This window comes from Lathamus discolor, chromosome 2, assembly GCF_037157495.1.
Source record: "Lathamus discolor isolate bLatDis1 chromosome 2, bLatDis1.hap1, whole genome shotgun sequence".
NCBI classification, from domain to species: Eukaryota; Metazoa; Chordata; class Aves; order Psittaciformes; family Psittacidae; genus Lathamus; species Lathamus discolor.
Window position 1 is genome coordinate 92,334,637 of NC_088885.1, and position 105,158 is coordinate 92,439,794.

The 105,158-nt window shown below is 39.0% G+C and overlaps 2 protein-coding genes across 3 annotated transcripts; both read right to left on the reverse strand.

Annotated features, from left to right (window-relative positions):
* Positions 1–2,944: 2,944 nt before the first annotated feature.
* Positions 2,945–83,089, reverse strand: TMEM245 (transmembrane protein 245). Of its 2 annotated transcripts, XM_065667747.1 has the most exons (17): positions 82,397–83,089; positions 72,753–72,870; positions 71,407–71,508; positions 70,409–70,516; positions 66,327–66,539; positions 61,490–61,659; positions 49,753–49,857; positions 48,346–48,428; positions 47,155–47,245; positions 46,275–46,373; positions 42,822–42,953; positions 35,571–35,693; positions 30,168–30,313; positions 15,419–15,519; positions 13,869–14,043; positions 11,145–11,339; positions 2,945–9,820 (listed from the first exon to the last, which is right to left on the reverse strand). In XM_065667747.1, exons 1-17 carry the CDS (start codon positions 82,994–82,996, stop codon positions 9,775–9,777), a joined length of 2,607 nt encoding a protein of 868 aa, XP_065523819.1. In that variant the 5' UTR covers positions 82,997–83,089; the 3' UTR covers positions 2,945–9,774. The 2 variants fall into 2 exon arrangements, with proteins under 2 accessions (XP_065523819.1, XP_065523820.1); XM_065667748.1 differs by lacking the exon at positions 49,753–49,857.
* A 12,187-nt stretch (positions 83,090–95,276) lies between these two features.
* Positions 95,277–101,448, reverse strand: FRRS1L (ferric chelate reductase 1 like). Its single transcript, XM_065669320.1, has 5 exons — positions 101,241–101,448; positions 99,306–99,390; positions 98,649–98,787; positions 95,990–96,236; positions 95,277–95,532 (listed from the first exon to the last, which is right to left on the reverse strand). The coding sequence occupies exons 1-5, from the start codon at positions 101,446–101,448 to the stop codon at positions 95,360–95,362; spliced, it is 852 nt and encodes a 283-aa protein (XP_065525392.1). The 3' UTR covers positions 95,277–95,359.
* Between the last annotated feature and the right edge of the window lie 3,710 nt (positions 101,449–105,158).

A 105,158-nucleotide genomic window follows, 5' to 3' on the forward strand; every position in this document is an offset into this window, starting at 1 on the left:
ATGAGGCTGTGCAGTCCACTGCTGCCTGTAAATCAGTAACCCTTGTGGCTGGGTGTAAGTTTCAGAAATACACCCCTCTTGTGTTGAGCAGAGCCATTCTGTTTCCTACCACTGGGCACCTGTTAAATGCATTTCTTGTGTCTTCCTTAAGTCACGTTGCACTCACCAACCTGACCAAAATACTTCCCAGTGAGCATGCTCAGATCATCAGGAGAGTGGAACGAGTTCCTCAAAGAAGCTGTTAGGCTCTATCACAGCACAAACGGCAGCATTAATACAGTAATTTCAAAGATTACCTCATATAAAGTTAAAAAAATAAAGGAACTACATGCTATGATGGGAAATGTGAACTTCTTTGGGAAAAGTGATTCGCTTGGAGCAGCCCTGATACAGGATGGTAGAAGAAAGCTATTAATTATTTCACACAAAGCCATGTCAAAGGATTTCAATATCCTACAGTCAAAGGAAAGAATAAACTTAATGTTTCATTTGGAAGCTGAATTCATTTTACATTTGATATGTTAGGATTACATTATGTATTTCAGTCGCAGCATGAAATTCTATACTGCAGCATGAGATACCATCTCAGTGTTCTTCTGAACTGCTTTCATTTTTCATACTATTTTCTTTGATATCATTCACTGTGTGTTTGGATTTCTGTCAACTAGATACACTTGAATGTCTAGGGTATTTTTTTTCCTCAAAAAGCCAATTGCTATTTTTGAGAGTGGCAAAAGCCAAAAGACTGCAACTGCCCTGTGAACAAGGGACTTTACTGATCATGAGATTAAAAAAATTAAATGATCTTACCAAATGTTACTTTTCAGAGCTATTTAATTAAAAAGCAAAACTGAATTTTATCACTACAGCCTTCTGAAGCAGTAAGAATAAAAACAATTGAAAGGAATCTTTGGGAAATGTACCAGTTTCAGTGAAAATTTCTGGTTTTTTACAGACGGAAGGCATTGGCTGTATGTAGTCACTGTATAGTAAGATACTCCAACCTTACAAAGCAGATATCTCCACAGCTAACTGTCCAGGCCTGGAGCTTCATAAAACTGTCTCTTACCATCATCAGTCTACTCAAAATAAATGCACCTGAACTATATGCTTTTTTGACTGTACATACACATAAACATCCATAAGCATAAAAGAGAGTGCATTTTGATATACCAGACATGGCATTGATTACAGCAGTGGTTGGTTTTGGCCTCACTCAACAGGGAGAGGGAAGTCATGCATTACTGCTCATCTGGAGAATTTTAAAAAGATTAGAAACCAAACTAAAATAAAACTTTGTTCCAATTTATAACACATACAACAATAATTATTTCAGAATAGGTGAAGAAATGTAATCTATGGTGAAGACTACTCTTCCAGTTTTAGTTTCTACCACTTCCAGAAACCTGACAGATCTATCTTGCAACTAGACACCACCTACTTGCCACAGATTTCTCTTCACATTTTAAACGTTAACAGCTGAAACCATCTGATGGAGGGGCTTTCACCACCCTTTCCCCACCAGGATTTTTTAACACGCTAAACAAATTGCAACAAGCAGAACTGAGGAGAGAATGGAGGTGTAAGGCCTTCATAGTCTTACACATATTCAGTGACAAAGTGACTCCTCAAAAATGACAAAGGAGTTGAACAAACAGCAGCCCCGAGTAATTAAAGCTGACTCTGCTCTGAGGCTAAAGGAGAGTTGTAAGGTTTATTTCTTTTTAAAAGAAGGCCATCGGGAAGATAAAGAAATTAAGCTCCAAAAAAATCTACTACAGAATAAATATCTGTACCAGAAAAACCTTCGCTTAGATTAACAAGTCAAATGAATTCCCCGAAGAATAAATTTGTAGTCTGGAAGGATGGTATCTTACAACGAAACAATTATCTTGTAAATTAGATCACTCGTCATGCTCAAAAATACACAGCTAGTGTAATTCTTTCAGTACATTTTTTGCCGATGTATCTCCCAGTAACTCTTTTGTACTCTCTACCCTTCCACCCCCTAAATATTAATGATCTACACTGTACATGCAACCTCCTGAACGGCTCTGAAAGAATAGTTGAGACTGAGCAAATAGGCTTCACTGGTGCTACATCCTTATAAAGCTTTATCTGCTGTGGGTGCTGAACAACTACTCATTTTCTATTAATAAAAACACTGTATCTGCACATTAAAACCACTAAACCACCCAAATGAGAGCAAAGGAGTTCTCGCAGAAGCACACGTGCTTTGAGCTGTCTCATTACAAATGCATTCACTTTGGTTCCAACTTTAGAGGAATTCTGAGCCTCTTAGAAGACCAAGACTGCCCCAATTTAAAAATAAAAAAATTATTATGCTACTGGCATTAATTGCTGAACCTCCCCCAGCACAGATGCACTAAGCAAGGTTTGATCCCTTTGGAGAATGAAAGGGATGTTAGCTAAAACTGACTGTGCTGTATGAATCACTTCAAGGTGATGAGCCTGGTCACAGAACAGTGAGAGGGATGAAAAGTTGAACATCAGCCATTTCTCTCTCAAAAGGTGTGAGCGCTCATGCAGGGAGGATTTGATCACTTTTGCTTTATAGTCAATAGAGTGATCTAAAATTATGCCCACACACTAAACAAGCATTTCCATTTCAGAGAGTAAGCCATAATGGAAGTAACTTGAATTACCTACAGCTGCCTCATGTAAGCTTTTGTGGGGTCTGGACGCATGGCTGTGGTACTGCAGGCAGTGTAGCCAGTAGCCAGATGTCAGCTGAACCATAATTACTGTTGAGGCCCATGCCCTTCCTTACCCAGTGGGAGATAGCTTCTCTCAGTGAAGTAAGTTATACACAGGGTCTACAGATCCACTGCCATGTTTGTCTGCAGCAAACCTGTTACTTCACCGGATCAGCTGCAGCCTTTGTGGTTCATTCCAAAGATCCCACCATTCAAATTAAAGACAGTTTTCTTTACATTAACAGCATTTTATTTCAAAATATATTAACCATTCTGTGCCTACAAAGGACTGCCGTGTGAATACAATATTAAGTTAAAAGCTTCTCAAACCTGCTACAAAAAAAAAAAAAAAAAACCATTTTTATTAGGAAGAGGACTGTGCATACAATCAAAATTATTTAGTTTAAATACCTCTGCAGTCCACACAAGCACTTCTCAATTTTAACTCACATGTTTTGTCCTGCCACAGATGGACACAGGGGTTATACTTTCAATACCATACATGCAAAACCAGGTACCATACCAAAACCAATTGTGATAACACCAATTCTGAACATAGTTCCACTCTGAAGATATATCACATGTACAATTAAAAACAAAATTTGTGTCAACAAACAGTGGAAGTTATTGCTCCAGATTTCCACAGGTCCTGGGTTGGAATGCATGCTTTAGAACCCACGTTCCATAATGCAAAAGATCTGCTGGTGGGTTTGAGTAGGGTGTAGCCAGTCTTAGGACATGGTGTCAAAGCTTTCTTTGGATTTGGTTTGGTGAGATTTACCAAAGGGAAAAAAAACCTTCCCTAGTATTATGAACAAAACATCAAACACCAGTTAACATACATATATATATATATAGATATATGTATCTGTATAGGTAAACACCTAACTATTAGTATAAAAAGTTGGTTTCCAACAATCAGTGAAGCATAGAAAATTCATTTTAAAGGTAACAAATCTGAACAAATTGTATGCTTGCAGAACATAGCAGTGATGACAGATGCTAGAAACTGAAAACATTGATCTACACAGACAGGAAGTTATAAACATCACAAAAATATTTTTTACTGATACTTGTTGAAAAAGCTTCAGTTTACGGCAGAGACTGGCAGAAAGGGGCCAAAAATGTGGATTTTGATTCTCCCCAACCCCTGCCCTTATGGCCTGGATGTCAGTTTTTAAGCTTTGTGAACTTTTGTTCTGCGGCTACTTTTTGGCTTTGTGATTCCTCTTGCATTTAATCTGCCCCAATATAATAAAAAGTTACTTTGACTTTAGGTCCTCATTGGATCATTGTATGTAACAGTCAAGTGAAAAAAAGTGAGTCTAGGAAAAGAAATTAACATTTTTGCTTCACACCATCATGATGAAAATTCTTCAGATACATGTGGATTTTAGAGCACTCACTCTACGAGCTTACAAATGCTTCCTGCTGCAAGCAGATATACCTTTATTGCTTCTAACCCAACTCTACCTTGGTATCATCAGTGCTATATTCAAAGAATAATCTTTAATTCAATGCAACATGAATTATGTTTATCCAAGTCCATCCATATGCAGAGTATATGAAGGATGCATTTACTTGCCAATTAGCAATTCCTTCCTGAATTGGACATACCATTTCAGTACGGACATTCAAAGCATGCTTTTCAGGTCCTGGAATCCATCCCAACAGAGGATGAAGCAATACTCTCATGTACTTGTATTAAAACAGATTTGAAACAGAATACTAGACGAGGTGTGGAAGAGCTTAAAAGAATAATGAAGACATTATTTCATGACCCATAAATTTTGGCAGCTCTTTAGTAGATGTGTGCAAATACTTCCAGGAAGAGTAATCACTTAGCAATGTATTACTACATGTAACAACAGCTTTTCCCAACTTTATATTAACTACAACTAAACAGTTCAAGTCACCCTACCAATATTTGCTTGGCTTTCCCCCAACCTTTATCAAGTATCAATTTAAGAAAAATGTTGCTTGTTTTCACTATAGACAGGCACTATTTTGTTCTCAGATATCTTAAAAAAGACAAAACTTCAGTTGTCCGAATAGGCTAGACATTGCTCGTATTTATGTAATGCTGTATATCAATATATACATTTACAAACCCAATGTAGAATCCCTGAATATGCTCATCATTTCTGACTGTTTGTTAACAGTCAATTCTAGTTTTGTATAAATAGAAATGAGAACTGCCAAAGTACACTTTATAAAAAGTGTAAGAAATAATGGCAAGGGGAAACCCTTTGAAATACAAGCCAAGACAGTTTATAAAAATGATGCATCCATGAATTTACGAGATGTCAGCTGTCACTCAATAAACATTATTCAACTGGGAAACCAATTTTCTCTTGTAAAATTGAAAACTTCAAGGCAAACAACTGCATCTCTAGAAGAAGAATGCTACCTCCACTACTGGACATAATGAATACTAACTGCAATACTAACACCTTTCAGCACCTTCTAAAGGAAGTTGTGGCTGTTTTCAGAAGTAGTGTCCACAAAGGTGGTGCCCTCTGCAGAGACAAACTTAAGCCACGATAACATGAACACAATGTGTGAATAAAGGCAGTTGTGAGATCATCTTCTACCACAGATACAAAGCTACAAAGTCAGTAGAATAATGGTATTTTCCAATCTTTAATCTATCAGGTCCATAAGGGAAGGCAGCACTCTGCAATATTCTGTCACCAGTATAGGGATTAGCAGCACAACAATGCTGCTGCTGCTTTCACTGGGGAACAATTTTACCCACTTTTGTATTTTTTGGCTTTCTGAAAACAAACATTTAACGCTGCAGCCATACACCTATTTCAGAAGTTACACTGATACCCACAAAGTACAATACTGGAGACAGCATCCAATTTTCCTACACAATGCTTTTTTATTAATTAAATGGATTAAAGACTTCCTAATCTAGTAATCACTGACAAATTATACATATCTTCTTCCTCAAAGTCTTCAAGAGAAGCCACATAGTCCATGAAATCATCAAGCCTACATGTACCCCAGATGAGCTGCAACTACATACCACTGTACATTAAAGTATCTGACTGCTGTCTCTGTTATTAGATATGTGGGTATCAATTTATGAAAAATGGGTATTATATGCATAACGTTAAACTTTATTTTTTTTTTAAAAAAGCAGTCTTCAAAATAAGCCATTACTGCTCCCAACTGGTTGCGGAGCATCTGTGCTGAAAGTTACCATACTGCAGTTAGGCTGGCAAAAACAATGTGTGCCAGATTCTCAACCATTATAGTTTGCTGCTTCATGTATTCAATTAAGCCAGTATTTATAGCGACCCAAAGTTAACATGCTGGGCTGTAAACTGGTACACATGCATTTCTGCTAGTTCTGCTATAGCACAGGAACATTCAGCTAAGGTACAGAAGATGGGGAAAGGTGAAGTTTGACTCAGCACAAGAAGCAGTTACCACTAGCCCTTTGGCACTCCACTACTAGCAAGAAGCCTGATTAGCTAAAAGAGAATGATGAAAACCATCACAGTTGTATTTCACAGTACCGTAAGACCACATTGTCTTGGTTTACTACAAGCATTCCCTTCTGAATTCTAATTGGTTTTGTTCAAATCAGTTTTGTTCAAATTAGTTTTGTTCAAATGGAATACTGAATATACTAAATACAAGTAAATACCTGCTCCTGGAATGATTCTTTACAGTAAAGCTGAAGGCCACCAACTTCTTGCCTTTAAGCATTATGACAAGATGGTCTCTCCTACGAAAACTGTACTTTAATGCCACTACAGAAAAGGGGGTATGAGGAGTTTCCCATCCTTTTTTTTTTTTGTAAAACCCACAAGCCATCTAAAAGCTTATGCCACAGAGCTGCTGGCTGCTTTTGCAGATGAAGCAATATAACCAGGAACTGGCATGTTACAAAGACCGCAAGTCAAAACGACCAGTTTGATTATTTTCACATTAATCTGAGATTGATCTAAACTAAACTGTTCTTAAAGAAGCTAAGTCTTTTCTGAAAAGAATACAGATTGTTAAATATGCAAGGACAAATTCTTCCATTTCTGCTGGTAATTACACACTTAAACCCTTAAATAATCAAGGTCTGCTTTTTCATAAGATAGGATTTTGTGGGTTTTTTTTTTTTGTTGTTGTTGAGGTTTTTTTTTTAAAGCATGGCAAAATCCAATGAATATTTCATATTCTAAGAAGGTATTATTGGTGGTTTTGTTCCTTCTTTAAGACAGTATACTGTTTCTGTACCACCACTGAAGCATACAATCGGTTCCTCCACCAGGCATGGCACATGGCATGAGTTCCTTAGGCTACATTTACTGAGAAAGACTGTACTATGGATAGCTCTTCATGGAAAGTCTTAGAAGAATTTGAAACAGGAAGTGTCAATATGAAGCCTCATGGCAAAGGAGGGAAAACCAACAAGACTACTTCAGATACGAATTCTCTATACAAAATGGTTTCTCTTTATGTTGGGAAAGGCACATTTTATAACAAGAACATATCTTCTCAGCTGATTTTACTGATTTGCCATTACTGAAGCTGTGTCAGAAATGCCATTTTAAGTTTTCGCAGCAGAGACCTTTCTTTGATTTAAGGAGGTCAGGTGAAGCGGGAGGGACAAAAGAAAACTTAAAAACAAACAAAAGAATGCTTTAAGATGACATTCTTAAGTTACTATATTGAGCACTATAGCAATCTGAAAGATTGTCTCAGAAATAACTAGGATAGCAAACGTGGACAATACAAATGTCTTGACCAGTGAGCAAAGCAGAGCAATGGAAAACTGGAAATACATTAAAGATGCATATTTCTTGCTAGTATTCTTCTTTAAATGCTGTCTGCAAGAAGCTATAGTGAGAACACAACATTTCAGTGCAAAACTGTGAACTACAAAGTAATATAACAAAGACATTTCCCAAGTATCACAGTATTCAAGCTGGTTAGAATGTTGCAGAAACACTTAGGGACACCCTCGGATTCTTTGTCATCCTCCATCCTAGCCAGCAGCAATCCTAAGAATGCATTTCATTGAAGATTCTACATAAGCCGCAAAACCAAGTAAATAAATAAGCACAGGACAGTAACTTAGTTCAAGCAATATATCCTTCCTATTCAGTTAGTTGGAATTGATGTGTAGGTCTTTCAGAATTTAAAATATTAAATGGTATGTTTCCGTATTTCAATGACTTGAGTCAAACCACTAAATTAAGCCTGAGTCTGTCACCCAAACACATACCTACAAATTTGCAGGTGTAAAATCATCATATTCAAACCCCCTCATTTAAGCATAAAATTTCAGTGAAACTGCAGCAGTTGATTTTGAGAACTATAGGAGTTGGCTATTTGTGTCTTAATAGGCAGCCTGTATATTGCAAACCTACAGCAGCCCTTCCTTGCTTAGGAGTACTGTCCAATTCCTTTCTATGGCAATGTATTTCCAAAAACAATGAAAAATACATGCGGTATCATTTAAAAAAGAGCCTTCCAGATCTACCAGCACTTCTGCAACTCAGTTAATACAAACACCCACATTACCAAGAGCTGTTTGTACACAAATCTTAGATATCCTTATCCCTAGATAAGAACAGATTTTTGCTCCAACAGTTGCATTACCAGCAATAATAAATGCAAGACTTGCCTGGATCTTGTATAACTCTTTATCAATCAAACTCTGACACAAATTGAAGAGACATTACTAAAACTGGAAGGTGGTTCTTTGGTTAAGCATGTGTGTCTGCTACTTTGTACCCATGGCCCTCACTGTATCTGTGGAAAAGCTGTTCAAACATGAAATTTCTACCAAACCCCCTACTTCCTATTTGCAGGAAGGATACATTTATAAAGATCCATTGTGTCAAAGTATTTTTCAACAATCAATACAACAAGCCTTAAATGTCACTAAAACTGCACTTTAAGCAAAACTACATATGAAAGAAAAGCACTAGAGGAGTCTGATGCTGTGACCTAGGTAACTTCATGAATTTAAGAACTCCATTTATTATTGGGATTTGTCTTAATATATAAGATATATCTTATTATGATATTTGGCCAGGGGCCTACAGGGGAAAAAAACCCAACTCAAACTGAATTAAACCAAAATTCATGCTCTTTCCCCTTCCTCTTTGGAAATAAATTTGTTTGAAAAGTTTGAACTCTGCCACAGCACTTAAAAAACAACATTCAACAATCCCCATTCAATTTCTTCCTATTACTGGAAGCAGATGTGACTTCCAGATGAACAGATGAGGTACATTACCCCTGCCTGAAACATTTAAGGTCTTTGATTAAGTTTAGTTGACCAGATGACTCCACTGGGATGGTGGGTAAACAGCAAAATACTAACAGATTTCACTGAAAATAAGGAAAAGATTCAAACTATTTAAATAAGTCTTCCTATTGCACTACGAGGAAAACTCACATTTAACAATTTGCATGTCTACTAATTTCAGGAAAACATTAGAAATATTAGCCTCTAACAACATTAAATTTCAGTGCGTATAGTGTTATTATGAGTTACAGATGATGGTCAAAGCCTCTAAAGAGAGGAGCAGCAAATAATTGTACTCTACTTTCATTTATCAATAAGTGGTTTACACCTTTTTTTGCCACCAGATTAACTGAAAATAAATTATTTTGGAATTAGCTTTCTTTAAAGCTACTACAATTTAATAACACAAATAGCCCAATAAATAAAGTCAAGTTAGTCATTTTTGCAGACATGGTTACTACTCCAGTGGATATACCTGTCCTCTTAACTATTCTTTTTATGAAGACAAAAGTCTTCAAGGCTTTCAACAAGGCAGCTGAACTGTGTGTTGGTATGCAAAGCCATGGGAAGTAGACATTCTCTCCTGAGGAGGCAAAGTGCACAATAACGTAAGGCCAGCTCAAGAAGTTTAAGAAGTACTTTCTGTTAAAACCCAAGCTATGCTGCTGTGCTTCTGTGTGAGCTGCCCCTAGGCACAGCTGGAACGGGACAGAAGGCCATGACTGTTGGGAACTCCAGACAGAAGACAGTGATTTTCTTATGCTGAAGAGATGCAGCACAGCACCTTCATCACTCTGCAGCCATTTTAATCTCTTCAGGACTCTCTCTAGATGACCTGGGGGGAGGCAGGATAAAGAAAAAAGTAAAACAAATCTGTTCAGTGATCTGACCTAGTTTCCTACAAATTAAACAGGAATCAAATACACACGCAATTTTTTCTGTGTACTTTGGGAAGCTCTATCTATGCAATCTTGGAACATAAACTCTACAAGTCAGAGACTACAGATAGGTCCAGTTAGTATTTTTCCTCTTAAGTTACCCATATGAAAGATGACAACATTATTCATGTGAATAAAGCAAAGGATCATTTCTGACAAGCACAGAAACCTCTTTAAGATGTATGTATAATGAGCTAACCTATGTAATTGAACAAGACAGCAGAGACACTAAAATGGCTACTGTCATTAATAACTTCACAATATGAATTCCAACTATAATTATTCAACTAGGAGTTTATTCAGCCCGTTCCTTAACCGTAGTTTAAAGATATACTTCCATAGAATCATAGAATCATAGAATAGTTAGGGTTGGAAAGGACCTCAAGATCATCTAGTTCCAACCCCCCTGCCACAGGCAGGGACACCTCACACTAAACCATGCCACACAAGGCTTCATCCAATCTGGCCTTGAACACCGCCAGGGATGGAGCACTCACAACCTCCCTGGGCAACCCATTCCAGTGCCTCACCACCCTAACAGGAAAGAATTTCCTCCTTATATCCAATCTAAACTTCCCCTGTTTAAGTTTGAACCCCTTGTCCTGTCACTACAGTCCCTGATGAAGAGTCCCTCCCCAGCATCCCTACAGGCCCCCTTCAGGTACTGGAAGGCTGCTATGAGGTCTCCACGCAGCCTTCTCTTCTCCAGGCTGAACAGCCCCAACATTTGGTAACTTCAATCAAGAGATTACTCAAGACCATACTTTTAATAGAATAATGCAATATAATATTATCTCATTTGTAAAGTTCAAGTATGCGTATTTAGATTTTACAGTACAGTAACACAAAAATGCTGTTATTTATAGGCAGGCCTTTTAATAATAACGAGTACTGACTACTAGATAGCCATTCAGAATAGTTTTACACAGAAAAAAGGATGTTCCATTATCTCCTGAACTTTTTGAAAGAGCCTTTCATAAGAAGCTAAGTGACATTAAACAAACATTTCAGGTTTACAAGTTCAGGTGAGTATTTTACTTTACCATCATTTTTATTTCTAGAATATGGGATAGCTGAATCCTCTCCAAATACTTCAACAGGCATGTACACGTATATGCATGCTCATATATAAAACTCAGGCACAGACTCTCTTTACCTATGTGTACATATGCTGATCCACGTAAAAACGTAACACATACATGTAACATATTTATAACTTACCGGTAAATCTGTAATGGCCATGCTGATTGTGATGGAGTGGGCACTGAATTTGTTGGACTCACCAACATGGCACTATATATGTTGGAAGCAACCACAAGTATACAAAGTAGAATTGGTCCTATGATGGCTCCTTCCAGCCCCAGGTAGTATGCTCCACCAGCTACTGCAAGACCTGTCAGGTAAGGATGGCCACCTCTGGAATGATGGTGCAAAAAGAACAGAATTAAAGTAAGAACAACAAACAATACTCTCAATTATGAAATGTGAATTAATCACAAAGTTTTATTAAGCTTAGAAAACTACACAGCTAGCTATAGATACCGTAGTTTCACTTATCTGCTGTTTGACCAACAGCACAAATATTCCAAGCTGTATTCTGCGTCCTATTTGCACAACAGATCAGTGCATTGTAGCACATAATGCTGGTAAATATCCACAATGGAGCAGCTGCTTTATAGACATCTGCTGAAGAATGTCTGAAGGAGTTAATGGCAAAAACATTTCCATTTTGAAAATGGAAAGATGATGATTACAAAGACTGTTCATGCCTTATGGTCAAGAATTGTTAAATTTTAAGACAACTAGAAACATGTACTACGAATGCCCCCGAGCAAACACATTAATCTACACTATGATAGCAACTTGCATTGCACCTTTCAAAGAACAGTTAGCATACATAGTCATGTCTTCTCATTTTGTTATAAAACACCCTCTCAGACCGAGTGTTTGTTATGATTAGGCTTTTCATGTTTTCAGATGAAAAATAAACCCAGATTTTTATGAACATATTTACTGGAAAGCTGGGGCCAATGGAGCTTTTGGTATGAGCTATTATGGCAGCAAGTAAGCCATGCACTGTTCTTTTCCATGTTATCAGTTCGGGTGCACCACATGAATCCTATCAAGAACAGTTACACAAAACCTGCTCATCATGCTTAATCTTTGTAGTTAAAATAATTATGCTAATATGGAATTATATAAGAAAAGGTACAGTTGAAACTTAGCACCCAATTTTCAGGAACTTACTCTAAATTCTCAGTCTAATGGAGTGAAAATACCAGCTAGTACAGAGCTCCAGCAGTCTCAGCCAGATTTCTACTATGGTCCTGACTTCTATTCAACTCCCCCACTGGCAGTCTTTGCCTTCATCGCAATTGTGTGTGGAATGAGACCTGTAACATCATATACCTCAATCATATCTTACCTAGATCCAATTTAACCTACTGGTAATGCCAGACTGCTTTTCTGAGGGGATTGATTTCTCCAGCAGTAGACATATGATTCATTTCTAAACTTTATCCAGCCTTTGCATCAGTTTAAACATTCTTCTGGCTAGTTTGCTAAATTAAACAACAGATCACCCGATGAAATAGGACTACAATATAAGTTTAATGCATTTGGAAAACCCTGCATAACCTAATTATAGCTATTTAAAATATATTTAATCTAATCCACAAGACAGCATGATGCTTACTGTTCTGTTTAATGAGAAAAATACAATCTTGCTCCACTGTCAGAAAATCTATTCCTGCCACATGTATTTTCTGGACAGTACACAGAGCCTGCATCCCCTACAGTCAAAAAATGTATTCCAATAATAAGAAGAATTATTGTCTGGTTAAATAGCTACAAGCCTTAAATGTATCTACAGTTTATTGTTGGAAAAAAAGTCCCAATTTGATTATACTTCACCCGTTAGCTTTAATTCATGCAAAAGAACTAGTGTCACAGTCAATGAAAATTAGTATTAATATTGTACGTATTATCATTAGGTCTCTCTGTTCAGTGTAATCATATCTGGTGAACAAAAATATTAGTTTCTAACAACACAGAACTGAAGCACTTAATGTCCTTATTCTACATTAACTCTACTGTAATAAAAATCAGCACTAATGAAGGACTAGTACTGGCATATAACTAAGTCTGGACCACAAAATCCTCAATTCAGTTTACCAGAATTATTTCTGATGATCAAGACTGAAGCAGTAACTAGAGGAGTAAAGCTTTCTATCTGTTCTGTACATGGCTGTGAACACATCTTGCTCTCCATAGTTTGGAGTTCGTTTTTCTGTGTACAATCTCAAAGCTGAAACCAGGAGACATTTCATGCCAACAGAGGCAAACACCTAGCAAGATTTTTCAAGCAATCCATGCCTACATCCCACAGCAGGAAAACAGCACTGGCTTCTGTCTCTGCAGAAGCCTATCTCCAGTTCTGCAATTTTATCTGTCTCAACACTTTTAAAGATCAATCCATAATCAATAGCCTTTTACACCGGGGTGTGGTGACACAACACAAAGGCTGGTTTCAAACAAATCCTCACATTTCTCACAATCCAGTCTGAAAAACTGAAGTGTTTTTTCTCAAGTCCCTAAGTAGCTTTTGGATTTCTTGTTTGTTCTGCAGCATCATCTGGCAATAGGTGAGGTAAAGGAAATACTGCACATCTCTAGTCAATGACTAGATAAATTTCAAAGGCATTTTTGGAATTTGCCAACCAAAGCAGTTGATTTTGCTGACTTCGAGAACAAGTTCACAACTTCAAGTGACAAAGTCCACAGAAAAGAGGTCTCACAAAGTAAAGGCACTTAGGAAGAAAGTCTTCTTACTATAAGGTGATTCCTATGCTTGGAGACACTGTCTGCATGCTTCAGAAATTAAAGTGTCAATAATCATTAATCATTTTTACAATACTAACTTTAAAAAGCCTCCAATGTACTTACCCTGATATATCTGAATAAATTGCTGTATCTACAAAGTAGGTTGGCAAGAGGTGAAAAACCAAGAGCAGAACGGCTTTGCATCCCTGTCCTTGCACAAGCCACAAATCTAGGACTGCAGGGACGGCTGCCCAGTATGTCCCCAAAAATGGCACTGCTCCAAGGATTGCTGCTAATGCTAGAGCACACAGAAGCAAAGGTGAGAAAAAAAACAGATCAACGTATTTCACAAATACATTTACAGTTAAATTCTGATGCTTCTGCCACACCAGTAGTCCCACTTCTATCAACTGTTGTAAATAAGATACTGAAGAAGTGCTGCATAAAGCTCTCGGTATTTTATAGCTGTTGTTTAAAGAAAAAAAGAAAATTATGCTATTCCTCGTACCAAAGAGCTTCACCAACTGCCAGTCATAAGGAGTTACTTCCAAAGGAGGCACCAATTCAGAAAAAATGACAGTTATAAGCAGTCATACACATTTCAAACTTTTATATAGCTACAAATTATCAACTGTATGCAAGAAATCATACAAGCAGAAGTCTCCTTGTACTTACCACATCTCCTGCATTCAACCATAATAATGCAGGTAGGACTGCGAAAAAACACACAAATATAAAATCCATGACACGTGTTTCTGTATACACATGTGTACACACAGGCGTATGCCTTTCTAAACATACAAATCATACAAATACCTGTTGAAATCTGAAGTGATGCAGTACTGCTGCCATTCTAATTTAATGCAACAGGATGAACATAACATGAATAATTAAGAGGTTTTTTCTCTTTTTTGGTCTCATTAACCAAAAAGCAAAAACTTCTAAGATTTCACATGCAGCTGAAAGAAAAAGAACAGTTGCCTTCTAACTAGGTATAACGACAACCAATGCCTTTTAGTAGTTGCACTTTCTAACAGAGCCATTTCTTATTATCCTGGGTTTTATTGCTTTATGACTTTCCTTCTTTTTCCCTTGTACATGAAGTTACAGCATTTCACATTTACTATTATTAGATTATTTTTAGTGGAAGAGAAGCAAAAAAGGAACAGAGGAGAAGATTTTCCAGTGAAAACTGTTCAGTCATTTCTAAACCTAAGATTAAAGAACAAAAGAAAACCAGAGGCTGGTAATACAGTCAGGCAACAGTACTGAGAATAAGCAGCACGCCTCCATCATGCATTTTCATGATACCACGTCTTCCTGAATTTAGGCATCTTGAAAAATCGGCACCTGTCAACTACAGAAGAAACAAAAAACAAGGCATGCAGAATGATGTTAAAACCTGGAAAGACTTGGACTGAACAGAAGGGAGAATTACATCCTGCAAAAGGAACAGACAGGAGAAGTAAAATAGCTGGTAGGGGACGTGCTGTGAAAACAGAAAAAGGCAAGGCACAGGGGTAGGATAGCAATCAGGGACTTCCCTCTGCACATGGCCACTCCTAAAAATAACTTCAAGACTAATCTTATCAGCAATATTTAACACACTTATCTTGTACAATATGTATGTAATCATATTATCTAAAAATAATTATAATTGTTCAAATTCTTACCAGATGGTATGAAGACTATGTTAATCCCAAATATAGTGTGAGTCAGCCAAGTGTAGAGTCCATAGAACCCAGCCATTTTGAGGGAAGCATCAAACACACCTCTAAAACAATCAAAGAAACTCTGTTAAATTTTATCGGCAATAAGATTCTAGGAACTATAAAGATACACACAAGCTGGTTTTGAAAATTGCAAAGCCATTAATGCCACAAATAACACAGCTGAAAACAACTTCTGCTGCACTAAAGACACATTTGTTCCCACTAAACCGTTATGCTTTTGTCAAGCCAACTTCCACCGCCTTGTTGGTCTCTTAAATCTTAGACCTGTCCCATAGAAATCCCTTTGCACTATAAAGAAGGTATCTCAATTTCTGAAACTCTTCATTGTTGACACCAAGTTTTCAACATTTTAATGCAACTTGTCAGGTCCTTTAAAAAAAAAAAAACAGAGAAAAAAAAAACAAGCATATCCAGAACAATTTGTTAGAAAGAAGCATTAAATCTATATTTTTTGAGTAAGTCTTTTTCCTATCAAAAAACCAGGAACTGTGGCACAAATACATCTCAGTTGTCAAAAATGTAATAATATCCTTATATGTTATATCCTTAAAATATATAAACCTGTCCTTAAGTATCTCCTTACATTTCCCATAAAGGTGTTTTCTCTACTGTAGTAAAATTAACAGGGTCTTAACAACTTCTATGAGAATGCCCCCAAAACTACACATCAGCATACAGGAGGTGAAACAGGCCTCTAGCTTGAAGCAGGTAAATGAAGAATCAGCTTCACCTGAAATTAAAATATGTATCTACAACTACAGGAAAGACTTACTTTTAGTCAGTTATTTAAGGTTTTCCCTCAGAGACTATAAAAGAAGGGAAGACAGTCTCATTATGTTAACCAAAAGAAAGACAACAACCCAAAAAAAAGACACCAAGAGTCAGAGAAAATTGCTGTGAATTTAACTATGTTAGGGTATAACTGCAAAACTGTTTCTCATTCATAAGGAAACATCCAAAATTGCCTAATTTACAGTTTTCACATTTCATTTCTGACAAGCATCATTTTTTTTTTATCCTTAGCTGAATTTTAGTCAAATTTAAATTCAAGTTCTGCCATGTCTTTTGCTGCTGTAGTCATGCAGCTTGTAAGAAAATTTTACACTGTTAAGACCATTACTCATTACAGATGCACTAAGTGAGCAACAAAAAAATTCATCATGAACCACCAGGGATGGCCTGGTTTGATGTCATTCTGGAAGTTGATACATAAAATATTTTAATAGCAAAAAAGCATGTACCTCTGAAAGGCGTAGAACAGTACAGCATCTCTCTAGCTCCTTGCATCTAGCACAAACAACTAGTAAGCTGAAAGGAGAAGGCATTACACAGCACTGAGCAGCTGTGAGGTGCCAGTGGTCAAGCAGAAGCGAGGAGGCTATACCTAATTTCATTTTCCTCCCCTCTTCATCTTTCTCTGTCTGTTTCAACTAGCCAGAAAAAAAAAGCACAGGGGATCCTAATTTGTAGCAAGTGTGGCCCAAGAGAAGTCCCTTAAGTCTCTGAAGACTCATGTTTGTTACTTCTGTAGGAAAGAAATTAAGAATCATCCCTTAAAGTCTCTAGACCGAAAACACTAACCAGAACTTTCATCAACAGCATGCTTCCGCTACTCTGCATCTTCAAGATGATGCAGCATGCTAGTGCAAATGCTAAATGAATTTATTACCCTCTGTAAAATGCAGACCTTCCTGAGGCAATTAGGACAGTAAATCCATTCCATCTCTTAACACATTATTGGCATACATGCAGCTTCCTTTTATATACAAGAGTAATTGTATGTTCCAGAAATCAGAAAATCCAATTGCTGCTCACGTCTCACTTTGGCACTGTATCTGGATGAACCACTTTACCTGCAGGAACTGTCATCTGCAAATGTGTAATTTATGAGCACTTTGGTGTAAGGCATACTTACACATACATATTCCATTTTACTAAGCTTTGAAAAGCATGTAAAATAATAAACCACAAAAGAGGACAAGGGTCATACCTCACACTATTCAGATTAAAAATGAAGAAATTTCTGTAAAATTGCCAAATGTTTCTGCATAGCTGGCCTAAGTATTTTTTGTTGTTAATTTTCTTTCTACTTCGCTGAGGAGCTAGGTAGTTTTCTTGTGGATTTCAAAAGGGAAAGCACCACCTCTTCATTTTATGGGTTTTGTGAGTTTTACTGGATTTTTTTTCCCCTCTTTTACTGATCTCCCATAAAAAGTCTACAGCTTCCCCTCTGCTTTAACTGAAGTTTACATTCATCTATGTCCACCTGAATTCAGGTTCACTTCACAGAGCCTGCAGGCAAGGTCTGTTCACCATCAGCAACACAGTGAAATTTCAAAAATTCCAACCTAAGGCTGCAAGAAGCCCAGGTGAAAGGAGCTCTTCAACCCACAGTATTCATTTTCTGACCTCAGAGTTAATCTGATTTTCTGCATCTCTCTGTTCTCCAGAGCAATGGAGAAAAGCAAAGCATATGGGCTTAAATTATGAGAATTGGAGTTTCCAGAAAGATTAGAGAAAGCATATAATAAGTTCAGAAGAGAGTTACTGGTTACTATGCAGAATTTATAATGAAGGCATATTGACCCTGGCTGCTGAACAGGCATTAGGGTAAAAGCTAGTCAAAAGTTGTATTTGTCTTTGGAAATGTTTGCAAGAATTAACATTTCCTTAAATACCCTAACAAAACACTTCATAAGCCACACAGCAGTTTACAGTCCAATTAAAAGACAAGTCTGGTAACAGCAACACTCTAGGCCAAAAATACTATTAGAAAAAGACAATTTCACTCCTTTGTCACCTTCTTCACACAAGTCATGTTTGTTATTCTCCCATGTTCTCTAAGTAGACATTACAAGGATTGTACCGTATCTTTGTTGCAAAGTCTTCCTGTATACAGAGCTAACTAATTCGAATTGATGCTGTAAGCAGCTCCATTCAACTTCTTCTGAAAATCATAGAATCACAGAATCATACAGTAGGGAATCATCACAGTTAGGGTTGGAAAGGACCTTAAGATCATCTAAAATAAAACCCTTACATCTTAAAAGTAGAGGGTTCAAGGGTATAAGGGCAAATGCAATGCATTCCAAACTTCACAGCACAGTTTCACAATTTATTTCAAACCAGGTTAATTCAAAACTGTCACAAGAAAAGAGCCCTCCCATTCCCCTGCTCTTGAGCATTCACATTTCTGCCTCAGATCACCCTTGCTTTGTGACCTGACAGGATGATCTCTTTTACGTGCCATGATGTTATTTACAATGAATTCACCTAATAATTGTTTTTTGCTGGGTTAGTTTTAACTAACCAGCTCAGCTCTCTACTACCCATCCAACTCCTAGAGCTATGGCATAAATAGCTGTGCTCCCACCAGGAAAGATGCCAGCACACTTGCAGCTGGAGGGCAGGGACTCATCCTTGGACAATAGCGCTGCCTTATTCTAACAGAATCTAACAGCCTCTGCCACCATAACTTCAAAACCAAGTAACTCATTTTCTTCCTTCAGACACCACCAAAATCCACTGCAAAGATGAGCTGCCACTGACAATCAAAGGACAGCTATTATCTCAAAAAGGACTGAAGTATTCCGCTACAATGATCCCCCAAATTTCAAGCAATCACTGGGAGAATGCTGACAAATTAAATGACTCAAAGGAGTCCTTTTGCAAAAAAACCCTTAAGCTGTTGACTCTTTAAGGGTTCTGTTCTTTCAGAAATAAAAAAGACCCTCATTATTTTTCAGTTTCAAACTATACAGGAAAATAAACAAAGGGCACTAGGACATATTGCAGCTATGAATAAAGCAGAAGTAACAGTAAGTGTTTCTTGACAGAGCAAGATCATCTCAGGAGCAATATAAATATGCAAATAATTCTCAGAGATGACTCCATGACAAGATTTCAACAGTTTTGCTGTTGAAATTAATTTCTCCTTAGGAATGATACAACTGAACAAAGAGAGGTAACAGCTCCAACATACAGAGGCCAGCAATGACACTAATCAGATCAAGTGATACAGTCTTGAACAGAGCACAGGTCCTTGAGATGCTGTAAATGATGCAAATATTGCACCTCTCAAGGAAAGACAGGGCTCCAGTGAATGTACAAAAACTTCAGACCTTTGTCCTTTGGCTAGTCCAAAGGACACAGCAGCAAAACAAGGCTTGCTTCTCTAACACAGAAACATTTACATTTTCTGAAAAAGAACAATTAACATTTAGTCCAAATTGTAAGAAACTCTACATTTGATTATTTTTTTGCAATTCAATTGCATTTGATTTTTTTTATTTATAATATCCGTAATTATTTTTAATGACTATTTTGGCATGTTGCAGTCACACAGACCACATAAACTTACAATTATTCTCCTGAGGAGCATGTTTGAAAGCATTAGTTACTTCTGAATCAACTGTTTCTAACATTTCCGGGGTTGTTACCAGGAGCAGGCCATAATGCTTACCAAGTGCAACACCTAACTTTTCTTAAAATGGTTCTTGGAACATAACGTATGAAAAACCAAACTAGTCCAGACCAATGGTCTGTCTAGCCAGCATTCCATCTCTAGTAGAGATCAGAAGCAGACATTAAGACAACAGAAGAAATAGGACAAACATATTGAACAATCCCCCTGAACATTTTTCCAGACTCTTATTTCCACCTCAGGGGATATCATAAACCCTATGCAGGCTGTCTGAATCACAGAATCATAGAATAGTTAGGGCTGGAAAGAACCTTGAGATCATCTAGTTCCAACCCCCCTGCCATAGGGGGGGATACCTCACACTAAACCACATCACCCAAGACGCTGTCCAACCCGGCCTTGAACACCGCTAGGGATGGAGCATTATTCTTAGCCCTGTCCAATTCTGCAAGTTGCTGCAGCTTCAACATTCTTTGGCAGGACCTTCCCCATGTCAACTGCCTGTTGCATGAACCAACACATTTTTCTGATTTTTTAAACCTTCCTTTTAATGATCCCAAGATTTTAAGCCGGAAGAGACCATGAGGAGTCATCCTTTTCATCCTTTCATCCTCAGTCATCCTTTTCACACTGGTTCTGACCTTGCAAGCCTCATTTATGTAACATCCTTTTTCCAGGCTGAAGAGTCCTAATCAGCTCAGTCATTCGTCATACTGAAACTGACGCTTAACTTCATTTTTCTAATCATTTATGTTACACTCTTAGCTCTCTGAGATGCAAGAATCAGAATGGCATACAGTAATTCAGGGGAGAGGCAAACCACAGATTCACACAATGAAAGTAATACTGTATATTTCTGTTGTCTGAATCTGTTGTAACAAATCTTAATGATTAATATACCTGCAGAGGTCTTTTAAGTATAACCAAGCATTGAGCCAGCATGCCTACCTGAAAATACAGCTCCCAGGTGGTAACGAGACAGCACAGAGGCCATCCGTTTATGTGTGAAGTTAGGCTTGGTTTTCATCCTCATGCATCAATTTCATCTACATGGTATTTCGTAAGTCGTTTTATCCCCCAGCAGAAGACACTGCTGTCTTCTAACTGAATTTATCTATAATCCTGCTGCAATTCCACAATCAGCCCTTACCTTTACTAGATCAAACTAGTTTACCAGCATCAGTGAGGCATCCCTCGCTACTTCTTTCCCAAGGCAATTATGAATAGATGCAATAGCAGAGGTCCTTACCTCAACACCATCATTTACTCCTGCCCTCTGTTTCTTATATTTTAAATGATTATTTATCCATGAAGAAACCTCTGTTATCTCATCACTACTTTATTTCCTTGAAAGTCTTTGGAAAGAGATGCTGTAAAATGCCTTTATGAAACTTCAGTAGAACATAGTAGACAGGTCAACTTATTAGTGGCCTTGCTTGCTGACCTCTTAAAAAAAGCATGAAGAGTGTCGTGGTTTAAACAAAAATCATCCATAAATCATGCAGTCGCCCTCTCACTCCCCCCCTTCTTGCCCTCCCCCTACTCCCAGAGGGACAGAGAGGAGAATCAAAAAGAGTGCAGCTCCCACAGGTTGAGGTAAGAACAATTCAGTAACCAAGGTATAACACAAATCACTACTGCTACCACCATTAATGATAATGATAAAGGAAATAACAAGGGAAGAGAATACAACACCTCACCACCAGCCGACTGATAAGTTGCCCAACCCCACCTGACTGAGCACCGACCGATACCTCGTCCAACCCTGCAGTCCCCTAGCCCTTCCGGGTACCTCGCTGTTACATCCTGGGCATGACATGCTGTGGTATGGAATACCTCTTTGGGTCAGTTTGGGTCAAGTGTCCTGTCTCTACTTCTTCCCAGCTTTCCCCCATCCCTGGCAGAGCATGAGGCTCAGAAAGTCCTTGGTCAGACTAAAACATTTGTTTTATCAGCTCTGTTCACAGGCCGAAAGCCAAAACACAGCTCTGCACCAGCTACTAAGAAGGAGAAAAATGACTGCTACTGCTGAACCCAGGACAAAGAGTAAGGCAGACTTCTCTCTGTGGAAACTCCAACTAAATCATATTCACCAGGTGCTGGTATGTTCTTAACTTCAGTGCTTACTAGTTGCACTGTACTGATGCTCAGCTGACATGTCTGTACTTCCCGGGCAGAAAAAGAACATTCCTTTTTTTAATTTTGGCCCTGAGTTCAGTTGGGTGAGTCAGTCTCATCCACTCTTAGTAATTTCCTATTGCCCATTTTCTGTCTGTTTCTTCTACAACCTCTTATACAGCCACTGTAATTTCTGATTCTGCTGCAGCTGGCCGTAAGAAGGCTTTTACAATGTGACTCCCTCCACTCACCTTCACAGCAACAAACAACACAGCATCCATTTACCTCCCCCCCCTGCAACAGCCCTATGGTTGCTGAGTATTCTTGTCATCCCTCAAGCCTTCCTGACTGCTTCTGGCTCCTGCTGCATATGGAAAAAGATGTTTTGGTTTAACAGCATTTTGTGGAGCTTTCAGCAACTGAATCACCTCCCCTCTGCCCTCAGCCTATTTTTATTTGCTGAAGTCGATGATCCTTTTGTTTTCTTCATTTAGCTAAAATGGCAGCTTTTTAAAGGATAGTTTCTCATTTCCTTGGCCTTTGTTACTCTGCTGTTCAGCTATACAGTCAGTCTTCCCTCTTGCCTTGCTCAAGCCTTTCTTAGCTTTCAGCATGCACTGGGCACAGTACATTGAACATTTATTATTCTCCACACCACTTGTAAGGACACAATTCTTTTAGAGCCCCATTTTAGCCTGAAAAGTGCATGAATGAGAGAAACAGCTACCTGGACTCAATAAAGCTTGAGATCCATTTCAGTCTTAAGAAACTCCCAGTCTGTTCAGATTTTTGCTATTATAAGATTATGAATCACAGGCACAGAGAAGAGGGCATTCTGATTGCTTACGCTGGTGGAGTGAATAAATAATGGATTAACCTTATAATTTGTCATAATATGACAAAAAAAGTAAAAAGCTAAAGCTGTGATGTTAAATCTTTAAAATGCCAGGAAATCCTGCAGTTTTATATTGGCCCCCATGCTGCTTTTTTACATTACAATAAATATGTATTTTAAATAGCAGAAATCTATCCAAGGTTATAATAATATACACTCCAATCTTACCTACACACAAAAAGAGTTATTTGATATGTGAGCATACAATCCTGCAATATGTTATACTAAAAATAAGTATCCCTTTATTATTAGAAAGGCCTGGTAAAAGACCTCTTCCCTATACAGCCAACATTTCTTTCAACAACCTTTGTCTTTCCATCCCTCCCAGTTACCTTCTAGGCCTGCCTTAGAAGCAAAGAGAGAAACTAACTGGCTGAACCAAATCTGAGATGCAAATTAAGTGTCTCTGGTTTTACTGATACAGTCTATGTCACACCAACTAAACTTTAATTTAAATACAGATTATAAGTTCTGACATACAAATAACTGTTTTAAAAAGTTGGTGGTGTAGAAGCAGCAGCTTATATATGTAATTCGTAAGTGCAATATGCAATTAAAGGACTAGTATCTAAGACACTATGTAGTTACAGTATTCGTAAAGAGTGTGGGCAAATGTGCACATACACAGCCAACCCACATCCTCTATGTGTTTACAGACACCTTCAGTCTTAAACTGGACAGTCACAGAATTACAAACTACAAAAATGCACTGACAGAAACTGCTGTTAGAATATACAGAATGCGCCATCTGGAATATGAAAGCAGCAAACAGCAGAATACTGGCACTGCCTCACATAAAACAAGGAAGCCCTCAATATCCTGTCAATGTGTTTGAAAATACACTTGCTATATACAATGTGCATGGCACAGAGAACAGACTGTTACAGCATCTGATTATGCACTTACATAATCTCATGAACTAACAGTAATAAACTGTAAAATTCCTACAGACTTTGTGACATCCTTGACCCAAATTATGTGTGTACAATAATGAACATTTTTTCACAGTTTCAGCTAAATTCGGAAAAAAAGAGTGAGGATTAAGCATGAGCAAATCCATTATTTTCTGAAGTATTCTTTGAATTAGTCTTTAACTTTTTAAAATCATTTGTATGTAAAGCAATACACATACAGATGTGTTTAGGAAGAACTATTCAGTATAAAAGAAAAAGGAAATACCGGTAAAGGCAAGTCCTTTTTTTTTTTGCATAGGACAATATTTAAGACTAATACAGTGCTACAAGCGAGTCATATGGTTATTGGGTTATTGCTACTAAAACATTCAGCCGATAAATACGACTATCTGTCCCACTAGGATAATCAGGTTACAGTTACTCTGTTTGGTTCTGCAAACGTACTGAAACATTGCAGCATTTCTTCTAGATTTATAGACTAGACTATACCTTTTTTTTTCCTCTCCAATAGCTCAGTTGAAGCTTTCCTTTCCGCCACATAATTAAAAAGCATATGTTATTCCCAGTTTTATACTAGAAAATTATTTCATTAAAGCAGAATAATTTTCATTTCTGTTCCCATCTCCTAACATATGCAGTAAGTAGAGCTTATAAAATTTCAGGAAGGTCCTGTTAAATGCATTCCTGTGACAAAGGAGATTTCTGCAAGAGATACTCTTGCTGCTAAAGAACATACACTGCATGCAAAAGTTCAGTCAAAAACCCAGTCAGTTAACAGTTGTCTTGGAAAAATTAAGCTGAAAGACATTATTACTCTTGCAGTAAAACAAACAAAATCACACATTTTGCTTTTTTCTAAGCATCAGCTTAACATGCTGGAAGATTATTGTTTTCTGTGGGAATTGTATCACCATCTCATTTTCTCCACCACTACTGCTGGGGTGCCAGAGCAAACCAGCTAGATGCTTCAACAGCTTTTTGTTTATTTGCTTGTTTGCATAGTAGTTCATTTTAGATCTCTTTAAATGTTAATAAATACAAGTTGGAAATGCATTAAGAACCTATTTCAGCCATCAAGGCACCATAGGTTTTCTTCATACTGAATCTCTCTTTGACTTTCTGGAAAATTTCGGTTAAGAATATGATTACTGTGTCCTCTTTAGAAACACCCAGTATTTGAAATTACTTTTATATAACCAATGAAGAATCTAATCCAATTTGAGGCGCACGTGGCAAATGAAGAAAATGAAGCAAATAATGATAACCCTTCTCAAATTGAAAACAAACGGTACTCATCTTCCTGGCATTACAGAACAATCTTCCACTAACACGTGTTTCAAGACATTTCTCAAAATACTGATCTCGGTTTAAGACCATTTCACAACGTCAACTAGGCCCCACCAAAATTGAAAGCTGCAGTAACTTTAAGCCACAGCCATACCCGTGTGCATGCACTCATGTGAAAGTATCGCACACACTAAATTGCACTGAAGCCGTGAAAACATGCAACTTAGTAATGTGCAATATCTCCACCAGAGCAAGCAGAATGGGAGCTTCAGGGAAGAAGGGTATGGTGCATTCAGGAAGAGAACGACATGCTGCTCGGGGAAAGGAAAATGGTTCAGGCAAAGGTGTGCATGCCACTACTTTGGAGACCTGTGAATTGGAGGTTTATAGTGGTTCATACATTCAGGGAGAGAGGCAGGAATCCAGACAAAGGCACCACCTCCCTATTCCAGGGGTAAAGGACAACAATTTTCCTTCTTATGAAGTGAAATAGGTGATTTATGAACTAACTTGATTTTACAGAACCTTTCTGAACAAAGCAAATCTCACACTGATATGTCCAGGTAACAGCCCTCCCCTACCCTCAAAATACTCATTATTCATGCAATAATGAGTATTTTATACCCTCAAATACATACTCAAAATACATCATTACTCATGCAATTATAATTACCATGAAATTTTCACTAACTAGTACTGAGAACTAAAATCATCTAAACAAAGTACACCGGTCCAAGTGCTTCTCACATTTCTAAAGGAAGTCATCTTCCTCACCCTGACAGAGTGCTGCTGAAAGAATTCCTGCAACCTACTCCAGGATAATCTTTCTGTGACAGTCACCAGTCCCCTTCCTAACAAAGGGATTTCTTTCCAAATTATCAGTCTTCCTTCAGTGCCAGGTAAAATTAGGGAGGTCATTCTGGGAGTTATTAAAAAATGCCTGAGAGACAATGCAGTCATTCATTGCTGGCAGCACAAGTTCACAAGGGGAAAGTCCTGTTTAATTCAAAACAAACTCTATGGACTTTGCACAGTGCTGGGTGTTCCCTAAAGTCACCTTGTCCTTCAAGGGCCTCCAAGTGATCTGTCTGTCATTCAATGCTCTGCCCTTGTACCATTAGGCTACCCAAGCAAGCCCTCAGGTCAGGCATGGCATGACTTGCCCTTGCCAAACACATGCTGGTTTTTACTACCTGACATGTATTGCTGGCATTTTGCCTTCCTCTGTCCTGGATGAACAGATTTCCTATCAAAGATATTTATATGAGGGCATTTCATCCCATGGCTTGGAGCAGGTTATTCTACTATTTCCATAGTTCTTTAAAACTTCTGCAGTATCACCACGCAGTATCACCTTTTTTTCTGCTTCTACTCAAGCACAAATTAACATCTGAAGTACTGTGACAAAAAGAGTCAGATTCAACAACTGGCCCAAAATAGGCTGGAAAGCTGTTCTTACCCCAGTGCAACTTATAAATCAATCCACGGGCACAGGTAACTGTCACTGTCTATGAAAACTCATAATCAAGGGAATTAGAAAAATATTTATAAAATCTATAGCTACTTACAGTCCAACACAACAAAAATCACAACACAGCTCAAATGACAGAAACTCCAATGGGAAAAGGCCATGGCTTCCACTAGGTACTTGCTGGATAAGAGCTTCAAGTTAAGGAATTTCTTGAGTTAAAGAAACTGTTTGCTGATCGCCCTTCTCTTCTTCCCCCTCTCCATTCTCTTCACAAGTAGAATCATAGAATAGTTAGGGTTGGAAATGACCTCAAGATCATCTAGTTCCAACCCTCCTGCCATGGGCAGGGACACCTCACACTAAACCATCCCACCCAAGGCTCTGTCCAGCCTAGCCCTGAACACCGCCAGGGATGGAGCATTCACAACTTCCCTGGGCAACCCATTCCAGTGCCTCACCACCCTCACAGGAAAGAATTTCCTCCTTATATCCAATCTAAACTTCCCCTGTTTAGGTTTTAATACATTACCAACTGTCCTATCACTACAGTCCCTAATGAAGAGTCCCTCCCCAGCATCCTTATAGGCCCCCTTCAGATACTGGAAGGCTGCTATGAGGTCCCCACGCAGCATTCGCTTCTCCAGGCTGAACACAGCCCCAGCTTTCTCAGCCTGTCTTCATACGGGAGGTGCTCCAGTCCCCTGATCATCCTCGTGGCCCTCCTCTGGACTTGTTCCAACAGTTCCAAGTCCTTTTTATGTTGAGGACACCAGAACTGCACACAATACTCCAAGTGAGGTCTCACAAGAGCAGAGTAGAGGGGCAGGATCACCTCCTTTGACCGGCTGGTCACGCTCCTTTTGATGCAGCCCAGGATACGGTTGGCTTTCTGGGCTGCAAGCGCACACTGAAGCCGGCTCGTGTTCATTTTCTCATAGACCAACACCCCCAAGTCCTTCTCTGCAGGGCTGCTCTGAATCTCTTCTCTGCCCAACCTGTAGCTGTGCCTGGCATTGCTCTGACCCAGGTGTAGGACCTTGCACTTGGCATGGTTAAACTTCATAAGGTTGGCATCAGCCCACCTCACAAGCATGTCAAGGTCCCTCTGGATGGCATTCCTTCCCTGCAGCGTATAAACCGAACCATACAGCTTGGTGTCATCAGCAAACTTCCTGAGGGCGCACTCAATCCCACTGTCCATGTCACAAAGTAAGTAGCAAAAGACACAAAGAACAGACTTCCTTGACTGTATCCAAGTTTCCCAGCGCTTTTGATGAACCCATTTTAAGTAAAAGAGCAACAGAAGTAATTACAACATGGAAGAAGAGTGTTTTCATGTCATGTGGTCCATAAGAAATAGAGATGTAACAGCATCTCTTGCCAGAAGGATCCCTGCCCTCTGGAGAAGACTAGTTGTCCTAGAAGTAGGACTAATAGCCTTGTGCACATGCTACATCCTGCTGAAGAGTGATGGGAGATGGAATACAGCTGGTGACTTTCAATATTTATAACCTGGTCTTTCTATACTTTTGGTCAATTTAAATGCATCAGTGTTTTGAGGCGGATTCAGGTTGTGTAATTATGCAACAGTCTAATGATGAAACTGACTACAGAAGGTTCATTATTTGAAGAAACAGATGGAGCCTCTTCCTCCCATCACACCACCAAGCATTAACATCCATTTTGCATACTTTTTATAGATGAGGTGAACAAGACACTATTAGGTTCCTGCCCCTCTAGCAATAACTTATCTTCAAAAACAAAGGATAACTGCTGCTTTGTGACAAAAACAATGGCTTGCAGTGGCAATTGTTTTCCATATGGCACCAAATTCCAACTAGGCACCAAATACAGGCTAATACCAAACAAATAAGGATGAGTGATTCAGGCTACCTTAGCTAACACAGACTGAGTTCTCTTGTATATAGCAAGTAGCTTCACATTCCACATTCTCCAGACACTTGCTTTTTCTTATAGTTCCTGCAGTTATTGATGCCTGCTGGCTCTTTCCTACTCATTTTCCTGTGGCTTCTCTAACATCTTTTTTTTTTTTCTTTCCATCATTCAGAAGTCTAACAAATATCTTGCATCACCTGTGTCCCAGACCTATAAACTTAAAATTGCATTTAATACAATCTTCTTTGCAGAGTACCTGCACCCACAGAAGCCATGTCCTATTTTTGCCACTATTCCCCTCTATCAAGGCTAAAAAGAACAATTTTTCAGACAGTTTTCAGTTTCTAGATTGCTTGCGTTCTTCAGAAGAGATAGAACTGAGATATTAACCATGTGATCAATAAAAACCTCAATAGCAGTCACTCAAGTGAAGGGCTATTAATGTTTTGGCAGATTTCCAAATCTGTTGCTTTCTACTTGGATTGCCCCTTCAATTCAGCTGACTACAGCAGTTACAACTATTATTCAAGATCTTTCACAGCATGATATAACCTTCTCATTGTCAAAACATATCCAGAAACAGCTTAATTCCAGTAACAGATAACACTTACTTGTAAAGTGTACCCAAGAACAATGGCAAACATTTGGCAATGAGTTTGGGAAGCAAGACTGTCGTTTTAAAGTCTATTCTTGTTGTGTATGTATGTGCAAGAAGACACAGAAAGCAGCACTGTGAGACAATGGCTGCATAGAATTTAGCATGGAGACTGCTGTCTCTGCCCAGTCCATCAACTTTTTTCAAAAAATTGACTGATGACTTAAACACCATATTTAAAATCCATTAATCACGTTACCAACATGTTAGTCTCAAGCTGCTAACAGGTGAAAGCTGACAGGTTCACTCATCTGTGATGAATGAAATACATTACTATACCACCCCAAAAATTGCCTTACTGTGAAACCTCAGTGAACCATACTTAAACACACACACACAAAAGGCTTCCTTCAGTTACTGTAGTAGTTTAGAGGTGAAACACAAGAATGGCAACTAAGCATGAAACACTGCAGATGCACTCTGGAGGTGTAGTACAGCACTGCTGTAAGGGGGATAAGGAGAGCACTCCCCTATTGTTCCCTTTGGTGTAATTTGATTCATGGAGATCATGAACTAGATTTCTTTCAGATGAAACAAAACTGGAAAATGCACTCCAGGACCATATTTAATACATTTCAGCTGCAAATGGGTACTTAGTCCCCAAGATTAGACTAAAATTAGTTCAATCTAAGTAACTCTGAAATGCGTACAGCACAGATGTCAGGTCTCCATTTCAACTGTTTTGCTATATGAATTTGCTCCTACTGAACTGCGTTAGTTGTTAATGCCACACAGCTGCAAACACACTGTGCTTAGGGATGTCATGAAATACTAGCATTCACGAGTACTAGTTTTATGAAATACTAGTATTCACTACAGCACTGACCTCTGAAAATTTTTTAAGCAAGTCCAATCACATTGCTCTTTTAACAACCAAGGGGTAAAATAACCAGCACTAGGTTCTTGAAAATCTGTCAAGATTGGCAACTCATCTTTGAAACACAAGTTGTTGCAATTGCTAAGTATTTATAGGTAAACTTCAAATTTAAAAAAGTAATTTTCTGGAAAGGGCAAGAAATCAACAACATACCTTATTGCTTCCTCCACAGATTGACCCACTATATTTGAGGAGGGACCTGGCTGAGACAAAGGTGTCAGGCTAATCACCCACTTTACTGGCTTGTAGTATTCATCACTGGAGCTCAACAGGTAGAACAGTGTGGTCAGAAAAATCACCTGCAAAACAAATTGGAGTTTTAAGTTAAAAGGCAATAAACACTTTCCAGAACTACAGTATACAGCTATGCTTCAGATACTGGACATCATTTGAAAGCCACAAAATACTATACCACAAAGTTGGATGTAGAAAAACACACAAGAGCTAGAAGAGTAATTTTCTCCCCTGCTCCACAAAGGACTTACCAGTTATAACTAAACATTATAAAACTTTCAGCCCTGTTCAGGCCCTTCCCAAAGTCACATGGAGATCAAACAAGTAGAATGCTGCATTTTTTATTTTTTTTACCCAGCATGTTTAGCAGAGTGAAGAATTGCTGAATAGCAACGACAACAAAAAAATAACAACCTCAAAACCCAAACCAACACAATTAACACCACCACTATCACTACAAAGCCAAATAAATCAGAGTTGTCTCAAGAATCATTATGCAGCTGGGTATCAGATATGAATTAAACACAAACTCGCAAACAGAAAATCTGTAATATTTATTAGGCTAGCAATCCTGAATATACTCTTGTGAGTCTGAAGATGAATCTCAGCAGAAGTGATGGCAGTTCCACTGTTTCAGTTTAAACACCAAAAAAAATACAATCAGATTTTATTAGCTTCCTGTATGTTGCAGTCCACTAGGTTTTCCTTATTTTTCTCTTAGTGGGTTCAGCAATTTCTGGGGCTAAGCCTACATCAATGTGTCCATCTCGAAACAGAATACCTCAAACAAGGAAAATCCATCCCATATGCTCTAGTAGTAAACGATGGCTTATATGTGGTTCATCTGCAAGCTTTAGATTTTCCTTCTTCCTAAGATTTAAAAGAATTCTTTCACTTGCCTTACTTCCAAACTACTCATATGCTAGGATAAACCACATCTTAATCTTTTGATAAGCCAAACAACCTGGCCTCCATAAATCTTACCTGCAAGCTTTTTATCCAGTCTGCAGACACTTCATACCCTTTTTCTCTCTGAACACACTTGGAAAAAAAAAACCCATGCAAACACCACAACATGCAGTATTTCATCACCAATCTCAAGAATGTCATCCATTTGTGTCTATTCCCATCTCTTTTCTATTCAGTAAAATCTTATTACTGCTTCCCACCATGCTTCCAGCCTTTAACTTGGAAGTCTAACACTGCTGTTCACCTACTGTGACCTCTTTCCAAAATGTCGAATACAGGATGAGGCTGTATTCCATCTTCCCAGGTGTGTAACTGCCTTGGGTGATACACCAATCTACGCACTAAAACAAGTCACATGCTACAGATATTACTTCCTACTGAATGTCTGGATGGAAGATGTATTTTTCAAAATGGAGACTCTGAACAATGTGTCCATTATTTCTATGCTTTAAAGCACATACTTTTAAACCGTTTATCAACTCAAAATTCACCATTTTAATTTTTATTCAAGATGACTAGAACTGGACTGAAATGCAATCAGCTGAAAAGCTAACACATCAAAAATTACCTTGTTGGCAAATTTAAATTAGTTTGTGATGCTTTTAGCCAGCAAAAACCTCTTCTGAAGCAACTTAAAAATCCTACAAAACAAAAAATCTAAGAGCACAATTGAAGTTGGAGCAGTGCTTTCTTTTAAAGACAGCTCTACCTAGACAGAATTTAAACAAGTTCCTTTTGTTTCACATTTAGAAAACAAAAAAAATCCTTCCCGAAGTAGCCCATTATCTTTTGTAAGAAGAAGATGTGACATTTTCAAGAGAGTCAGCTTTTTCAGCTAACACTGCTGGCTAGACCACAGCAACACACAAAATGGGCTCAAACGCTGCCTACCTAGCATTAGGGTTCAGTCTATTCAAAATGTAAAAATTCCATTCCAAACCTCCATTAAAAGACAGGGAGACGGGTAAGGATATTAGGCCAGGCAGCAGTCAAAGATGCAGCAATTAAACTAGATCAAAAACTCTGAAACTATTTGCTGTCACATTCCAAATGAACTCTATACAAAAGCTCTTTCTCCTTACCGGAGAATAGTGAGAGTTCTCCCAGGAAACTGTAAACTTCTTAAATTAAGACTTTCCAAAAAGAGAACTTAAATTAAAAATGGATTGTTAAAGATACCCATCTTTGGAAATCAAATTATTGAAAAAACATCTCACTACAGCAAAAGACCTAAGTATGCTTTGAGACCCCAGAAGAACAAGAACTGTTAAGGTCACTTCTGGCCTTCTCCTCCTGACTTGAAAGATGTTTTTCTTTAACTCTGAAGGAAGGAACATGAATAGCAGGTAAATCTAACAATGACATAATACCAAATGGGGTTCGGTAACAACACACATCACAATTTAAGAAAGCTGCAGTGATTTATCCTAGGGTCACATCTGGATTTTCTTGGCTTATTACATTAAGCTGCTGCAGCAGATTAAGAGGAAAAAAAGCCCAAGGAAAAATTAAGAAGCAGTTATGTTATTTCTACATGGACTCCATGACAGTTCAGTTAAGCTAACCTAAAAAGTACTGTTAAGATTCAACCATCCAAATTCTCACAGCAATTACCATTTTCATTTACTTATTGCCTCAAATAACAGACTGCATCTTAACTTATGCAGGCTATTCACTGAATATTCAAAATTTATGTCCTTTCTCTTTCAGTCATAAGCTGTTAACAAATGCATGCTAAACACTACTGAAACAAGTTCCATCAATTTACCTTTTCATGTTTTAAGAAAATCTGTTTAGATTTTGTAGCAAGATATCTTCTTCCTCAAAGTAAGAAACCATGCCTCTGAATGGACACAACAGCCCGTGAAACACATAGTGCAAACAAGACTAAGTTACAGTACTCTCCCATAGCATTTAACAGTATTAATAACTACTACTTCAATGCAAATTTTAAATGTCTTCAAAAGAGGTACCTCATACAGTTACAAGAACACCAATACTTAGAGATGACATTTTCTATGCACAGAAATGGGAGGCAAGCATAACCCATTACCTTGATGTATTTGAAGTATAGTACAATACAGGACAAACACTTCCAGTATTTCCAATTTATTAGTTCTGCTGTTTACATTTAAAAGGCTACCATTACAAAGAATCTACAGAAAGAACCTGAAAATGTATTAAAACAAATATTCCCTATATATATAAAATTACTTTCATACTCTGCCCAAAAGGAGTGAAAAATGTAAGTCATGGTTAAATCCAAGAGACCAAGAGTGCAGGACTGGCATGTTTTGGTGGAGAAAGCTTTACATGATCATTTTAAATAACATGTTCAACCTACAGTAGAAGCAGAAGGAAACAGATTAGCCTTTAGGGCATCTAATCTTTACAAGGATTCCAACACAGCGATATCCCAACTAGCTCTGCTAAACCAGCTGCCTGCACAGTGCCCCAGCAAGTGGCAGAACCCTGCTGACAGACAAAAAGGCAGGATCATGCATCACAAACGGCATGTAATGAACTTGGTGGAAATCATTAGACATCTAGGGTTAAATTTTGCATCTGAACAATTAAATGCATTCAAGTCATCTACATTTATTATCCAAACTTGTCATTTTTAAGTATACTGACTTCTCAGACACTGTCTTCAGTATGTCATGGGTGAAGCTGTGGACTAAGGAAGAAATTAAATATTCCCATGCAATCTTTATTAACTGAAAGATAACTAGAGAACTACAAAATTAAGTGGCAGTGGTTTTCTTCAGCTCAAAACAGCTGTTCCATTAAGTCTTATTGTGAACTGCTAGTTCCTAAGTATTGAAAACGATCCACACAGCTGCCTTGAAATGTTGTTAAGCATGATTTCAATTTTGCAGTTTGGTCTAAAAAGACCTCCATCCTGAGCAGGCATCAATGAAGGCAATGAAGTTAAACTGGCAAAACACTTTGTTCTCTAACAAATGTTTTTGGATCCTGAATTAAAAACCAGGATGTAGATTTCAGTCAAGCTTCCAAGATTAGTATTTGTTTAGTTAAAACAGGAAGAAGTCACAGGCCAATGTTTTAGATTTTAAGTAGTAGCTGCCACAGTGATTAAGATGAAAGAAGTTACCTCTACCATTATAAATTATTCCAGACAGCTGTGGCATTTAGAAACAAAAGAAACTATAAACTATCTAGCTCCCATAATACTCTAAAAAGTAGACTCATAGTTGGAAAAGACCTTAAGATCATCTAGTTCCAACCACCCTGTCATGGGCAGGGATGCCTCACACTAGACCATGATGCCCAAGGCCCTGTCCAACCTCATCTGGAACACTGCCAGGGATGGAGCATTTAGCACTTCTTTGGGCAACCTGTTCCAGTGCTTCACTACTCTCACAGTAAAAAATTTCTTCCTTGTATCCAACCGAAATCTCCCGTTTAAATTGGAACCCATTACCCATTGTCCTATTGCTACGCTCCCTGATGAAGAGTCCTTCAGCATCCTTGTGGGCTCCCTTCAGCTATTGGAAGGCTGCTATGAGGTCTCCATGCAGCTTCTCTTTCTCCAGGCTGAACAGCCCCAACTTTCTCAGCCTGTCTTCATACAGGAGGTGCTCCAGTCCCCTGATCATCCTTGTGGCCCTCTGGACTTGCTCCAACAGCTCCATGTCCTTCTTATGTTGAGGACACCAGAAAAATGTCTGAACCCCAAGTGTGGTCTCAGTAATAACACCCTTTAAAGAAAACACCTTTAACAAAAAGGTGTCAGAGCTACTCTGTGGGCAATAACATTAATAAGAACTTTGTGTATGAAAGCTTTATGCTATTAAGAACTCACAGCAGTTAAATGAAAACAACCCAACAACCCTTTTATACAGATTTGCTGAAGACATTTCAGTAAAAATGGGAATATAAAGAAACCCCTGTAAAATAAATACTTTTGCTGACATTCCCCAGTAACAATTTTTTCTATCTTCTGAGTGTATTGGCTTGTTTATGAAGACATGCCGTAGGATTTCAGCAGCAGTGTAGGCTATTGTTGTGGTTTAAACTCCCAGCAACTAAGTACCACACAGCTACTAAGTTACAGCTCAGTATCTTCAAGGCCAGAAAGAAGAGTTTTCCATGAACAGAATGACAGGAAAACTGCAGCTCCTTAACATGGAAGTTAAGGACACGAATCTTGTCCTTTGCTTAGAATGCCCTCAAAGCACAGATTTGAAAGTTGCAAAATATTAAAAGAATTTTGGTGTTAGGTAAGATTAGAAGATCTTTTCAATGCTTTAGGTTTGATTTGTTACAACATGCACAAAAATAGGTTCCTTCAGTAAAATGGACCATGTAAACCGATGACATACTACTTACCACTGAAAGCACAAAATTGAGAAGAGCTGTCCCACTATAGAAAAGGATTGTCACCAATGTTGTAACTGTAGTAAACAAGAGGCTCACGTTCCGACTCATCACTATCCACAAAGACTCCAGGATCTGGAAAAGGAAGTGAAGGGAAGACAAAGTCAGATACCAATGGTCTTATGAGGAATGGCTGAGGGAGCTGGGGTTGCTGTCTGGGGAAGAGAAGGCTCAGGGGGGACCTTATCACTCTCTACAGCTACCTGAAAGGAGGCTGCAGTGAGGAGGGGGTCAATCTTTATTCCCAAGTAACAAGTGTCAGGACAAGACGAAATGGCCTTAAATTGCACTAGGGGAGGCTTTAGGATATTATTTAGGGTATTAGGAAAATTTTCTTCACCGAGAGGGTGCTCAGGCATTGGAACAGGCTGCCCAGGGCAGTGGTGGAATCACCATCCCTGGATGTGTTCAAAAACCATGTAGACGAGGCCCTCAGTGACACGGTTTAGTGGTGGTCTTGGCAGTTCTGGGGTAATGGCTGGACTAGATGATCTTAAAGGTCTTTTCCAACCTAGCTGATTCTACGAGTTTATGGTACTAACTAGGACAGAAAACTGCTTACAGAGTGATTCATCTCCATCAAGCCATAGAAAGACGGTATTAAAAAAAAAAAAAATCATCTTCCCTCATTCCTAAATCACAGCAGGTAATATCAAGTGAAAATGTCCACTTTACCAGAGCCAAGTTTCTAGGCAGACAGTTACAAGGGTTTAGACTTTTTCTTCCAATGATCAAATCACTTCATTATGCAAAATCACAAAAAAATCTAGATGTGGTGACACTTGTTTATTGTGATTAACATTGGCACCAAGTGAAAGCAGATCTTGGGAGAGAAAACTCAACTTTTCAAAAGCAGAAATGCTAAAACACAAAGAACAAGGAGTAACATCACACGGTAGAAATAAATCTGAAAACAGCTTCAAATCAAATAATAGAATTACTCCTTTAATAAATGCTTTTAAAACATTTTATGGTAATGAGATATATAATTTTTATGATGCCTGCAGACAACTATACAAGTGGTGATTTGGAAGAGGGATGCATCAGTTAGAGAATTAATTATGGAAGACAAACAATGCTAGACAACCTATTAAATTTTGTACTGGCTTAGGGAACTGATTGCTTCTTAGTTAAAGACAGTAAAGAGCAGTTTTGAGACATGCCTTTAAATACAGAATACCGACTACAGCCAAATTAGTTTATGTATAGATGCAGGCACATCAATCTGAATAGGGCAGCAACTTCACGAGGTATTAAGGACATAAAGACATGGCACAGTATGCCCCATGAAGGCATCCTAAAAGCAATGCAGAGTTGTTTCATAACAAATACTTCATTCAGAAGGAAAACAGTAAGAATGTATTAGCCAAATTGATTCAAACATATAAAAGAAGCAAGGTTACAGACAAAAAGCCATACCTTCTTTCAGACAAACTAACTGGAAAAACTGTAAAAGTTCTGACACAAAAGCCTTTTCTCCAGGTTTAAAGCTGTAAGTAAAGACTTAAAAACTAGCAACAATTACTCTTGGTTTAACGAATATCTTAAGCTGAATTAAATAAATAAAAAAAAAAACCAAAACCAACTAACGACACCCCCTTCCAATAGCTGGCATTTATAAAGCAGAGAAAAGAGGGTAAGCTGTGTGATCACCTCCCCCTTAGAACTGATTAAAACATAGAGAAGATAATTTATTAAGCGTAAACTTGTGAGAGAATAAGTGCTGGAATAAGTGAATTAAAACCCACAGTAAAACCAGAAAGAGCTACTTAGCTCCTGCTTCTCACTATTTAATGGGAATTATTAATTTTAAGGCTCATATTTTGAACAGACTTTATTAGCGTCTCTTGAGTTTTCAAGTGAGGCTAGCAGTGAAGAGGATGTTCTTCCACTGGTACGTGTTCCCTTCTTCTATGGATTAAGAACTAATCCTGAGGGTACAACAGCGGTATAAATTCACACAGCCACTAGGTAACTTCATTAAACGTACAGTACACTATGAGCACTGTAAACACAGAGGAGAGTGATTTTTGGGGGGAACAGACTGCAGTTAAAGCAGAGCCCTTTCAGTTAGTAGTCAGTAAAAACAGTACATAGTAACAGGCCATAAACTGTAGCCTAACTGTGCAAGGCTCCAGTCCTAGATGTTTAATCCTGTTAACAGAACTCGGCATGTGAAAAGGAGCTTGGTGCCACAGGTCTTCTGATATGATGTGGAGTTTAATCAGAGAACAGCAGCAAAAGCCTTCAAAATATGGACAGAGATCAAAAACAAAGGCCCCTGAAACACAAGCCACTCCTTGAGGAAGAAAGCATTGAAGATGTACAATCTTAAGAGCTAGGAAAAAACTGCTTTTCATTTAAGAAAATGCAGTAGCAACTAAGGAAGGTGGGAAGAGAGTAGCAACAAAACCAGGCAAGCAACAGGGCTAGGCACCCGCCATGACCCATAAAAGTAGTGGCTCTCCAAGTGTTACATAGCATGTAGCCCAGGGTAGAGATCAAGGGGCGGGAGCTGTCCAGAAAAAAAAACAAAATATAAAAGGACAAGCTCCTTCATTTGAGCAAAGATGTCCATTCCTGTTCCAGCTCTCCAGATTTAAAAGCTCATGAACCTGCTCACTTTGACTTCTGTGACTCAGATCATCAAGGATAGCAGCTACTACTGGTGCTAACTATACAGCATCAGCATGATTATAATCTATCCTCACAGCCCATGTAGGATATGATTGTTAAAGACTAACCACTTTGATAATAATTACTGGACTGTAAAACAAACAACTAGCATGAAGTGCGTTGTTAATGAAAGTTGGTCTAGTAAGGTGTTTTTTTAAAGATCAAAACTAGGCTGATTTATCAGTCTTCTGAATACTAATCAGAACAATCATTAATTCCCACCCTTGCACACCATCACTTGGCAAGGCACCAGCTGAGCAGATGACACTAGTGACAAGGAGAGGGGCATGGTCTATCTGTTACAAGAGATTGTACACTGACTAGGGGGTGCTGGTCAATGTGAAACTGAACATGAGCCAGCTTCAGTGTGTGCTGGCAGGCCAGAAAGCCAACCGTATCCTGGGCTGCATCAAAAGCAGCTTGACCAGCAGGTCAAAGGAGGTGATCCTGCCCCTCTACTCTGCTCTTGTGAGACTTCACCTGGAGTATTGTGTGCAGTTCTGGTGTCCTCAACACAAAAAGGACATGGAACTGTTGGAACAAGTCCAGAGGAGGGCCACGAGGATGATCAGGGGACTGAAGCACCTCCCGTATGAAGATGGGCTGAGAAAGTTGGGTCTGTTCAGCCTGGAGAAGAGAAGGCTGTGTGGAGACCTCATAGCAGCCTTTCAGTAATGGGTTTAAACTTAAACAGGGGAAGTTCAGGGTAGATAAAAGGAAAATGTTCTTTACTGTGAGGGTGGTGAGGCACTGGAATGGGTTGCCCAAAGAAGTGGTAAATGCTCCATCCCTGGCAGTGTTTAAGGCCAAGCTAGACAGAGATGGCATAGCCTGGTGTGAGGCATCCCTGCCCATGTCAGGGGGGTTGGAACTACATGGCATTAAGGTCCTTTCCAACCGAAACCATTCTGTGGCTCAGGCTGGGAAAGTTTCCTTCAAAACAGTATGTTTCTCCAGTATAGGTTGTATTTGTTTAACATTTTCCCTATAAGTTTTAGCCTCAGGAGCTGATAAACCAAGAATATACAACTGCAGTTAGTTTGAATGCTGTTAAAAAGTGGCTCAATCAGTATCGGGTTCTCCTAGAAGAACATCCTTGTTAGGTAGTCATAGATCTGTTGAACCAGTTATCACTAGCATTTGCTTTCAAGCACGTCTCTGAATGAGTACCTTACTAGGGAAAGAAAAAAAGAAAAGAAAATAAAAAGGGATGGTTGTTGAATTGTTAGTGAAGAACAGACTGTATGAGCCATAAACTTAGGAGATTACTTGAAAAAATCCTCAGGCCAGAGAAAACATTAGGAGATGTGGTAACTCAGTGAAATATTTGAGAAATTGACTTGATTTGGAACACATACATCAATCCTGCTAAAGGCACAGACAGAGAAACCAAACTGAGCTGAAGGTCTCTGTGTATGTCTTAATGGAAAGTCTTCTGTCTTTGTGTCTGGGACGTCTCTGAATGAGATCTAGCTGCTGGTGGAATGATGGATATTCTTGTGCAAGAAGCGAAGAGATCAATTTAAGGAGACATTAGCAAGGGAGTTCTGAGTCATCATGCACAGATTTAGCCAGCACTAATTTACTTTTCAAGGTTTCAGGCCTTCAAGAAATGGAGGAAAGTGTATGAATGGAAAAACATGTGAGTGGGAAAGGAATGAGGCTTTACTTTTCAGAAATTAAACCCCAGCAGTCCAGCTATGTATTGCGTATTTCAGTCACCAGAAAAACTACCTTGGAGTAGAGCATAGCGTGCAAAATTTGAGGCATGAGTGAGAATCAACTGTAGTCCTCTCCCCAAACTAAGAATAGGATGAAATGAATCCAGCTTCAGAAATACATCACTGAATAACCTGTTTCATAACACCACTGCTTTTAAAGAATACTGGAAAACTCTTAAGCTGAAAGGCAGCAGTATTACTAACACCAAAGCTTTTAGGAAAAGGAGAAAAAAGAAAAAAAGCAAATTGATGATTTAGAAAAGCTCCCCCACAATCCCCACCACACAGAATACACTCAACAAAAAAAAAATTAATCCCCAAGTCCCACAAACCATAAAAAAGCAAACAAAACCCAGAACAAGTTCCTCAAAAGCACCCACATAATTTAAGTTTTAATTTTTAATTCCTATATTTATACTTTGAATTTTTATATTTCATTTTTATTGACCTTTTCCCAATTCAGTATGTCATTCTAATAACCCATTGTTCTTCTTCAAAATACCAAGATAGACTTTCATGCTCTGATAAAAGCATAAATCCAAAATAAAGTAAGGCTCCATTGTACCCTAGGGTAGGCAAGCAGTTTTGAAACACCAGACTCAAGTAAAAATTATTCCTATTTTAGAATCATAGAACCATAGAATAGTTAGGGTTGGAAAGGACCTTAAGATCATCTAGTTCCAACCCCCCTGCCATGGGCAGGGACACCTCGCACTAAACCATGGCTCCCAAGGCTCTGTCACACAGAATCCCAAGGGTTGGAAGGGACCTAAAAAGATCATCTAGTCCAACCCCCCTGCAAGAGCAGGGTAACCTACAGTACATCACACAGGAACTTGTCCAGGCGGGCCTTGAATATCTCCAGTGTAGGAGACTCCACAACCCCCCTGGGCAACCTGTTCCAGTGCTCTGTCACTCTTACAGTAAAGAAGTTCTTCCTGATGTTAACGTGGAACTTCCTATGTTCCAGTTTACACCCATTGCCCCATGTCCAACCTGGCCTTGAACACCGCCAGGGATGGAGCACTCACAACCTCCCTGGGCAACCCATTCCAGTGTCTCACCACCCTTACAGTAAAGAATTTCTTCCTTATATTCAATAACTTATCCTGTTTAAGTTTGAACCCGTTACCCCTTGTCCTATTACTACAGTCCCTAATGAAGAGTCCCCCCTCAGCACCTTTATAGGACTCCTTCAGATACAGATGATTTTCATATCTCCAAGTTTTAATGACCTAAACAAGCACAGAAATCAGATTTTCATCAGTTTTAGTTTGACATATCAGTGTTAGATTTATGCAAAGCATCGTGGATGAGCAAGCCAGCAAAGAAAATGCTACCTGATAAGGATGTGAAATCAGGATTCAGAGGTATGCTGACTGGTTTACAGTCTGTCACTAAGGACATGAGGGTATGGAGAAACAGGGCAGGTGTTCCCCCCCAGCTGATGAGTAATGAGTTCATGGAAATAAACAGGAAAGCAAGTCAACTGCTGGCACTTTTCTTCCTGAACTTCTAAACCAGATTTCAGCAGTAAAGCAATGCTAGCTAGATGGAAATTTTATTATTAATGCATTTGTCTTAAATATTTATTCTCTTTACACCATTTCCTGCATTATTCTAGCCTATTTAGATTACTGAAGCACACCACAGTTTCTAAGCACTGTGCGGCAATGCTGTAAATTACATGGCTAGCACCTATCGTGTAGTTTCTCCTCCTCCTCTCTCTTGCCTAGAAGAAAACTCTGTATTTAACTGATGATGTGCTGTGTATTGTTATAACTCTGCCTCAAGTGCGCACAGTCAACTTCAAGAAAGTATTAAGCAAATTTCACTATGAACTGAAAAAAGGTTCAACACAGTAAGAACTTTTTCTTGACTCACATCTTCTATGATAGAGACTGTAAGCATTTAAGCAGCAGTTAAGGGAGGACAGGAAAAGCACGTATGCCCATCAGCCTAAACAAAGAACTGCCTTGAGACAAACAGTAGCTTTAATTGCATCCACGGAAATGTTACGTTGTGAATTAGGTATAAATAATATTCTTCCAAAACAGATAAATAGTAACCTGAAGATACTTCTAGTTTATGCTAACAGCTCAAGTCAAGAGATGAGCTATATCAGGGACTGACTCTGTGTATATTAAGCAATTCAGACTTAACATCATTTTTTTAGGGAAATGTAGTTGCTTCAGTTTGGATTGCTTTCAATGCTTTTTCTTTTTCTCCTCATGAGCTGAAAGGTCCAGTGTATTAATTCAGGAACTCATACACTGTAAAATATTAATTTGATTCTCCACAGAACTTTAATAAAAGAAGAGGGAAACAGGCTGCTTTCAACGCAATGAATAATAATTTGAGGAAAAAAAAAATGCAAGACTACCAACAAAAAAAACTTTTGTTTTCACAAGCTCTTGGTCAATAGTTTCCTCAATTATAACCTATACAAATTGGTCTCTATTTTAAAAGAAAAAGACTACATGATATAAAGCATTTAAAACCAGCTTGCTGGAAAACCTACAGGTAATCCTACAGTAACAGCCTCTTTCAGGAAGTAGTGTGGGAAGCTAGTATTAATGAAGATGCTGAAATCTGGGGGTTTTCTTCATCACAACCAGTTCTGTTTGTATCCAAAGCAGGACAAAAACATCCCAAGCAGGCTTACAATAATTGCTAAGGTAATTCTAAGTAACACTGTTTCCATAATTTTCCATGTACTTGAATCCACAGCCTTAGTGGTAGCCCAAAGAAGAACTGCTATCAGTTAAAAATTAGACTGATTCCGTAATAAGGGCAAAAAATATACCGAAAGAAATGTTTCGATGTTCTCATGAACAAATGATGCAACATCTTGCCAGTCCAGGATATCACCAAGCCAGCTGTTTTGACGGTTTATGTGCCATTTGTGTCCTTTGTGTCTTCCAGAATGCGTTACATTCTTAAAAAGAGAAACAAAGATGTAAAGAAAACAGACATTTGAATAACTTACAGATGTGAGAAAGCTGAAGACTAATGTTTTCTTAATGAGGAACAGATCTAACATGCATCTGAATACTTAGAGCTGTTTTAACTGGCATCCTCAAAAATACTTCGATGTACTCTGTACACTGGAAAAATTGAAATCTGACAGAAAACCATAGTTAATTACCCCATATAATTACAGTTCTGTATATTGTACTGATTCACCTCAGTTAAACATTAGTTTTCCTGCTTGACTGATACAATGGTAGCTACCTTGCTTTATATGAGAGCACACAAGAAAGAGGTAATTATTTGAGTTACTGCCTACATAATTTACTGTTTGCAACATAAAACTTTTTCTAGTAGAACCCACAAAGGAAAATGCAAGCAGAAGCCAAAACAAGTAGTTCTCTCACAATTAGTGTCTACTGCTCCACTGGCAATGTTCAGTCATGCAAAAGCTAAAAGCTAACCTGGAAGTATGGAGGGTTTCTTCTGACTAAATACCTTTGCAACTGCAGCACAGCAAGACAACAGGAAATGGACATTACTGTAACCGCCAAGTCCTGGAATGGCTTCCCCCTTATGAAGCTGACTATTGTGCAACTGAATCCCACTTGATTACTGTCTAGCACGAGACTATTTAACTCAGCCTGGGACTGTGACAAGTGTTTCAGAGGATGATAAAATTCTACTGTAAACAAATCTAAGCAAACCCACTGACTACAACAGATCTCACCTTAACCTTTGACAGTAACAGACTTTAAGTTCTCAACCCTGATGTTTATATAAGCATCCTACTACTTCTGTTAGAAATTTCCAAAAGTTTTTAACTGTAACAGCCTGCATTCAAAAATGACAGTACCTCTTTTGTCATACATGGCAAGTAGTATTCCAAGTGAAGTCCCTGCACCAGTTTATCTAAGAGCATTACATTTTCTGCTTATTACCAGTTCTCCCTAGACGCACTGTTATACTTTGTCATACACAATTAGCAATGCTCTTTAACAATCCACAGCAACACAGGGATATTGCTTCTGAGCTAGCAATTTATTTAGAGCAGAAACATGACAAGTAATCAAAAATGTCTCTCCAATACGCCTTTTGTATTTGTAAACCATATCTAGAACCTATTTCGTGTTCCTCTAGTTCTATTTTCAAAGGCAGGTCTCACGATTAACTAGCAGAATTAGTTATCATTTGCAAATTTTGTTAACATCTGTTACTCATACACATTTTAAGTTCATTGATATTCTGCAATTGTACTGTTGTAGCACCTAAGGCCTCAGGTGATGATAAATAAGGGATATGTATGGTCAACTAGCTCCTCTTCAAAAAATTCACTAGATCTTAAAAACAAATCCCCACACCTAAATTGACTAGGAAGAGGAAATTCTTGTTCTTGAAAAAGACACCTTGATTGCAGAGTTATACCATTATCTTCCAAGTTTATTATTCTGTTACTGTTTTACTTTACCGGGTACATAGATGCAATATATGTGCATCTATGTTGTTATGCACGTATCTATCGCAACATCTCCAGAACCTAGCAAAATGTATACCACTTGCTACCTACTGATCTTCTTAGAAAGTAGCAGTTAATCATTGAATCCAGATTTCACCAGCAATTCTTCCTCAATTCTACAGCTTTCGTGGAAGCAAATCACCTGAGCCTGGGCTCTTCAGTCACCTACAGACTAAAGCAAAACCATACAGGCCTCAAAATGAAGTGTGATTATTATGCTCAGGCAGCTGAAATAGTGGGGAGCATGAAAGCTGTACTGGGAGAGTCAGATATAGTGCAGATGTCCTCCACACCACACTATCATCTAGTTTACTAATTTTCATATACACTGAAGGATCACACAAGGCTATTGTAATATTACAGAAGGAAATAGCAAGGTGGAAAACACCAAGATATTTATGTGGATATGGAGTGCGGCAGAAGGGGCAGGACTAGAAATAGACTCTGGAAGCATTACCTGCAACTGGCAGGTAACTGGTTGCAGCCCAGCATGCCAATGGTAACACAGAGTGTCTAGTATGCAAACAACAACCAGGGAAACAGATTTGAAGATTGTAGGCAACGAGCATCAGTGCATTCCTGGAGCTCTTCCTCCCATTTTGACAGCCAGAAAAGCTGTTTCTTGCCCTACCAGAAGAACATCTACAAGGAATAAGCCTCACGGTATTCCCCTCCAATAACAGATGCAGGAAAGAAATCAAATAATGCAATGAACATAGATGGAAATTGTGCTGCATACTGCAGCAACAAAAGTACTTCTAAAGCACATGCAGTAACACAGGGCCCACCTGAATGATACAGTGCTACCGACCATCTCACACACAGGTTATATTGGTAAAAACAACAGGTTTATCAGTATAACTGTATCAAAAGTAAGTGCTTTTCTTGGTCAAATATTTAACACCGACTACTCCCAAGTGCTTAAGGCCAGCAAAATCTACTGTAGATACAGCTTTAATTTCTTACTAGTAGTCCCATACTCCTCAACAGCACCGTGTTATTTCTCTACATCCTCTTCTACAGCACTCTCTGGTCAGAAAAAGAAACTGATTCTTTCCCCTTCTATTTTGATTACTGTAGTGAAACTCTTTCTTCTTTTAACAGAGTTCTTCTTGGAACATTAGAGGTAATTTAAAAATAATCATATGAAGAAAAAGGTTAAAATACTATAATTGCAATTATTTAAATACACAGAAGTATCTCAGGGGTATGACTTCTGGATTTTGGTATTTCCGTTGCATGATGGCTAATGAGTTGCTTTTTTCTTTAAAAGGCACACAGCACTGGCAACATAAAAATTATTTAACTCTTACAAACTTTTCACAGTTCGGTGTGCAGAACCCATTATAGGAAGGCTGGTACAGCTGGCAAAAATGCATTGTAAGGAATATAGTGAAAGGACAATTCCTTTCTCAAAATTTCAAATTAATCAAAGTTATACAAATCATGCAGAATACCAGTTTCCTTTTCTTAGACCCTCAAAATGACAAAATTTGAGTGAAAAGCTCTGAACTATGACACACTAAATATAAGAAATAAGGAAAGAATAAATAAATTGTCATACATATACCCATACATAATTAAAGTGAAGGAAGGTGCTCTGGCTGTACTCACACCGTGACAGTACAGTAACTTGACATTATTACCAACTTTTTATTATTATGAGCTTTATTCAGCTATTTGCTTATCTCTTTCTCAGAAGCACATGCATAGCATAATTATCTCGAAGTACAAAATAACAGTTCATGTAAATGCCATTTAAAGGCTACTCACCTTCACAAACCAAGAGTGATAAAGCCTGTCCCAGAGCTCTAGCACTTGTTTTTCAATTACGGCGGTGTTATTCACTTTTTCTCCTAAAATCTTATGGAGCTAAAAAAAATAGAAATCTTTTATTGTACACAACAGAATGAAGCTGGCATCTACTCACCGACTCCAAGCTAGATGAATCACATAAGACTGTCAGTAAAGGCATGGCTCAAACCCAAATGAAAAGCTGAGTATAAGTATTGAACACATATTTCAGACAACATGGTTCACAACATGAGCATTTTGTCTGCAGAAAAACATTCCGCTGCACTAAGCTGAGGACTTCCTTCTGCACTGAAAAACAAGTGTTATCTCTGAAATGCTTAATCTACAACCCTTGATCATCCTTAGGGTAAATATTTCAAATAATTTGAGATGTGCACTAGTATCAAATGAATCTTGTCAAATTCTCCTGAAGAAAGTTAACTTAAATAGTTATTAAAAAGAAAAATATCCAGTCTACCACACAGCCCACACAGAAACGAGAACGCTGCTGTCGAAAAAAAGTTAAAAATAAAGTCTTCATTGTCTACAATTGAGGAGCTAAAGCTAGATGAAAAAATTAGTCATCTTTATCTGATGTGCTTTCACTGGCAATCTTATGAAAAGCGATGACAAATTTTTCAGTTCTTAAAAATAAATATTCCTCTGAGCAGAAAAGACTACTGAAATCATTCCCACCCCTCCTTCAACTCACAAACTAGAGAGTCGAAAGAATAGTTCTGTCAACAAAACAGTTAACCCCATAGAAAAAAATTGCTGACAAACGTATTTTTCTTTCTCCTTACTTTTATGAAACACAAGAAATGAAAACATTAAAAAAGTTGGGGGAACTTACGCTTACCTTATGTGTAATCCATTCTCGGCCATATTGGTATACATTATTAACTGCTGAATTGAGTGCCTTCTGAATAACCTGGGCTTCTGGGAGCCAGCTGATTTTTTGTTTTCAAAGAAGGAAAACAAAGTTAAATGCTCTGTAGTTTACTCGCCTCATTACACCTAAAACACACTACAAATTAACATTCTGAAACAACAACAAAAGCATTTGAGTTACATATAAACTTACTACAATTAGAATATTTTCTCTTACATATGAGAAAAGCTGTTCCTTGATAAGCAAATCACAATTAAATCTAAGGCATGTCACTGCATCTGGAATTCTCCAAAGTTCCTGAAACCTTAGTTAAATTGGTATCTCAACCTTTTCAAAGAGATCTGCTCTTTAATCTGTATGCATGCTATTCACACCACATTCTTAGAAATTTTCCTAGTGTTCTAGTTCTGAAAATACTACACAAAACAGTCTCATTTTAGCTGCAAATACAACCTTCTGAATTACGAGCTGAATGTAAATTGTTAACATAAGTTTCCCTGAAAAAGCAACCAGATGAAGCAACATGTTTTAAGTCGATTTTCTCTACATGCACTTCTCAAAGTCTTCTCAACCCCTTAATAGCTGCCTCGGTGTTTGCTTTAATCATGCGACTTAAAAATTTCCCACACTATACAGATAAGATTCACTTCACAAGAACAGCCCTTCCCAGCTGATTAATACCAAACTCTCCCCATCCACCATTCTTCTTTCCACTCGTGAACTGTTCTTCAAGAACCCAAAGGAATTCTGCAGCCAGCTCTCCTCATTAACAAAGTATCTCAGCTCTCATCTTGCAACCTCCTACAGACAGCTTATTTGCCATTACTTTACTTTCACAGGTAAAAGGGAAAATAATGTTGACCCCTCTACTCTCTGCACTATGAAAGTTTTCCCTCCAAAACTGAAACTAGAGAAGTTTACACAGCTGTACTTTGTCACCGAAATCCAACTAGTCCTCAAATGAGATACCACACTGACAGTCCTCCATAGTAATCCATAAACACTACTGCTGCCTGAGAGTTTAGCTTTTACATCTCCTGTAACTGTCACTCGCATTTTTGTTCACCTAAGGGATCTTTATATTAAAAATTATGTATAAGAGCACCTGGAAACTTGTTCACCCACCCTATACTATTCGCTTAACTTCAGCATTCTTACTTTGCCCATTCTGGGTGACTGGCTACTGTCTCATTGATCAAGCTGCTTGTGACTTGAATCATGTGAACACTCTCTTGATGTACCTAAATTAAATACAGAAAGGAAAAATGTTACATAATGTAAACAGGAACTCTTCCTACATTCAGAGAGGCTTCTTTCTTTTCCCCTTTTTTTTTTTTCTTGGAGGGGAGGAGGGTGGGAAGGAGGAACACCAACAGTTTGTACATTTCAAGAAGAATTCTTCCAATGCAGAACTGGAAGTTCATTTAACCCAATGAAAGATTAGGTGCCATTAACCCCCAAAAAGCAGTCAATAATCATCAGTCTGTTCTGACAATTTTGGTCACACACCGTGTGACTAGCAATAGCAAATGGAAATTTAAACCTTCTCAGTGCAAAAAAAATTAACAATACAGCAGTACGGTCAAGGGAAGCACTAAAAAATACAAAGCACAGTTTCAGATATACTTTTTTAAGCCATGGATCAACGAAATGTAAAAGTTAATAAATGCTCAGCTCTAATGTGACCAACCGTGCTATGAAGTGCTTCACCAAATTAATTCTCCAATAAGAATGATGAAAGACACCTTTTATAAATACATTAGTGTTCCTTTTATGAATATAAGGAAGCTTTAGGCAGAAATGTTTGCACAACTTTTAAAGCTTTCAATTTTAAGTACTCAACACTATATAAACCTACATTTTGGAAAAAGGAGGCTGCATCGGAACCCATTGATTTTTTTGTTCTGCAACTGTATTCAAGTCAAACATTCAATCTCCACTGTTCATTGACTGTTTCAAGTATGAAACAGTAGCATAAAAAAAAAAACCAAAACACGAGGAGGAAAAAAAAAGTACATGAGTGACCTCTTCTGGTGAGAAAAAAACCCCACCACCCAAAAGAGAACCACAAACCAAAAAACAACTTCAGAGAATATGTGATCATAACCTCAGCACATTTAAACTCAGAACAGGATACCATGAGGTTATTACAGGCAATTACACAAGCAAATTGATAAATAAACCTTAAGCATTTTGCAAATATGTTTCTGATCAAGGTAAATTAAAAAGAAAAAATCTAAGTAACTGTTGTTGACACAAAGTGTAACAGGATGCAAACCAAATCTGTTCCTATAACATATAAGCTAGTATTTCTTTTACTAGAATAAATTTCATATTTCCAAATGCCTATATACTTGTTTTGTCATATATGTAAATGAATATATAAATACAATATATAGATTTTTATATGTAAGAAATCTTGGAATGGTAACACCTTCAAGTACAAAGCATTTAGTTGCTAAATCACAAAAAAGTCCTCACGCTACAAAATTTTGCATAAATATCAGTAACCATCATTCAGCATTTAAAATGAACTCTATGATTATGTTACTTAGCACACAGTACCTTTGCAGTAAGGAGCAGCGCTAGCAGAAGGGTTCCTATTACTAGCAAAAATATTATGAAAATGCTGATTATTTTATCTAGCATTTTCTCCAACCACACGATCATCTGTGCAGAAAAAAGAAAAACCAAATCATAGCATAGAAATCAATCTTTCACGAAAGCAGCGCCATATGCTACATGACAGTATTGTTATCTTTATTTACAATCACAGTGCAAAATCAGGCTCTAAACAAACCGCATTTACGCCCAAGCTTGGAGATGAACAATTAACAAGCGATGTTAGCATGATTAAGGTCATGGTGTGACATGTGATTTTGCAAACAACATTTACACGTTACCACAAGACATAGCAAGCTCTCTGCAAAGCAAGCAATACTTCAACATTTACTTACTAGACCTAAGGAAACTAGCATTCATGTCAGCTATGAACTTAGAAACTTGTCTTTGTTTCTTGTCCTTCAGCAACTTGGAAACTCACTGACACTATCTGCACAGGACTTGAAATCTATCATGGTATGCTGTAAAGTACAACTTTGACTTTCAAATCTGACTAGCTTATACATACCTAAACAAAAAATTGGGTATTTCTACAAGTAACCAATTTTTTAAAGCTGCCTATTATCTTCTGAACTGAAACGGGGCTAGAGGTTTTCTGCATTACTGAACATCAGGCCAATTATTCAGCACCAACTATTTCTATCTGCTTTTAATCTCAAAAGGATGCTTAGCATTGAACATGCCTCAGCTAAACTTACTAATATGGGAAACAGGCATGTATGTTGTTCCATTAGGATGTGGAAAGGGCCATTCTATATATGTCCACAAACAAAGAGGTATACCACTTAAGACTGGAGAAATTCTGATAGTATTATTGAAAACAATAGACCTGCACAGCCATGACTCTGCAGAGTGCTTTGGAATAGGGCAAGACGAGCTTCATCTTGATCACAAACTGGCTGTTTACATATAAAAATCTGTGAAAGCCCAAGCAAGTATCATCAAATGCAATTTTCTAGCTTCTATGGTTCAAATACCAAGGCTCTTTCTACTCCATCTGACGTTACTGCAGGAAAAAGCAGCAGGACAGCTGTAAAATTTGTGCTTTAGAGAACTGAGGTCAAAGCCAATGTGCAGTAGATGAAAGTATTTCCAAGTGACTACAACAAGTCCTATATTCAGTGATTACACTGATAACTTTTTAGTTAGAGATCTTACAAAACTATTAACACACTTGAAGATGGTTTACACTAGTTTTTTCTTATCTCCCCTATCCCCACATGTGCAATTGGCCTAGGAACTTCTGCAGACTGCTGTAGAAGAGTTGAGCTAGCTAACAATGAAGTTCTATCTCCCATTTGGAAAAAATAAAAGGCAAGGATTTTTTTTTTGGTGCTCATCCTGTAGCATCTCAGCAGTTAATATATATTAAGCAATCATTTTTAAACTTCAAGCTCTTTTACAACTAGCTCCTTGTTGATCCAAATTAACATGAACAGTATATTCAGCATTTTAGAACTGCTGCTCACATTGAAGAAAGCTGGAAGAAAACAAAATCCTTTTAAAAGAAACAAGGTGTTGAGCCAGCAAATTTCTGTAACAAAATCTGCACTGTGTTATGACCTGCAGAAAGGAATTCAGAGAACCTGAAAGAATCGGCAAAATCTTTTCTTTGATACTTGGCATTGCTGAAATACTTCAGCCATCAGAAATGCCCTGCCAGTGCTAGAGGGAGCTTAGCGCCTACAGCAGTAGTACAGCTTTCTGAAAAACTCTGAGTAGTCTCTACATGCAGCACTTTAGAAATAAGACTGTAAACAGGACTTGCTGTGCCCTTCCAAGCCCCACATACATCTAAGGATTATGCAAGAGAAGCAAAAAATAAAAGGCCCTACTTTGAAGGTCAGAAATCAGAAATAGCACTGAAAAACACTGGATGGCCTAGGGATGGAAATTTTATAGCATGGACTTCAAAATGAAGCTATAAAAAATTAAAGCTGCCCTTGTTATTTCCTAGTTAACAAACTAATTGCTATTTATCTTCTAAGTTACAGATAAAAGAAATCCACTAGCTAGTCTTGCATATAGCACCTTAATCACTCATTGAATGCAAGAAATGGAGGTAGTGTCAGAGATTTCAAACAATGCTAGCCTCAATGTTTGTGTGAATAGTATGCAACAGATGAAATCCCAGTACAGCTAAAGCTGTATTGCTTAGGTGTTTCACCATGGTAATAACTACTAGAAGATCAAACACCAAAAGATTAGGATGAGGACTCTCTCTGAACTAGAGCATGATGAACAGGGGATCTTTCCTTGACACCCCTTACTGTAGGCTGGAGTATGCCTACACTGCTACTGAGGTGCAGCTGCAGCACATGTGAAGCCTTTCAACTAGTAAAGTAATGGCAGCTCTGATGTACCAGAACAAGCAGCAGCCTCAGCCATGCAGGCACACCTTGAGTTTATTTACTTGGGCAGGTAGCCCAAGCAAGCCAGATGAAAGCCAGCTCTGGTATGCCTACAGGTACTGCAATTACATCTCTCACCACAGTCCTAAGGAGATCCAGGTTACATGACTGGTACATACATATAACAGAAGATTGAACTGGACAGAGTATTGTATAAGTAAAAGCAGATGTACAACATTGATTTAGGGCTATATTTACCATTCCTTTAATTTGTTTGCTATTAAGCCTCCCTTCCTTCCTCTACTCTTACCCACAATACTTTCTTCAGAAGAACTCACCTTTGCACACTCATGCTAAGTACTGCATAGGTGCTACGTTACTGCAGGTAAACTAGTCTGTTAAATCCCTGTGCGCTTGTACTTACCAGTGAAGCAGGTCCAGACTTCCTTCTTACCCCAAACCTGCCAGACCTCCCTTTACATCCTCCCTGTAAACCATGGGCATGCACACAAAGACAAACATATACTGACTAAGCACCAGTCATTAGCCAGAGATCATGATGTTTTAAATTCAGTTCCAAGCTTCTAATCTAAAGGTTAGTCAACAGCAGAAAGCTAATGTTGCCATATCATCAAAAATGACACAAAGGTAAAGGAAAGCCAGGCTCCTAAGCTACAGAAGGTCACACTTGTAAAACCAACTGAAATGTTACTTATTTGCGATGTCCACAAAAAACCTACCCTTTATTGTCACAGTTTTGAAGGGAAGGGCAACAATTTTTAATTTTTTTTTTTATTAAGCTCACTGTAAAAAAATGTTTTTAAGTTGAGTTGCATTCCATTAAAATGCTTCTCAATAATTTGCAAATACTCCCTGCTTTCAGCTTTTGGGTGATAATACAAAATTGTATGTAATACACCTGACTATAATACAACTACAGCTCATGCTTAACAATTGGAAATCCTACTATCTAGATAGATTCTCCATGTTATGTGTATATGAATTCATGTTTTCATCTTTTGCACTGCACAGCCATCAGAACACTAGTTTTTCTAGTATGTTTTATTTACTACATTACCCACATGGTGAAGCATACCTAGGTATCTACTTAATTTTCAATTAAATCTACTTAAAATTGCCAAAATATACTATTTTCTTTCTTCAGACAGCTTCACTATCTATCAGGATATCTATCTAAGACATTTCTTAGACTTGCTGACATTTCCTTTTAGCTCAGTTAATATTTGAAGGTATCATCTTATTAAGATCATCTGATGAGAATAAGGGGAGGCCTGTAAACAGGACACATCTCAGGGTTCTGTTGAAATGAGTCACATTAGTAGGTAAGTTAAAAAAGATAGAGAACAGGCTATATAAGGTCTCGGTCTACTTACACCAGTGTCCCCCCAGCAGCTACAGCAGAATTTGGCAATTCTCTCAAAAACTTGAGCCGTAGGCAATATTATAAAGAACAAATCATGCTAGCCCAAATGAATCTAGTCTTATGTTTTGGGCTACATATACCTTGTTAAACTATTTGAGCATATACTATTTTTGTTTGTCAGAATAATAATAATTAAAAAAAAAGTTTTAAGCAACTCTGACAGAAGCTCTTAAAACAACAGGAAGAAAAGAAAGGGTTTCTCACTATCAATCATAATCAGCCATCATTCCAAGCTGCGGTCTCTAGGTGGTGTATTTTTACTTTCTTTGTAGATTAACAGAAATTTATCTTGGTGTTCTCACAGTACTTCCCTTCAGAGACCAGCAAGGAAAAAGGTACAAAGGAATCAACCTTTTAACTGCATCCAGTGTTCTGTATTACAAATCTTCTTTCTTTGCCTCTGGCAAAGTATGATTGTTTTTTTTTAATTTAATCTAAGTTGTTTAGTTTTCAGGTTTTTGTGTTTTTTTTTTTTGTTGTTGTTTTTTTTTTTTTTAAGAAAGAAAGAAAGAAAAAAACAAACCCATAAGAACCTGATACAGTTTGCTTAGCATTTTTTTGCCTTTTTTTTGGGGGGGGGAGGTGGTTGTTTTGGGATTTTGGTTTTTTTTTTCCCCCCATCTTGATTGTAATATTACTACTTGCTCATGCAACAGAAGTCAGCACTGCATGTAACACTATACTTTCAGGATCTCTTCCTATGATATAGCATAGAAAAACAGTTTTGAAAAATAGCTCCCAGGAATCAAGGAATAACTCTGGTAAGAAACTGTATCCACAGGGTTTTGCCCCGTAATGTGAATCTCGGCTCAAAATCTAGACATTTTAGACTTCAAAGCAATTACAGTGATTTTTGCAATCTATCAATATTAATTAAAAAAAATTAAAATCCACATGCATGACTTTTCAAGCAATAAAATTACAAACTCAGAGCCAGAAAAAAGGAGTTGAGACTAAACTTCACCTGCGGCTCACTGAACTCAGCTCTTCACCTAAACTGTGCTAACAAACCAATACCTAATGAAAAAAATTTTATGAAAGGTTATGGTTGCATGTATTTGCTAATCGAAAGTCACTCCCATAACACAAACACTTTCAAGTCAGGAAATAAAAATGTCATCTTAAAACAACATTCAAAAAATCCCCTCTTAATAGACAGATACAACTGTATCATGAACTGAATTCACCATTCAAATATAACCCAATGATGAAGTGAGCAACTCTACTTTCTTGTTCAGGAACACAAAAAGCCTTTCCCTTCCCCGCCCCCCCCCCCCCCCCCCATATCATATAATGCTGAATTCACTGATCAAATTCACTGAGTTTAATGACGATCAAACCTTTTAAATTCATTATAGCTGCTCAGCCTGGACACTACAGGCAGCATTCTTGCCCATCTGCCACCCACAGCAGGTAACAGCTGTGCAGCCCCATTTCATTGTTTTCAAGAACCTTTTAGAGAGTTGTGCCAATGGCCCCATGCTCTACTCTGTTCCTCTTCTTTTCAACACTGTTCAGAATGACAGTATTTTTGGTGTCTTCCACAACACGCAAGGCAGATTTATAGTTTCTATTGTACTACCTACTGAATGGCAAGGATGGGTTGTTACTTGTAATACCATAGCAACTATGCTGACTTTCCCACTAATACTGAAGTGGTGAGGATAAAAGTTGGTGCTGGAAACTTAACTCATTTCCAGATATTGTACTTGACTTTTTCTCTTTCACTTAATTACTTTGTTTCCATATATTTTATCACATCCTAGTCTTTTCACCTTTAAAACTCTGAGGTCTTGCAAATGTACATGTTACAGGCATCGCTCCCCAGCTCTGTGCTTGCTTGAAGCAATGACACTGCCCAAGTCCCAGAGAAATATCACTGCATTGAATTGTCCAGATTTCAATTACATGTGAGGCCAAACACGGACTGAATCAGTTTTAACTTCTCTTGAGATGAGAGAGGAGAGAATTAGATATCAGAAAAAAAATGTTCACTATGAGGGTGGCAAGGCACTGGAACAGGTTGTCCAGAGTTTTGGCTGCCCCATCCCGGGCAGTGTTCAAGGCCAGGCTGGGCAGGGCTTTGAGCAACCTGGTCTAGTAGAAGGTGTCTCTGCCCATGGCAGGGGGTTGGAACTGGATGAGCTTTAAGGTCCCTTCCAACCCAAACCATTCTATGATTCTATGTCAGTTCTCAAAACTAGAGTAGTTAACACTACTTGGCTCAGGTGAACCATGGGAACCAAGGAGTACATTTCTTATAAAGCACATCACACTTTTAAAAGCCACACACACAAAAAAAAAATATTTTACCTGTACCAACTCCTTTAATTTTATTTTTTTTCTTTGCTAGCCCTCACTTCCCTTAGGACTGTCCTTAGATCCAGCAGTTCTGAGACCATCTGTATTCTCATTTCGCTCCTGCTACACTGAATACCACTGAGTATGCAGGACAGTTTGACACTTCAAAAGTGAAAAATTAACAGCACTGACTGAAGCCAGCCAATGCACTATTGTGATCACTTACATTCACTGCTTTACAGCTGCACTTCACCTTCATCACTCCCACGTAAATTCAGTTAACTGACGCTTTCTCCAAGTAGCAGACAGCTCTCCAGTCCAGGAGGGAACTGGATCTGTCATGCATACAAGTGAGGAGCAGGTGGGGATCAACTGTTCTTGAATAAAAGCGCCACTAAATCAAACTGCTGCTTGAAATGCTAACACAATACTCTGCTGTACAAAACATTTAATTATGTGCATTCATTTTACAAGACAAGAGATCAGGTAGAATTATGACCTTCAGTAGCTTATATCAAGAGCTGGATGAGACACTTGGGAGAGAAAACTAAGAAGCAAGGCATGTTAAGTAGTGTTCATGCTGCAAAAACACCAAAAAGCCAAAGAACTCCCCAAAACCACAGAATCCATTAGTTGGAATCACAATTTTTCTGTTTATTTACCTTCTTATTAAGCCAGTGCCACAGCTTGTCAGTGGCAGGGGGAGACGGAAGAAAAAGGGGAAAAAAAAAAAGACAAGAACACAGTGGAAAATTATTGAAAAATGCAGTAATAGAAAAGGGGGAAAAAAAGCAATGAGAGGCAGGCAAAGTCTTCGACAATGAAAATGAAACTGTTCCAGACACAAAAGGTAAATTGCAACAGGAAGAAAAGATCACAACTTCTAATGCAAGAGTCTAGATTTTACTATTTACATGCACTATTTGAAACAAAGAGGGATAGAACAAATAACAATTCATATTTAATGGTATTAACAGAGCCATCAGCATAATCTGGGCAATTCCAGTTTAATTATACTAAGAGCTAACATTTCAAATTTCAGAGCAGGACCTGTAAACATACTCTGAGAAGGGCACTTTAGTGAAACATGAAGACTTAACATGAGATACTTGTTTATTTCATTAGTGCTCCCATTCAGGCACTTCCCGTGTATTTCAAAACACTCCTATTATGTCATCTACAATTAGACAAATTTTGGCTGGCTTTTTTAGTACCACATTTATTACAACATTCACATTCAATGACAACATCAAATATGTAATTAAATCTGATAAACACAGCACATTCTAGATCAAATAAATGTATGGATTTCACCTAACTTTATTGGTCATGCAGAAGGCTCTTTGCACTTCTCAACAGTCAATTTCTCCTTTTGTACTACAGTTATTTTTCTTTACTAATTCTTACCCATACTGCTCAAGTACATTCGTTTTAGGAACTAGTTTATGCAGGGCTATACTGTTAATTCTAGCTATTAGTAATCAGCAGCAAAATCAAAACTGTGAAAAGCTTTAATATTGTTAATCATCTGTGTTAGAGGTTAAGACAAAGCAAGCGAAATTTGTTTCTCCCTGAAAACAAGATCATTGAATGCTCAATAAATCTAGTGCTTTCACCAGTTGCCAGAAATGACATTACCTCCCAATGAAAACAAAATGTAGGCACATTTCAAATTTAAAAAAACCTTAGAAAGTTAATTAAGTTATATCAGAAGCAAGAATCAGATTTACAAAGAAACATCAACATCAGGAAACATGAGAGAAAATGTTACAAAGCACCCGCTTTCATTAGCTTTTACTACTCATGGAAAGAATCTGTCATGGAAAGCAATGACAAAGCTTCAAAAGCTTTAAACTGACACTGCAGAATTTGTTTCTGTTTTACCTCTTCACCTATGGAATAATTTATCATTGAAAAAAGGTGAAGTTTTTCACCAATTCAATAATCTACTTTTGCCTTTAACTTCACTTCTGCGTATTAAAAGCCACTATACGTTAGGTTCATTTTGGGAAAAAATGTAGATCTCATAGCCATGTATCTCCACCTTGAAAGTCCAACGCAACAAAAGCTAGAGCTCTGTTGTTAGCCTGAGATTTTAGCAGAATACTAATGGAAATCTTTGGTATTTTTCTAGAATTTCAGGCTCCTCAAATCAGATGATAAATACAGTAACTCCGAAACAACATCATATGTCAAAAATATTTTTTTATTAATCTTTAAGACAATATCTGGGAGGCTCTACCTGCCGGCTATCTTACCAATACTGGTGTTTAAGTAGTTCTAGAAATGTAATCAATTTACATTTAAAAATGGGCTACAGCCACTTTTCCAGTATTTTGTTGGAAAGCTGCTTATGTAAGTTCCTACATGCTTATGGGAGTATTTCCTAAACTAATGTAAGAACTGATAAGAGATTGTGCCTGCTTTCAGTGCTTGGTTTAACTATGTGCTAAATTTGGTACTAGAAGCACCAAACCTTGACTCTACCCAAAGTCTAAACAATCTATTCCAGTCCTCCATACATAAAATTCCAGTACACTATACCTAGAAAAAGCATATAATTACAAGATTCACTGAAGTCTACCAGAAAGCATGCATGCAAAATACTAGCGCATTCTAATTAATAGAATGTCTAGCGCTTGCACTTGAGCAACTGCCTATGCTGCTGAACTCCCTCACAAACCCTAATCAAAATAAAGCTACTGTGACCATATGAAAAGTCTTCTTTTAAAGAAAAAAAATATTAATGAAGCAAATTATTTGTTCCTGACTGTTGTAAGAATGTGCATGATGCCATATCTATTAAGCTTTAAGATGAGTGATGGATGACAATAGAAACCTCTCTACTCTTTCCCCAGGATGTGTCTCATATCGGAACTGCTCTGTCTGCCGGCTCCATGGTGCTAGTGCATCACTAGGGACTAAAGAACATCCTATTTCCATAGTCTATGTTTAAAGGAGGCCTGCATCTATAGGCAGGCACAGCTTGACCCACTGTCTATACAGAAAATCAAAAGGAATGCCCTACTTTCTTTCCTCTTGATCAGAACTTCTCTTCCGTTCAAATTTTTATGCATTTCCAAGATAACCATAGGTTGATAAGTAGTGGGAAAGAACATTCCTTTCCTCCTGCTTTTATTTAAGAAACATAACCAGTGAAACTCAAAAGACTGGCACGCACGAGCAGTACTCTCCCATTTCTCACAGTGGATTATTTTCCAGACCATCTACACTAGCTTCCTAAGCTTTCAGGAAGACATGCTACTCTAAGAGGTCTTCTTCATTCTCACTACCTTTTTTACTCAAAACTGGAGCTATTTCTTAATCAGGCATACCACTTTAGACAGACCAGGTAGTACCACCAAATATGTGTGTGACACAGACCTTGTCAATGCCTTGTTGTACTTAGCTAAAAGCCCCAATACCTTCTGATGCTGAGATTTGACCTCCACTTAACTCAGTATGCAAAGATCAAAACAAAAGCAGATTCAGCTCAGAGAAAAAAGAAAAAAAAAAATATATATATATATATATATATACATAAAAAAACAAATATCCAATTGCAAAGGAAATAGTCTTTCAATCTTGGTTTCTCTCACACACAGCACAAAATGTAAGCTGTAACCATTTACTCCATGGATTTCTACTTTGTGTTTGTATATTTTTACTGCTTCTTTAACAGTGCCTACTGAAGCCAAAACGTTTGGTAATCCAACTTCAATACAGCTCATACTAAAAAACTTCCTAAAAAAAAAAACAAAACAAAACAAAAAAAACTTCCTACAGCTTCCTAAAAAAACTTGCAAGGATGTTACTTTCTTTCCTCTCCTTTCCCTGTCCCTGCAAACATCACAACTGACAATATTCCATGGCACTGCTTCCCAAATTCTCACAAGGCAAGATACATCCATGATCCTACAATGCACAGAATAAGCATATCCAATAGAATTTTGAAGATATGAAAGCATTAGTGTGATAAGCATTGGAAGACCATATATAATTCCAGCCACCCATGATAAAGCCAGGTGAACTGTAATTAGAATAGGCACAAGCGAGTAGAATCATGCAGACTATCAAATGTCCTTATAACGGCTAGAAGATCTTGAGTTGCTTTAATACACATAGCACAGACTCAGAAGGCATATGACTGTCATCTAAAAAATGGGGAGGGAGTATATGGAGAAGTGAGTTGTGCCATCACTGTTCTTTTGCTTAGACAGGAACAACATGAATATAAACTGACCTTAAATACATTTAAGCTGAAGAGTGGGAAGTTCTGTTGCACATTATGACAAAAGGCCTACCTTCTTTTAAGGAGAAAAGACTTAGTGGTATTAGGAAGGATATGGCATTGCTTAATTATGCAATACAAGGATACTAAACAACTAATGAAATACATACAATATTGTGTCTAGAAAGTCTTATTAATTACAAAACATTTTCATGAAAAGCTTTGTACAATGTAAGCCTTTATCCCCATGTTAGTACTTTCCACTACCTTTGGAAACCCCCTTTTATCTTGTTCATAGCCATATTCTGAAAGGCTTTTCCTTTTTCAAATTCTTCAATGAATGCTGTGAGATCGTTACTTATTTCCTACGGCCATTTTAACGCTTTTGTTGACCTTTTGACATCCATTTACCCATTAGATTTGGGCTTAAACTTCCTTTTCTTGCAGGAATTCAAAGCTATAATCTGCTGATGGATCTGCCAAGACAGAGATGCTCTGACAAATGTACTTCCAGGGTTCAGCTCTTCAGTTATAGAAACTCTGAGGTAACAGCTTTTTCTAAAGCAGAGAATACTTCAACACACAGTTACAGAAAGCACATTCTTGCACACTGACATAGCTATTGCAAACAAAATAATCTATCAGGTTAAGGCAAAGCTCACAATCCTAAATGGAGGAGTCTTCTTAAACTTTATGGAGCCTTCCAGCTCTGCAATTTGCAGTGCAAATGCAGGTGCATTTTAAGTGGGGGAGAGGTGAGGGGAGCACACAAGCTTTATTCTATGGTACTTCCCAAATACCTTGTGCAAAATATTTCTTCTTTTACAGAGGAAAGCCTTCCTTCAGTATCAACATGCCACTGCGTTCAACAACTATAATTCTACACAGTATAAACATGTGTTTGATCTAGCTCAGGCCCTACTTACAGAATAACATGGTTTGGTTTTTAAATTACATTTTCACAACAGAAGTAGTAGGAACATCTCATCCTCCGGATTAAAGCTCATCAAACTTAACTTCAGTATCTTTGTAATCAGGTAAGATGCCTGAACCACAAGAAGTTTGCCTTGCTCAGATACGAAATGTCCTAAAGCTAGCTCACCCTCTCAAAAGTGACTTCTGTCAAGCTTTGCATGTAGTCATTTAATAAACTCTAAATGTGTACTTTAAGAGTGAATAGTGACAGGAGAGACATGGTTTAAAACACACCATAAAACAGATACAGTTTCACATGAGAGACGCGTCCATTAGTGACAGACATTTATTTTTAGAATTAAAATATCTCAGCATAGAGTGAACAGCAAATAAACAAAACAAAAAAATCAAGTTGCTTAAGGAAGTAAGTGGAAATACCTTACTGTCAAGCTTTAACATGACTCTTCCGAGCCCTCTGATGGGCCGTGGAGCAAGAGCTTCCTGACGTTCCTTCACAAAATTTTCAACAAGTTGCCACCAACTTTTGCAATGGTTTGCCATGAAGTTCAAAACTCCAAAATGAACCACGAGCTTTTTAAGTGCCCAAACTGCAACCACAAGAAGGAAGTTAAGTATTAGAGATTTCAGAGGAGCACACTAAAAGACCTATAAAAAGAAAAAAGGATTCTTGAGTTTTAGTTCCCATTAGGAACCACTTTCAAAATTTTCAAGTGGTTTTGGTACTATTCTCTTCACTCACTTTACAACCATGCTTGTCCATATGGAATTGGGATGGCAGCAGGTGAGAGGTGCCTGCACGCTACCTATTATAGTTAACACATTTGAGCGAGGCCTGGGATAAGCAGGTACCACACCACTGATTCCAGTACAGTGGATTTATAGCATCTTCACACATACAACACCTCAGATGACTACACATAAAATACCACATTCAGAACTTAACGGTTTATTATACATATAATAAAATTTTCAGCCTTAATTCTTACATTCTAGGCTTTCTATACAGTTAAACCTGCATCTTTCCTTTAAGAACTGACAGCAGATCATGTGTCATTTCACAGTAGTGTTCATTTAAACCTTCAACTACTGAAATACAACTACTGATTAATTTTGCTTTTAAATATAAAAATATTATTTTGAGATCAGCCTTTTATCTTGGCTTGAAGATGATCACACAAAGCTTCAGAAAAAAATCCACACTGATCCTCAAAAACAGACAACACAAGAAATATTTTCTTCTCCCCTAAAAGATTTTTGTTACCAGAAAGAGCTTTTCTCCAACACTTCTAACAAATCCACTCAAAAATAGCTTCTCAACAACACTAGAAATGTCTAGCCTTATATTTACAGAAATATACAGCTCATGTCTGCTTAACTGTCATGAAATAAAGCCCAGAGACTTTCGCATAAGGCTTGTGATTCCAATTTCACGGTGGCACTGCGCTTGCTTGCTTACTGAGTGTGTATGCAAAAATTGTGAATCATCATAATCAGGAATGTAAAAGCAGAAAAGCATGACACATATGAAACTTCCCTTGGAAGCTAACAGACCTTTAACAGTCATGAAATATTTGCCATATTCTTTTTTTATTCAACAAAATGTTACACCTCTCAAATTATCCACCTTCTCGTCATTGAGAAGAAAATAGTAATCTTCCAAAGAACACAGGAGTTAATTCTCATGATAAAGATTTGTATTACAGATGATTTCACCGAAGCATTGACACAAACATACCAGTCACAAAAAAATTACAAGATACATAAAGGATCACAATTATTTTATGTAGCAGTAACAGACCAGAAAGTCTCACAACCCAGTCCTGCCATTAACTGATGCACAAATCTTTCAACAGAATTATGCCACATCCCCAAATACTGAAAACAAACTATGGTTCTAAAGGGAAACAAAGTGAAATTACCAGCAACAGAATCATGTAATTCTCCAAATTTCTCCCCATTTTTTCTTAAACCAGAATTTAGTAACACTGCATTTATTAAAGTTCCACATGAGCCTATTATCTGTAAGCCACTTGTTCAATATTTCATCTTCTTGTTCATAGAGAGCTCATGCAACAATTTGCAAACGCTTGGTTTACTTACCCTCTGGCACCACCATGTGGCAAATATGGGATTTACTCTTTTGAAGAAATACTATATTACAATAATCTTTCTACTAAAGATCATGTTGCAAACGTACAAAATAGAAGAAAATAATAGCGTGTGCCAGCATCTAACTTACAGGTTGAAGTTTTATATGATGAAATGCAACTCATGGTAAATACACAAACTGCTCCTCACCAAAACAGGGCAAGCCTGCATTTTACAAGGTGAACAACATTCCTTAAACGGCTTTCTAACCTTCTGCTATTGTTTAAAAGAGTTTAAATAGTATCTTCTAAAATAACTGAGTGTACACTCACTGCAAACATGACATCAGGAGGTGCACCAATCAATCACACAGTCATAATTACATTGGGTTAAGAAGTGGAAGAGTGAAAAAGCTAAATGAGGACTGTTATTACAAAGTTGTGAGCAAAAGAGGAAGGCTGCATAAGACATTCCAAACATCTCCAGGAAGCAGAAAATTACCTGAAGACAAACACAGAATTAACAGTATGATGCAACAGAACAAGTAAAGTAGTAAATGAAAGCTCTTAAAAAGAGACAGTACCAGGATTCCCAAGCTTGCATCACTGAACAAAATACTACAAATGTTTCACAACCTAGTTTATTTCTTAACTTTTGAATTCAAAAGTCATTGTTTCACCACTTCATTTTATGATATAATTATGGTACACTTTTTCCACCCTCTACATAAAGCAATTTTGAAAGAGCTTCTAATTCTACCAAAGTACAAACGAATTCAAGGTACCAAGGTATTTCGAACAATCTAAATTCTACTTCATGTAAGTCCTGTCTACAGACATAAGGAATTCTGGTGAAATTAACACTTTTTTATTCAAGGTTTTAGGGAGTTATTTTATTTACATTCTAGAAGCATTATCCTTAATGTCTCAGAAGTGCTTAAAGTTACTAGTGTCCTTAAAACTTGAACAGCTGCAAGGAAACTTGCTTTATAAGCTTTCCTATTTTCCACTACCAAGTATTTTTAATGCCACCTCTCTTTTAACAATCCAGCTTATCATCATTTCATTCACCTTCTGACACTTAATGTGTTCCCTCTTCTAAATCCGTATTCATCATTATACTGCCTTTTAATACTATTTTTGTGATGATCTAGCTATATTCAGTTATATGCCAAGAAAAAGCAGTTAATGGTCCAGTGTCACTGCTAAGGCAACAACTCATAAATATTCTCATAATCAATTTCTATATTGGCTTAACTTTATTGTTTGGGTAGCTATTTTAGACCTAATGAATGGCACAGCAGTATTCATCCATTTCAGTTACAGATGTGCACTTTCATCCATACTCGTCTGGCTCAAGCTTAAAACCATTCACTATTGTCTGCCTAACTTCAACACTATTGCATCCATTTTTTGATCCCACCCAAGTAGGTGTTTTCAAACAGTGGCAGGTCACTCCTTGACTTTTCAGTAAATTAAGTCACATAAGCTCTGCTTCTAGAAAGACTAAAATTTGTTTTCTAATCCATTTATCATTTTATGATTTATTTATGAGCTACATTCAACCTGCCATCAACATTTCCCATGATGCTCAGACAGCAAAACCGGGCGGTTTCTTCTGTAGCAACTACACTGGAATGAAACAAAGCTCAAATCCCTCTCTCCTCTTGCCTGTATTCAGTCATTTATATGCCTAACCATCATACTACCCTTTAGCTGCTGCTACAGTGCGACAGCCAAACATGCAGTTGTTCCTTTCACCATGCCTCTTAAGAGTTAACAGCCCCTCAAACCTGAAAGCATGGCCCCACAGAAATTATTTCCATATGCACAACGAAACAGTAATGTCTTTGTGTATTGGGTGTAAATCACAAGGTTTTGGCAGCAGCATGGCCACTGAGGTGGCCTCTGTGGAGAAAGACCAGGGGCTGTCTTGTGCCAGACACAACTAGTCCAGATGGGTCCACAATGGACCCACCACAGGCCAAAGCTGAGTCCATCAAGCACAGAAGTGGTGCCTCTGCAAAAATATATTTAAGAAACGGCAGAAAACAGTAGAGCAGGAAAAGAGGACAGAACACAGAAAGAACAAGTGAGTAGAGCACAAAAAGAAACAGAAGGAATAAAAAGGCCAGGGGAGTAGAAATGCACCATGGTGGCTCAGGTACACCCCTCAGAGGAGCTGTGTCCTATGGAGGAGCCATGCTGGAGCAGGTACACCTCTCAAAGGGACTGTAGCTTACGGATGAGGAGACACCTGAGCCAGTACCTCCTCAAAGGAGGTGCAGTCATGAATAAGTCCACACCAGAAGACAGGAAAAGACTGGCTGCGTCTGTAGGTACTTGGCTGCTAGCTGGGGACAGCCCTTGGTAAAAAGGAAAAATCTACATTTAGTGTTAAACATATTTAAAATGCTGAAAACCAGCATTTTCACTGAAGCTTAGAGAAAATCCAAGCAAATTAGGAAACTCATTTTGTTTACAGGAGTTGGAAAGGATGAAAGGCCTTCAGATTCTTATTAGCTCATGTGTATTTCCAGAGTTCCCATCTTCTCTATTCATCCTCCAAGACAGTATTGGAAAAAGTAGCATTCAGTTTTAAAATAACCTCTTTAGACAGCTACCATAACTGTTACATTCTTGCTTGATATATAAAAGAACAGATGCATGTAGATGTGAAGCAAATAAGCTAATTAACCTCGGAGCTAGAATTAGAATCAAATTAATCTTGTGACTTGTCCACAGAGCGTAGCAACCCATTTTTAATGGAAATTAAAAGTTAGCATGAGCTGTACTTCACTACTAAATAACAGACAAAATATTCTCTGTCCATAGGTGCAAAGCCATGAAAGACATGATGTCAAGTGCAAGAAAACTAAAGCACTCTAAACCAAATTACTCTTACAATGTATGTCACTAAGTTATTCCAGGTAATTACAACAGTCAACATACAAAGCAATTTTACAGAGTTATCCTCCAGATGGTAGCAGACAGCGCACATCCATCTTCCTGCTTGAAGCTACAATTCATCTTAACAAAAAGTTGTGGAAAAGTTTTAAATTAAAACTCATAAGCTTACAAGCCTTTCCCTCTACCTTATTTAACAGAAAGCCTAAGGCTATCCAAAATCATCATTAAACATACATTTCTCATAACTGAATTATTACCTGCAAAAGGCACCGGCAACAGCTGCACAATCCAGAAGTTTAGCCAGATCTGGACAATGACAATGGCCCACACAAGTGTAACAAAGTAAATATCACTAGTTTTCTTTTTTCTAAGAAAAGATCCAATCTCAGCTCTTTGTCTGCTCCCAGAAGAGGATGAAGAGGAGGAGGCAGATGATGAAGCTTGTGGAGGCTGATCACCTTCTGTCGCTCCTAAAATGAATAAATGCAAACAAAGAAGTGGAAATGATCACATTAATGTTCACCACAGGACAGAATATGCTCCCTAGTGGCAAATCAACCTTTTTTTTTTTTCTTCTTCTCTTTTGGTTGGGCTTTGGAATTTCTTTTGGCAATTTATTTAAAAGGTAGGGACAACCTGGGCACTGATCTCAATTTTGAAAAGCTAGTATTGGGCTGTGTAAGTTCTCCCATATCATTCAACACCATACCAAGCAATGCTGGGAGAAGAAAAGATGCTACAGCCTCTAAGAGGCCTCCTGTCACTGCAAGTAAATTACAAGCCAAGTATTTTATCAAAGATACATAAAACCCTGAAAAAACACTATTAAATGAGATCTAACATCTTGAAAGAAATCCTTGATTTCTCTTCAAATACTCAAAAAGAAATCTTAGATTTGCTCAAAGTTCATTTAAACAAAACATACAGCATACATTGACAGATTTCTTACTATGCTTTTCAGTTTCCCGAACACTCGCATTACAAACATAACACACTGTGATTATGTTTTATTAACAAGAGGAAGCATAAATTAGTGGGTAACAAATCTTATTCTGTGATTCATAAGTTAGTAAACATGAAATCCAATTCAAGAATGTGAACTGATGCGTTAGAGTCTTTTATAAATAAATAGTAAACAGTCATTTCAGGCAAAAACATTATGTCCAAATTGAAGTTCTTGTATGATAACGTAGCAGTTTATTTACTGCATTTTTTAGTTGGTAAATCCATCTAGTATGGGTTGCACCAAATCCATTTTCAGTTGCTTTATGCAGAATCTCTTCCTAAGAAGACTAGTGTTAATGTTACTGAGGCCCCATGCTGGTGGCAAAATGCACACACTTCCCACACACCATTACTTGAGAAAAATTTGCAGCCATGGCGGAAGAACGCACACACAAGAAAATCTGAAAAGTTTTCAGGTTGTTGAAAGAATATGCTGAAGAATAAAAGGCAATTTGTCATGTTGGTACATACTGCAGCAATGGAAACAACTCTTGTCACATCAACACCAACCACCTTCCTCCCACAAAGTAAAACTGCTGGAAAAACTGTATTACAATATATTACATGCATATCACTCATGTTCCACACTCGCGATTTGAGCTACCATGTGTTGCTAAAGCCATTCCTAGACAGCTAGAATGTACAGAAAGACAAGACAGATTTGTCATACGTGTACAATCGTGGTAAGTGACAAAGTCTGCAGCTTCACACACCGGATGAACACTCTTCTTTTGTTGTAGAAGTTTGCACTGGTGCTCTACAAGTAAGTGGAACTATTTTTAGAGCTTATAAACTCTTCCCCCACCACACTAATACAATAATGCAGAACTACTGATTCACTCAATTGATAGACACTTGAATGACACAGAAACATCAGCTTGTTGCTGGTAACGTATCTGGTGGAACTTCAGAATACCCCCAACGGAATTAGAACATGCATCCTGAAAGAATATCTCTGCAAGCAGCTAAACACAACAGAAGCATCAGGTGGAATGCTTCTTGGCAAATCAGTTCATGTCTCAAAGGGATGAAAGGCCAGCCCTATCATACAAACTAAACTTTGAAGAAAAAGATACGAGTTATTTTTTTCATAAGGGGAGATAAAGTTACCTGTAAACAGAAGTTTTCCTAAAGGATAAAGTGGTTTTGTCATAATAGAGGTTCTATCATTCTATTTTTAAACAAACTAGAAGCATACTAATAGAAACAAATTGATCCAGCTTACAGTGTGCTGAAGGAACACAAATTTAAAAGCTGTATATAGTGACTTCAGCTTCTGTTAAACCCCATGTAGTGAGCTTTATGATATTTTTAGAGATGAAATCTAAAAAAAACCCTGTCTTTCAAATAATGAAAGTATGACAGTCTTTCCCAAATGGCTAACACAATAATTTGTAAAGAATTCTAGCAAAATCAATATGTATGGTACTTATTCAAACTTCTTAACAACAACAAAAAAAGATTATTTTCCAGGCCATCTTAAGACACCTTTTTTTCTTTATATAGTATGCTATCAAGTCAACTTCTTGCTGGCATAGCATTCTGAATTAGTCTCCTCCTCTTTTTTAATTAAAAGGAGAAGGAACAACAGCATAAGCAGGGAGACAAGTGTCTGCATCCCTGTGGAGAAGGTATAAGAATAAAATCTTCAGAGTTAGATGAAACAGTGATTTTATCATTATTAACTAAAAAGTCCTTTAGAACACCAGGATGAAAGTATACCCTTCACAGATAACCGCATCTTTCTCTAATTTCAAGATAAAAAAAAAAAAAAGTCCAAAAATCACTGCAAAGGAAAACCAAGAGCTGTAGTTTCTTAACCGGGCAGGTAAAATCTTTTCTGCACAAGAATAATGTATCATTACCATTCACACCATTCCAAACCGAAAATGACCAAAAAGATACTTTACACATATCACGGAATAGAATGCTAATTCCTAACAGACTGTTGGAAAATCATTTGAACTACTGGTTGGAGAAAGCAGGAAACTCCATATTTGTTCTTTTCCTGCTGTGAAAGAAAACAACAGAATTTGCAAGACAAAAAAGCTACCTAGTTGACTGTCTCAAGAAAATAAGTCAAAATCACATTCACTACAAAAGACACCTTTGTAAAACCACTGCAGTTTTCTTTTGGCCAATAAAAGTTAGAAAATGAAAACAGGAAAAATAAAATGTTTGAAGAGGAAAAAATTAACTGCCGAGTTAAAAAAACAAAAAAAAAGGGGGCAACAAACAAGAACACAACCACTAACAGCACATTTGTGGAAGAGTGCTGCTTGCCCGGATGTTCAAAATTCCAGCTAAAATAATCGTCTCATTTCCAGAACTAGAGACAGTGATGTAAGAGAACTGTTACCATGATGCTCCATTCTCACATTTCAGGACATACATCCACAGGGGTTTATATTTGTTTTGAAGATACTCAAAATTTTTATATTGATATGTTAAAATGTAGCAACAAAGAAAAGAATAAGTTGTCTAAAGCTGCCTTTTTTATATTTAAAAATTAATTTTTGTAAGTTCACATTCCATCAAGTTTAATGACCTGGTTTGTCTACTTGCGGGAAACGGATGAAATCTTTCAATTTCCAGAGATCTCCATAATAGCTTATTTTTCTAGTGTAGAATTCCATCAAAGGCCTACACAGAAAAATGATGGTAGCATACAAATCCAGTGATGGCCACCAAAACATCTTTTTTTACAACTCTTTCCAGCCATTTCTTACAGACTTCTAGTTGTGCTCCTGCAAGTGGAAGTATTGTGATTCAAGCTACAGTGTCAAGTAAACTCACTACAGGAAAGTCTTTGTGCATACCGTAGCTGAACAAAGAGGGGCTTTGTCACTGTGATGTGCACAAAAATCATTCCAGTCTGTCTGTACCCAGTCCAGAAGTCAAATTATATATTTTAACTACCAACAAATAAAAAAAAGACTAGGAAAAATAAAAACACTAACAAAGGAAAAAAAAGATACTCTCATTCTAATAAAAAGGAAAAAACCAACCAACCAAACAAAAAAGACCAAACCACCACAAACAAACCAATGACCAGCAAATCTCAAACCAAAACAATGAAACATAAAAAAATCCTTCTAATCAGGCCTTCTAAATGTACAGGCAGCCATGTAAACTATCACTTGCAAGACAGCTTTTCTATTATTGTCATCTTAACACTTTAAAAACAGATAAACCTGTTCCACAAGGGAAGTATACGTGTGCTATTTTGGACAGGGTGAAGAGAATAGGGACTAGTTTGAAATTTGTTCTTAATTCCCTCCAATTTCACGCCTTTAGAGCAAATTCAAATGTTTCTTACAGAGTATTCAGTCACCTGAGGGTTTTGAGGAATGTTCACTACCAGACACGTCTTCTGTCATTGAAATAGCCATGGCAATTGTTGAAGCAGCAATGGAAATCATCTGACCAGGAAGCTCTGCACCTGTAAAATACACACATGTACGCAAAAAAAGAAAAACTTAAGTCTCAAAATGAATCCACTGAAGCTGTCAAGCAACAGAATTATATGGATAAACACTCTCAGTTTTTAACATATATGATACATACTCAATATAATCAAACAGGAAAGAGTGTTACTTACTATTACAATATACCAGGAGCCAAAACCAACAAAACCCATTATTTACTTAGCACTTTCCCTGATAATGGAGTACTACTAGCCAAGTCATTCACAGTTGCTGGCAGTCTGATTAATCTAAAAATCTCAGTACCAGATAATCACTTTTACTAAATGAGATTATGATGATTTTCAAGAAAACTAAACCAGCAGGACAGGAAGGTTCTCAAAATAATCATACAAGTAGGACTCAAAAGGAACACCTGACATTTGTTTTTATGTAAAACTGACTCACAACAGGCAAACCATGTTTTTCTCAAAGTCTAAACACAAATCATAATTTTTAAAAAGTGGTATTTTAGAAACAAATGACTGGATACAAGAAACTTTCTGGATAAAGTTGACTCAGTTTCCCCCATACCCAATCATATGGGAGCTACTAAACCCATATTGCTCATTTCTGATTTCAAATTCCCTGGGCTTGCTTTATGCTTGAAACTACGTACAGGATTCTGTAAACTTAAGCTATCGGGCTTGACAATGAGAGTCACTACTTTGTTAAGGAAAAGAAACATCAGTCCATTGCAATAAATTTCTGTAGAGTCAAAAGCTTCACTTCAGCATGAGAAACATACTACAACTCTTATCATCAATTCCTGCAATCAGTATGATATTGAATTAATGATCCAGAATATTTTACTTGACTTTAGAAAACTTTTGCCTCCAACAATAAAAAACAGTGACTCATTTCTTACCGGAAGACTCCTTTCCATTCTGTTGTTCATACAACATGCCTACAGTCATCAGAAAAACTATAACCAGAAACACAGGAATTCTCCAGGAACCTGCCACAGAAGCTGAAAGACAGAGGGGTGGGTTTTGTTTAGGTTTTTGGTTGGTTTTTTTAAAGCAAAATTATGCTGTTAATAAACTCTACATTTAGCAAAACCAAGAAAGGCACCTCATCAACCACATCAAGAACAATCTGGACAGAAACTGTCATAAAGCAAACAAGTTTTTTACATTCACAGAAAGGAAGACTAGAAAACACAGGTGATCAAGTTTCTCAATGAATACACCAAGCCATTACCATTCCTAACTTCAGTGACTTTAAACCATGCTGATCTAGGGAACAATTTTAAAATCCACATGCAAAATTACATGAAAATACACAGAAAATAAAAGCATTTAAACATGTCAGATATCAGAGGCAAATCAAGTTCCCACCTCCAACAATCTACATTTATGTTAAATCTCCACAGACTGGCATCAAGCAGTGACTTCTTGAGGCTTTCCAGCTAGTACTTCCAGCAAATACAAGATTGCCAAAATGTAAGCAAATCATAACCAGTATGTGTAGCTTAAAACCTCAGGAAAGCGTTGTCACATGGTCAGAACAACCCTCAAAACCTGCTGCTAAAGCAAAGTTAATCATGAAGTATACTGCGAAACCTTTTATCATGATGTTCTTCTATTATTTGCATCATACTTCCACCATAAACTGATATGGCAATATAATCTGACAATTCCGTATTAAATACTTAATATTACTAACTATAACCTTCTATTTGCATTACCAGATCATATAGATTACTGGCAAATTTATTCAATTGTTGATATCACACTATATGCTTGTTAACTACTGATAGAAACTTTTTTTCTTCTGTTACTACTACTAAATATATTTTACAGCTTCAGCCTCAATTAATGGAAGGCTCTCAAAAAATAATAAAACTAAAAATCACCACAAGAGAAAGTCTAAATCCACCCACATGTGACCCTAGCCCTTCTTCACTGCTAGCAAGCCCGAGATCTACGAGCCAAATAAGGGAAAGCCATGAGAAGTACAACCTGGGCAGGAGCAGTGGAAGACACATGTTGCTTTTTTAATGCTTTCCCATTCCCTGCTCCAACACTCCCTGCTGGACACATGCAGCCGGAATTACTGAGCAGAGAAAACAGCCTGCAGATCCCAGCGGCAGAGAACAGCTCAGCTAAGAGTCCATTATGAAGATTTAGCAGAAGAGCAAGGGAGTAGCTTTGTCTCCAAGATAAAAGAATCCCAGTGGACATATTAGGGTAATAACTTCTTGTTACTCACCTAAGTGAAAGAGCAGCATAATCCAGACAGGGACAGAGACTGCTTTTAAGTAACGTTCAGTGCTTATATTCCACTTGAATGAAACCATCAGCAGGTAACCAACCACCAAGGTCCATATCTTTAAGAAAACGATACACACAGGTATGGATACATGCATGAGTACAACAGAACTATATTTTGGCCCGTGTGTATATGCATGCACCCCAAGGTGCTGTATCAAGAAAACTGAAGTCAGGTTCTAATTCCTTAAGAAGCCCACATTTCACAACTGTCAATTCTGAAACAGAAGGTTTTGCTCCATGTAAGAGAAACATTAAGTCTGCCCAAAGTCTAAGGACAGGCTACATATACCTCTGGTATGGCTCTCATGTGAAACAGGACTATACATGCTTTGCTCGACACAAACCCTAAAGGAAGATAGTTTTGCACCTGAGACCAAACAGCTACTCTGGAACTGTTACCAAAAGGTGAGAACCTAAACAAAATAGAGCCACCAGTGGGGCCACAGGGAGACAGTGCCAGCAAGGCTCCACTTATTCAGCACAGAGCAGCTTGTCAGCTCCTGTGTTCCCAAAGCTTGTCAGTCCCTGTTTGCCCAAAGAGACAAAAAAGCCGTGTGTGTGTGTGTGTGTGTGTGTGTGTGTGTGTGAATCAAAGATGTCCATTAGGATGCACAATAAAAATTGATGTTCCTCAGCAGTGTTGGACCACAAAACAGTCAAGCCTTTAAATGTCTTGTGACATAAAATTTTATCAAATATTTACCTAAAACCATTACAGGGACAGAAAAATGTCTGTGACAACATACCAAGAGGCAGATGTGGTTATTTTGGTTTTGCTGCTTCTAACTGCCTTCTACAACCCTGCTCGTCAGATAAACCACAACATAGAATTCTAATTAAGAATATTAAGATGAAGAATTTGAGCTTGAAAATGATGAAAAGAAAGCAGACACCAGAAGAGGCAACAGGAAGTGAAAAGCTGCTACTCAGTAGAAGATGTGAAATAAAAGAAGTATGAAGACCTATTAACTGTGCTGCATCTTTAAAATAAAAATATTAATAAATCAATAAATATATTTCTGGCCCAAATTCAACAGACATTCCCTATCCATAACTAGTTACAGGCATCTTCAACTTCACACTTACAAACCCATAAATCCCAATGAAGTCTAAACATAACTTCTATTACAAACATCTACTGAATCAGATGTCACTGTAAGAAGAAAGAGTGCACTGGCAGGGACACAGAACAAGCGATTGGACAGAACACACCAAAAGGGCTTTCACCTCTTTATTCTGCACTATACGACCCAGGCTTAAGAAGCAACAGACCCTGTTGAAAAGCAGGTTTGTGTGTCTATTCCCATGTACCTATTGGGTGTAGAAAAAAATCTTAATTGTACCGAATTCAGCAGACAAGCACTGATGGACCCTGTCAACTTCAGAGGGAATGCTCATACAACACAAGGCAATTTAAAAAATACCTAAGAAATGGTAACAAATGCATACATACCCTTTTCATACTTATCTTTCTTATCAAAGCTGATCTGTCCAATTTTTCACTGCTATTTACTTCCAGTTTTGCATCAACAGGGTTTGCTTATGGCCAAATGTGGACTCAAGACAAATCTCTACCATAACCCTTAGATATTAAGACCCTTAGATATTAAGTCATCAATGGATAAACAAAAAATTATCTGAAAGGCACGGCAACACTTCTTGAACAGCATAGGTTGGTAACTAATTTGCTCACAAGGTATATTACAACACAACCGTAACTGCAAGAGATAACTCAGCATGAAGATGCTATCCTACTTGCTAACACCAGCCACACAGTATCTTCTTTATGATAAATGTCCCAGCATCAAGCCAATTTCACTCTTTTGCTTTTGAATTTAATGATAAATTACAAACTCAATAAATTAAACTGTCTGATTTGAAATATGCCAAAAGTAGGAGGCTAACAGGGCATAAACCTATGTTTGCCAGCCAACAAAGCAAAACTTATTGCACTGCTTTCAACCATGCATGTAACCGAACTAATAGCTAGCATTTCACAGTTTAGGTATTCAGTATTTTTTTTGTGTTGTAAGTTACAACAACTCATCAATTCCCATTTCTAAAAGCTTAGCAAATTACCCAAGTAAAAGTATTTCTTATTTCTACGGACTGGAGAAAAATAACTAATTTTAAAATAAACAAGCCAATCACAGTTACAGACATGCACAAATCCCATATAGCTCAATTTTAGGATGGTTTAATCCTGTACTTTCCTCCTTCTTCCCTGCCTCACTTATCTTCTCTGAACAGACAGCAAAGAGCTCATTCCTCACATCGCCTTTGCATTTTGTAGCAACCCTCACAAATTGAAAATGTTGGTTTCCCTTTAGACATAAAACTGCCCTTAATAAATATCTCTAAGAGTGCAGTTTCACTGCACTTCATGGATTTCAGTGTCCTCTTTTGGGTTACAGTGGCCAGATTTAGATGTATCTAGACTTTTCTTATCTAGTTTTCTTTAACTTACCAACTGGAGGCAAAATTACAGCATAGAAAGATGCAGCTTTTATGTTAAGCTCAAAAGCATCTGCTTCAGTGTTTTTTCTTTTACACTTCAGAGTCAGAAAGTCCAGGATTTATCAGCATGACAATATCACCAATGTTACCGAAAGTTTCCAGTTCCAGTTAAAAGTTGAGAGAAACTGAAACTCTGAAACACTCGTTTGGCTTTGGCATTTTTTTTTTTTGAGAATGAACTCTCTTACTATTGAAGTCTTAATGACATTTATATTGACTTATACTGAAGAGCAAAATTCCTTATTTGCACAGTTCATACCCTTTATTTCCTATCAGCAAGTTGATCTCTAAGGGAGAGGTTTCATAAATGAACTCATTTAATAGGTCACTGCTTCTAAGAGTCATAGTTCATTCTCTCCCACTGCCAGTCAGGCAGTCCCACCTCTTCTGCACACCAGCTTCAACGTTCACCCAGCAAGAAGCTCCCTAAACTGACAAAAAACTAGCCAGAAAAACACCCACAGTAGTTTATTTATAATCTAATTCAGTTATAGCTGAACAGGCTCACAGAGATAAGACAGGCACCAACAACAGGGCAACTGAAGCACATCTGGAGTGGAGTAAGTAAGAAGAGCTCCTCACCAATAGTAAAGCTCTCAGAACAACTCAGCCTTCCTTGAAATGTTGCTCCTACAACTGCACATCCAGCAATAAACACATTTCCTACTGAAAACCACCGCATTTTACACACAACAGTGAAGACTGAGCAGAATAACCTAGTAGCAGAATAAGCTACTTCTTTTGATATATGCCCTGCCAGCCTTCCAAAAGTTTACAGTTCTTAACAAGTCAGGATCTACCAAATGGCACATTTCAACTCTTTCATTTTCTAGTTGTAGATCTACCCTCTCCCTTTGCTGTTGTAAAGGATCATTTTTTCCCAGGCTGCTCTCTTCAACTTGGAAATCACACAGAAAAGGTGGTTTGGGCTTTCTGTTTGTTTGTTTTGTTTGTTTGGAGCTTTTTAGTTTTGTTTGAAAAATGAAGGGACACAAGGCATCAAATGTATCACCTAAAAGCCAAACTGCGTTTGCCATCATGAATGCCAGTGTTTTCTTTATGTATTTGTTAATTTGAAAGTGGTTTTCTAAGCAGTAAAAGATAATAAGGAGGCAGGTGAGGAATTATGAAAATGTCAATCTGATTCCAGTTTTCCAAACTGAAATTAATTCCACATGGTTTTACTGTATATTCCCTAAGTGCACAAGAGGAAAAAAAGTCCCACAATATGCAGAGTTTGGCAGAACAAGGAAAGTGTAACTGTCCTTCAGTTAGCATGGAGACAGTCTTGGTCAAACAGATACAAATACAAATCAAAAATCCACACCAAAAAAAAACAAACCAACAAACCCAAAACCAAACCAAACCAAACAAACAAACAAAACCACACACAAAACCCCAACAAACCAACTGAGCACACATGTAATACTACTGCTCATCTCAGAGCAAACTCAATAATCCCCTCTTGCCTTCATTAAGGAAGCCATCATTTACCCAGGCAGGTAAATGACATCCTGATTTCTTTCCTAAGTGAATACAAGTAAGCATAAACCTGACAGACTGGGTTATTCCTTGTACTAAGTCCAAACGGCTAGAACAATACCTAGCTGCTGCTTCTAGAATCCCCAGCAGTGACACATATCAATATGCTTGGCATTAACACAGACTGCTAAATAACGTGAAACAGAAATCTAGTGTTTAGTAAGCCTCCCTTTTTTTGAAGAGACAATAGTACAAACCTACAACTAGAATCCTTGGGCAGGAGAGAACTGACCATCAAAATCAATACTGTCACACACAGGTTAGAAGTATTTTCAATGTGTCCTGCAACATTTCCTGTGCTGTGAAGTTAAGGAAATCCATTAAACCTCAGATATCCAGACTGCAGCTATGGATGTTGAAGATTACCCTCCTTTAGTTCACTCTTCCTGTCTTAAAACAAGTTATGAGAAAATCAGTTAATAAAAATGCTATTAAGAAATCAAACTTTTCAAGATTCACTTGTGAAAAGAGGTTTTTTCAGAGAACATCAAGTTTTCTCCCTGCATACAGAGTACCACTCTTCTGACATGCTTCATGGTGACTTTCAGAAGAAAAGGCTCCTCAACATACACAGCTTCTTCACCTTCTTGCTTTATTATACAGACCACAATAAAAATTTTGCTGGACAGTTCCGTAACAGCCACTCATTTCAGAGGTGGTAGGAAAAGAAATATCACTGCATTCAAATAATACATATAAATACAAAAAGTAAGTAACATTATGTAGCATCCTATTTCATTCACCTCAAGGCTAGCTGTCAGCCTAGTGCCTGGGGCTGCAGCTCTTGCATTTGAATCTAAACAAGCTCCTAAGCCTTTTCAAGAAAGGTACCTCACAGCAGGATCTGCCAAAAATGAGGGTGGGTGGGGAAGGGAAAAACAAAGGTGGAAAAGAAAACACTATCAACATCTCAGACTTTCCCTGCCCCTCCCCATCATGTTTTTAAATATGCCACATTCGGTGCCTACATTGTTGATCTCTACCAAGTTGTGAAAACAAACCAAAGCCCGTGGTTTTGGCAAGATGTGTTTACAGTCAGTACCTGTCTGTGAGATGTATAAGCCATGATACCAAATAATGAAAGGATTATTATAAACATCAGGGAGAATACTTAAGGGCTTATTTAGGTGGTAGGGGGTGGGGTGTTGTTTTAGTTTGGGTTTGTTTGGCTTTTGGGGGTTATGCTGGGCAAGTTTTAGAAACCTGAAAGCCTACTCTAAGAAGAAAGGGAAAAAAATAAAGAAACCTCAAAAAAAGAGAAATTATATGAACCTCAAAAATCGTAACTGTGTTTTGCTCATTTATAATTATTCCCACTTTATAATCAAACTTAACCTTCTCCTTTGCTAGAAGAGAAATTGCCCCATCAGGTGAACCTTGTACAGTGAATAGGACTGTGGAATCCAAGCTTCTTGGAGCCTGTGACCCAAAGTATTTGCCAAGAAGCCTGTTTCAGAATTTCAGTCTGCAAGAGTTACTTCAGGGACTGCTGACATGTAATGCCACCACAAATGGAAGTTTCCCTCGTGGATGTCTTTGAGAGCTTCCCTGGCAGGGAGCAGACAGCTGAGTGGCTAAAACAGGAAATACCTACTTTGACAATATTACAATGTAGTAGTCACAGCAAATGGTGTTTCCAAATTTGCCCAACATTGCAGTGAGGAAAGGACCGATCAGGTCTTCTAACTACATGCTGACCAGTAGAACAACATGAGTTGTACCTACTACAGCGACATAAATACACACTGGAGCACACAGTTCTGACCCTGACCAGTACCCTGTGGCAAACCAAGCAAGAAAGACTGGCCATCTGGGAACAACTGATAATCCTCTAAGCCAAGTTAAGTCTAGAGAATTCTGCCAATTATATCAGATTTAATTTATTAACATGAACTTCAGAGTCAATGTAGAGCAGCTGTATAATCAATTTCATCTATCAGGATCTACAAACTGACCATTTTCTAAACAATTATGACCATGTGAACCCTGCTGAACAAAAAAACAATAAAAACCACAACCAACAGCTGGCATTTCCTGTATATTTCTGCAAGTGTAAAATGTCAGGCTAAAGTAGTCTGAACTCATGTCAAAAAGAAAGAATTTCCCATACCTTTGATACAGTGCTGGATACAAGCATATTTCTGTATGTCTAAAACTAGGACAACAAGGCAATCCAAGATTAATCTTCAGCATGTATGCTAACCATGCTCTAACTGATGACACATATAAGGGTATATTCAATCTGCTACAAGACAAACTCCTCTCCAAGAAAAAAAGTACAGAAGAACATTCCCCTTCCCTATTATACACCACTGAAGTTCATGTAGAGTGTATGTCCTCTGTGATACACTTCTGCAAACAACCCATAGAGAAGTCTGGAGTCAGAGCAAAGAACTAATCTGGAATATATAACCAGCTCCTACGTTTGTTGTGCAAGTTTCTTCAAAGATGACACAGGAACTGTAAATCACAAAGGAAAAGGAGACTGTGGGAACAAGATGCTTGTAGGCTAGCCTAAGGTCTTGGACTTATCCCTCAAATGCAGTGTTTTGCCATCACCTGTCACAAGGTCCTAACATGGAGGTATCTAGGATTCCTAATTCCTAAATTGCAGGTGTGACTTAAGAACCGGTGACAGGAACGTAACCATTTCCAAACCTTCACTCATCAACTACAGGAATGGCTTTGCCAGATTTAAGGACAGGAAAGCTCTCTAATATACTGGTGCCAAGATACAGCTTCCTATGTCATCATCATATGCAATTGCTGCATTTGGAGAACATTTCTGGATCAGAAGATAATTTCTGTCTCTTTATCATGGCTAAGTAGATACCAAAAAATACCTTTAGTTACCTTTAGAGAACACCAAATTGATGTCCCAAAAAGCCACCATTGTTCTCACTCAAATTCCTCACTTCTCTAGTACAGCAGAGGGAACCAAAACCAGAGAAGACAACTGTGCATGCTCTTCCTCTCTGTAAGCAGCAGCACCATCTAGGTGAGGCAAAGTTCCAAATAAAAATAAATGCACCATACACCTTTGCAGCCAGAGGAAGGTTCAGTGGCTGGGGCACAGATATTCATAGTTCACAAGATGAAAATTACCATAAACAAATGTACTATGCTAGTCAGATACTAGTCTCACACTTGAAACACACCACACTTGTTCATCTCTTTTATGCTTTTAATGAATTATTTATACACCTGCCATGTTCTTGGCAAGAAAGTATTCCTTGCTGTCTAATGGGAAAATTTACTTACATTAATTAAATTTCTCCATATCAAAATATTTCAAAACACAAAAATCTATAGACTGGCTTAGAGGGCTGCTAAAAGAAACTGTGCAAGAAATGTAATCACCATTTCTGTTGCTTATCAAATAGAGTATCTACAAACAAAACCAGCTGTAATATTCATGCAAGATAACATACAAAAAGAATCTGTAAGAGTCAGGTCCCAGAGAAAAACAGTACAATGGAGCAAGCTGACTCGTAATAAGCACAACTCCTGTGCAGCTAGCAGGCAGAATTTACACATGCAAACAGAGTCTTGCAATATAAAGTAGCAATTAAACAGCTTTAAAATGCATACCTGAAGTTAGATACTGTTAACTGATCTAGCTCAAGTCTCCTCAAAAACATGAATAAAATTAAGTTATCCTGCTACATATCTAAGAGAACACAAATCAAGTTAACAGCAAAATTTGGAAAACTGGAATAGGAAAACACTGTAAAGCATTATAGATGATGACATGCTGAGTTGAGCTTATTTACAAAGGAATGCCTACCATTTATTTCTCATATAGGGCCCCAGAAAGAGGCACAGGCAGTTTGCTTAGAAAGCTACAGCAACTGGTTTGCTTACAGAAGCCCATGGTCAGTTGATCTGACACAAACCCAAACACCTTGCAAAGGAACACAAGTCAGAAGAGTTCTGGGAGCTTCATGTCTTTTGTCCAGTTAAAAACCTACAGAACTTCAGTGAAGTAAGTGCTGTACCAGAAACACTGGTGCAAAACAAGCGTCAGACGCTGCTAAACAAAACTGCACTGAGCATGCACAGACATCCAGTAGTGCATTACAACCATAGTTACGAGGTCAAATCAGTGCAGCTTCCTTTAGCACCCTTCTACTTACACAGTGTAACAAATTCTGAATAAAGGACTGGACTTAGCCAAGTCAGCTAGTGTAGCAATATTGCTGACTTGTTAAAAAGAAAACAGGTAAGCCAATGCAAGCAGAAGTCTTTAAGCTGATCAAATAAATTGTGTGGCAAGAGATCTCGACTTCCCATCAGTACCAGGCCAATGCTTAGATTCTTTCCCCACTCAGTTGAAGGTAAAGACGGTTGTATCATGCCTCTTTATAAAAATACAGTGTGTCTCTATCTACTGAGTCTTAATTCTGCCTCTTCTGAGACAGAACAAACCAGAAACAGATCTGCCCTGACATTTTCCAGTATATAGCAACACTTTAGAATAGAAAGCCAATAAAATCTCTTCTTCCAATGTTTACTATCAAGAGACAAACACATTCCCCAGTCCACCCAATTCAAGCTAGAAACAGCTCACATCCTTGTCAGTACATTCAGAAGAACTATTACTTTTTTGTTTCTGGTATACACCTCCAAAGTTGTGTTTGAGATATCAGCATTCACCAGCTCCAAAGGAATAAAACTAGTATACAAAATCAGAAGCCTGGACAAGCTTATTAGAGTTTTGGTGGTGATGGTTGTGGTTTCTTGCCCATGTACGATCAGTTTTAAGTAGTTCTTCAGTTTTATCTCCACATACATCCCCATTAAACCAACTGTGTATGTAATTTCCCCACTAAGAGGGGGGAGCAGTGCCGTTTTGTTTAAAAAACTAGAACAGCTTAAAAAACAAGTCTTTGGCACCAAGCAATGTAAGAATGCCAACCGCACATCCGATTTAATAGAAGTGTAACTTACTGATGTTCTGTGTTTTCATACATGCATTAACCTCGTATCTCTAGTACCTTTTTGCATTTTCAATTACCGCTAACAAAATGAAAATGAGCTATGCCCGAAGTTTTGCCTAGTCTCTACGCATTGAAGACAGCATAAGGAAAAGCAGTCTCCAGTTCCTTTATTACTGTAAGTAACATTCGCAAGCTTTCGCCCGAAGTCACCTGGGGGACTCAGCTGCTAGTTTACAGCACTTCACACACGCTTTACAGCTCCACGAGAGCCGATGCTTGCGCAAGACCTCGCTTGAGCCGCTGTTAAGCCAGAGGTAATTCAAACCTGGAGCACGGCTAAGCTACCGATAGTAAATATCAACAGAGGAGGCATGTCCGCGCCTCCCTCCCCGCCCTGCCAGCCCGCTGCCGCCGGGCAACAAGTGAGATGGCGGCCGCCCCCCGGAGTAGCCCAAAGCCACATCCCCTCGTCTCCGGCGAAACGCCGAGGCGGGGCGGGGGAAGCCGGCGCCCGCTGCCCCGCTTACCCCCCAGGGGAGCCCGGCCACCCGCGGAGCCCGCTCCCGCCGAGGCGGGCACTCACCCACTGGCTGCTGAAGTAGTCCAGCCCCTGGCAGATGAGGCGGCCGGCCTGGGCCAGCAGCACCTGCACGCCCAGGGAGCTGCCCAGGCAGTACAGTCCGTAGAGCAGCGGCCCTCCGGCGCCCAGGAGCAGCAGGAGCCGCCGCCGCCGCAGCACCTGCTCACCCAGCGCCTCCACGCCGTAGTTGGCGAAGCAGATGGGGAGGAGGAGGGCGGCCAGCAGGACGGGCGTGCGGGAGCGCTGCAGGCGGCCGAGCCAGCGGCGGCCCAGCGCCGTCAGCGAGCTCTTGAAGGGGTGCAGGAAGGTGCCGCAGAGCACAGCCCAGAGCAGCGGCCGCAGGAAGGCCTCCAGGATGAAGTAGACCAGGACGGCGGCGCCGCAGCACAGCCCCGCGAACAGCAGCGCCCCGGTGTTGTAGAAGGCCTGTTTTATCGGCTTCTCCAGCCGCGGCAGCGACATCCCCGCCGCCCCGCCCGGGCTGCCCAACGGCAGCCGCGGCATGGCCGCCGCGCCGGGGGAGCCACCCGGCCGCCGCTCCTGCGCCGGCGAGCCCGGAGGGGCCACGGCCGGAGCCTCCGAGGGCTTTCCGCTGTCAGCCATGGCGCACCCCCACCTCGGCCGCCGCTGACAGCGGGCGACTCGCAGCTAGCGCCGCCGCCACAGGCGAGGGCGCGGAGGGGCGGCCGGCGCTGCCGGGCGCGGTAGTGCCGCCCCGCGGCTCCGGGTGCGGGCGTAGGCCCAGCCCGGCGGGGAAGGGGAGGTGCTGGTGGGGAAGGGTGCTGGGAAATGTAGTTCCGCTGCGGGGCAGCCGGCGGCCGCGCCCCACGCCCACGGTACGGAGCGTCCCGGGAGTCCTTCATGCCGCTTCCGGCTTCGGTTGCTGCCGGGCACAGGCTGAGGGTCCCCGTCGCTGTCCTTGCTTCTCAAGAAGGCTGCCGAGGGCTGGAGGTTGAGAGCCCAGCAGCTTGCTTCATGTCCTCACCCCATCCCAGCAGCGCAGCCCTGTCGCTGCTCTCCCGTCCCTACTGTATTCTCTGGAGGCAGAAAACACTCTGAAATTGCAGTGTCATTGTAAGGAGGAGAGCAACGCTGGTTAAACCGGCCGCAGGGTTTTGTCTTGTCTGAACGTGTTCTGGCATCAAGTTATTTAACAAGGAAGGAAGGAACAAGGAAGCATCCGCGCTTTTACTGGGGATTAGGCTTGCTGAGGAAGTAGTTATTTTCTCTGGGGTTTTAGACCTGACGCTTCTAACACTGTTGCGTGAAAATGTTTTCCACAAACAAGCTAGTGAGGAACTAATTTCTTGCATCTGCCATCCATGCCTGAGGGTGACAGCTAACATTTTACAGGTGCCTCTATAATAAATAGGCTTGGACTGAGCAAGTTATGAGAGCTGGAATCCACAATGTTTGAACTAGCTCAGTGCTGGCAATACGCTGCTGAAACAATTTTCTTTCCACAGCCTAACAGAATCCTTCAGCGAGTACTAAAGCTATTGTAATGCCACCATAAAACCACAAGAGGGTTCTTCCTCTTCCGAAAGAGGCGTAGCATAGCTTCTACAACTTATTACAGAGGTTGCATAGCAATAAACGTGTAAAAAGTGCAGAGGTAGGGGATTTTTTCTTTATTTCCGTTTTAGAATTTACATACAAGTTTGAAATTTAGCGTTATGTGACTTCATGGTAGATTTCTGACCAGCAGGACTTTGGTGGAGCATTTCTTACACAATGCAGATGTCTAAAAGTTGAAATTGCCCTGAACCGAGTTGTTTTAAACTTGTAAAGTGGGAACACAACTGTTCATAAACCAGATTTTAAAGGCAGAACAATACAAATGCAACTGACTACAGCAGAGACCTATGCCTATCATCATCCCAAGGAGGAAAGGTAGAGATTTCTCTACATGTTTCCTGTAACCCACACGGCATCCTACCCAGCCAGTTTCCTAGAGTTTTTGTGCACAGTCCCAATTTGTCAGTGCTGCAAAACCTTTCCTGCCTGTTACACACATGTTCCTGCTTATAAAGGTTATTTTTGGCTCCTGCAACTCCTTATTTTCCTCTGCTGAACAGGTCCCATGTAGGTTTGACAGAGTACTTTCCTTTCTTGCAGTGAAGGCATTTATAGACCTACAGGTACCTCGCTTGATCCTGGTGGTGATGAGGCATTACAAGCAGTTATCTGTATGAGAAGCCTTTATTGCACCTTAAAATGGTGCTGCCACTCACTGCTCTTTGATCAGATAGATCTGCCTCCTGGCAGGGTGCTGAAATAGGTAACAAGGGCACATCACTACCTGAACCTTTTCAGTTTCTGCAGAGTGAAGGAAGCATGCCAAAGAGACTCTAATGGCTCATTATAATACATTTACTGCATTAAAGTTCAATTAGTGTCAATGAAGATTTACACAGGGGGGAGTTAAATAAACAGATGCCAGCAAATCAAACCCTCAAAGCGCACCCTTATTCCTTGCATTTTTCTTAACAGACTCTGGCAGTCATGTTCTTCAGGAATAGAAATTAATGGCACCTCTTTGACTTGAGTGATACTGATTTACATAAGCTAAGGATTTGGTCCCTGTTGTAGAAAACCTTTCCTTTCCAATTCTGTGTTTTACTCTTCATTATAAATAATTAAGTATATCAGAATAAAATAATAAAACAAACAAACAAACAAAACTACAGCCACAGTGCAATGAAATAAAGATTTCTAACTCACGTACAACCACAACATGAACACTTAAGAACAGGGACATGACCATAAACATCAGAAAACAAGCTCTGAGGTGACTGTTGAGGGACAATGCATGGTCTTCACAAGGCACACCTCAAGCCCTGAAAACTGATTTCCACAACAGATTTCAAACAACTGCATCCTTAACAACTGGTTTTATTCAAGATTTGAAGCATTATGTGATTGTAGATTAGATGCCCAACTAGGGGTAAATCGCACTGATATATCATGGTTTAGATGTTTTATGGCCATAGATAAGAAATACACCGCAGGCTATACTGCCAGAAATCCTCAGTCCTTTTGGATGTATTTTTGGTATTGGTAATGTTTCAGTAGCAAAGAGGGCAGCAAAGGAATGCTTTTGTGTCACTGCAGAAAACATGCATGTGCCTAAAAGTACACATATGGTAAGTAATGGTAGTCTTCCGTGTTCTTCTATGGAAAGGGAAATATAAAATGAGGTATTAGCTAGTAAGAGAGAAGCTTGTAACTTCTGCCTGCTGCTGCTGCATTAGGACCCATGATTTTGTGCACTGAACTGAAGCTTTCCAAGTCCCCATCAAGAAAAAAACAGACACTCCTAGTTCTTATTCATGTTTTGTGCAGTTAACACAGCCCGAAGTTACAAGCTGTCTTACACATGATAGTAAAATACTGGGTACTGAGGTAGCTGTGAAGCGAAGAATACAACACTGGCAACAGCAAGTTAATCATGATTTATACCCGAAATAACCACATGAAACTATGAAGTAACTCAATAACGAAGCCACAAGGTGTCAGCACTGGCCTGTGTAGTTAGAAAACAACTCTATCCCTTGTTTGTTATAACCTCTGTTACTGAACATTTGTGAATGTTCAGTTGAGGTGAATTAATGAAATGAAATTAACCTCAGTTTAATGACAAAATAATATCCTCTTCAGAAAATCTTATCAATCTGTCAAATGTTACATAGTACAAGACAATATAATGTCAGACCCTCTTTTGAGTATATTTAAGGCATCTATTGATCATGGTCACTTGGATACTGCACAAGTAGCTGACACACGACAGCCATCTTTTCTTGCAGCCTGCAGCTACATGATAGCAATACTACAAACGCAATAAATGTAGCACATGGTGTAAAAGCAATAAATTTTTTGGTCCCTTGAGCTAACTCTTCTGCTCAGTCCACCAGCAAGGAGTTAAAATACCTGCTAAAACCTGTGAGATCTCCAAAACTGGAGCATCTCTGAGACTTCTGCAGGGGCTTTTGCTTGCTGGGTGTCACAGGACTTCCTCCTCTGTTGCCAGTCTCTAACCATTTGATTTCTTTTCTGCAGAAGCCTGTTCTCACTGCTTCAGGAGCTGCTCTGTCTGGCCAAGCAATAGGACAGTGATGGCAGCAAATAAAGAACACCCAAATTTGTAATATTGGCAACTTTATAGTTGCATCAAATACATTACAAAAACACAGCATAGAAATCACCATAGAAACCTCTACATTCCTCTGACTTATAGCAAGTGACAATAGGGTTAATTCTTTGTTAAAATGCAGGTGACTACATTTATTTGCAGCTTCACTGTGATTCTGATGGTCAAAGAAAAATGTAGTCCCCCACATCTGTTAATTTACTACTGTGATCAGCCTCACTGACTTAAATGCAATTACTGAGAGTAATAAATCCAAGCCCATGGCACAGGAACGAATTTTTAACACAGGGCAGCAGCAGATTTCTTTAGCCTCACACAGACTTTTCCCTCCCCTTTTATAAATGCCATACCACACATTTTCATAGACTAAAAAGGCATTTATTATAACAGGTTTATAAATGTTTTTGTCTGTCACTGTCAAATAGCTAACAAGGCTCACTTGAACACGAACATTTAGTATAAAACAGATGTTACAAAGCATGTATTTTAGGGCATGCACTGATTGTAAAGTAGTCCCATAGGTCACCATAATTTCATTATGTATTCATTCAGTGTTATTTTTCTGAAAAGACTAGTGCTTAAATACAAAGAAGTTTGATGGTTACTTCTGAACTGGAAAACCCCAGTTCTGCACTCCTGCCCAACCAGATGCTCATTGACTCCACATGGATGCTAGGTACTGGCATACAGAACTGAGCCTAGCATAAAGAATGCAGATCACCACTTAACACTATAGTTACAAGTTGCCTATTTGTATGTTTTATCTATGGATTAGTCTTGAAAATGCTAACAGATAGATAGAGATGACATTTCAGGTTCAACCATGAAACTTCTTGTAATACAAAACAAGTGGCAAGAGTTAACATAGTTATGACAGTCTGCTTACTTGCAAAGAAGTTAAAGCAAACTCAGAATATATTAATCAGAAATACCAAGGCATACCAGGCATCTGTTTTAACCTAAACAGAACTCAGGATGCTTCAAATATGCTAACAAAAATGTATTTGCCTACATAAAGCATGGGGACATCACACACAAGTATCAGGGTTCCATCATTTCATTTTTCTAATGAGCTAACCAGTTTAGAATTTCATCTTCGACTCTCTGTGTCAAGACTTGAATGATAGATACTTCCAGCTTCAGAGAAGATCTATTGTGGCATTTTTTTCTATTTCAGTGTTTATCGCTGGTTTCAGATCACTGAAAAACAACTAAAAAGAAATCACTGCTTTATACATGAGTAGTCCCGCATTTCAGAAACAGATACCATATTTTGGGTTTCAATACTAAAATATTTTTCCACCTAGATTTAAATATGACATCTGTGCTTCCTTTCCTATTATACTAATACGGTACCTGGCAATACTTTTGTGACTTACCGAACTTGTCCTTGTTTCATCTTGTGTGGGGGAAAAATTAAAAAATAATACTGTAAAAAGACTAATGTGAGGCTATTTTTTGTACCCAAGAAGGTGACAGCATATAAAACCCACAAACATAATACTGTAGCAGATAACTTCTCAGGTTTCTATATATTCATTCTGCCTCCCAAAAATCAGCTAGGAGTCAGGGAACATGTAGCTTTGTGTTTTGTCTGCTTTTGTTTCCAAAGCAGAGTCTATCCTTTTGGTTTTAAATTCTCTTGTATAATTCTCAGAGTGACACACATATAAATACCTTCAGCAAAACTGCATCACCCACATATTAATTCTGGGAAGTATATTTTTTATTAAACTTTGCAGATTACTGTTATGAGAAATCAGCAAGAATATTTTTATTCCTTGGCATACAACTCAAGTTCCTTTATTTAGTCTTCTACTAATACCATCTTCTGAAATTGAACTGCATGATGTCAAGCTTAAAGGGGAGATGTGAAACTAAATCAGGCAAAATGTTGCAATCACTAGTTGGCATAAAATATTCACTGCCCTGTGCAGGCATTGGAGCCATAAAAGATTTGCACCTGCCTGGCACTTATGAAAATCCGATTACTTGTTTAAAAGTGTAAACACAGATTTGAGTAAATATCATTTAGAAACAGCTCATTGAAGAGCTGCTACCAAGTAATTCTGCAGCTCTCTAAAGAGCCCAACTTTGCAGAAAGTTTGAGAGCACCACATGAAAGTTCACCTTGCAAGGACATTCCTAAACAGCCTCTAATTGCAGATCAAAATAAGCCTACACAGAGCAGCAGCTGTTCTAAAATACAGGCTGCGAAGTCCTGCACGTATCTCAACCTCACATCAGTTTAAAAGAACATTCCTATTTAGATAAGAACCACAGAAGTAGGGTAAAAGCAACAGTTGTGAATGACTGTGCAGCTGGTCAGGGAAAGTTCCAATTGGCCATTAGGAAAAGATTCTTCACTGAGAGAGTGGTTGGTCACTGGCACAGGCTCCCCAGGAAAGTGGTCACACCACCAAGCCTGTCAGAGTTCAACAAGTGTCAATGATGCTCTTAATCATGCGAGTTAGTTTTAGGCAGTCCTGCATGGAGCAGGGAGTGGGACTCGATGATCCTCATGGGTCCCTTCAAGCTTGAGATAATCTATAAGTGCAATTCAAACTATTTGGCAATCCAAGAGGAAAAAAAATCTGCCCCTTTCCTTACAGCAGATTCATTGCTATTGCCAAGTCAAGTCACAGATTTTCAAAGCAAGTAATGTCTTTTAAGTCTGCTTTTTCACACCTATCAACTCCACAAGCTGCACACATCCTCCCTGACATTTCAAAATTGCACTGGTTTTGCCTCACTATCTGAGCCCAAATTAGATAAGTTAAATAACCAAGTTCAAGCATACATTTTACCAAACCTATTGCAAAAATCAAAGGAATAAAATGAAAAATACCAAAGTGATTATTTCACACTAAGGTTTAGAAAAGGAAGGTTTACCTAGAACTTACTCTTTATCTGCAAAAAATCAGATACCTTGACATATAAATTCCACAGAAATAGCTACACAAAAAAATAAAATTAAAAAAAACGTGAAGAGTTGACATATGGTTAAAAAATATGCATTTTTTTAATTAATTTTTTTACTCAGGAAATTGAGATCTTCTTTAAAACCTTCCAGTTTGATCCATGTCTGTGCTGGGCAGGCTGTGGGAGTGCATACTAGGTCCTAAAGCACTGCTACAGAAATAGCAATAATGAAAATTTAACTAGAGAAGATAGATACTGCACAACAACAGCTGTTAAGAAGAAGATTTATAGCTGCCATCTTTTGACACTCAGACTGCTGTGAGAAGTGTGTAAAATAGCTAGTGAGCAGGTACTTCCCACAGCACCTGACTGCCACTACTGCCTATGGGTTCTGGGCAGAATTTCTTACCTCTGGAGGCAAGATCAAGCCTCTAGCTCTTACCTTGGAGTTTGATAGGAGAAGCCATCTTGCAGCATAGTTTTACCTCGTGCCCACATCAGACCTGACACAGCTAGGACCTGCTTAACAGCTTAATTCTTATTAAAGCGAGACTCTGTTCCTTCTATTGACATCAAGTAATATTTGCTTGTGATTAAGAGTGCCAGACGTGCTCTGCCACATGTAAACTCATGCAAAAATAGAAAGTGTGCCCAAACCATTAGCCCTTCCTTGTCATTCAGCCTTACTATCAGTCTCTCCACTCTTCTGTCTCATATTATTTGAGGTCACCAAATAATGCTACCTCTCTGTGTAGCACTGAGACTGCTTTGCCCATTCCTTACACACTGTGGAGCTAGGGTTGAAACAGGATGCCAATTCATGCAAAGTTATGCACAGTTTCATGAAGCATTGAAACAACTGTAGTATTTAAATGTGTTTACACTTCTGTCATAAATGTAAGGCTCTATACAAAGTTATGCTTTGTATAAAATGTTGGTACTTTCATAGTAGGGATCTCTGAAAACAAGTGTTATTAGAACTTTTGTAATTTTGCGAAATGCGCATTTCCTTTTCCTAAAGGTATTACCCAATACTTTTCCTCGGGGAAACTATTTGGAAATGTTAAAAAAAGCTGCTACATATCAGTGGGGTGAAACAGCAAAAGCAGAATTACAAAGTGCAATTTAAATGCTAATAAAAGTTATGAAGTTGGCACATAGATTTTAATTCTTCCTCTAGAGTATGGCACATTGAAACTTCCAGTGAACACAGAAGAGATCAGAAAGACAAGACAGAGGGTCTGTTGTCTAAAAGGAGAGTAACTTGCTTCTTTGTAAATGTCTGATGCATTGAGGGATTACAAAGTAAGGAGAAGATGGCAAAAAATGTAGGGAGACCTCTGTCTTCCCTTAGATTTATAGCAGTCATTTACTTACAGACAACTGGAGTATCATCAACACAAACTTCTAACTGTGACCTGGATACTCATCAAGACAGCTGTGTGTCAGTCTTCTTTGCCCACTAATTCCTCTTCACAGCTGGGCTAAGACTTCTCACTGTTACATCACTAAATAACAGAAGGCATATGCAGAAACAGGGACAGGACACAAGTTACTGACAAGGAGTATGGTACTCACTCACAATAAGAACACCATCCACAGTTTGGCAAAAGAATCATAGAATGGGTTGAGTTGGAAGAGGCCTTGAGGATCATCTAGTTCCAGCTAGCTCTTCTTCTTGGTTCGGACCCAATATGGTGCCCCAAGCAAGCTTCAAGTCCACTGTCTGGAGGGCTTGCTGATGTAGACAGTGCTCCAGTTATTCTCTAATTGCTGTGCTGAAGACTGGAAGACTCAATGCCAAACACAGCTTTGACAACTTTTAACCCAGTCTGCATGTTTCCTCGGATTAGGGAGGCCACAAGTGTTTATTTTCTTTCTATCCAAGTACTGCAAAGCTAATCAGAAAGGACGAGAAGGCCACACAGAGATTTCAAACTTTTCTCATCTCAATACGTTCCCTTTCAAAATCAGACCACTTCCTTTACATCAATGGAATTTTGAAGCAAGCATCACCCTGTATCCAATGACATTATCAAATCAGCTATAAAATCAAATCAAACCAATATCAGGCCTTTTTATTTATTTGGGCGGGGAGGGCAAAGCAGGGGATCAAATAGTGTCTAGGAGTATCTCATCTATACATAAAACTGCACAGTTATTTAATTGCAGCAAAGAAAAAAATTACTTTCTGAAAGCCAGACCTCTCCACTTATTATTCTTTCTTTCCTATCCTACTTATCAAAGTAATTTCAGGCCTAGCTTAGTATTTGTAGCAGGGTACCAGTTAGACACTACAGTTAAAATACAAGGTCCCTTTGCAATAGGCACTGTCACAAATATAAGCACCTGATTTCACCTCCAAGTAGTGTACAGACTTTAAGTATAAAGCATTCTAGACAAGATGGACAGAGCGAGCAGAGGATGATAATATAGTCAATGTAACAAGCAATTGTCACAACTGAATTTAGTTCTGCATGAAAAGAACCTATTAGAGGATGTTAATTAATATCTTGTGGTCTTCGCCAGTCCTGCCTTTCTTATTAATAATCAAAGTTGAGTTTCAAAAGGACACCATACTCTAAATATGCACTTTCAAAACTCTATGCTTCTGTATTAGGTCACCCTGCAGCAAGTAATTCTCAAATAAAAAGAGCATATTGCTAAAGTGCTTAATAGCTGCTTGGTAATAGTCACCATAAAAAAACCTAAAACCTATTTGATTTGGAAAAGAAAACGTCTGCCTCCTTTTCCAGAAGTGGCTTTTCCCTCTTCTTTATGTTGGTAACTGTTAATTAGAAAAAAAAGATATTTGAAATGTAATAATCACTTCAAAATTAATTTTAGGGAAGTTATTTTGTAGTAACTTTCTATAACAGAGACAAATCCTGGGTGTCAATGTTGAAAAGAAAAAAATCCACCGAAACGTATGGAAACCAAAATACCTTCCATGATATTACTATGCCCACTCAAGACTTAAAAATATCATACAAAATTAAATACTACTGAGTTAAAACCTTTTCATTTCTTGTATGCCTTTTTCTTTTCATACTTTTTCTGAACTAGAAATTTCTAAACATTTGTACCTTCTTTGTTTATCAACTTGAATATCATATTCCTGCTTTTCCTACTCGGAAGATCAACTCTCAGAAACTCAGTGCTAAACTCAACCATCAGCTGAAATGCCAAATAGAGTGTTTGCTGCTTGTTGTGGCCTTTTATTTCCACCCATTTGATTATGAATACTTAATTGGTGCTAATTAAGTACTTCAAAGCTTGGGTGAAAGTTTTTACAGAAATGCACATATTTCATAATACTTCAACAGAAAAATATGATGACAAAACCACCAGACAGACACTGACAAGTAAACTGAAAAAGGAAAAAAGCCCAAACAAGCAAATGTATTTTCTGCTCTACTTTGGAACACTGGTACAGCTGAAGACAGTATAGTTTTTACGTTGCAGCAGACATATCCTTAAGCAGCTCTGCCTCTGCTCTGAATTCACTGTTGATTTAGAGCCTGAACTTTAACCATGTCTGACTCCACGTAAGCGGAAAGCAGTTCTATGGGTGTTGCACATGTACCTTGCTGTTAGCATTGTCATCATTAATGTACCTCTGCACCCAAGTCCAATCAGGTTATCCTAAATCCATCACTGTATTAAAGAAAAGAAGAGCCAAAATGGGTTTCTATCCTATTTCAGTACCTTACAATTATTAGATTAGCCCTTTAGTGGGTAATCAGGTAAATGCCTGACACTAAAATAGTAAATACAAGGCCATAAACTAAAGCAACCCTGAGGCTACTTTAAATAGTTCAGTTCCTTCTCAGAGATCACAGCTACCTCAGCTGTCTGCAAATTAGCAAAGGAGAAAGAATTTGTGCTAGTGATTTCTTCACTTCACCCTGTTGCTGAATATAAAACTCTTTATCCAGGCTTCAGCTATCTGCTTCAGCCAGTCTTAAGGCTAAAGTTTACAGCCATCATGGACCAAAGTAGACCTTCCTTATTAAGTTGTCTCTGCTACGGATTTCATCAGACGATAAGCATGTTATCCTACTTGAGAGAAGTAATTTATACTAAATAAAGCTATTAGATGTACTTGTAAAATTCACTTAATTCCGGATTTTTCTTCCCTCTCCTGAACTCTAGTCCAGTAATTTTAAATGAACAAATCCTTAAAGACATCAATGTAAGTAGGTATTGCTAGGCAATCTTTCTTTTGAAAGTGGAATAAAGTGGCTGTGATGGAGATAAATTCATTTTCAATTGAATTCATATACTTTAAGCATAGGTTTGAAGGATGCTGAGTCTAAAAAAATGTTAGTCTACAAACTTCAGTCTGTGAATAATGATGCAAACCCAGCAAAGCTAGTTAATCTTTTTACACTATATGCAGCAATGATAATAGAAAGGAGGTCCATTACATACTGTACCAGATCTTATGTTGCAGAGTCGTCAGGCATACCACATTCATTAGAACTTTGGCACAATTTAAATTTTAATTCTATTTAAATAGAATTTAATGCAAGTTGGGAAGCGAATGAACAACTTTATCTAAACATATTTGACTGCTACATGTAGATGTGTCATACACATCCTATTAGGCGAAAAACAGAAACTCTCCACAAGAACTCAAAAAGTTTTTCGTAATATTCTGTGGCTCATAATTACATTTTGACACTTTTCATTTCTGTAATATTTAGCATTCATCTTTGTAATACTTATTAGTGATAAAAAAATCTAATGTATTTCCTCTTTACCTCACCTTTTTCCATAGTAACTACATTTTAGCAATGGTTTGGTGAAACTAAAGCTACTGCTCTTCTTATTAATCCCTATCTTTCCTTACAAATAATCACAATTGTATTTCCATTTCTATGTAAGTTAACACCAGCTGCTCATATTCATCCTTAAGATGAACAGGATATACAGGCATACAACACAGAAAAACAGATTTCTTCATACTATTACGTGACTGCTTAAAAATATATTTACATGTTAGCAAAATCACTGCTTGGTTTTGTTTGGCGTTTTTCATAAAAAGAGAAAAATTGATTTAATCTATTGGGATTTAATCTATGGCTTGTTGGGAACTTCTATATTCTGTATGTTTTACACGTGGTTAGCCTATGTATGGAAAATTACCATTACTGTATTCTCCCTTCCCCTTGTTTAAATAACTTTATATCACTCAGAAAAGAAGTAGCCATTTCTTTCAAGAAGGCTGTTTAAACACTATTACAATAAAGAAAGACATTTGTCACCTTTTTGCCATTGAAAAATATCATGTTAATGCTTGATTATGCAAGTTTAGTTTTGTAGAGTACCAGGTCATGTGAACCTTAACAGATATAAAAAACACCTGGGAGAACTGTCTATTACTGAAGGGCAAGTTTTATACTGCTGTGTCAGTATCCAGATCTCAAGTTCAGAAAATGCATTTGGAGTTGTGCTGTCTGCTCCAGAAGTACCAAACAGCATTATAATGTTTTCCCAAATTCACTTCTGGGAGCAATTTGGAAGGTAATTTTGTTATGTGATAAGATGCCCATCACTAAATTCTCCTAAACACGGATACAGACACCCCTCCCAAGCACACATACACACACGCACATTGATTTTACAAGTCTCCTTTTCTTTAAGCAAGTAGTTACAACACTGAAAATATTCTCCTATGTGTTCACTGATTATTCTTAAATGATTTGTCACCACTTTGCCACTCGAAGGAGATGGTTATTTCATTCTTCTGAGAAGCTTAACTATATTCAAAAGCAGCTAGATGAGGATGGTGGTGTGATATAAATTCCAATAGAAAAATGCATTGTCCATCCATATAGCTGTCCATCCTGAGAAACTTCCACTGACAAATTCTTGCTGTTTTACATCAGTCACGGAGTTCCCATCAATAAATAAAAGGTCAGTGCAACAATGAGGAGCAAGCAGAATGGAGAAGAGAAGGTCTGATAGGCAGCTGATGGCATGAAAATATCTTCATACTTGTAAATACTGACAACGTGCTCTGATACAGGTGGTGAGTCTATATCATGACGGGTTATAGAACCTTTAACACGTAAGGGCAGAAAGAAATAACATCAGATGCATTCTTTTCTATAACTCTACCAAAGAAACAGGTAGACAGCCAAGTAATTTTCAAACCCAAAGCATGCAATATTACAGTGAGCAGGGTCATTTATATGTTTTCAAAAATTAAACATCTGAATGAAACAAATGAAATTCAAGTAAAGGATAAACATCCTTCAAAGGAATTCAGATTTTCTAGTTATGAAGTTCTTCTAAATTTAGCTTTGGGGGGTGGGGGTAATAACTATATAGTCAAGAAAACATGACATGTAGGACTCTGTTACTTACCTTGTCTTCCTTTTTAACTATTTTCAGGCCTCATGGTGCCAGAATTTTAGTTCATTAACAAAAAGGGGATCTAGTAAGAATAATGTAACTAAAAGACATTTATCAGTTTTGACACCTCAGTGATGCCAGTAACACAGAAATCAGCTTACCTTGAATTGCTGGACCCCAAGCAAACAGATAGTACCAACTCAAGTGCAGATCTACAATGGTTTCCTCTCGGGGAACGTACACCGGACGCTTGAATCGGCATGTCACACGATTGTTTTCAAAAACCCCTTCTTCATCTCTAGCAGGATTCCTCTGGATTTCTTTAGCCCACTGACCGACATTATAGAAGTGCTGTATTCGGACTCTTCCATTATCATCATGAACACAAGCCATGACATCATCTCCTCCCTATATGACACATATTAGTAGAAGGAAAACAGAAGTGTCACAAAGCATTTCCTCATATACGTACATCATTTTAATTATTTAAAACTCATCAAGAACTGGGGCTCTCATTCCCTCTAAGTTATATTACACAAATACTTGTTTCCTTAACCACGGGTCTTTGGTCAGATTGAAAGACGCAAAGTGAATAGTAATATTTACTTACCCTTACTATCCCAGGTATCAGTGCCATATTAAATACAGGCCCTACTTCTCCAATATTAATCTTTCTAATGTGTCATGCTGATGGTAGACATGATGCTTGCTAGTGTGATCACCTCTCAGTTCTTTTGTATTGGGAAAGGAGAGGAAAAGGGTGTATTTCATCAATTTGGGAATATTTCTATGTGGATTTGTGAAAGATGTGCCAAAAGTGAAGGAAAAAGGGGACAACTAGTTAAAACACATGCTCAAACAATTTCTGCACCTCAACCTTTCCAGCTTCTCTCTGGAGCCTATCCTTACCCTCCATAACTTTCTCCAAGTTTAAGCTTTATACATCTGAGCACAAAACCCTCATTCTTAAGTACAAAGAGGAAAAAATGAATCTGTTTTCACATAGGAAAAAAAAAAAACCTAAAAGGAAAGAAAAAGGTATTCTGAATCTCAGCTAACAGAATGACATTACAAAATCCCACCTGGGCACAAAAGCCTGCAAGTGGAAAAGCATAACGTTACCTGAGACAAAGAAATAGGTCACAGACCTTTAAAAAAATCTATTAAGGACACAAAATAGGGTTTTTTTCCTGAATTCCTGTAGCTATCCAGGCCACACCATTTTGATTACGGCTCCAAAGCACAGCCCACTTCCCACAGCTCAGCTGTTTTGACCCAGTGTCATTTTACCATTAAAGCCTGCACATCTGAGAACACCAAAACATCCTGGAAGTTATGAAAAAGGATGAAGTCAGCAGGGGGAAAAGACAGGAAGACAGATGCTAGTTGTTTTAGTCCAGCTGACTGATGGACATTAGACCACATAGGCAGCAAATTTGGAAGCAAAACGTTTTACTTTACACTTCCTTTATTCTTCTTATCAGAAGCCGAGACTTAACATGCTGGTTGGTGTGTCTGGAACAAAAGGAAATACCTGCTTTCCAAGGGGCTGGTGAGATGCAGGCAGTGAGACCCTGGATCTGCTGCAGATATATCAGTTACAAACTGGTTACACGATCTCTGATGGCATGGGGAAAAACAAAGGTGCTGAGCTGCTTTGAAAACCCTGTTCAGTATTTGCATTTCCAGGCATCTGAAATCTTCCCAAAATTTGGCTGTAAAACTGATCCTCACAACATTAAAAACATGAACTGCTTCTTGTGACATGAATCGTTCTTCATGACACAATAGACTTCTACCTTTATTTTGCTTATTTACGGTCTCATAATAAAACATATATTGTATGGACTGAAAAGCACCTGCCCTCACAGTGTTTTTCTGACTACTGCTTACAACTGTGCGAGAAACAGTCCTGTCCTCTGACTTGTGATTTAGGACATAGACTCAGTATTGTTTTATATACTCAGTAGTATTTCTATATACAAGCACCTACATTATGAGCTGCATTTTAATCCTAAACATTTTACCAAGGATCATAGATAAAACATCTTTGCCTAAGTTGTCTATTGCTCACGTTGTTAAAGTTCACACAGTACAAGCTCCTGTTTTGCTTACAGAAACACAATGAAAAGTGAAGCTTTTGAATGACAAAATAAGTACAGGAATAAGCATAAAACCAAACCACATAAAATTCAGGCGAGACAGAAGGGATTTTAACAAGACTGTTTTCTAGAGTACATATGTTTAAATTAGCAGGAATACTTTTGTGACACATTTGTAGCTTCCCTGGAACAACACACAGGTAAACAAAAGAAACAAGAAGAAACACAGAAACAAAATTATTTCCCCAGCTTAACAGTGAAAGTCACATTTATACCACTGAAAGTCAGTTGATTTACTGAAGAATAAAATTATTTGCTATTTAGTTCCTGATGTGCCCTTTGTCCAAGTATCACTGATATAAAGCAGGACAGGTTATTTCCACATGAAATGGCTTATCCCTGGGGACTTTTCTAACAAAAAGGTAAAAATCTAGTAACATTCAGACATCCAGAGCTGAACTGAAATACTGAACAGCACTACTGAATGTTGTACTTCTCAGAGAAGAAGGGAAAGGACATCTTAGGAACGATGCGGCAATTTTCTGGGAAGCAGTAGGCCTGGCTTCTGCTCCCAGGGTGGCTACCAAACAGTGCTTTGTTTTCAGTAAGTCTATTTTTCTTTATATGCTCTGTTTCTAACAGATCCAATATAAACCATTTATATCCTAGCAAATAAAAGCATGCACACTGTCAACAGCAAGAACTGTACATGTCTTACCATTTTCTTGTCTGAGGAAAATCCCACCGCCACCCAGCCATCTGTATCAGCACTCAACTCAAATTCAACATCAGCTCCTATTCTACGGTAACTTAGAAAGTAGTCACAAGTCTCCGCATTGCATCCAGGTTTACCATACCTAAATAGAATTGGAAATACATGTCACTTTTCCTTACAAATTTCTGCTATGGAATTTAATCACACTAATTTAATTTTCTTAATTTAATTAATTAAGAAAATAAAATAATGCATTTTGGTATAATGGCAGCAAAACATGTTATATGATGTTAAACACAGAGTACCATTAATTGTTTGCAATTTTTACTCCTTTAGTGTAAGACTGTATAGTACTTAAACAGCATGGCAAGCCATTAGTTACAGGCACTATTACTCTGTTGACACTTCCTAGCCCCAGTTTTGTAAGTGCTTCATGAAAACACAAGAAACATGAAATAGCTGTAGGTCCATAAGTATGATGTATATCCTTAAATAATATAGTTTCCTCAAATAATATCATTCATTTCTACAAAGTATGTTCTTAAGTAATAAACATTTATTAAAATTAACATGGAACATTTACCAAAGTCTCCAATGCAATCGGTCAGCATTTGCAAACATAAAGGTATCTGCACTCTGATCATAGAATCTCAGACTGACCTGAAGCATCCCTTGGTTTTTCCACAGTCATCTACTCTGATCTTTGCAAATGGATCCACAGGAGGAGCAGTAGGGAAAGGGTAACCTGTATAATCAGAATAAATCGTTAGTAAATAAAATGAAAGGAATAAAACCTAATAACACTAAAGAGAAAGGCTTTCAACAGCATTTACTTTGTCTGCTGAACACTGAACTGTTCAGATGAAGGACTATTTTGTCACATGCACAATCCTTAGGTCAGATGGCCCTGGATCCAGGTACCAAAGTAACACTGATAACTGCAAACAAAAAATTTTCTCAGATTTCCTACATTTGTCAAGAAGGGACAAGGATGCTAGAGCATGGCTTTGCTACACTGAAGGCAAAAGTTAACTCAAGGCAGCAGAAATAGAGTAGTGCAGTCAACTAACAATGAGGGATCTCCACTCTGCTATCTCTTTGTGCACTCTTAGTCACTGAATCATAGACTCAACTAGGTTGTAAAAGACCTCTAAGATCCCCAAGTCCAACCAAAAGCAGAACTTTAAGACCACCAAGATCATTAAGTCCCCCTAGGAAATCTGTAAGGGCACTCAATCTGAGGCCTTAGCCGTAAATGACAGTATTAAGTATAAATGCAAGGGACCAGATTCAGAGCTGTAGGAAAGGATACTGAAAAGACCTTACAACACATCTTCCACTGGAAGTAAAATCAAACACGCACTGCAACAAAAGGTAAAGGAGTATCAAAACTGGGAATTGCCTGCCATTGCTTGTGAAGGAAGACCCAGAAAAGCCAGATAATCAGAGCTATGATTCCAAGCAATCCCCTGTCTGAGGTATAATAGCAGACCAAAGAGAAAGCGTGAACATTTGCAAACAGACCTTTTTGTCTTGGCTTGTAGAAGGTTGTCTGTTGCATGAACACAGGTATTTTAACAGAATGTTCTTTCACTTAGCCAACTGAAAACTAAAATCCTAGTTGTGAAACTAGAAAGTCCTCTGAAAATGTTTCACTAAATAGGAAATAAATACTGTGGTTAGCTACAGCATCTGCAAATAAACATTTAAATTACAGTTTTAGGCATTTGGGAGCCTTGATTCACTTTCCTAGATTCCTGACAATGCCAATGGAGACAGAAAGTATGCTGTAACCCGTAAATCACAGCCTCCAGGAACTGCATCAGGGGCCTGGGTAAATTATGCAGCATAAATGTATTAAGTTGTCAAAATTTTGCAGCAGCCTGTAGTGGAGCACCACTGAAAGAATAGCCACAGGACATCATAACTTCTCACTTCTTCTTTGTCAGATGCATTGGACAATTGGTTTTCAGTGCAGCCCAGCCACAAAACCGGAGTAGTAAGACTCTGCCATTTGCAAATTCAAAAGAAACCCACCGCAAGCCCCACGACTACTGCGTTTGCTGTCACTCAGGACATCACACAGCATTCTGAACGCACAGAACGCAGGACTCCTCTCAACTAAGCAGCCCGGAAAGCTTTTCAGGAGGCGGTTTGCACCCCGAACGGCGAGCCCTTGCCGGCTGGCCCCGCACAGCGGAACGCGGAAAGAGCCTGGCCCCAGGCCTCCAGCCCCCGGTCCCAGGCCGCCCCCCGTGCTCCTGCCACAGCCCCGCAGCCCGCGGCTCTGCCGCCCGGCCTGGACTGCCCAGCACCCGCCCGGGGAGACAAGATGCCCGGGCCCGGGGGTGCCGCTGCGCCGCAACCCGGCAGGGAGCGAGCCACTAGCCCTGCGAGGGCTCGGCCGTACGGCAAGGCACGCAGCTCTGCCCTGCGGTGCCGTTCTTGGACCCGGCGCCCGAGCGGCAGGGCTGACGGCCGCCCGGGCGGAAGATGGCGGCGGGCGCTGGCCTTCGTGCTGAACAACGTGCCGCCACCACTGCCCGCCCCAGCCCGGCCTTCCCTCCGCGCTCCGGGCTCGCCCGCCCGCCGCACCTTCTTCGGAGAGGTAGCGCAGGTCGTAGAACTCGCTGGCGAAGGTGCCGTACGAGGAGTCGTGATGAGACCGCGCCGCCTCCTCGCCGTGCTCCCCGCCGCCCGCCTCCCGCCGCCCGCCGCCCTCCTCCGCGGGGCTGGCGGCGGAGCCGGCCAGGAGCAGCAGCAGCAGCAGCCGCCGCCAAGCGCCGCGGCTCCGCACCGCCATGGCGGCGGCGGCGACGGCGGCGGGGAGGCGGCGGCGGAGCGCGCTCCCTGCGCGGCCGCCCGCGGGCTGCTGCGCGGCTGCCGGCGGCGGAGCGGAGCGGAGCGGAGAGGAGCGGGGGAGGCGGCGCGGGGAGCCGGCCCCGGGGGCGGGCGGTGCCGGCGGGACTGCGGGGTGCGAGAGGGGACGGAGCGGGAGGGTGTTTGGGGATGGGGTAGGGGAGCAGTGCGTGCGGGCTGCGGTGAGGGTCGTGCCCAGCCCCGTCCCGGGCACAGCCGCGGCAGCACTGAGCCCTCCCGCTGGGACCACCGCCAAAGGGGTGCGCGGTGGCCTGCCCCGCTTGCGGCTTCCCGCGACCCCCGGCCCCAGCCCCACGCAGGGACCACCCCACAGCTACAGCCCACAGCTACAGCCCACAGCTCACAGGTCAGAGCTCACACCCCGCAGCTCACAGGCTGTAGCCCACAGTTCACAGCCCACAGCTCACAGCCCACAGCTTACACCTCCCAGTCCACAGCTCACAGCTCACACCCCATAGCCCACAGCTACAGCCCATAGCTCACAGGTCACAGCTCCCACCCCACAACTCATAACACACAGTTCACAGCTCACAGGTTACAGCTCACAGCCCACGGCTGTAGTCCACAGCTACAGCCCACAGTCCACAGCTCACACCCCACAGCTCACACCCGTAGACCACAGCTCACAGCCCACCTGGCAGCAAGCCACCATTGGGATGCCTTCTCCCTCCCCCAGGCTTGTGCCCATCTCCCAAGGGCTGCACAGGCCCTCCACAGCCACCCCCGTGGCCTCAATTCACCAGAATGTCTCAACGTGAGCTTCAAGAGGACGTGGTAAACCCAGCTCCGTAATTGCTGGGTGAACGTCTCTCATCTCTTTATTTTTAATGACTTCTGAGATGGGACTGGAGGCACAGCGCAACTTACCATTCATTTCAGGTAAAACTCCATGCTAGTGAGCATTTGCTATCTGGTGGCGCGTTCTTGCTTTCGTGTTTTATGCAATGTAACCACAGCGATGCAGATATGCTGCAAACCTGGCAGAAGTGAAGGAAACCCCTTCTTGTGCTCCCTTAAGCTTGCTTGGGCTCTTGTAATTGACACTGGATTTGCAGCAGGGCATTAAGGATAGGTTTGTCTTCTTGCTGTGCCATGGTATCTATGGAATGATGTTGGAAAAGTGACATTTCATCCCCCGTCTTCACCAGAATGGCTCTTTTCTTGAGTTTGGATTGCTGTCTTCCAGTTACAACTATAAGTTCTTTTTTAGGTTGTTCTGCATGGTTACAACCCCTCCTCCGAGAGCCAGGTAGAAAATGGAGCAAAACATCAGGGGGGAGGGAGAGAGAGAGAAGATGCAGCAGTCAGCAATATTCTGAAAATTGAAAGAACCCTCAATTTAAATATTTTCTTTTTTCGTATCAATGACTGAACTGAGTTACATTTTGATGGGGCAATGAGCCTGCCCAAAACCTAGGCTGCTAGGGAAAAGTTCATTCCCTTGGGCTGAGTGGTTGCTTGCAGTACTGCAGTGTGCTCCATCGAGTACATTCATTCACATCTCCAGACTTCAGTCTGGCAGAGTAGCATGCTCTCTGTGCCTGCAAATAGAGGAACAGCCGCACAGAGGTAAAAAGTAAGTTGCAAAAGAAATTCTGATTGCATGCAAATTCAACGTCTTCCATAGAAGTGTATGGAAAAAGCTGCGGGAGAGCAACACCAAGCTCAAGTACAAAATAATGAGCCCCTTCTTCCCACCTCGCTGAGCTTGCCAAACTTTGCCAGGCCAGTGGAAAACAAGCAAACAAATGGCAATAGAAAAAGCCTTATAAATCAGGCTAAGGGGAAAATAAGGCTGCAGCTTATTCTTTCTGGCAATAATCAACTCTGATGAAGGCCCCCTGTCTCCTTTTTGAAATAGCTAGCCCAGGGTGGCAGTGCCTGTGAAGAAGCATTTGCTCAGAAAGGGAACAGCTGTCAGCTGCATGCTGGTTTTCCTCCCTGGAAAAAGGTTTTAGCACACTGCGATACAGGCAATGCTTTGCAGTCATAGTAAACACTTGGGATATTTATTGTGAGTTGTTTGTACCTACATGACACCTATCAGTTTAAATCTGACAGCTAAGATAACTATGATTTACAGTGGAGCTGTGCTGGTTTTCTAAGGTGAAGACATAGATTCATAGAATCATAGAACAGTTAGGGTTGGAAAAGACCTTAAGATCATCTAGTTCCAACCCCCCTGCCATGGGCAGGGACACCTCACACTAAACCATGTCACCCATGGCTCTGTCCAACCTGGCCTTGAACACCGCCAAGGATAGAGCATTCACAGCTTCCCTGGGCAACCCATTCCAGTGCCTCACCACCCTGACAGGAAAGAATTTCCTCCTTATATCCAATTTAAACTTCCCCTGTTTAAGTTTGAACCCATTACCCCTTGTCCTATCACTACAGTCTCTAATGAATAGTCCATCCCCAGCATCCCTATAGCCCCCGCTTCAGATACTGGAAGGCTGCTATGAGGTCTCCACGCAGCCTTCTCTTCTCCAGGCTGAACAGCCCCAACTTTCTCAGCCTAAGATGAGAGGCTGACATGGCTGAGAGACTGACCCCATTGCCTGTGCCTCCCTCTTAAGAAATCCTTAAAAATTAAAATACTCCTGACACATTTTTTTCTCTTAGTAGAACTTCCTGTGTTTGCCTGAAGGTTATCCCTATCACAAAAATGGGTTGCTTACAGAATGCAATCTCAATCTCACATTGAGACTGGTGGAGCACTAATGAGTACCTTCAATTTTCAGCAGACAGAAAGGGCTACACTGCGACTAACAGCACTGACTGTTCACAGCAGTTCTGTAGGGAAAATCCTTATCTGACCAAATAATTAAGGCTGCCATTAAAAAACCTTTAGCAGAAGGAGTCCAAACTGCAATTGCATGAGCAGCCTTAGTCCTCAAACACCTAAACTTTCTGAATGCCAGATTTCGCAGCTTGCACATGCTGGTGATGCCTTTTTTAGACAGAATATATGCATGCCATGTGTGAACAGTAGGTCGGAAGCCGTCACCGTACTCTGACAGCGGGAGTCATAGGATCACAGAATGGTCTGTCTTGGAAGGGACCTTAAAGATCATCCATTTCCAACCCCCTGCCATGGGCAGAGACACCTTCCACTAGACCAGGTTGCTCAAAGATGCATCCAGCATGGCCTTGAACACTGCCAGGGATAGGGCAGGCACTTCTCTGGGCAACCGCAGTGTTCATTGCCTCACCACCTTCACAGGAAAAAATTTCTTCCTAATATCTGATCTAAATCTACCCTCTTTCAGGGTCAGGGTAGATTTACTATTACCCCTTGTCCTATCACTACTGGCAGTTATGAATAGTCCTTCTCTCTAGAGTCCTCTTGATTTGGGTGAATTAGAAATTAAGTCATTTCTATTGATTCTTGCACCATCATCTGCTGCCTCAGGGGTATCCAGCAGTCAAATTCCTTGCATGATCAATTGCCCTAGCTTGGGCAATTCTGTGATGCTAGCTGTCTGTCTAGAGGTGTTTTCCCAGAGATGGAGACTGGGATTATCCCCAGCCATCCCTAGAGGCCCATCCTGCCTTTTGTCTTGGCTCTGTCTCTCAAAGTACACCTTTTCCCTGGAGGCTCATTCTTTTCTGGGCATTTGAACTAGAAAT

Coding starts and splice junctions, on each gene's coding strand:
- TMEM245 (XM_065667747.1), bottom strand. CDS start 82,996: ATGGCTGACAGCGGAAAGCCCTCGGAGGCTCCGGCCGTGGCCCCTCCG. Junction 71,509..72,752: donor TATGCTGCTCTTTCACTTAG/GTGAGTAACAAG, acceptor TCTGTCTTTCAG/CTTCTGTGGCAGGTTCCTGG. Junction 11,340..13,868: donor ATTTATTCAGATATATCAGG/GTAAGTACATTG, acceptor CCATCATTCCAG/AGGTGGCCATCCTTACCTGA.
- FRRS1L (XM_065669320.1), bottom strand. CDS start 101,448: ATGGCGGTGCGGAGCCGCGGCGCTTGGCGGCGGCTGCTGCTGCTGCTG. Junction 99,391..101,240: donor GCGCTACCTCTCCGAAGAAG/GTGCGGCGGGCG, acceptor CTGATTATACAG/GTTACCCTTTCCCTACTGCT. Junction 98,788..99,305: donor AAAACCAAGGGATGCTTCAG/GTCAGTCTGAGA, acceptor AATTCTATTTAG/GTATGGTAAACCTGGATGCA.